The following is a 141,349-nucleotide window of genomic DNA, read 5'->3' on the forward strand; positions in this document are numbered from 1 at the left end:
GCTCGGGGACGGGATGGGGACAGAGGAAAGAGAGGGACACAGAGGGAGAGAGAGAAAGGAGAGCCCTGACACAGGAGCTGCAAGCGGAGGAGCCATGCGAGGACAGCGAAGCCGGGGCTCGCCCTGGAGGGACAGTGGCACTGTGGGGGCTTGGGGAAGGGGACAGTGGCACTGTGGGGGCTGGGGGAAGAGGGAAAATGTCACTGCAGGGGCTGGGCTGCAGTTTGAGTCCCTGCACAGCCCCGCTGGCGGGGTTCCTGGCGGTGGAAGGCACTGGAGGCCCCGGGCGCGGTGGGTGACGCACGGCCGGGAGGCAGAGCTGCTCTGGCCCTCGCTGCACGAGGTCTCAGTGGAGGTAGGTGGGTTGGTTCCATCGGTACCAGGAGCTGTGGGCAGCATGGAACAACGAGAAGTTTCGCCTCGGAGTAAAAATCATTTTGATTTCCCGCGCCGCCCGGCTTCGGGTCGGCACGTCCCGCGGGTTGTTCAGCAGGAATCGCATCCTGCCACTCCCGAGAATCCCAGAATATCCTGAGCTGGAAGGGGCCCACCAGGGTCACCAAACCCAACTTCTGTCCCTGCACAGGACACCACAACAATCCCACCCTGTCCCTGAGAGGTCACGCATGAAGCCTGACACTCCACACTGCTGGAATCCCTAAGGATTTCCCTGTTCTTCCTGGAGATCCCGGTGTTCTCCTCCAGCCCCCGACACCCTGGGTTGGTCTGGGGTTTTTTGAGGGCTGTGCCTTACCCTGAAGAGTTGAAGCCAGAGGAGTTCATGGCAGCTTTGGAGTTGCTCTGGGCTGTGCCGGGGCTGCTGGCATGGAGGGCACTGCCAGGGGACGAGGGCCTGCTGGAGTTCCCTGGGGAGCACGAGGATGTCACTGTGTGGGACAGAGCACAGTGAGCCTGGCATCTCTTCCTGCCCAAACATTCCCAGCCCATCCCCGTGCCCACCCCGTGGCTCCTCTGCTTCCCTGCCCTGGGGGAGGTGGGGGCACCCCAGGAATGTCCCCTGTTCCTGTATTTGGGGATTTCTGATCTTCAGGGAGATGTGACACTGATCCACCCTTTATCTGGCACCTCTGATTCCCAGCCCTGGTTAAGGTGGGGGCACCCCAGAAATGTCCCGTGTTCCTATATCTTGGAATTTCTCATCTTCAGGGAGATGTGACACTGATCCACCTCTGATTCCCTGCCCTGGGGAAAGTGGGGGCACCCCAGGAATGTCCCATGTTCCTATATTTGGGAATCTCTGGTCTTCACAGAGATCTGACTCTAACCCACTCTTTATCTGCCTCCTCTAATTCTCTGTTCCCTGGGGAAAGTGGGGGGACTCCAGGAATGTCCCATGTTCCTGTATCTGGGAATCTGAGTTCTCCAAGGAGATGTGACACTGGTCTACCCTTTATCTGGCTCCTCTGATTCCCAGCCCTGGGGAAGGTGGGGGCACCCCAGGAATGTCCCTATATTTGGGAATCTCTGGTCTCCAAGGAGATCTGACTCTAAGCCACCCTTTTATTTAGCTCCCAGTTGTGCCTGGCTCCCAAAACTAAACACCCCAGGCCAGGATAGTGCTGGAAATGTTCTTTTCCCCATGTTTTCCATGGTTCTACCCCACCCAACAGCACGGCTGGGCTGTTCTCATCCCAGCTGCGTGGGGACACTTTCCCTGGCCAAAGCCAAGGCTCTGCTGAGGATTATCCTGCAAATGTGGCCCAGAAACGGAGGAGCCAGGGATGGAAGGAGGGGAGGGAGGTTCCCCAAGGCTCACCAGTCCCAGGCATGGTGCTGTGCACGGGATTGACAGAGAGGGGCCCCAAGGAGCCTGAGGTAGAGACCTGGGCAGGAACAGAGGCAGGCGGTGAGCATTTGGCAGCGCAGGAATCGCACCCTGCCACTCCTTTCACAGCCCCTGCGGAGGCAGCTGGCTCCCAGGGACACAGCACCCACAGCTGGGGCTCCCATGGCTATTTCCAGTCCTTTTCCAGGGGAAAAACACCATTCCCATCTATCTATATCTATATCTATATCTATATCTATATCTATATCTATATCTATCTATATCTATATCTATATCTATATCTATATCTATATCTATATCTATCTATATATATCACTGTATTAGTATTATTATATAGAATATATATCCCTCTATATATCTATATCATATCACTGTATTATTATTATTATAAAATATATAATATATAAAATATATCTTTATATATATCTATATCACTGTATTATTCTTATTCATTACATTACATCACATTATATGATATATGTTATATGTTATATGTTATATGTTATATGTTATATGTTATATGTTATGTTATATGTTATATGGTATATGATATATGATATATGATATATGATATATTATATAATAAATATAATAATATAATATATAAAATATATTATATTATATTATATTATATTATATTATATTATATTATATTATATATATTACATTACATTATATTATATTATATTATAGTATATTATTGTCTATATATTATAATAGTATATTATACACAATAATATATGATCATAATATCTAATTATTATTAGATATAATAATTATTTTAATATATACATATCTCTATATCATTATATATAGATATTGTTTTGTGTATGTATTATATTATATATAAATATTATATATCATTATGTATTTTTTATGTATGCATTGTTATATTTTTATATCTATTATATCTCTATATCATTATATATATTATCATATATATGCATGTGTGTGTGTGTGTGTGTATATATTCAAGGCCATGCGAAGAAATCAGAATTAGTGTTGCATGTGCCTGACACTCTCCACATCCATCTAAATGTATGGATCAGCTGTGGAAAAGCCTGAAACCATCACATTTTCTGGAAGTCTCCAGGTAAAACTTGTAGGAGCCAGTGCCCTTTGGATGTCTCAGCCTGAAACTTCCCAGCTCCCTCTGCTTTTGGGCACAAAAAAAAAATCCCAATTTCCTTCAGGGAGCTCAATTCTCAGGTGCCAATTGGCAACCTGGAGCTGCCATCTAAATCAGGATTTATTCCTGAGGACAGCACAGTCACAGAGGAATCATTCACCCAAGCTCCTGCTGTGGGAATCCAAATGGGTTTTTTTTTTTGGGAACCAAACTTCCCATGATGTTTTCCTGCCTTCTGATGGAGGATTCCAAAAGCCAGGAGATTTTAAGATAAAATTCAGGTTCTGCCTCCCACTCCTGTGGGAGCTGCAGCACTGAGGAGGTTCCTGCCACTTTTAAATGGCAAAGGCACCAAGCAACTCTTAAATGAAGCAGCAGAAATGCAGTTAATTGATATAAATTTATGTAATCCTCATCCCCCATTAATTTCTGAAAGATTTTCTTCATCAATCTCGAGGGGAAAAGCTTTAGGACAGCATCATGATTTGACTAAATTATCCTACGATTAAACTAATCAATTCCTCCCAGGAAACTTGACTTTTCTTCCCACTGTTTTCAATAAATAGAATTCTCGCTTAATTAATTGTTATCATTGAGCTGATTGTTTTCAGTGGATGGAATAATAATAAATGTTCTGGATCAGATTCCACTCAGGAGGTTGAACCTGAAGTCCCTCACCAGTCTGGAGTTGTAGATGGGTGATTTGATGGGGGATGGCATCGGGCAGCTGATCCGCTTTTCCTTCTGGCGCCGGTTGCAGAACCAGACCCGAACCACTTCCTTTTCCATGGAGAGCTGCTCTGCTATCAAGGAGATCTCCTCTGAGCTGGGCTTGGGGTTCTGCTGAGAGAGGCAGCAGGTTAAAAAAGCCCCAAAGAACACAAGAAATGTGCTCTGGACTGGGATCTCTGGGCTTGGGGTTCTGCTGAGAGAGGCAGCAGGTTAAAAAAGCCCCAAAAACCAGAAGAAATCTGCTCTGGACTGGGATCTCTGGGCTTGGGGTTCTGCTGAGAGAGGCAAAAGGTTTAAAAGACTCAAAAAGCAAAAGGAAATCTCTGAAGTGGATTTGGGGTTCTGCTGAGAGAGGCAAAAGGTTTAAAAGACTCAAAAAGCACAAGGAAATCTCTGAAGTGGATTTGGGGTTCTGCTGAGAGAGGCAAAAGGTTCAAAAGACTCAAAAAGCACAAGGAAATCTCTGAACTGGGCTTGGGGTTCTGCTGAGAGAGGCAGGAGGTTCAAAAGACTCAAAAAGCACAAGGAAATCTCTGAACTGGGCTTGGGGTTCTGCTGAGAGAGGCAAAAGGTTCAAAAGACTCAAAAAGCACAAGGAAATCTCTGAACTGGGCTTGGGGTTCTGCTGAGAGAGGCAGGAGGTTCAAAAGCCCCAAAGAGCATCAGGGGCTGCTGGGAGGACAAGGGTGGGGTTCCTTCGAGCTGGGGAGGGTCAAAAGCTCCCAGGGTAAATATTTGGGTGAGGGATTAGGTTCTGTGAACCACAAAGTGCCTCTGGTTGCACATCAGCTCAGGGGGAGATGAGTCACAGCTCCTGCCCTGTTATAAATCACTTCCCTCTTCGACCTTATCAGCTCCAAAATCAGTGCTGGGCTCACCTCAACTTGGTGGCCTTGCCACTGTCCAAGCTCAGAAAAGTCACTGCCCCTCTCTTCCCTTTCTCACTTAGAAATGGAATTAACGGAGCCCACCCTGCCCCCCGAGTCATTTATTTTCATTCCTTTTAGCTCTGTGGGGTCTGCTCAGAGTTGAAGCTCAGAAATGTCAAAGACACCTGGCACAGAAGTGCCAAGATAATATTCCCATTGCAGAAAATGCTTTCTACCAGCTCAAAATGAGCTGCTAAAACGATCTGATGAAGACTGAGCAAGTTTTTCTATGAGGCAGAAGACAAGAAAAAAACAGCACAGGAACAGTTCTGATTGAGAGATTTCCAAGGCACAGTTTAGTCCTATTGATTAAAATTCTATTTGATGTCTGCAGTGATTTTTCTTGAAATTCTTGGAAAGGGCTCCACTTCTGAACGGGTTCAGGAAAAATATTTGCAGCAACAAGTTCTGGGGACTCACAAGAGCTGCTCAATGGGGCATTGTGGCCACAGAGCTCCTGTGACACATCTGCAACTCCCAAAGAAAAGAGTTGGGTGCAGAGATCAGCTTTGGCCCAGTGGGTGAAAATGGGGAAACGCGGTGCTAAGATCATAATTCCCTTAGAATAACATTCAACAAGGAAATAATTGGGAATTTCTTTGGGTCTAACTCTTTTCCTGTTAACTCCTTCAAGCATTTTTAACCTACTGTCAAATAATAGGGAATTCCTTTGGGATTCACACTTTTCCTGTTGCTTCTTCAAGCGTTTTCTAGCCTGCTATCAAATAAATACCCCCTAAAAAACCCTCTTTTCTTGAGAGGACTCAGTGCCACAGGCTTGCAAATGCCAGGCTCGGGGAGAGCTGCCAGCAGACAGAAAGATTTTCCCCTCACATCTTGGAATCTCTTCTCCAGGGTGGAGCGGATGTTGGTCTCGATGCTGGTCCTCTTCTTCCTTTTCCGTCCAAACATCTCGTTCACTGAGGGGTAGGAATTGGGGGTGCTCATGGAGGAATCCAAAGGAGCAGATTCTGGGGGAAGAGGGAGGGGGAAAAAGAGATATTCAAGAAGATAACGAGTTATTTTCATTCCCAGATACTTCCTGTGAAACAAGTGTTTCTTCTAAAATAGATTAATTGTTCCTACACTGTGGATCCTCCCTCTGATAATGATTAAAATTGCTCTGAATCAATCAATGAACTTGTCCAAGTCAAAGCAGTAAAATGTTTTAATCCACACATTGTTTTTCCTTTGTGAGCCTGATTTCTAGCCTGCCCTGCTAGGGACCAGAAGTGTTCCAATAATTTCATTTCACACAGAAAAGGATGTGACCAAACCATTTGGCTGGGGGTGGCTGAGATGACCAATGGCTCAGACATCCTGAAGGGTTGGGTGAAGCACGAGGCAGACGTGAGGTCAGCACAGGACCCACTCCAAATCCTGCTGCCCCTGGGAATTCCCCTCTCAGGGAAATCCTTTTCCAGCTGCACCTCCTGGGCTGATCCCTCAGCATCTCAGCAGTTCCTCCCCTTCTTCTCCAGCTTGCACAGGGAGGGGCTGAAGGGATTTGAGGTTCCTGGATGGATCCTCTCCTGATGGTGGTGATGCCTCAGGTTTGGCTTTTCTATTTTTCACATTCTGTGCTGCTTCAGTGGGTCTGGGCTTCACATGAGGGGATGCTGAGCTCTGTGCACAGAGCAGGGACACAAAACAATTCCTGCTCCAGCTGGGCACCAAGGACAAATGATCCAAACCTCAGCCCAGGAGCACAAACACCGTGGGCTGGAGAGAGAAAAACAAGCAGGATGGGACTGATGGGCTGGAGCTGGAATGGGACAATGAACTCCAAGGTGCCAATGGAGCAGAACTGATCCCAGGGAGAGCCCCCGGGAGCGCTCGTGCATTTTGGGACCATTTTGGGTTATCTTGGGTTCATTTTGGACCATTTTGGTTCATCTTGGGTGCAGTCGTGGCTGAGCTCTGGTGCTGCCCAAGGTGGATCCATGGAGGAGATCCTTTGAATAAATCCCTGCTTTATTCTTTCCAGCTCTGTTCTAGTCCAGCCTGCACAAGGCATTGGTGGCATTTCTGCCTTGATGTCACCTACCTGCATCACTGAGCCACTTCTCCAGCAGGGGTTTCAGCTTGCACATGTTCTTGAAGCTCAGGTTGAGAGCCTCGAAGCGGGAGATCGTGGTCTGGCTGAAGTCATTGCCGTAGAGCTTCCCCATGGCCAGGCCAACGTCCCCCTGCCAGGGGACACCCAAATCCCAGCGTGAGCACGGGGAAACCCATTCCAGCTGCCCCAGCCCCACGCAGAACCACAGAGTCACAGAATTAACCAGCCTGGAAAGGACCTCTCAAGCTGTGCCAAGGGAAATTTAGGCTGGATATTAGGAAAATTATCACAGAAAGGGAGATAAAGTTCTGCAATGGCTGCCCGGGGACGTGGTGGAGTCACAACCCCTGGGTGTGTTTAAAACAAGCCTGGATGTGGCACTGGGTGCCAGGGTTGAGGTGTTGGGGCTGGGTTGGACTTGATGATGCTGAAGGTCTCTTCCAACCTGTAAATCTGTGATTCTGTGACCTTTGAGATCATCAAGTCCAACCTATGACCCAACACCTCCTCATCAAATAAATCATGGCACTGAGTGCCACGTCCAGGCTTTTTTTAAACAGTGACTCCACCACCTCCTTGGGCAGATGAGTCCAGATCGTTCTTTCAGTGAAGGACTTATTCCTCTTGTAGCCTAAACATCCCCTCAGACTTCTTCCAGGATAGCTTCAGTCTTGTTTCCATGACCTGCCTGCCAGGGAAAGGGGATTTATTGCCCCCAGGAATCTGCCCCCACCCCTGAATGCTGGGAGGGTGCAGATATTGAGGTTATGGTGGTAAGGTGCTAGGGAGGGTTTGTCTCTTTGTGTATTTGGAAGGCAATGCTGCAAAATAACCCAAATTTAACCCAGCCTTTCCTTCATCCACAGCTCTGCCCCAAACTCCCCCACATCCCCTCCCTCTCACCTGTGTGAACCCCAGCTTGATCCTCCTTTGTTTGAAAGTCTTTGCAAACTTCTCCAGCTCCTCCAGGTCGCTGGGCTCCTCGGAAGCTCCTGCTGGGGTCAGGTGCTTTGCCACTTGCAAGTGCTGGGGGACGTCCAGGTGGGGTTCAACCGAGGAGCCAGGGAGGCCAGAGCGACCCACAGCCTGTCCAAACCACCCCAAAAAAGGCGCTCAGAGTCACAAAAATAACAAAAACCACAGTGTTTCCCGTGCCATTGCCACGCCCTCGGGTGTGCTCTTACCTGGGAGGCCAGGCTGGGTCCGGGCTGGGAGAGGAGGAGGCTGCCCTGTTGCTGAGGGAAGGAGAGGAGGTTTGGCTGCAAAGCTGAGGAGATCAAAAAGAGACACACTGGTCAGTGAGCACCCCCAGGAAAGCTCGGAGTGGGAAGCTCCATTTGTTATTTCTTGCCCAAAATACAAGAATTTTGGCCGTTAGGAACGAGTCTGGCTCTGAGCTGGGCCATGAGAAAGAAAAGGTTTTTCCTGTGGCTTTTTAGCCTGCAGGGATTATTACAATAATGGCAGAAGTGAAATATCTCATTTGCTGATCCCTGTGTGTCGCTCGTCACGCTCAGGCATTTTAGAGACCTCTAATCTTGATTTTAGGTGCCAAGCAGCAGAGAATTTCCTACATCCTTCCTGGGGATTTCTCTCGGTGCTTAATTATTGTAGCTCTTAGAAAAATGGACCTCTTATTTCCAATATAAGCCCTTGTGACTCCAACTTTCAGCCACTTCATCTTGTTAAGAAAACCCTGATCCTCCAGTTAATCTCATGAGCCCTCCCACTCTGCTCTCAATTCTACATTTCATTTTCAAATGTCATTTGGAAGCCATCTGACCCTTCCTTTCCTACCCTACTCTATTTCAAATAAATTGAATTTCTTTCAGAACGTCGGAGCTGACATGGAATGATGAAAGGAAGAAAGAAGGGAAATCCATAAACCCAACAAAAACTGGGATTTATGGAGAGTGTGTAATTGTTTCGTTGACAAACTGCCAAGTACAAGCCTATATCTCTTAGAGGGAATGTCCTACAGGATTAGGTTGTGTAGTTCCCTAGAAATTTAGTTGGTATCAAGTCCATTGTGAGTGAAAGCTACAGAATTTAGTGAGGATTTATAACCTTGCTCAGAGCAGTCAATATATTTAATTGATTATAACTGACAATTACAGGGAAATCCATAGAAATTTATGGACTTCTGCTAATAAAAGGGAAAACAATCTCCAGAATCAATCACTCCCCCCCCACCCTCTGCCTTTTCTTATTTAATTTAGATCTGATGTGCACAATCCCATTTATTTACTTAGGTTGGGGTTGGAATAAACCTTCCCTAACACTGGAACAACTTCAAATTTCAAATCCAGGCTGGTAATGAGGTGCACATTTTTAGCAGTGCAGGTAATTAATCACTGCAATGGCTTTGCCTTGGGACATGGCAGATGCTCTGTCATTTGGAGTCTTTAAAATCATGATTGAACACCTCAGCTCCAGCTCGGAGGGAAATGAAGGGCTGGGTTCAGGAATCACCGGTCTGACAGCTGAGATGAAGATTTCAGCAGCAATATTTAGACTGACAGGATTCCCAAAATCTCTTCACTCCCACCTTTACAGAGCTCTCCCACCCATGACTCGGGGTTTGGGTTTTACTGGGAATGAAGACTAAGACCTGGGAATTTATCTGATAGCTTCAAAACAAAAGCAAACTAAAATTTATATCCCCGTTGGAAAGGTTCAGCTCCCAGCCAAGCCTCTTTATCCAGGAAATCCATTTATGGACCCACAGTCCAAAATCAGGAGACACTTGGGGCATTCCCCGATGGCCTCAGGGATAATTCCAGAATATTTTTCTGCCTTTCTTCAGGAGGAAGAAAACTACACTTGAACCGAATTCCACTTTATTTTCACGCCCCACTGGCTGTGTATGCATGTGGCAAAAGGATCATTAAAACCTGGCAGTCAGCCATGCAAATGGAAATGTCCTGCACAAAACTCCAGAATATCCACTCCTGGTCAAGCCTGGAACTGGAAGGGGTGACAAGCAAACACAGCTGCCAAAAAAAGTCATTGAACAGATAAATTCTAATCTATCAAAGGCAGCAAGTTCTGCTTTGCAGTAAAAGATGTTTATTATTCATGAATAAAATCAGGCAGCAAGGAATAGATTGTCCTGACTGTATTTCAAACTAATAAATTCAAAATTATTTGTAAATATACATCAAGTATCTTTATCCATCACTCAGTGTCATTTGGCAGAGAGGAGAATTTATATCCTGTCAGGAAGAAATAAATTCCCCTCTTGCTTTTGGAGTGCGTGAACCAGTGGGTTCAAGCTGCAGAGATTTAATGTTATAATCCTGAATTTTAGTTCATGTGGAGGGAGCTTGTGCTGGGATAAATCAAAGCACAGGCAAAGGATCCAAATCCCCATGGATCTGCCAGGTTATGAATTAAAGCCTAAAACATCCTCCATCCACATCCCCAGGGTGGGAGAAACGCTGGAAAAATATTGGGGGCAAAACCAGATTTACAGGGACTTTCTGAAGCATGGAGCGAGTCCTCAGCGCTTTCCTGGAGCTGATTTGGGGAGCAGGGAGAACTTTCCTGCCCTATGGAATATCCAAACCTCTCGCTCTCTCCCGGAGCTGCTCCCGGACCTGAAAATCCCGGGATTTTCCCAGCCTGGGATCCCTGCCTGGCCCCAAGGTGGCACTCGAGGAGCGCACAAGGCTCCGGTGCCAGCAGCATCTCCCCATGGATCCGGGATCATCCCCGGGCAGCATCACCCTGGGAAAACCCCACATCCAGAAGGGAGGTTTTTCAGTCTTTATCCATCTCTGCCGCCTTAGGATTTGATATTTTTCATCTATTTGTCATCCTGCAATTCTTTAGTGTGTAACTCCAAACTCCACACACAGTGTGAGCTGCTGCTTCCCCATTTTGGGCAGACACAATTCCTCTCCAGGCCTGGAAATCAAGGACACCTCACTGCCTCAGGCCAGAGAGATGGAAACAAAAGTGAGTCGGGGGAGCAAATTTGGGACAAATGACTTCATTAGCTGAAGCTCTAATTGGAAGATTCACTCCCAAAATGCAAATGGACCAAACTTATAAAAGTGTGAAACTAAATCTCCATTTTGGGTGGGTTTTGTCTGCTCTAAATGTACCTGAAGGCCCTTCAATGAATATAAGTGCTTTTTATTCTCTTAGTTTTGTCTTGCCTCTGTTTTTAGGTAAGCCCCAAAAAAGCATCATCTCAGCTTTTCCTCCTCTTACCTTGTTGTCCTGCCTGAGACTGGGACAGGAGGAACTGGGGGACTGACTGCATGTGCCCAGGAAGCAACACCAGCTGCTGCAGGGTGTGGAGAGAGCTCATGTCCTACAGAAAAAAAAACAAAGGGAACAATAAAACTCAAGGATTTACGCTCCTCACACAGCATCTCCTCACAAATCCAGGCTAAATTTCTGAAATTTCAGGGCTGGAGGACTGCAGGATCCAAAGTTTCAGGTGTAAGAGAGGATTCTGTGCATACAGAGAGCTCCATGTGGAGAATTGTCTGCTTTTCCCTGGAAAAATTAATTGTTGGTGACATTTTTGAGCTGCAGACCCAAAGGTTTCAGGTGTAGGAGAAGAATTCTCACTGAATTTGGGGAATTTGGGGGCTGGAGGGCTGCAGGTATAAAAGTTTCAAGTATGGGAGAAGAATTCATTGCGTACAGAGACATCCATGTGGAGAAGTGTCTGCTTTTCCCTGGAAAAGTTAACTCTTGATAAAGACATTTTCAAGGCAATCAAACTCTGATTGTTAGAACAGTGAAACCTCTCGGATTTCAGTTTCTTCAGATAAAGTATTTCCAGAGTGAACTGCCTAAAATCACACAGCAAATTACAGCAGCTCACCAACAGTGCTTCCCACAGGACTGCTCTGAAGACTGGGGAAATTGAAGAATCCCTAAATTGTATAATGGATCTGAATATCCCGTGAAAGAACGAGGGAAGGGATTCCTCAGCATCTGTGTGCCCGCCTGGCATCCAACTCCCACTAGAATTTAACAAGAATTAAGTGCTGAACTCCACATTTCCCACCTTAAGGAAAAAAAAATTCCCTCGAGGAATTAATTTCTTCCCTGGTGTAAATCAATTTGAGGCAACAACAGGCTGAGATTAGGAGTTAATCTGGTCTAGAACCCGATCTCCAACAATGGCATTAATCAGACACTCATGAATGAGGAAGAGCAGGGCAAACATTATCAGACATTTCCCCACGGTGCTGTCTCAGCCTCCAATTATTTCCAGTCCAAGGGATTTCCTGACCATGGGGTGGTTTCCCTGCTCAGCAAACCTCTGAGGAAATCTCACCCAGCACGAGTGAAAAGCCAAGGAGGAAGATGAGGATTCACTTTTCCAGCTCGGTGTGTCCCTCACCATCTCAGGCTCCTTTTGCCACTGGCCAAAGGAATTTGGGGAGGGGATCGGGAGCAGCTTTTTCCCTCTTTTCCTGGAATTCCAGGGGCAGCCAGGTCACTCACCCCTGCGATTTGGCTGCCTGGCATCATGGATGATCCCTGCACGAGGTGACCCGACCGAGGGGGGATGGCAGGTTGCAAGGAGTCGCTGAGGTCCTCGGTTTTAATCTGCAAAAAAGAGCAAAGGAATTGTCGAATGAAGGAGCAGGGAGGAGGGATGAGCAGGAGCAGTGGGGAGCTGGGAGAGGCTCCTCACAGGGATTTTTCTGCTGTTTCCATCACTGAAAATCAGGGTTATTCCACACTCCTGCTCTCCACTCTATCCATGGATAGTTTTCCTGCTCTGCCAAGCCCCCTGGCACTTTGCTCAATTAAAACACTTCAGGAAACAACCAATTTCAAGCAGCTTTTCAAAGTTTAAAGCCTTCTGTGGAGTTTTAATGAAGATAAGAAGTGGTTGCCCTTTCCAGATCACAACTCAAGCCCTGATAGGAGGGCTGGACATGGAAAACCTCTCATTTTATCCTGCATGAAGCAGAGGATGGTACAAGGGGATGGTAAAGGATAAGTCGTGGAGGAAAAGACCTCAAAAAAACAGAGTAATCTCCCAGTCTTGAAAATGCAGCACTCCAGGCACCAAATTAATTTGTTCAATTTCTACCAAAAAGCAACAAGAAATTGCAAGGAAAATCTCCTTCCTCAGTTACAAGCTGTGGAAAAATAACTGGAAAACTTCACAGGTGTCCAGTGGTCTTTTTGAGCTATTTTAATGTTCTTGCAAAGTTTTTGTCCACAAGAAAATAATGATTTTAAAATACACATTCTTAGAAAAAAAATGCACCCAGGGATCAGAACTGAATCCTTGTTTCTGGTTTATTCCACAATCTCCACTTTCATTTCTAACTTTGCTAATACATTTTAAAAATTGATTTATTAAGAAATAATAATAATAATAATTATTGTAGTAGCTGAAGTCTTTTGGTAGTGCTGACCAGGACAGGAGGGAGGGGAGGATTTTGGAAGTTTTTAGGTTAATTCCTGGAAGGTGAGTGAGGACTGTCCATGCACAGGGGACAGGTGAAAGATACAGAACTCTCCTCCAAGAAATGATTCACCCAAACCTTTTCTCAGCACGAGAACACCCTGATCAAGGATTACTCCTCATCACAGCCTCTAATTCCCAAAACCAGGAAAAACTAGGAGAACTCTACAAAGGACACAGCTTGAAACTCTTGAAGATTCACCCTGACTCCTAGGAGTGAACTTTCCCAGATCCCTTCCAAACCCCACATCCCCCAAAGGTGAGCAGGGTCTTTGTCCCACCGATGGGGCCTTGAGGCCCTGCAACCTCCTGCCAGAAAAGGGAACAAGAAATCCGGCTCTCAAACCCATCCCGAGCGAATGTTTTGGGCTTGAAGGAGCTTTTCTGCCCATTTGAGCAAAGCAAAAAATACAGTTTTGCTTTGGAATAATTTTGGTTGGGAAAGACCTCTACAACCATCAAGTCCAAGCTTTGATGGATCTCCACCAAAGAGGAGAAAAGGAGGAAAAATGGGATCACAAGAAGCTCAACAGCTCCAGAGCAGGGAGTTGCAACGTTCCCCTCTGCATTTTGGAAGGTGCTGCTCGGAGGGAAGGTGATTACAACACCCCTTTCATTACAACTCGAGCTCTGGACACCGCCGAAACTCGTTTTGCAATACTCCCAGCTCCTTGCAGCAAGAGGTAGACATGCTATGAATTCCAGCTCTTTCCTACCTTTCAGGTTGGCATGATCATCCCTCTTAGCTTGGCAGGGCAAGAAAAAAAAAAAAAATCAGGTGGAAAGATCTTCTCGATCGCTATCGACAGCGATAAGTCGCTGAATGTCAGGCAAAAAGGCTCAGGAGGACACCCCGTTACTCCTGAGCCATCCAGGCACGTGGATTTATGGATGTTCTTTGCATTAAAAAGAATCCATCGGAGGCAAATAAGTAAAAAATAAAAAAATTTAAAAAATAAAAAAAAAAAAGTTAATGTTTGTCTGGTTCATCCAAGGCTGAGCAGTCCCAAGACATTACAGTTTTTGGCGCCTCAGAGCCGGGCTCTGGCTGCCGCCTGAGCTGCGATCCCGATGGCAGTGGGGTGTTGAAGAGGCACGAGCCATTTCCAAACTGAAATCAATTTTTCCAGCTGCCAAGCGGGACGAGCTGGCGGCGCTCCAGGGAGAAAGGGGTGTGTAGCCGCATCCCGGCACGGCTCCATGGGAGAACGGGAGGTGGGTTTGGCAAAGCACCGGCTCCCGATTTAAAAACAACAACATCTCCCTCTGCTCCTTCCCCCGGCCCTGGAATTCTCCCTCCTGCGCAGTGGGCGGGAACCTGGGGTTTGTTCTTGACAAATCCTTCTCCCCCTTGCACCTATTTCCATTGGGTTTAGGCTCCATTTTACCTCGCCCTCCTCTTCCTCTCCCCGACAGGCCTGCAGCTGGCTAATTGTTCATTAGGAGTTCGGGATCTATCCAAAAACTTTGGGGATGGTTTATGCAAATCCCGCTCTTTCTTTTTCTTCCCTGGCTAAACCGGCAATATTGCCAAGTGTACATTAAAAAAGAAAAAAACCCCAAACCCAAAAAAACCCCAAAAAACCACACACATTGTGGGCGAGGCCACTCAATATCATGAGACTCCCTTAAAATAATGTTAATTTCGGATTAATAAAACGAGGGGAGGAGCTGCCTCCTCCTTTCCCAGTGCATCTGCCCCGGATTTGCAGAAAATGCCTGCAAATATGGGAAGAGTTTTCCTTGAGGAACGAAAAGAAAAAAAAAAAAAAAAACCAACCAAAAAAAGGTTGAAATGATGAAATCCTCAGAGAATTTGATGGGAGCTCTGCTGAAATATTGCAAGTGAGAAACAGTGATTTGGGTAAAACCAAGAGGGGATCCCACTGAGATTGCTCAGGGTCCTGGTTTTATAGGATGATCATGGATGGGGAAAAGGGATGGGAAGTCATGGAGAGACTTTGTTCCCACTGGGTTTTATAGGATGAGGAAAAGGGAATGAGAAGTAATGGAGAGACTTTGTTCCCACTGGGTTTTATAGGATGAGGAAAAGGGAATGAGAAGCAATGGAGAGACTTTGTTCCCACTGAATTCTACTCAGAAAAATAACAGTATTTAAGGAAAGCAACCTGGTCTGGTGGAAGCTTCATTGCCCATGGCAAGGGGTTGCAACGGGATGATCTTCCAAGCCAAACCATTCCATGGAGAAAAAGAGCAGGGCAAAGAGCAGGAGCTGCAGATCCCCACGGCTGAGGTGAGGCGTGGGGGCTCTTGGCTGTGAATCTGCAGCACCTTCCTCCCTTGGGGCCCGAGGGGAGCCCCAGGGCAGGGCTGGGAGCGGGTAACGGCAGCTGGAGGCACGGGAGCTCCTCTGGGCCAGGGCAGGAATCACACTTGCAAATCTCAAGTGGATGTTTGGATGTTTTCACAGCCTTGAAACAGTGTCAGCCCCCGAGCAAAAAAAAACACGAGAAGGGTGACTGGCTGGAAAAGAGAGAGTCCCTTCCGTGGCTGGCTTGAACAGCTGCAAGGATGGATGGTTTCTTACCTATCTCTGGCCTAAACACAAAAACAAAAAGCAAAACAAACTAAGAAACACATTGAGGGTGATGGAAAATGATCAAAGCTCCGGAGCCTGCTTGCGTAACTGATTTGTGGAAGGTGTTTCATAAACATTTCATAAGAAGGAGAATTATGAAGAAAACATCTCCCAACCTGCCTGCAATTACTGCACAAACTCTTCCTTACCAGTAGGAAGAAGGGGAGAGGAAAAAAAAATGAAAAGAAAAAAAGGTACATCTGTTTTGTAACTGATCTGTGAACTTCTGGCAAACGCTCGGCTCTGAAAACATCCTGCAGACATCTTGGAGAGCAGTGGAAAAACTGGGAAATTGGGAAGATTCTCCTGAGCAGCTCTGCTTGCTGCTGTTCCCTTCAGATTGACCAGCGTTGGGTTCTGTGGGCTGCTGGTTGGATCCCACTGGTTGGGCTGGAGCCCTCCATGGGTAATCCCAGTTTGGGCAGAATCTCAACATCTTCCCCATGTGTCAGAGCCCGGAGTCCTCCTTGGGATGAGCTCCTGGTGTGACACACGCAGAGCTCCATCGTCCTCCTGGCTCAGCCACCAATGCAGAGCCTCCAATCCTCTCCCAAACCCAGCGCTGGATCTGTCCTATCCAAGCCCTGCACCAGCCATCAGGCAGGAACCACATCAGTAGGAGATGGAAGACAACCCCATTTGTTGTGAAGCTCCTATTTAGCCAGTGACCTCTTTGAAACACATTTATCTGCCTCCACATCTGCCTTATCTCACGCTCAGAACCGTGCTGAAGAGTTTGACTCACTCCCAGCCCTCCAGAGCAGAGGGGAGAGGAGGATCAGGTGCACACAGAGGATCTGGAGCACCTGGCCCTCGCTGAAAACAACTGAATCACCCCAAAATGCTTTGAGTCACCCCAAAACGCTCTTCAGCACCGCAGGGCTGCCTCAAGCTGTGCCAAAACCCTTTGCCTCGAGCCCAGGGAGGAGGATTTAAGCTGGAAAAAGGCATTTAGCTGGATCCAAGGCTCTTGCAGCTCCCTGAGCCTTCCCACCTTGCGATGGCGTAAGTGCTCCGCCGTGAATTACCTGCACACGTGGGCCCCATAAAATAAAAAACACACTAATGGTAAATTATGGCAATAATAATAATAATAATAATAATAGTAATGGGGTTGCAATTACTATTTCCACATGTACTATCCTGCACATTCAGCAGCGCTTAACAGACACCTGGAAAGAAGGCAAAAAACCTTCACGGCAACACCACGATATTCACCCTGTAATGTTAATATCCCACTGAAGGCTGGGAATTTTTGGAAGCTGTCAGCATGACAGAAAGGAATTCAGGGTGGGATTAACTCCCAAACAAGCTCTGTCCTAAAGCTCAGCCATGGCAGCACGCTGGAAAATTCAAATGCAATCCCAAACCTCAGCACACCTGCATCACCCTCCACGAGGCCTTTGAGTTTATTCATTGAGGTCTGATCTGATAGGGTTTATCCTCAGCTTCAGCTTGGGATGTAAATGCTTGTGCTGGAGTCAAAGCAGGGGTGGGAAGTCAAAACTTTAGGAGCAACCAAGCTGCACGCTCAACAGAAAAAAACAAACAGAACCACAGCAGCTCTTGTGGGCTCTCTGGTAGAGCTTTTCCCTGGAATTTTTGCTTCCAAACAAACAGGGAAGAGAGAGAAGTTTCCCCTTGCTCTGCTGAACCTCAAATGATCGCCTGTGGCACAGGAGCTGGGCAAGGGAGAGGAGAAGCAAAGCAGAGGTGGGAAGAGCACCTGCCCTGCTCGGCCACACTGACACCTGCTCAGGTGGGAGTGTCCTGGCCAGGTCTGTGCCTGCTGAGCGCTCTCAGGGGCACAGAACTGCTGAAAAGATACTGAAAAAGCAACTTTCAGCACCTTCCCTCTTCGCAGCGCTCTTCAAGCACATGGGACCTTCCCTGTGGGCATCCCAAACTGGGAGCAGTTTAACAGGAGATGCCATTTTCTTGGTCAGAGTGGCCAGGACCTCCACTCAAAGCTTTGGGCAATAATTTTCTCACCATCAAAGCTGGGGTTTCTGCCCTGCCTCCCTCCCAGGACTCCCCCAGCCTTCCCGTGGGTTGCAGCACTGCTCCCTGCACCTCTGTCTCTCCCCATTTCACTTGCCCAACTCCCAAAGCTCTCCAGAACTCCACCTCTGCCCACACCTCCGTGCTTATCTGCTCTGCTCCCACCCTGGGCTGCATCCCTGCCCCTTTCCTTATCACCCTGATTTCACACACACCACTCCATGGATTCTCCCCTGCCCTCCTGCAAGCTCACACAGGTCCCTGGAGCCCAAGCACGTTCCCGTTCCACTCCAAAGTTGCCTTATTGGGATTTTCTGAGCTGAGAATCTGCCCTGCATGAAAAATGTCCCTTTTAAAAATTTTTTTATTATTTTTTTTTTATTCCCCGTGCAGCCCTTGCCTATGGGGAGGAATCTCTGTTTGTTCAGGACTCTCTGTGCCTTCTGGCAGTGACAAATGCAAACACCTGGCACTGTGTGGATATGCCTGGATTAGTCATCCACGAGGAGAGTGCCCACACAGCCCAGGTAGCCCTTGGTAGGGACACACTTCCCACCACATTTTAGGAAGAATTAACCAAGAATCAGGCTGGGGCTGGCTCCATCCCAGCTCCACGGGCCTCTCCCGTTGGTCCCTGGAATTTTTGGCAGGGGCTGCCACGCCCTGGAGAGCTGGGACAGAAGAAGAGCAGCTGGAGGGATTGCATTCACCACAGCAAGAAGTGCAATTAAAAGAGAAAGGGAGAGTGGGGATGATGGGAGGGGGAGGAAGATGATGGCAGGGGGAGGAAGATGATGGCAGAGGGAGGAAGATGGCAGAGGGAGGAAGATGATGGCAGAGCATCACACAGGGTTTCATTTTGGCTGGAGGGATGAAGCCCAAGGGCTGGGGCAGCTCAGAACCAGCTCTCTGCTCCCAACCCAGGCGAATTCCATGGGCTGGGGAAGCAGGCAGGAGGGTTCCCTGCTGGATAAACCCACTGATCCCACACCAAGCACCTCTGGGGAGGGAGAAATTGCCCTCTGATGTCCAAAATTAGAGCCTTGCTGGAAAGCCATGGCCTTCCCCTCCGTGTGCTGGGAGCTGCCCTCGTGCAGGACGGGCGCAGGGCCCCACCCTGGCTGGGTGGTGCAGGTTTGGGGTGAATTCTTGGAGCTCGGCAGATGAAAGGCCTTGAAGGACTCCAAGTCCTCCCCTCATTAGTGGTGACTCCCTGAGAATCACAGCAGGCACAGCAGTTCGTGCCATTCAGCCCTCACAAAAAGATGCTGGCCCACCTGGATTGCGGCTGGCCAGCGACAGCCGTGCCTTGGGCTGAGTTTCTGTTGTGGCAAACAAGTTCTGTGACCCTTCAGACAGATCCACGAAACTGGGGCTTGTCCCCTGTGAGCACAGAAAGCGTTTCCCGAAGGATGAGCAGGGAATTTGCACAAAGATCTCTGTCCCTCCCTCCCAGACACATCTGAAAGAGCTGCACCAGGTTATTTTGCCAAGGAAACAGGTGTAGGAAGCACCTTGTAAATTAAGTTTGCCCTTTCAAAGCAGGAGAGCAGGAGTTTGGGAACGGACTGCAGCTGGATGTTAAGGAACAGATAAAGTGCAGCCAGCTCTGGGCTGCTGTCAACAAATTAATTCCGTGGTTTCAGTCCACCTCTTGAGAAAAACAATTAAAAAGGCCAAATCCTAATTGCATCCCCCTTTCCCTCACAAGTTCCCCTGGCCTGTTTTGGAGTTCATTCCCAGCGAGCTCATCTGAGGTGCCAGAACAAACCCAGCCTGAAGAAGGGGTTCCTCTGCATATCTGTCCTAAGCAAAGCAGGGCCAGATTTAGGCGCAGAGGGCTTTCCCTGGAGCCAGGGCTTTCTCTGATGCTTTCCCAAAGGGCTGCATTGCAATGAGCAGCCTGCACACAAACAAATTTATGCAATCAGCCAGTCCCTAGGACAGAGCAGGGAGACTTCAAAAGGGAAAGGCCAGGGCAGAGCTGAGCTTAGATCCAGTGTCAGGTGAGGCAGACACAAGGGCAGCCCTGATTTCCAGCCAGGGGAGGCTCAAGAGATGAAAAGCAGATGCAAGACTTAGGCTGATCCCCTGGGGCAATGGGGAGAAGAGAGAGTGAAATCTGAATTGATCCCCAGAGGGGAGAAGGAAGCAGGATGTGAACCTCCCCTTGAGAGGAGGGCAAAACAGGACTGGGATGGAAATCTGGAGGGCAGATTGAAACCTGAGCTACCCACGGGGAAAAGCCAAGCAGGAACGGCAATGACATCCAGGGAGCACATGAGATTAGGAGGAGGTGGGAACACGGAGCAGAATGAAAAACTATGAGAGAAATCCCCGGGGGGAGGGAAGCCCTGGTGCAGCGAAATTAAATGTGCAGGGAGTTTTGCATCCCAGATATTAATAACAAACTACCCAGCGAGTTAGGCCCTTCTCTGCACCTTCAAAAGGATGGAGGGGAGGAAGAACTTGTCTGTGGTTGAGCACAAGACGATGAATCAGAGGATGGGAGTCCATAACCCAGCTCGGGCAGGGAGCAGGCCCCTGGATTCCAGCACACCCCAATGTCCACGGGCAAATGGCCCGTGAAGCATCCCCTGATCCCAGCTGCAATCACAGAGCTCAGCATCTTTGGGAAAAGCCAGGCTGTGTGTGCAGGACAGCTCCCCACCTTGCAGAGGCACCAAGGGATGCTGAACCCATTAGCAAAGAGCCCTCAGACGTGTGGGTGGAAGGTACCAAACGAGGTCAGGGTGTTTATTAAGGGCACTGAAAAGGAGCCACCAGGGGTTTCACATCTCAGGTGCAGCTTGCCCACTTTGAATTTCTCACATCGTGCGCCTGCAGGACATCAGCTGTGGAGCCCTGAGATAACTCACCTCAAAGCAACTGCTGGAAATCCCACACAAACCTCCAAAATTAAAGTTTCTCTGGGCAAGGAGTGTCAGATATAAAAAGAGCAGGGAGAGGAGCTAGACAAGGAGGTCCTGAGGGAAGGGAACCCCTTCAGCATCTCTTGTGAGAGAGCAGGGCAGAAACACAAAGGAGGCTTGACCTGGTTTTAGAAAGGAGGAATTTTTCAACAGACCCAGCTGGAAAGGCTTTCTAGGAAGCCTGTTGGAAATCCATATCCTCACTACACCCCCTGACTGGGGTGAACCCCCCTGACTGGGGTGAACCAAAGACAGCAAAGAACAGGAATAAAGAACCAGCAGCGAAACTGAAGCTGGGCCTTGCTCAGCACCTCAGTGCCTGCCTGTCTGCCCTAAACTCTGTCAAATCTCCCAGCCAGATCAGCTTCAGATTGATGTGACTGACGATAATGACAGGTTTGATAAACAAATGACAGCCTGTCCTGCAAGGTCAGCCTTTTGCTGGCATGAAGAGTGCCTGGCACATTTGGGTAGGGAGAAGAGGCAGATCCTGCCCAGCTCTGCTGACACAAAAACCTCTCAGCTTCATTTCAAGGGGGACAAAAACCTCTCAGCTTGATTTCAAGGGGGACAGAAAACTCTCAGCTTGATTTCAAGGAGGACAGAAAACTCTCAGCTTGATTTCAAGGGGGACAAAAACCTCTCAGCTTCATTTCAAGGGGGATAGAAAACTCTCAGCTTGATTTCAAGGAGGACAGAAAACTCTCAGCTTGATTTCAAGGGGGACAGAAACCTCTCATCTTGATTTCAAGAGGGACAAAACCCTCTCAGCTTCATTTCAAGGAGGACAGAAACCTCTCAGCTTCATTTCAAGAGGGACATAAACCTCTCAGCTTCATTTCAAGAGGAACATCTCCTCTCCCAGCTCTGGGGAGCAGGGCAGGCTTGCAGAGGAGCCCTGATTCCCTCCTCTGGAAGGAGGAGAGCTGATCCTGCATTCCTCCCTGGACCAACCATCACTTCCCTGCTGGAAAAGCACTGCTGGCTTCAGCAGCTGTGCACTCTGCTCCTGCAGCTGCGGATGGATGCACATCACCGTGAGCTGGGCTCAGCCCTCACACGGCTCACACAAGCCCTGGCACCTCCCAAAACCATCAGCCCTCCATCCGTGTGTGCGCTGCAGCAGGCAGCAGGATCCCAGGGCTGAGCTCCAGACACCTGGCTCTCCAGAGCAGCTACAAAAACAAACAATCCAGCGTTTCCTAAAGGGGAATTCAACCCCGGCAGACCTGGGCAGACCGCAGCACCTGGGCAGGAGCAGCTCCCACTGCAGCAATCCCAGCCCTCATCCTGCTCCCATTGGAGGCAAATTTTGCCAGAGTCACTCAGATCCGTCCCTGGCCACCATCCCAACCCATCAGGAGGCAGATGTCCCTGTGCAGGCTGCCAGCAGCGAAGGTGAAAGTTTATTGCTGTGCTTTTGCATTTCCCTGGCCATAAACAGGAAACAACCAGCATCAGACTCACTGAATAAAAAAGCCAAACCAGATAGGCAAGGCTGAAGATGCTGCTTTTTCCATCCACACCCTTCTCCCTCTCATTCACATACAAATTACTGCTGCATCCAGGTGGGAGGAGAGTTTGAAGAGAGGAGGGGAAGGGGGGGGAGAGCAGAAATGTTTGCCAAATAGGCTGAGGGATCAGAGGGAGCTTTCTCATAAAGCACAGGGCTGACCCACAAACTGCTAGAAAACCTCAAACTCCACAGGAGCTTCCCTCCCTCGCCGTTTGCAGGGTGCGAGCAGCCCCAGCAGGGAGTTGGGAGGCAGGGAAGGGGTCTAACCAGGTCACTCCACCCTTCCCATCCCGCCTGGAGCACAGCAGGGAGGGAGGCAGGGAAGCAGACCTGAAATGTAGGCCATCTACAAAGGCTGGGGGAGAGGCTTAAACGAGGTGAGATTTATGATCTTCAAAGTGATTAGAGCCCAGCACTCCAAATAAAGGCAAAGAGAGCTCCTGCAGTCAGTTTGGAGTTGGGTTTCAAACCATCCTGCCCTGGCTTCGGTTTGAAAACTTGAATTGCAAGTTAACGAATTAAAAAAAAAAACAACCCATCCAAAACCAACCTCAAACCCCAAATCAAATTAAAAAACCCACCAACCTCCACCCCTAATGAAAGAGCACAGCACCTGATTTTACATGAAAACACTTTGATATTTCCAGCTCTCCTCTCTTCCTTTTTTCCCCCGTCATTTGAAATCTATTTGCTGAATTGAGGATGAATTCACCAACAGCTGAGGTCAACCCTAAATGTGAGTGTGGAGCCCGTGTGCGTTCGGGCTCCTGCTTATTTAAGAGAATAATTTAAAATAATAATTATTATTTTAAATAACAATACTTCCAAATAGTAATTATTATTTTAAATAATAACGATTTGAAATCACTCCACCCATGGCTTTGGGAGGGCCAAGAGAGGGAGACAAAGAGCCACTTGCACAGGGCTGTGTCCACTCAGGGACTGTTACACCCCATCCCTGGCATCACTGCAAACCCCTCCGGTGGACTCTGGGGATTCAGAGCAGATTAGAAATAAAATAAAACAACAGAACGAGCCTCGTTTGCTTTTTAAACCTCGCTAAATCCCAGCTATGTTGGCTATTCAGTTACACGGCCAAGCTGGAATAAATTAATTGGATTTTGTGGTGCCGTTTTGGTGGAGGGAGGAAAATAAAAGTGGAAATGCTGCAAAAAAAAAAAAAAAAGCAACCAAAAACCCAAAAAGCAAACGTAAAGCCAGGATATTTCTGGTTGCCCCCACAACTTGTCCAGCATCACTCAGAGGAGCACAGAGGATGGTGGGTCAGATCAGTAGTGGGTGGAAATCAGCACAGCTCTCCTGGATGAGCCCCAGCCCAGCTCCCAGCTCCAGCACCTCTGTGGTGTTTGAGAAGTTTGCAGCGGGCAAGGATCTCGTGCTCATTTCTCATTTCCATCTGCAAGGAATTTCCTTTTATCAGCCCTGGTGAGCAGATTGGATTCTTCTCCGTGCTCTGGGCTGGAGACGCACACAGGGCTTTTTGTTTGCAGCTGGGGATTCCAAAATGCTGGAAGATGGCTGAGCGTGTTAAAACACCTTTGGGAGGAAAGGGAGACCCACCCAAAGCCGGAGCAGCCAAAGCAAACAAACAAACAAACAGCGGCGTGGCTGACGTTTGTCACTGCACAGCCACCGAGGGAAGCCCCAAAAAAGGACAAAAAGGGACAAAAAGGCACGTGGGGAACGTGGAGCTGCCCAGTGCTGCTCCCAGGGAGCTTTTGGGAAGGGCTGGGATTTGGGGAATGCACATGGGAAGTGCACGGGGTGCTGTGCCTCGAGTCCGTGCGTGGAGTTGCAGCCCCTCGTGCATTTTCCTGGCTGCAGCCCCATCCTGCAGCAGGGCAGTGCTTGGCTCTCCTGACTCCTCTTTTCCTTGCCAGGCTCACTCCAGCTCTGCTGGCCACAGGAGGCCTCAGCTCTGGGCTCTGAGAGCATTTTCCTGAAATCTCCGAATGGTTTGGGCCTTAAAGCTCATCCCATGCTGTTTCCCCTGATTTTTAAAAGTGTTTTCTTTTATATCTTTTGAAAGTTTTAAAGTTCTCACCAATTTAGCCTTCTGATAACGTTTACATATTTCTACTGGAGTTCTCACGCACTGTCCATGTCAATAATGATTGTTTTGTATTATTCTTTGTGAGAAGAGAATTGATGGGCTGTTGGTTTGACCAGTGTGGTTGCAGAGGTGGCAATTCCATCCTCCCACCCACTGTCACTTTTGGAATTCTATATATTGCCAAGTCAGAAATGAAACTGGCTGTTTTTTTCTCTTGAACTCGCCAAGCTTTGTGTCATTATTGGACACGAAATGAGTACACGCTCATTTTGTGTCCAACAGTGACACCATCCTTGGGACACCTTGCCCAGGCTGCTCCAAGCCCCAGTGTCCAACCTGTCCTTGGGCACTGCCAGGGATCCAGGGGCAGCCAGAGCTGCTCTGGGCACCCTGTGCCTCCCCACCCTGACAGCAGAGCTGTGTCTGCATAGCTCCAAGGGCTCCAGAGGGTTTGCAGAGGTGTCACACCTCCTGCTGTGACACTCAGGGACTTTCGGAGCCACCCATGAAGGTCTGCAGGCACTCACGGAGCCAGGGAATGCTTCCAGCTGGACAAAGCAGGGGGAGAAGAGCACACACAGCAGGGACACGGCCCCTCAGCTGCTCTTTTTGCAGTTGGGGTTTGCTTGCCCCATATTTTTACCTGCTGCCTGGCAGACAGGAATTGGAGCTGTGCACTCCAAGAGCTCCAACCAGCTCATTTTTGGTGCTGGCTGACACTCCTGGGTCAGCCCCGTGCCTTTGTCCCTGCACACCACGGTGCTGCCAGTGTCACAGCACTGGGGCTTTGGGGAGGGATTTGTACCTTTGCCACCATAGCTTAGGTGCTTTTTTGTTTCTAAATGATGATCCAAAAAATTGTCAAAGCCAGAAAACCCCAGAAGCAAATGGTCATTTAAATGAACCCCCTAAATAGCTGAACTTCTATGGATTAGGGAGGGGGAAAGCAGAGGTGTAATCTGTCTTTGTATCCCATGAGGGGAACTGGGAAGAAGGAATTCTGTGGTCTGCTTTATCTCTTTGCAGCATGATGAGCAGGTAAAAAACAGCCATTCCAGAAAGGAGGAGAACACCTGGGCAGCCAGGGAGCATCTTACCTGCCTGTTAAAGTCCAGCCCATTCTGTTCATTCCCTACAACGAAACAAAGAGAAAAACATCTCAGCATTTATGACAGTCAGCACTGGTGGGAGCGTTCCAGAACTTGGGACACACATAACCAAAAAAACTGGCCCTGGGAGAGGAGGAGGAAGGTGCAGAAATGGAAGGACAAAGGCTTCTGCAGCATTGAGGTGGTGCCAGCCTTTTGCTGAGGGATAATAAAAGTGTTCCTGCCTGGGAGATACCTGGCCAAGGGTGTGGGAAAGCACGAGGGAGATTCCAGCAGAGGTGAGCTGGAGGACATCACAAACGTGCAGGGAAGTGCAGGGCTGGCTGTGGGAAGGGCCAGCAAAGGGGTGGCCAGGGCTGCTCAGCCGGGACCTCCAGGAACCCGCGTGGCACCCGCTGATTCCAGCACCTCTGGAGGAGCACAGGGTGCCGTGGGGTTGTGCTCCAGAGGCGTCTCCTTGATTCCAAAAGAGATTGGCAGGCACAGGGGGAAAAAAATCAGACAGGTTCCAGCCTGAAGGTACCGCACAGGCCCTCACTCATTCCCCTTTGATGATAAACATCCCCCCCCTCCCCACATCACACCTGCCAAATTCATCAAGAACATCACAGAGCAAAGGTTGTGCTCTCCACAGATCTGAATGCTTTAAGGGATTCCACGAAGCTCTCGAGCTGCAGAGGCAACCCCAAGACACCTCTTCCCTTTGCTGCACATTCCCCAGGCCTTTCCCTGCCAGTCCAGCCCGAATTTGTGATAAAGAGCCTGGAACTGTTCACATCCCACCAGCACAACCCCCCAGGCCTCCTGCTCCTGCTGTTTTTTCCAGGATAACTTTCCCCATGAAGCAGAGCCTGTGCCCTGTGATCTGATCAAGCTCCAACACATTTTCCAACACATTTTCCAGTGTTTTCCAGCAGCTCAGGGCTCCTGCAAAGAGCCTGGGAGAGGCTGTGCAGGCAGGAGGGCAAATCCAGCCCTCCCATGGACTTTCCTCAACTGAACAAGCCTTTATCCTTTCCCAGCTCATATTTTTCCATGCACAGAGTGATTCCCAGGTGAATCAGCGTGGATGCTGAGGGGGAGTGTGCTTGGTACAATTATCCACGGATGGCAAAACATTGGAGAGTCGGGGATAACAGAGCTCCGTGGCTGCTCTCTGCTGTCTAGAAACAGCCCTGGAGATTTAATCTGTGCCATTTAAAAAGCACTGACTGTGGAAACAGAGCTGAGGGACTGTGCAATGGAGCAGGGCCACGGCAGAACGAGCTGCTGCCCCCTCAGCTTGACATCTCCTCACCCTCTGCACCGCAGGCAGCTCTGAGCTTCCCCCCGGTTTGAGATCTCCATCTCCTCATCATCTGCATCCCAATCTCTGAGCTGAGCTTCCCCCCTATTTGAGATCTCCATCTCCTCACCCTCTGTACCTCAACGAGTTCTGAGCTGCCCTCTCAGTTTGAAATCTCCATCTTCTCACCCTCTGCACCCCAACTAGCTCTGAGGTGCCTCCTCAATGCTAAAATTTCCTCACCTTCTGCACCCCAGCCAGCTCTGAGCTTCCCCCTCAGTCTGAGATCTCCATCTCCTCTCCATCCACACCCCAGCCAGCTCTGAGCCCTCTCCCCCAGCCTGGCTGCATTTCTGCCCTGCTCTTCCTGCCTTCCCCCCATCCTGCTGTCTCCCAGCATTTTCCCTCCCCAATCTCAGTCCTTCATCTCTTTTCCTTCTGTAATTCCCTCGCTCCAGCCCCCTCTGCTCCCTGTCCAGCTCTCTCCAGCTGCTCCCTCCCCAGGAATGGGCTCATTCATTGCGTTCCAGCCCCAAAAAGCCAAGGAGCCAAGCGCATCCAGCGATGGGAATGCTGATAGCGTTAATGGGCGATCACAATCAGCATCCACACACCTGAGCAGGACCGCGGAGCATCTCCAAGGCTGCAGTTTCTACCTTTGAAACCCCCACGGGGGGTGCTTGATGCGATCTGGAGGCAGCAGCTGAAGGGAAGCAAAGCCAGGAGGGAAGGAGGAAATAAAAGTTCCCAGCCGCTAAAATAGAACAGGAAGGAAAAGCTAATCTCCTGGTTCCTTGGAGACAGGAGTCTCACTCACGTTCGGTGGTGATGAGGCAAGATTCAAAGAGCTGCAGGGGAATCCCTGGTCCCAGTGACGATGGCTGAGTCACCACCATTCACCCCAAAACTTGGAACCCGAGAGGTGCAGCTGGAACGGAGCTTCCCTGCACAGCCCCACAGCCTCCAGCACAGCCTTTCCCCCCTGCCCATCTCCTCCTTTGCCTTCCTTCCACAAGCTCCTGCAGCTGACACACTCAGACCTTTTCTTTCTCCTACAAAGTCACGCACAGCATCCCAGCACCCCATTCAGGAATTCTGTGCCAGCTGAGCAAATATTCCTGAGCCTGGCACTAACAGGGGTGCCTAAGCCTGAGGGAGCTGCCTGGGCAGACAGAAGGAGCATTAGGCACCTCCAGAGGCCATTCCTGCCCCTATCTGAGCCACCCATCTTCCTGGAGATGACAATTCCTCCTGCCTGACTCCAGGGGCAACCAGTTCCTGGCCTTGGGTGTCCAAGAGGGAGAGATTTAAAACTGGGAGGGGTGATTTCTGCTGCCCGTGGTTATGTAAATGGGAGCTGGATACACAAATCTCTGCAGGACCGACGAGTGTTTGGGCACAGATTTATTTGCAAACAAATCTGGCCCCCTTTTTTTTTTTTTTCTGTTTCAGTAAGTGTAAGAGTCAAGTGATTGCAGCTGCGAGCCAAGGTTTGGGTGTGATAGGGATAACAACTCTCCTCTTTCAGTTGAAGTGTAACTTTCCTCCAAATGCTTTATAAAAATAGCCTCAGTTTCCTCCTGGTTTTTGTCAACATCAGGACTCACACTGCAGTAGTCATTTCTCTCCTTAAAGGAACGAGCTGTTCAAACACTCTGCACTTAAGATTTAATCTTTTCTAGCTCCAGGAGATAAAAAGGAAGAAAAGTGTAAGTGGCAGCAGATTCTCTCTCCTGCTGCAAACTGCCAGAACTCCACTCATTTTAATGGAGCTTCAGCCCAGCTAACATCTTGATTTTTATTTTTTTGCTGCACAAGCCAGACACAATGGCATCCAGAACCTCCAGAATCTGCTGGATCGGTCCTCCCCTTCCTAAAATTCCACGAGGCTGGGGAAGCCCTGGGATTTCAACAGGGAAAGGCAGCTCGGAGCCCCTACAATTCCCAGCAGCTCGCCCATCACCAGGGCTTCACCCTGCTGCTCTGGGTGCTTGGAAAAGCAGCGATAAGCCGAGGTGGCTCCCCGGGGTTGTGCTGCTCTCCTTGGTTCACCTGGCAGCTGTTTTGCATAGCCCTGGCATCAGATCTGGTGCGAGTTTGCCTGGGGAGGTTTCTCTGGGGATGGGAGCAGCGCAGCAGTCCCGGGCAGTTCCCCCCACCCGCTTGCCATTCCCTGGAAAACACGGGGAGAGGGATCCACGGGGAGCAGCAGAGCCAGTCCGACCCTGCAGGATAAAAGCACCCTCATGGGGGAGAAGGAAAATCAGGGTGGCCTTCATCTTCACACGGGCAGGTGGCACCTGCAGGGAGTGACACCAGCAGGGCTCATCCCTCTCCTGAGCTCCCAGGGGGATGGGGAGGTGATCCCAGCCTTCAGCAGGTGTCATTCCTGCAGGGAATCAGCTTGGCTGCACATCTGGGAGGGAAATGGGGGGAGCAGTGCCAGGCAGACACCAGGCAGGGGGTTCGGCCGCCTGGGCTGAGATGCTGAAACTTTTTCGGAGCCGGTTGCTCCAGGCTCCCTTCACAGCCATGCAGGGGAAGCAGGAGCTTCCAGAGGGCAATTCCTCTCGCCCCAGAGATAGATGGCACAGGCATGAATCACCCTGGGGTGAGCAGGTCAGGCTGCAGCCTCAGAGGATCGAATATCTAAAATTAAGATTAATCTCGCCTATCCTGGAGATTTTAGCGCCCCGTGTGAGGCAGCACAATGCCACAGGAGATCGGCAGAGCGGGCTGGGTGCCTCTCAAGGGGCATTTCTGATAAATTCACCGGTTCAAATCTCTCACCTCAAACAAGGTGTGAAGTTAAGAGATTGCCCAAGTGCTGGTCGAGAAAGGAATGGCAATTACTGCAGCTATAACCAGTACTTGTCCCACAAGCTATAAATGAAACCAAATGCTCACCTGCACTGAAGGAATAAGCAAAATAAGATATTCAGCATGAAATACTCCTCAGGATTTCCACTGATTTTGGGAATTCAGGCAGAAACCAAGGCACAGCCTTTGTGCTCCTGTTCCCAGCAGCCACACCAGTGTTTCCCAGAGCCAGCAAGAGGCCCTGAACACTGGGAGCTCCCTTAAATCACCTTTTCCCCAGGGACTGGCCACCCCTGATCACCTCCAGCTGCTCCCACCAGCACTGGGGGAGCAGGAGCTACAGCTGAGCAGGCACCAGGCAATTCCCTGGATTCCCACATGCCCTGCTGGGATGGTTGATGCTCCCAAGGCATTTAAAAAGTGCTTTTTTAAAGTGTGAGCAGGATGGGGAGTTTCTGAGGCAGCCAAGTAGAGCTGCAGTTTTCATCTGAACTCTTTGCTCCCAAGACACAAGAGCCCCAAACCATCAGAGCATCTCCATGGGAAAGCCAAGGCTGGTGAGCAAAAGTGAATCTGGTGCTGACTCAGACAGCTCCAGACTCCAGGGGAAGCTTTCACTGAACACCCGAGTGCTTCATTTGGCTGGAAACCCCTGGGTTATAAAAATGCCTTCCCTCTGTGAGGAGGGCCTCGGAGAAACCCCCGGTCCCTCTGCAGCCCCTTCGTGTGGGGCAGGGCGAGGGGGAGAGCAGGACAGCCAGTGTGGGAGACTTGGGCACCTTCCAGGAGCAAACCCGAGGGCAGCAGTTGTTCCCACGGAAAACATTTCACCTGCAGGTGCTGGGAGAGGGCAAGTCTCTTCTCCTAGACCAGAGGCAAGAGGCAGATCAGACCAGCTCTTCCTTTGCCCCTCTAATTCAAGTCAAACCAGCCTTTTGTTCCCCTTTCCCCTCCCCATCCTTTTTTATCCTCTTCCATAATGGGATGTTCAAGAAAAAAAAAAAAAAAAAAAATAACCCAACCTCAAACCCTAATCACCTTCATTTGAATTTCAAATATCCCCCTCCTGGCCTCCCCCACGCCCCAACTGACTCGGAGCTGGGAATATGGAAATTTCTCCTGCTTGCCTTAAATGTGGCTGTGCTATGAAAATCATCAGCCTTATGCAAATCCCGAGCAGCCCCAATTGCCATAGCAACCAGCTGTTTCCAGCCCAACTGCTGCAGCTTTCATTTACCCGGCACTTGTCCTGGGGCTGTGCATGGCTGCAGGGGGAAGAGACCAGAGAAATCCTGGAGGCTTTGAGGAAAGTTTCACGAGGGAGAGCCAGCCTTGGGGAGCAAAGGCGTAGCCCAGCACCGCGCTCAGCGTGGGGCCAGGAGAGGCCAAGTTTCCTCAAAAGACTTTGGCCTGGCAAGCCGCTTCCAGCCCGAGCTGAGGAGGGAACTACAAAAGGCAGAAGGAAAAAAAGATCCAAGAAAAAAAAAAAAAAAAGAAACAACAAAAAAAACCAGCCAAGCTGGGAGACAGCACGGGCTGAGCAACCCCCAGCCCAATCTGCCATCCCTTACCTGGGCTGGATCCTTTCACCTGAGCGAGGGGCTGACACAGAGGCCAGAGCCTCCGAACCTCATCCCAGCGTGGTCCATCCTTTGGAAGGATCCATCCTTTGGAAGGATCCATCCTTTGGAAGGATCCATCCTTTGCAAGGACCATACTTTGAAAGGATCCATCTTTGGAAGGATCCATCTTTGGAAGGATCCATCCTTTGGAAGGATCCATGCTTTGGAAGGATCCATCCTTTGGAAGGATCCATCCTTTGGAAGGACCATACTTTGAAAGGATCCATCTTTAGAAGGATCCATCCTTTGGAAGGATCCATGCTTTGGAAGGATCCATCCTTTGGAACGATCCATGCTTTGGACCTATCCATTCTTTGGAAGGATCCATGCTTTGGCAGGATCCACCTCCCAAAGAGGCTCTAGCCCTTGGCAATGCCACAAAGCTCCCCAGAGCCCAGCAGAGGTCAGGGCCCAGCACCTGCAGGCAGCTCCCAGCCTGCAGAGAGGTCGGAGGGGGGAGCAGGACTCTCACCTGGGACCTGAATTCACTTTGGGGCAGAGGCAGACCGAGGCAGTCTCTGATTTTCCATCTGGCCTGGCATGGATTGAGTGCAAACTGCGCTGGCACTGGGAGGGGATTTGGCTGGGCTGGGCGCTCTGGTGTCCAGTCTCAGAGCTGCCCTGGCTCTGTCCCCACTGCCGGGGACCCGAGGTGTCCTGTGGCAGCAGCAGAGCGAGGATGGAGGTGGGGAGGAAGGGTGGCATCCGCAGGGATGGATGTCACAGCAGGGTCTCCTCAGCAGGGTCACTGAGAGCAGATGCACCACAGCACCTCAGTGCTTGATTTCCTTGGGGTTCAAAGGGGTCTCTCTCAGTCCCAAAGATACCTGCACTAGTGCTCTGGGGGAGGCTGAGGGCAGAACTCACAGCTGGCTGAGGGGCAGCTCCCATCTCTGCTCTCTGTGGCCCAGGGCACGGCTGGAGCTGTACCAGGGCAATTTGGGATAGACCTCAAGGAAAGGTTCTCCTCCCAGAGGGTGCTGAGCACTGCCCAGGCTCCCCAGGGAATGGGCACAGCCCTGAGGCTGCCAGAGCTCCAGTAGTGCTTGGACAGCGCTGCCAGGGATTTTGGGGTGTCTGAGCAGGGCCAGGAGCTGGACTGGTTGATCCTGTGGGTCACTCCCAGCTCAGGACATTCTGTGATCTTAAATCACTCAGGAAATTTACCCCAGCTGCCATGGCCACCAAGAGGCCAGAGCTCCACCAACCCACCCAGCCACTCTTCTGTCCTTGTCCCCTTCCCCTTCAGTTCCTAGGCTCAGCCACAGAGTCAAAAAATCACCAGGCTTGAAGAGACCTTCAAGATCATCGAGTCCAATCCAGCCCCAGCACCTCAACCAAACCCTGGCACCCAGTGCCACATCCAGGCTTGTTTTAAGCACACCCAGGGGTGGGGACTCCACCACGTCCCCAGGCAGCCATTCCAGAACTTTATCTCCCTTTCTGTAAAAAAAGTTTTTCTTAAATTCCAACCTGTATTTCCCTTGGTGCAGCCAATCCCCCCATCCCACATGATGCCTCAGGTTTAGATTTTCTATTTTTCAGGTTCTGTGCTGCTTCAGTGTGTGGGTCTGAGCTTCACGTGAGGTGATGCTGAGCTCTGTGCACAGAGCAGGGACACAAAACAATTCCTGCTCCAGCTGGGCACCAAGGACAAATGATCCAAACCTCAGCCCAGGAGCACAAACACCGTGGGCTGGAGAGAGAAAAACAAGCAGGATGGGACTGATGGGCTGGAGCTGGAATGGGACAATGAACTCCAAGGTGCCAATGGAGCAGAACTGATCCCAGGGAGAGCCCCGGGAGCGCTCGTGCATTTTGGGACCATTTTGGGACCATTTTGGGACCACTTTGGTTCGTTTTGTGGCCATTTGGGTTCATCTTGGGTTCACTTTGGGACCAATTTTATTCATCTTGGGTTCATTTTGGGATCAATTTGGTTCATCTTGGGTTCATTTTGGGACCATTTTTTGTTCCTCTTGGGTTCATTTTGAGACCATTTTGGTTCATCTTGGGCTCATTTTGGGACCATTTTTTGTTCCTCTTGGGTTCATTTTGAGACCATTTTGGTTCATCTTGGGTTCATTTGGGACCATTTTTGTTCATCTTAGGTTTATTTTGGGACAATTTTTATTCATCTTGGGTTCATTTTGGGACCAATTTGGTTCATCTTGGGCTCATTTTGGGACCATTTTTATTCATCTTGGTCTCATCTTGGGACCATTTTGGTTCATCTTGGTCTCATTTTGGGATCAATTTGTTTCATCTTGGGTTCATTTTGGGACCATTTGGGTTCATCTTGGGTTCATTTTGGGACCATTTTGGTTCATCTTGGGTGCAGCCCTGGCTGGGCTCTGGTGCTGCCCAAGGTGGATCCATGGAGGAGATCCTTTGAATAAATCCCTGCTTTGTCCTTCAGCTCTGTCCAGCTCTGCTCTAGCTCAGCCTGCTCAAGGCATCCCAAAGCTTCCCCATGGGGCTGCAGGGCTGTCCCATGGGGCGCCCCACATCCCCCCAAGAGCTGGGGTGCCCAGCACATCCAGCCCTGCTGGCAGGGCCCAGCTCCCTGGGTTGGAGGGTGGGGAGGGAAGATGCTGGGGCCGCCTGCAGCTATTCCCTTCCCCGTGGTTGTGTTTGAAGCGCTTCCCTATCGGCCTTTTTTTCCAAAAGCTTTGGCTTCCCCCCCATAGCCTCAACAGATGAAATCAAAGGGAAGTAGCTCGGCTTGGTGTAACCTGTTTTGATGGAGGAGATAAGCGGGGAACAAGTGTCTGACACAAACAAACAGACAGACAGGGGCAAGTCCCACCTCAGTTCTGTTCCATCAGATACCGAGGCCTTAGATAAACCACAAGAAGGGGGAGATCTCTGCCCCTGGGGCTGCAGGACCAGGGGCGACACTCTGGCACTGCCAAGCCCCCACAGTTCCCATCAAAAAAAAAAAAAAAAAAAGAAAAAAAGAATAAAAAAACCAGCGTGGAGCTCGCTGGCATGGCTTTCATCAGTTTGAAAAAAAGATGAAAAGAGCTCCGAGCCAAGCAGAAAACTCGCTGCTCTTCCTTACCCCCCATGGAGGCTCGCCTGGGAGCCCAGCCCCGCTGCCAAGGCTTGGGATCACGCAGGGAAAAGGGGAAATGGACCCTCAAAAAAGGAGGGATAATCCCCACTCAGCCTGCCCCGCATCCCTGCGGTGATGGGGAAGGCAAACCGACCCTCGTGGGGGCAACTGGTGTTCGTTCCCCCCCTCGCGCACACAATTAAAAAATTCAGATATTAATTAGAGTATTAATGTTCGCAGCGCTGGGCAGGGAGAACCTTTAGAAATTATACTTTTTTAAATGATAGTTTGTCAAATGGCATCACCTCGCTCTAACCGGTAGATGTGGGATCAAAACACCACAAGTTTCTGGAGAATATATATTTTTAAAAGGCCTGAAACATTTTCTGTGGAATTGGTGTAGGTGAAAAGAAAAAAAAAAAAAAACAAAAGCACTGAGCTCTCCAAACCTCCTACGAAAGGCGAACGATTTTAACAATTTTCTCAAAAAAGAACCCCCCACAATTATTTCAAACATTTTCAAAGTAGAACAATGCCCCAAATTACCCTTTTTTTTTTTTTTTTTCCCCCTTCTAAGCCTGGAATTGGCGGGGATATGAAAGGATGAGATTATGCCTTTGCTACTGACACTTCCCATCAGATCTTTAGGCATCAGTTTTAGATCAAGAGCTTGTTTTACAAAAGCATTTTGGTACTTAATTCCCTCATTTTTTCCTTTTTATTTTTTTTTTCCAAGCTCTTAGAGCCAGCCCACATCTTTTGGTGATGAAAAACCTTGGGATGCCTGCACCTGGGAGGATTTCTAGGTGAAATATTGTTAATTTGGTAAGAGACCTCTCCTTTGGGAGGGGGGAATGAGGTTCCCGAGGAACCTAATCCAGTAGGAAACGGGAAATTCAATTAATGAGTCATCAGAAAACACGCGGAGCCTTTTCCCACATGAAGCAGCTAACCAAAACACGCCGCTATTAGGAGCTGCAGTAAATATTCCTCGAACAATGCACAAAAAACTTCCCGGGAAGCTCGGCACAAAGAGAGCTTTGTTGTTTATAAACAGAAAGGGCTGAAAGGAGACAGAAACCAGCGGGGAAGGTTTGGGAGAAATCCCAGAGCTGCACCTTGGGCAGGTGGGTGATGCCACCCCCTGAGCTGTCCCCAAGGGTGGCACCTCAGCAGGGGCTGGGATTCCCCCAAAGGGCATCCCAGCGTTCTGCAGTTCTCTTGTTCCAAAAGAATCAAAAAATCAGCGGGGCAGCAGCAGAAAAAAAAAATAAAAATAAAAAAAAAATCAATGTGACAGCCTCAGGAAAAAAATAATAATAAAAAAATGATTGGGATAGCCTCAGGAAAAAAAAATTAAAAAGTAAAAAAATTACCTCAGAAAAAAAAAAATCAAAAAATCAAAAAAAAATCAACTCAGAAAAAAAAAAACACACTGACAGCCTCAGAAAAAAAAAAAATCTAAAAAATCACCATGACAGCCTCAGAAAAAAAATTGAAAATAAAAACATCACTGTGACAGCCTCAGAAAAAAAATAATTTAAAAAATGATCGGGATAGCCTCAGAAAAAAAATCTAAAAAGTAAAAAAAAAATCAACTCAGAAAAAAAAATCAAAAAATCAAAAAAATCACCTCAGGGAAAAAAAAAATCACTGGGACAGCCTCAGAAAAAAAAAATTAAAATCGAAAAAATCACTGGGACAGACTCAGAAAAAAAAGCAAAATATGATTGGGATAGCCTCAGGAAATAAAAGCAAAAAAATCAAAAAAATCACCTCAGGAAAAAAAAATCAAAATGTCAGTGGGACAGCCTCAGGAAAAAAAAATTTAAAAAGCAAAAAATCACAGGGACAGCCTCTGGAAAAAAAATCAAAAAATCTCCATGACAGCCTCAGAAAAAAAAAAAAAGATCAAAAAATCATCACCAAAATAGACTCAGGAGAAAATATAAAAAATAAAAAAAAATCACCGGGACAGCCTCAGCAAAAAAAAAGCGATTTAAACAGGTTCTTTGTGCCGCTCTTTGCAAATGAAGGAGATTTACTCGTCCTGATTTCCCTGCTTGATTTGAAGGCTCGGAGAGCGCAAAGCTGCCGTGAATATTTGTTGTTATTTTCAAACAAATTGATTTCGCTGCTCTGCTTTCTTTTCTCAATTACCACTAAAAAGACGCGCTGCAGCTCGCAGCTAGTGACTGTCTGGGATGCTTAAGCTGAAAAAAACCCATATTTTATCCAACTAAAAAAAAAACTTATTTTATCCAACCAAAAAAAACCTCTGTATTTTATCCAACCAAAAAAAAAAAAAATCCGTATTTTATCCAACCAAAAAAAAAAAAACGTATTTTATCCAACCAAAAAACCCCATATTTTATCCAACCAGAAAACCCATATTTTATCCAACCAAATGTGCTGCCAGCACCAGCCAGAGCCTCCCACTGCATTTACTAACAGCCAATACCAGAATTAAATCCTCATTTTCCTTCATCTTGATTAATCCTGCCACCCATCAATGAGTGCCAAATATTCCAGTTCTCAGTTTAAGGCCCTGTAAAGCTCTCGGGGTTTTTTGGAGGAGTTTGGGGATTTGGGGATGTGTTCGGTGCTCGTTTATCCCAAATCCCAATTTTGGGATGATTTGAGAGCAGGAGCTGAGCTGGCCAAAGTCAATCGGAGTCCATGGATGTGAATAGAACCAGATTTTATCTCTATTTTAGATTTTGTCAAATATCCCAGTTAACAGGCAAGGGGTGGGGTTAGTCCCTTTAAAACCTGGAGTTCTCTTGCTTACCCAAAATCTCTTTTTTTCCCCCATAAATGATCTCAAATTTTATAAGAGGAAAACCATCCCATGCGAGGTTTTCACCTGCTCTTGCACATCCCCTTGGCTCAAGCTTAGGGCTCTTCATTTCTCAGAGAATATTTGATTCCTCTACGTTTTCTCCACCAGTTTTTGTTTCGAAAGGTGTTGATTTCTGAGCTGCAGCACAGCTTTTAACAATCTCAATTTGCTGTACCTAGTGGGTGCTAAAATGATTTCTTGTTGTTGCTCATTTGCCTAAAAAGGGATGTGACCACGGCCCTTTGGGAAATTACAGGGCTCGGGCTTCGTATTCAAATCTCACTTCAGGCAGCCCGAAAGCACAAACCTGATTTTTCGGGTGCCTGTTCCACCTGGTGGTGGGCAAACCTGGCAGAAATCAGCGCTCACGCCGCCACTGGCATCTTCAAAGGATCACCCTGTGCCTCAGTTTCCCACATCCCGGGAATCTGGGGGCTCCGTGGAGGAGCTGGAGCCTGCACAAAGTCAGGTGTGAGGTGAGAAACCCGATCACACCTCTCCGTCTGCTTTTTCTGGAAGTTCTGAGCTGGATTTCATTATTCCCATTTTTCCCTCACCACACAGAAAGAGCCCCCAAAAAAAGCTGTTTTCCCTAAGGAAAAGCTCCTTGCACAAGGCCTGTGGATACAGAGCTAAGCTGGGTGCACCAGGACTGTTCCAAAGCCATTACTGGTGTGGCAGAGGCGGGAGCAAATTTCCACATCAGACCCACTGAGGACACTGGGGAGGCACTCTGTGAGAGAATTTCTGTATCAAATCCACTGAGGGACACTGGGGAGACACTCTGTGAGAAAATTCCACATCAAACCCACTGAGGATATTGGGGAGGCACTCTGTGAGCAAATTTCCATGTCAAACCCACTGAGGACATAGGGCTGAGGACATTGGGGAGGTACTCTGTGAGAGAATTTCTGTATCAAACCCACTGAGGGACACTGGGGAGACACTCTGTGAGAAAATTCCACATCAAACCCACTGAGGACACTGGGGAGACACTCTGTGAGTGAATTTCCACGTCAGACCCACTGAGGACACTGGGGAGGCACTCTGAGTGAATTTCTATATCAAACCCACTGAGGATATTGGGGAGGCACTCTGTGAGCAAATTTCCATGTCAAACCCACTGAGGACATTGGCTGAGGACACTGGGGAGGCACTCTGTGAGCAAATTTCCACGTCAAACCCACTGAGGAAACTGGGGAGGCACTCTTTGAATTAATTTCTATATCAAACCCACTGAGGAAACTGGGGAGGCACTCTGTGAGAGAATTTCTATGTCAGAGCCACTGAGGAGATTAGGGAGGCACTCTGTGAGCGAATTTCCATGTCAGACCTGCTGAGGACACTGGGGAGGCACTCTGGGATTTGCTGCAGTCACACAGGAGGGATCTTGCATCGCTGATCGAGATACCAACGCAATCCTAGCCCAGAGCACATTCCTGATCAACTCCCAGGCTGCAAGAGCAGCAACAGGAGCCCAGAAAAAGCACGGGGAGAAACTTCCAGCGCCCACATTCCCTCTTTTTTTCTATTTTTTTTTTTTCCCTTTTTCTTTTCTTTCCCCTCTGTCTCCTGCCCCTGCCACCCCAGACCCTCCTTACCTGGCTCCACCTGGTCAGGTTCGTGCCGGGTGTCTGTGGAATCTGCCGCATCCCCGCTCATCTTGATCTCTGGGAAAGGAGGCACAACTGATTTTAATAACAGGTCACAGTCCCAGGCAACAGGCACATGTGGCTTCCACTAAACAGCACAAATGAATGTGTGTAATTATAATAAACCATCAGACTTTCAAATTTCTGATTCCTCAACATCCAGGCGCTGGAATATTCATCAGCTCTGAGGATGCACTTTCCCTCCTGTTGCTCTTTGCAGCCCCCCCTCACTCCTGTCCCCCCTCCCCAGTTTGCTGTGGGGTTTTCACCCTTCTCATCCCTCCTCACCCACGGGATAAAGGGGTGGATTCAGCTCCCCAGCCCTGCTCAGGCTTCCCAAACCTGCTGTGGTGGTCTGGCTGTGACACACACCTGCAGAGATGGGGATCCCTCCAGCTTCCTCCCAAACCCTTCCCTTGGCCTTCAAGATGGCTCAAACCCAGCTTGTTTTCCCCACTGCCTCCCTCTGCACTTTATTTCTCCTCTTTTCTGTCACTCGCAGGTGTCCACCGCCCTCAAAAGCCACCCAAGATCTGCCTTGCCCCAAAATCTTGTCCCCTGCATTCCCCCCACAACCTCACCCAGGCCAAGAAATTTGTCATTTACCCTTGAAGTGATGACTGCCACCACAGCCGGGGCCACTTTCTCCTTCGGGGACAGCTGCAAGAAAAGGTGGGAATGGTCAACTCCACACCTGGCTGCTCATCCCCTCCTTAAAAGAGGCCAAGAACACAGAGGTGGGAGAAGGGGAGATATCCATCCAAATTCAGATGGACACCCCTCAGCTTTTCCTTTTCCACGGGAATTTTAACTGTTTCTCGACTCGTTTTGCGGGAGAGGAGTGGGGGGGGGGGGGGCAAAACCGAAAAAGGTAAAAAAGGAGATAATTTTTTATTATTTGAGTGATTTGCATGTGCTGCCTGCAGCCAATCCCGGCCACAGACTCTTCCCATTTGCATCGGGGAATAACAACAGCGGGGAAGCTGGGCCAGTGTTTGCTGTGGTTTTGCCGGGGTAGGGAAGGCAGGTGGAAGCCACCTAAAAGCATCATGCAAACCCTTTTCCTCTTCCCCATATGCACCTTTTGTTATTCCCAAACGGATGAGAGCAGCCCCGTTGGATTTTTATTTGATTTCCCTCTTTTGCTCACACCAAAACAGGCAGGGCTTTTGTGCGTGTGCAGGTTTTCTTCCCCCATATTCAAAGTCGACCTCGTGTGCAAGCGGCAGATAATCTGCTTTTTTTTGGCCAAGATTTCATAGCTTTGATCAAGTTGAAAGTCTGAAACTTTCTCCAGCAAATGAATAAAGGTAGAAAAAAAAAAAATCAGAATTTTATACCAGAGCACAGAAACTTTCACATACTTCAGAAACTTCCTTTCCTTAAATTATATTAAGGAGTGAGGGGTGGGGGGAAAGGAGGGAGAAAAGAGTTGTGGGATTTTTTTCCCCCCTTCAAATAAACCCTGTGCAATTAAGACATGAACGTTTAGTGGGGCTTCTAAGCATTTGTACTGCAGGAAGAGTAATTACCATCAGCTATAAACATCTTCTTGTCTTGTACCACTGCCAAGGGACCCTAACTTAGGCAATCTACAAAGCACAAAGTTTTGCTGGCTGCCAAAAAAGTATTAAAAAAAAAAAAAAAAGAAAAAAAGGCACGTTCTCATAAAGTAGAGGAAGAAAAAAAAAAAAAAAAAAAAACAACTAAAAGCCTGCAGAAATTTGGTGCTTTCTTTGGTGAGAAAGCTTGGAAAAAAAATAAAATTATGGAAAGCAAATATCTAATTCCCAAGAGAGCAGTTCAGACAAGGCTGAGGAAGGAGAGACAGAGAAGCAGAGCAAGAAAAGCTCTGTCCCTTCTGCAGGAGTGACCCCACATCCCTCTGCTCTTAAAAACTGGGCTGGGTGGGGAGGGAAGGAGCAATTGCTGCTGCACCTTGATTGCATGTCACAATTTATCCACCAGCTAAATGCCCTCCTCCTGCAGTCCGGAGATAAGGAGATGCCCTGGGATTCCCATGCACAGGAATTTTATTTGCAGCAAAATTCAGATCCCCCTTATGAATCTGCACAAGTTATTGCAGTTTGAATATCTTGAATTTTATTTTCAGCGAGATTCAGATCCCCCCTATAAATGTGCACAAGTTATCACAGTTTGCTTATTCTGTCGGGAAAAGAAAAATAAAATTAAGGAGGGAGCAGAGGAAAGCTCTCTCTGCTGATCTGAGAGGTTTAAGGTTTAGGACAGATTTTGTATTCCTATGGACAACAGTGCAGCAGCCTCCAAGGGATTCTTGGGAACAAGGAGAGCAATTATTTTTTAATCTAATTGCAGCCAACACCTTTTTATGGACACTCAAAACCCTCCCACTACAACCAGAGCGATGCAAACCCAGCTTTGACCCCTGCTCCATCCTCAAAAACACCTTCAGACAGAGCCAAGCTCCTTCCACACCGCTTTGCCAGCTTTGCAATACACACAGGATAATCAGGCTTGGGGAAAAAAAAATAAATAAAATAAAGAAATCAAACCTCTCTGGGAAAAATAACCCAGTTAGGACAGCCTAACTCTTAACCACAGCCCTATTAGGAGCCGCCACTGCGGCCTGGGCCATATTAAAAATGTGCTCCCAAGCAGAGCTGGGGCAGGGGCAGGCTGGGTGGTTCAGCCAGACCAAAGGAGCTCTGCCGGTGCAGACACTTCTCCGGGGATGCATCTGCATCTCTATTTTTGCCGAAACAAACGGTGTCAGCAAATAAAACCTTTCCCAAGCCCTCATTCCCCGTAGCTGTTCGGGCATGGGCGAAGGGTGAGCCGGCCCCGTGCCTTTCAAAGTGGAATCCGATGGTGGAGGAGGGCTGGGCTGGGAGCATCACCCGGAGTTTTTTGGGCTTGAGGTGCCTGAGCCCCTCTGGAGGCTGCAGGGAGGTGAAATCTCCCAAAAATGCCCCGGGATGGGGTGGTGGCAGCCTCCAGGGAAGTGTCTCAGCAGAGAGGAGGGTGTGAGGAGCCTGGGCAGCCCCCCTGTGGGCTGTGTCTTCTCCTAAAATCATTAAAGCTGGAAAAAGACTCCAAGATAAGAACTGGGGTGAAAGCTGAGCACAGCTCTGCAAGCAGCTTGTTACAGAGGGGCCTCAGAGCTGCTCAGGGACCCCAAAACTGAACTGCTTTTGTACAGGGGGGTGCAAAAACCCCGTCACAGCTGCGCTGGGCTCCTGTCCCTGCAGAGGACTCCTTAAAGCTCCGGACTTTGTGATGATTTGGGGGAGTAGAAGCTGCAAACCCAGCCTGGGAGCGATGCCAGCGGCCCTGGCAGAGGGCACAGATCAATGTGGGGAATCTCCCGTGAAGAAAGAGTCGCCCACGAGCCCGGTGGGTTGGACACCACCACCAGCACACCCAGAGCAGGTGCTCCCACCAGCCGGGCCCCGACCACGAGCTTCCCTCCTTGGCAGCTTCTCCTCGTGGCCAAGGCTCCCCAGCCCACTCAGGCTGGCCCCTGAGGCGTCCCAGAGGAGCGAAGGCTTTGGCCACCTCTGTCACACCGTGACACCTCTGTCATCTCTGTGGCATTGCTGCAGCTGCCCTGTCTGCGAGCCCACGGGCACGCAGGGCTTGTGGAGGGCTGCCAGCCCTGGGCACAGCCCCCCAGGTGTCCCCTGAGGAGCAGGACTCCTACAGGGGTACCCCAGGGAATGAGCCTGGCACAAACTGATGGATGCATCCTCCCCTCCCCTCCAGCAGAGCGTTTTGTGCTGCGCAAAGCCCAGGACAAAAGCCACGAACAGGGCACGTGGCTCCTGAATCCCAAAATCCCACTGCCTGCCCAGAATCCCAAAATCCCACCGCCTGCCCAGGCAGGACGGGGCTGTGGGGGTCTGGCTGTGCCCACGCTGCTCCAGTTCCAGCGTCACCCTCGCTCCTGTGCCCAGGGATGTGCTCCTGCCCCTGGCACGGAGCCCTGGCAGGGTGAGCCGGGGCTCAGCGCAGCTCCGGGGGATTTGGTGGGGATGGCTCTGGCTGCAGCTCGCTGCAGGGCAGGGGCTGCTCAGAGGGGATGTGAGAGAGCCTCTGGATCAGACCCCTGGAAGCAGCTCCTGAGTATCGCTGTTCATTCATTCCTGACTCGAGCCAGCTTCCCTCCTCATTCATTTCTCCCTCCTTTTCCCTCTTTGTCATGAACTTTTCTCCTTCAGCCCGTGTCCCATCTCTCTCTCGCACACCTCCCTCCACCCTTGCCGCATCCCTCCGCGGGTTTATCCCTTCTCCCTCCTCCCAGCTCTATCCCTATGACAGGACACCCAGGTCAGGCACTAAATTCTCATTTTCCAGGCACCAAATTCCCATTTTCCAGGCACCCAAGAACCCTGAGCGCTGCTCCCTGACCCCGCTGGGGCTGGCAGCGGCAGCGCTGCTCCCACGTTGTGGGCACGGCTTGGCAGCCCCCTAAACAGATCAGGGCAGCATCCATCCCCCGGCAGCAAGGCGGGCACTTCACCAGGCGCCCCAGCGGGAGAAGAGAGGAGGGAAAGGAGCGAGGAAAGGTCACGGCAATCAGAGCAAGCCCATTTCCTGGCCGAGCCCACGGCCGCGGCTCCGCGCTGCGCTCCGTGCCCTTTACCTGCGTGCACGGACTCCAGGTTCACCATCCTGCCGGCGGGGGGAAATCCGCGGTGTGCCCAGCCTCCTGCCGTCAGCCCCAGGTTGCCAGGGGCTGCCAGTTTGCCCTCCCTCCTCTGCCACCCGCTGCCTCTCGAACCGGGCGTGGGTCCGCAGCCCAAGGGACCTAGAGCTCCATTGCCTGTTGCCATGCAGGGCCAGGTGAGCATGCGGCGCGGTGCCACGCCTCGCCCCACCTCCGGCTCCCTCGGGTGCCCTGACACCCAGCAGCCTGGCGTCAGGCCCATGCAAACGCTGCCATTTGCATATTAGTAACTCGGGAATGGATGAGTCCCTGCAGCGCTGCCAGGCTGCGGGGTGGGGTGGGAAGGAGGGCAGGAAGGAAGGGCTGCGCTCCGCCCGCCCTCGGCCGCGCTCGGGCAGCGCCCCGGAGCACCTGCCCCAGAGCCCTGCTGCCCCAGAGCCCTGCTATCCCAAATCCCTGCTATCCCAGAGCCCTGCTGCCCCAGAGCCCTGCTATCCCAAATCCCTGCTATCCCAAAGCCCTGCTGCCCCAGAGTCCTGCTATCCCAAATCCCTGCTATCCCAAAGCCCTGCTGCCCCAGAGCCCTGCTGCCCCAGAGCCCTGCTGCCCCAGAGCCCTGCTATCCTAAATCCCTGCTATCCCAGAGCCCTGCTATCCCAAAACCCTGTTGACCCAAAGCTCTGCTGCTCCAGAGCCCTGCTATCCCAAATCCCTGCTATCCCAGAGCCCTGCTATCCCAGAGCCCTGCTGCCCCAGAGCCCTGCTATCCCAAATCCCTGCTATCCCAAATCCCTGCTATCCCAAAACCCTGTTGACCCAAAGCTCTGCTGCCCCAGAGCCCTGCTATCCTAAATCCTTACTACCCCAAATCCCTGCTATCCCAAATCCCTGCTATCCCAAAGTCCTGCTACCCCAGAGCCTTGCTGCCCCAGAGCCCTGCTATCCTAAATCCTTGCTACCCCAAATCCCTGCTATCCCAAATCCCTGCTGCCCCAAAGCCCTGCTGTCCCAAATCGCTGTTACCCCAAATCCCTGTTACCCCAAATCCCTGCTGTCCCAAATCCTTGCTGTCCCAAATCCCTGCTACCCCAAATCCCTGTTACCCCAAACCCCTGCTGCCCCAAATCGCTGTTACCCCAAATCCCTGCTACCCCAAATCCCTGCTGTCCCAAATCCCTGTTACCCCAAACCCCTGCTGCCCCAAATCCTGCTGTCCTCCCTTTCAGCCCTAAGCACCCCCAGCTGGGCAGCGCCCCGGGGCAGGTGTGCGAGTGAAGGAACAGAGATTTTGGGTCTCTCTGGTAATCCTGTGGCGTTGTGTCCTCTCGGGCTGGGCTGGACCTCGGTGCTGAGCGGAGCAGCAGGAAAAAGGAAAGTGAAAACCATCAAAGAAGATGACACATGAGGGAAGGCTGACGCACGGAGACCCTGCTCTCCTGACATGTGCTCCATCTCTGTCCCCTAAGGAGAGGAGAGAAGCGGCAGCCAGCCTCTTCCTCCTCATCCCTGCTGCTTCCAGCTGCAGGATTTACCAACTTCCAGGGAAGCCAGGCCAGAAAAAATCCCCTAACGTTGGCTTCTTCTGCAGAAAGCAGCCAGGGGCCAGAGCCGCAGCCCACGCTCCGTGCTGGGACAGGCACCGAGCCACCCCGACGGAGCCAGGCAGCTGCTCGCTGTCCCTGCCATGTGCCACCCGGGTGACCCCAGCACCCCTGGGGACACCCGTGGGACAGGGCCGAGCTCCAGCGGCGCTGCGAGCCCTGCTGAAAGCGTTAACGCTCAATTAGTAGCTGCCAGGTACGAGCTATCGCGCATTCATCTCTCGCTGGGTAATTGGCGTTCCAGGGCTCTCGGCTTTCCCACATGCCGCTCTCCCTCCCTGGAAAGACAGGTTTTCCCAAGGGATGGGTGGGCGGGCAGCATCTCCAGCCTCACCCCCAGCCCGGTCCGGAGCGCCGGGGCTGCAGCTCAGGGAGGACATCCCCGGGAGAGCGCGGGGGAGCCCGGCCAAACTCTAACGAGGACAAAGTGGAGGGAAAGCTGGGGGTTCCCGGGTCACACTGACATTTATTGCCAGGGCAGGGGAGGTTTCAGCCGCCGGGAAGCAGCGAGGTGGCACCGGCAGCGGGTGCTTGGCACAGGAGGCTGCGGTGGAGCTCCTGGAGGGGCTGGACTCCTGCCACCCGTCCAGCCACTCGGGCCCCGAGCCCTGGGGCGTTCCTGGGCAGCTGCCGCCCTCCTTTCGAGTGTTTTTCTCTGGGTTTTCCCCATCCTGAAACCTGACGTGATCGGGTGTCTTCACTGCGTCAAACAGGAATTTATTTGCCGGTGGCTCCCAGCCAGCTTGAAAGGCTGGCGACCACGGGAGCTCTCCTTCCCCCACATCAGAGCAATTTTGTTCACCAAGCAGGAGTTTCTCATCTCTCCCTGCTCTTCCTGGCGCTTTTCCCGTACTCCAGAGCCGACCAGGAGGGCGGCTGTGCCGGTGGCAGCTCCAGCCGGACAGGAATCCCGGGCATCCTCTGGGCAGGGATGCTGTCCCTGGGCAGGGATGCTGTCCCTGGGCAGGGCACCAGTGCCCTCTCCTGGCCTCAGACACGGCTGGGAATGACTTTTCCTGGCTGTTATTTTGTTCTCAATGAAACAGCGGGGAACAAATTTGAATATTTAGGTGGTTTTCTCCCCAGATGGCTGCGGCAGCCAAGCCCATCCCCTTGGGTGCCCAGAGCTTTGGTGAAGTGCGGGAGAGAACACACCCTCATTATGAAAATTAGGGGATGGATCACAGCATCACCACTTCTTTCTTCTGTGGAAATGAGATTATCAGGCACGGCGGGATTGGTTTTACTCTAATCGCTGCTAAAATCATTCCCAGACACGCTGGTCTTTTATTTTTTCTTTTTTTCCGTATGGTCATCAATGCCCTATCCACAATCCTCACTGCAGGCACCGTGCTCTTCCTCTCCTGCTGTTCGAGGTATCTCTTGGAGGGAGATAAGCTCTGCAGGTAGCACCTGATTTATGGGATGCAGCCTTGGGACGGGCCCTGGAAGCACAAACTGCAGGGAGACGCCACAAAAATCCCCAGTGCTCTCTTCCGGGAGGGCTGGGGACATCCTGCGATGCTGCAGGGACCGTCTGGACCACGAGCATCCCTGTCCCGACATCCCGACATCCCGGCCCCGGCCGGGCACAGCCGCGCTCCGCCAGCACCCACTGCTGGAGGCCGGGGAACTGCAGCGGCTCTGAGCTCCAGAGCCTCGCAATTCCAAAATAAAACTCGCTGGGATGGGTCCCGGCGCTCCCAGAGGGAGCCCGTGTCCGTCGCAACATCCCTGCGCAGGCGGAACGCAGCAGTGGGAATGGACAGCAATCCCGGGAATGCAACCCCAGCCTGCTCACAGCAGGGCTGAACCCCAACACCAGGGACAAACCCCCACAGAGAGCAGAGAGCAAAGCCCTGCTGCCCCTGGCTCGGAAAAGGGGGAAATGTTGGTGGGCGAAGCGGGGAAATGCTGGAAGCGCCGGTCCCATCCCTGCATTCCCACACTAGAGGGAATCAGAGCTCCACAATTCTCCCTCCAGCAGCCACCGGCAGCTCCGGGCTGGCCCCAAAGTGCCGCTCTCATCAGCTGGAGAATTCTCCAGGAATATTTTCCACACCCGGAGAAGCCTCGTGGGACCACTGGGCGAGAGGAGCAGCCCCCAGCCCGCAGGACCTGCTTCTGCTGATGGTTTTATCCAGCAGAGCTCGAGCTCAGAGCCCCCAAAAACTGCTTGGGACGAGCCAAACCTCTCCCTCCGAGCCTCAAACCTGACACGATGGGTGTTTGAGGTGCAGTGCCACGCTGCTGATTCAAAAATTCCTGCACGTTCTCCCCATGGCTCTTCACCAGGTGCGGGTTTGAGACTTACCCAGAAAGGAACAAATCTGAATTCATACACAGAGTATCATGCACAGAAAAACTTCAAGGCCAAGGATGCTTTAAAAAATCAGTTTATTTTACCTTACAAATGATAAATAATTTGTCTTTTTTTAAAAAAAAAAATCATTTCAAGTGTGTTTTACTTCATGTTCCAATATTAAAATACCTTTCCCTTCTCCCCCCACCCCCTTAAGTGATCGATACAAAAATAATTGTGACCGAATTTTTTTTTTCTTCTTTGCAAAAATTCCTGTATTTTAGGCAAAAAGGCACGTTGTGAAGGCTTTTCACCAGGAGGCACAGAGGTTCCTAAAGACCCCAAGAGCTTCTCTCCCCTCTGTGCTCGTCCTAATTTGAGTGGAAGAGGACACAGACCCAAGCAGCACTTCCAGTGCTTTTTGTCTGGTCCCTCCAGGAATATTCCAGGGTCAAGGACAACTCCAGTGTCATCCTTGTTTTAACATATAGGGGAAACCAAGGCACAGCAAAGCAGTACAGTTATTTAAGAGCTTCTTGTGAATAGCTGGCAGAGCAGGACGTGAAAGTGGACGTGGATGTAGAATCCTGCCTTCTTCCAAACCCACCTGGGATCCTCTTCTCCCCTTCCAACCACGGGGTTATGGGGGTAGTCACAAGTCTCCAAATGTTTTCTTTCTTAGTGGAGCAGTCACAAAACCAACACAAAAAGTTGGGCCTTCACTAGTCTAGACAGGGATTAATTAAAGCCCTCATTACCAGCCCTTTAGGGGCACAAGTTCCTGGGCTATATCCCCCCAGTGTATCTTGCATCCACAGGGGGATATAACAGCCAGTCAGGCACTAGGAAAAGCTACAGGCAGGCTCCTGCTTTGGGTGGGCTTCAAAGCCTCCTTGTCCAGGGGCTGTGGTCCCAAAAATCAGCTGTTTCACCACCAGGAGGTGGTGAAGGCAGCAATCTTCAGAGGCAGAGATATTTGGCAACCCAGGTCAGCCAGATCCTTGCCCTGCCCGCTCAGCTGGAGGCTGGGAAGTGCCCCTTGGAGCTCCAGAGCAGGGCAGGACACCCCTTTCCCTGCGCTTCACCCCAAAACCTGCATCTCCCGCTGCAGGGAGCCAGAGCATCACCAGCCAGCCAGCTGAGCCCGCTCGGCACGTGGGGAGGGAGGCGCAGAGGCCGCAAGGAAAGGCACGGAGCACGAGGCACGGCCGGGAGCAGCATTCCTCCTTCGGAGCAGCCAGCTCCTCGGCAGCCCCGGGCAGCCAGCCTGGCCCTACGTCTCCTCATCCCAGAGGCAGAGCTGCTTTTGAGGCACGTAGTAGTCGAAGGTGTAGCCCTTCTGGCAGCTGCGGATGCCGCACTTGTAGGAGGACACCCTGCCCGCGGCGTCGCGGCTCTTGCAGTACTTGAGCATGCAGGGGTACCACTCGATGCTCAGCGAGTAGCTGCAGATGCAGGGCTTCCAGCGCTCCGGGCACAGCCTGCAGCGCTGCAGCTGCAGCTGCGGCAGCTCCGAGCCCTGCGGCAGCACCTCGAACATGGAGCCGTCCACCCCTGCGGGAGCAAGCGCACACAGATCAGCACGGAGGGGCTGCAAAGCCAACCCCACACAGCCACCAGGCTCAGGAGGAGGATGGACAATGTTTCCAGGGGGTTTTGGGACTTAAATCTGAATGGGAATCACAGGAGGAATAAAAGACCCCAAGGAAAGCAAGGTCCAGCAGGTCCTCAAATGTGGAGCCATCCACCCCTGTGGGAGCAAGCACACACAGCTCAGCACAGAGGGGCTGCAAATTCAACCCCACACAGCCCCCAGGCTGGACAATGTTTCCAGGGGTTTTTGGGATTTAAATCCTAATGGGAACCACAGGAGGGATAAAAAACCCCAAGGAAAGCAAGGTCCAGCAGGTCCTCAAATGTGGAGCCGTCCACCCCTGTGGGAGCAAGCACACACACGGCTCAGCACGGAGGGAAGAGCCACCCAAACCAGCCCTATGCAGTCCCCAGGCTGGACAATGTTTTCAGAAGCTGTAGGGACTTAAATCTGACTAGGAATCACAGGAGGAATAAAAGATCCCAAGGAAAGCAAGGTCTGGCAGGTTTGAGCTCTGCAGCAGCACCTCGAACATGGAGCCGTCGACCCCTGCGGGAGCAAGCGCACACAGATCAGCACAGAGGGGCTGCAAATCCAACCCCACACAGCCACCAGGCTGAGGAGGAGGATGGACAATGTTTCCAGGGGGTTTTGGGACTTAAATCTGAATGGGAACCACAGGAGGAATAAAAGACCCCAAGGAAAGCAAGGTCCAGCAGGTCCTCAAATGTGGAGCCATCCACCCCTGCGGGAGCAAGCGCACACAGATCAGCACGGAGGGGCTGCAAAGCCAACCCCACACAGCCACCAGGCTGAGGAGGAGGCTGGACAGAGCGTTTTCAGAAGCTTTTGGGACTTAAATCTGAATGGGAACCACAGGAGGAATAAAAGACCCCAAGGAAAGCAAGGTCCAGCAGGTCCTCAAATGTGGAGCCGTCCACCCCTGTGGGAGCAAGCACACACAGCTCAGCACGGAGGGGCTGCAAATTCAACCCCACACAGCCCCCAGGCTGGACAATGTTTCCAGGGGTTTTTGGGATTTAAATCCTAATGGGAACCACAGGAGGGATAAAAAACCCCAAGGAAAGCAAGGTCCAGCAGGTCCTCAAATGTGGAGCCATCCACCCCTGCAGGAGCAAGCGCACACACAGCTCAGCACGGAGGGACACCAAAGGCAACCCCACGCAGTCCCCAGGCTGGACAATGTTTTCAGAAGCTTTTGGGACTTAAATCTGAATGGGAATCACAGGACGAATAAAAGACCCCAAGGAAAGCAAGGTCTGGCAGCACCTTGAACAGACATCCCTCAGGGTGCTGCCAGGAGATAAAGCCAAAGGAAGCAGCCACCAAAACCAGCAGTGGTCTCTCTGCACAGTCCTCAGGCTGAGGAGGAGTTTGGACAGAGTGTTTGCAAGGATTTAAATCTGAATTGGAACCACAATTGTTCTCCCAATTGTTTTGGGAGAACAAAAATGTTCTGTGGAAAGCAAGGTGCAGGTCTGAGCCCTACAGCAGCACTTCAGCAGACATCCCTCAGGGTGATCAGACAACATCCCTCAGGGTGATCAGACAACATCCCTCAGGGTGAACAGACATCCCTCAGGGTGATCAAACATCCCTCAGGGTGAGCAGACATCCCTCAGGGTGATCAGACATCCCTCAGGGTGATCAAACATCCCTCAGGGTGATCAGACAACATCCCTCAGGGTGAACAGACATCCCTCAGGGTGAACAAACATCCCTCAGGGTGATCAGACATCCCTCAGGGTGATCAGACATCCCTCAGGGTGCTGCCATGAGGTACAGCCAAAGGAGACAGCCACAAAGCCAGCCCTGGTGTCTCTGCACAGTCCCCAGGTCAAGGAGGAGGTTGGACAGAGCATCTCCAGGGACTTCAATCTGAATAGGAACCACAGCAGGACAAAAGGCCCTGGGGACAGGAAGCCAAAGGAGACAAAACCCATGTGTTTCCCCTGGGTGGTGGAGCAGGCGAAAGGCTGCCTTAAAATCCCAAATTGGGTTCACTTGGGGAGCGCCAGCAGGAGGAGTGAGACGTGCTCACACACAGGCAGGGTGACACACGTGCCCCAGAGCCAAACTCGGTGCTGATCCCCAGAAACCTGGCAGGAGCCACCAGAGCACCGTGCCAGCCCCCTGACGGGAGCAGCTGCAGGGAAACCCTCGGGAAATCACCTTTCTCCAGCCAGAACTTGACATCTTCCTCCCGGGTGTAGATGGCCTCCCTGGCCTCTGCGCAGACGTTGTGGATGTGGGAGCTCAGCTGGGCGGCCTTGCTGAAGTTCACGGCCACGTCCATGCTCAGGTGCTCCAGACCTCGCACCTCCTCTGCCTGCCTCACTGTCCGGGGGTTTTTCTGCAGGGGAAATCATCACAGCTTCAATCCCGGGTGCATCTGACTCCTCACAGATGCGGTGCCAACAGCAGATGTGAGAGCAGATGTGCACCTGCATCCTACCTGGGGGAGAGGCACCTTCAAATAACCTGTTGATACTGAAACCACGATGCTTTACCATTGCCTGTGGTGGTTTCTCCATGTTTTGTCCTGATAAATGGTCCCAGATCAGTACTGGCTTCACTGGGGCAGAGATTTTCACACCCCTGACACAAATTAGGCTCAACTAAATCATGACACAAACGAAGCTCAACTAAAGCTTTACTAGAACAGGATCAACAGCACTGATAAACTCAGTTTAACACCCAATCCCTCAGGCAGGAGGGGTGGTCAGAGGTGGCTGGAAGAGCTGAGCAGCCTGGCAGCTGCCTGGGGAGGGCATCCAGGCAGGAAAACTCTGAGGATTCCTGGCTGGAAGGGAGGAGGGAGCCCCGAACCTGCCGCAGCTTTGCCATGGACTCGCTGGGGATGATCTCGTTGCGGTGCAGCCGGGTCACAAAGCACAGGGCCTGGAACTGGCTCTGGCCCCTCTCCAGCTCCCCGAGGATTAAGGCACGGAAAATCTTCACCTCCTGACAGGGAGAGAAATAACAAGAGTGTGAGATGTGAATCTTTGGCATCGGTGAGGTGAACTGAGTGGTCGGGGTCAAAGAGCCCTAAAACAAAGCCAAAGGTCTCCTGCTTGTGCTACCTGAGCACAGGGGTGTGGTCCCAGCTCCAATCCCACCCCAAAGCCTGCAGCAGAATCCCTGGTGTCTGCAGAAAATGAAGGGTTTTCACAATCCCAAGGACAAATTGCTGCCAGCTCACATCCCACACCCAGCAGCTGAGGGGTTCTGTGCTTTCCCAAGAAGGGAAGCAAAGCCCCAAGGAGACTCATTTCTCGTTTGGTTTTGTTGAGCAAATATCACACAGCCATTCTCTTCATGCCCTACTGACTGAGCAGCCCCAGATTTCCTCTGCTGCCTTCCCTCGCTTGCTTCTTGACAAGTGGCATAGTGGAGAAAAAGTTACTCATGCCTGAGCGTGTGGAACAGAAGTGAAAATGAAATTGTTAAGGGCAGAACGAGCCAGAATGATCAGCTGCAGCTGACTTCCTTTTCTGTCCAGGTCACTAATTTTGTCATTTTATATAAAATGAATCGCAGTCCTTTCCAGAACCAGCTTGGAATCACTCACAGCTACTTCATGCAGAGTCACAGAATTCCTTGGTCAACAGCAAAGCCTCCCTGTGTCCTGCTCTGGCACCAAATCCTGATTTCTTTGCAGGGATCAATCCCTGCCTCTGGCTCCAGGGGCATCTGTGCCCTCTGTGGGGATGTGCCATCCCTTGGTGCCAGAGGGATGGCAAATTGGGATTTGCCATCCCACTCCAAGCGCTAAGCAGGACTGGAACAGGGAGCTCAATCCCTGCCTTTGGCACCTCCTGCAGCCAAACCTCTGCCCTGGAGGCTGGAGAGCAGGGGCAGAGCTGTGCCAGCTGCTCAGATCCCTCCTCCTGAGCTGTTCCTGCTGCATGGCTCACTGCCTCGGCCACTCCCAGCCCCTCTCTGCCCCAGAAGGGAGCATTCCTCTCTTCCAGCCGAGCTTTGCTGCTCACTGAGCCCACTGTTTATTTCCTGCCTTCTCTCCCATGCCCAGAAGAGAAGCGGGAATGCCATTCAGTGCACATCTGGACAGCTGCAAGAACAGCATTTCCACCCCCAGGATGGGAGAAATCATCTTGCTGGTGCAACTGTTGACTGCACCACGAGGAGCAGGGCACTGGAGGAGGCTCGAGAAGAAAGGGATTCCAAAAATTCTTGTGAAATGGCTGCGGAATTTTTACTTTTTTCTGAGATTTCACGGGGAGATGTCCCACTGAGGCACTGGCACAGCCCACATTCCCCATCCACATTTGGAGCAGCTGCCTTCCAGCTTCCAGCTGGGAGCTCCCACAGCATGCAGGGCCCATGGATGAGTGGACTAAAACCAGAAGCTGACTCTGGCATATTCCTCAGCTGTGGATTTCATTCTAATTCCCTTTGAACAGTCTGGGAAAAGCAAGCAGGGATAGCCACGTTTTGCATTCAGACCGAAAACCTCCACAGGCAGGAGATTAAAAACAGTGCAGCACTTCCCAGGTTGGAGGCAATTTTTGTAAAATGAGAACGTGCTGAGCAGCTGATTAATCCTCCTGATCCATCCATTTAAGAATTAGCCTTCAGCCAGCCAGCTCTTTCCTCCTCAGGGCCGAGGCAGATGAAGAATTCCCAACTCCCTCTGCCCAAACTCCAGGTGCCAGGGATTTCCAGAGCATTTCTTGACACCAAGGGAGATGCTCTGGGACAGGCAGGAATGGGCTGGCTTGCCAGCAGTGAAACAGCTTTAAAAAAAGCTGTTTTTTCAAGGATCTGGCTCCTGTAGCATGAGTTGTTCTGAGAGAGAAATCCCACCTTCACCTGGCTCCGAGCAAAGCCAAAGTGAACCTTGCAGTGACCACTCTGGTCTGAGCAAAACCACCTCTCCTTTTTCCTGCTCTGTCCCAAATCCTTGCTTGGCTTTGACCCCTCTCTCCCTGCAGCCCCAGGTGGAGCAAGAACCAAACCATGCTGCTTAAAAAAAATTCCACTGGAAAAAGAGCTTTAATAAGCAGACAGGACTCAGTTCCTTCACGCACAAAAGCCCCTTCTTGAGTCACAGAGCCCATATTTAGAGGAAAAATCCCACTGTTGTGCTATGGAAATCAGTGCTCCCAAAATCCCATTTTTACAGCACAGAAATCAGCACTCCCACTCCTAAAATCCTATTGTTACAGCACAGAAATCAGTGCTCCCACTCCCAAAATCCCACTGTTGCACTATGTAAATCAGTGCTCCCAAAATCCCATTGTTACAGCACAGAAATCAGTGCTCCCACTCCAAAATTCTGCTGTTTCAGCACAGAAATCAGTGCCCCAACTCCCAAAATCCCACTGTTACAGCAATCAGTGCTCCCAAAATTCCCCTGTGGCAGCAGGGAAATCAGTGCTCCCACTCCCAAAATCCCACTGTTGCACTGTGTAAATCAGTGCCCCCAAAATCCCACTGTTTCAACACGGAAATCAGTGCTCCCACTCCCAAATCTGTCCCTACCCGAGGCACTTCCAAGGAAATCATCCAACTTCTCCCCTCCCCAGCCTGTCCTCAGCCTGAGGCTGTCATTTGGGGGGGTGAGAGCAGCTCAGCCCCCCCTGCTTGGGGCTTTTTTTTCCAGCAGGGATTTACAAGCCTGTGTGGTCCAGCTCCCAGCCCAGCAACCATTGCACATGGAGTGGAGCAAACCAGTTCCCAGGGAAATCAATCATTTCAGTGCCTTCCTCCCTGCAGCCCATTGCAGCTCTCCTGCCAAATTTCTCTCCCCTAAGGACATCAGTGCTGCTGTGGGGACCCAGTTTTGTCTTTGCAGTGGCACAGGCAAAGGGGAATGTGCTGCTGGGGGCAGGGGGTGACACCAGCACTGCTGGGCCCAATTCTGCTCGCTGTCAGCAGCCTTTGCCCCAGGGATGGAGCACAGCTGGCTGGAATTCTGGGAGTTTGCACTGCTGGTGCTGCATCCACACCCAGGGTCCAGCCAGCTGAGCTGCCCTGAATGGGTGGGGATTATGGTTTTTAACCCCTCTGTCTCTGGAAATGGCTGGAATGTTGATTTTGGGTGTGCTGCCTCTTATATTCAGGTAGCTAGAAAGGCAAATTAAGGATGTGCTGGGAGAGGGGGAAATAAAAAGCACATTTTCTGAGTAATAAATGTGATTCTACACAGTAACAAACACCAGGGGGGTTTACTGAGCCCTCCCAAAGACTGAATGTTCCTCATGTCGTACTTTTGGTATGTGTTCAGAGAGGAATCTACTTTCCAAACCACACAGATAAAATCTGTAGTCAGGTGCTTTCCTGTGCCACCTGGTGATTTGTCACCTAACACGTGGCCAGAGGAAATTCTGTCACCACCACCCCAAAAACATCACACAACAGCTTTATCCACACTGCAAGGACTGGCAGTGCATGGGTTAAAACACACTCCAGCCTTCCTCCCTTGTGTTTCCAAGCCCAACTTTTCCAGCAATGGAAAGAGAAGAAAAACTTCTCTCTATCTTTGTGCTGACCTTGAAATAAACCCACCCACTTTGTTCTGTGTTTAACAACTGGCAACGTCACTTGGCTCCAATCAGACACAGCACTCAGGGTTGCTGAGTCCCCTCATTATTATTTTTTTTTTTTTTGCAATACATTTTATGGCTGACCACAGAAAAAGAAGCGTTTTCATTCCCTTCTTTCAAACAGCAAGAAAAGAAAGGGTCACCCCTGCTCTGCCCAGAAAACATCGAGTCCCAGTTTGAACTCACACTGCCCAGTTTGTGATGCACTAAATAGAAAACAACCTGGAGTTATTTTCTCTGAGGACACAGCTCCTCCAGGTCCAGCTCTGGAGGCAGGCAGGGATGGAAGAGCAAGGAAAACCCCAGCCCTGTGGAAGCCCCAGGCACTGCTCAAGTCCCACCAGTGTCAGAGCAAAGCAACGAACAATGATCTCATTTAGCTCCTTTCTTCTCCAGCCCCTGGTCTGGCAACCACAAACTGCCAGCAGAGGAAAAAAAATAAAAAATAAAAAAATAGTAAATAAGCCCCTGACTTTGGATGAACCCCCTGCAGTTGAAGCCAGAGGAATGGAAAAATCATTTGTGGAAAAACCCCAGCATCCTGGCCACATCATCAGCCTCAAGGGCAGCAGACAGCAGCCCCAGCTGCTTTTGGGAACACTCAGAACCCCACGACCTCCAGTGCAGGGAGAAGTTGTGTAATTTTGGGGCAGAACAGGGAACTGTCTGGGTGCAGCTGGAGCAGGGCAGAGGGGGAAGCCCGGCCAGGCTGCTGCCTGCTCACACATTACTCACCTCACCACAAAGCCAGCTCCCTGCTCCTTTATGTTTCCCTGCCTTTTCTCAGCTTTTTTTCCAGCAAATCCACGGAGCAGACAGAGTCAGGCCCCAGCTGCCCTAAAACTGAGGATTAGGAATTCATTTCTGCAAGTCGGATGCTTGCAAAGCCCTCCAGGGACCATCACTTCCACAGGGGCTGTGGAGCTCAGGATTTAACCTATGGACTCAAAACACCCCCAGAGAACTCCAACCCAGAAGAAACTCAGCTCTAATAAGGATGGGAGGGAGAGAAGATGTAACACGTGCTCAGTCGGGTTTGTGGGTGAGCTCTGAGCTCTCAGGAAGAGCTGAAACAAGTGAAAAATGCTGAAAAAAATCACCAGCTCAGCACAGGTCACATCCCAGGTTCCCAAAAGACCTGCCTCTAGAGGATCTGTAATGAGTTTGGATTTCCCTCACCTGGGAATGTTCAAGTTTGCAATCTACGGCTTCAGAGCCCTTCCTAACCTCCCTGTCGTGCCATGGCTTGCAATTATTTAATATTTTCTTTAACAGGGCTGCCTCCCTGCACATGTGCAGGAGCATTTGAAACATGCCACCACTTCCAAAATCCCCACGGCTTCTGCTGGCACCTCGGGGAGGAAAAGGGACACCTCAGGGACTTGCAGGGAGACTGAGACTGAACGGGGAAGAGGCACCAGAACAATTCCTGGTGAAAAGGCTCCAAGGTCCACAGCAGGCTGGGACACAGCACCTTCCTAGCTCGTGGGTCTGGGCTTCCTCCTGCTGCAAAGCAAAGTCCACCTGAGCAAAGAGCCAGGACGGGGGGTTGGGATGAGATAACACAGCCGTGCCACCCCGGGCAAACTGCAGCGGGAAGCTCCCTGCACCCAGCCAGGCTTGGCAGCTCCATGAGACATGTGGGATTTGGGATTTCAGCTCAGCAGCATCGGCTCGCTGGGCTGGGAGCAGAGGGTGCTGTACAGCAGGGCTGCGGCCAGAACTGACAGCTGCCACTCAAACACACGAGCCCCCAAAAACTGCAGGAGCCCCCCTGAGGAATTAACTGCACCCCAGGGCATCGTGGAGAGGTATTCCAGAGCTGCAGCAGAGCATGGACACCCCCACACCGGAGCCAGGAACCCGACATCTCCCCAGCCCAGCCTCTCCTGCCCTGCCCCTGCTCCCTGCCTGGCTGTGCTGAGCCTGCCACGCAAAACTCTGAGGAATTGTGCAAAAGTGCTGCTCACAGCTCAGGCAGGAGCATCAGAGCTGCCGGACTCCGCTGGGAAACTGGGATGCCAGCGTGCGGGCAGCCCCGGGCACAGCTGTGACACCGCTGGGGACAGCGAGCCTGCATCGCTGTGCTGGAGCTGCGCCGGAGAGCTCAAACAAAGCCCCCGACGGTGCGAGAGGATGGATGGGCTTTTCCCTCTGCATTCCGAGGGTCCTTCCATGCCTCTGGAACAGCTCTGGCCCCTGGACAGGCAGTCAAGATTCTCCAGCTTCCGAGCTGGGATGGACTCGGATCTGGAAGGAGGACGGGAAGGATCGCCATCCCCAGCGCTCATTTCGCAAAAACCACTCACAGAGTGCACAAAAACCCTGACCAGACCCTCCCGGGAGGTGCCAGGGGCCAGCGCCGCCATCCCGCAGCCTTTACCCTCCTCCAGCCCCGCCGGGAATCACCGCGGGACCCCGCGGCACCCGGGGATGCTCCGCCGGTTCCGTCCTAATCCGAAACCCCGGGGATGCTCTCCCGGTTCCGTACTAACTCGAAACCCCGGGGATGCTCTCCCGGTTCTGTTCTTACCCGAAACCCCGGGGATGCTCTCCCGGTTCCGTCCTAATCCAAAACCCCGGGGATGCTCTCCCGGTTCTGTTCTTACCCGAAACCCGGGGATGCTCTCCCGGTTCTGTTCTTACCCAAAACCACCGGGGATGCTCTCCCGGTTCTGTTCTTACCCGAAACCCCGGGGATGCTCTCCCGGTTCTGTTCTTACCCGAAACTCCAGGGGATATTCTCCCCCCTCCACATCGGTCTGAACTCTCCGGGGATGCTCTCCACAACTCGCTCCCTCCCCGAAACCCCCGGGGGTGTTCTCCCCGCTCCACATCACTCTGAACTTGTTGGGGATGCTCTCCCCAGCTCGCTCCCTGCCCGAAACTCCCGGGAATGTCCTCCCCGCTCCGTATCGCTCTGAACTCTCGGGGGATGCTCTCCCCGGCCGCGTACCTGTCTGAAATCCGCCGTGAGCGTGACGAGCGCTCCGTCGGCCGCGCGGAGCTCCAGGCTGACGCAGTCCGCCCCGCTGTCGGCCTGCAGGCTCTCCTCGGTCACCTGCCCGCCGGGCAGCCGCACCCGCACCCGCAGCTCTGCCCGCGCCGCGGGGCCGGGCAGCGGGGCCAGCGCCAGCCAGAGCAGCGCGGGCAGCGCGGGCAGCCGCGGCCGCGGGCCGCGCATCCCCCCGCGGGCCGGGCTCAGCGCGGGGCGCGCATGGGGCGGGGGGCGCGGGCGGAGCGCGGAACGCGGCGGGGGAAGGCGGCCCCGCCGCGCCCCCGGCCCCGCGGCGGCGGCTCGCCCGCCCGGCTCATTCAGCGCCCGCCCGGCCCGCCGTGCCTGCTTCCCTGCTTCCCTGCTTCCCTGCTCCCCTGCTTCCCTGCTCCCCTCCTTCCCCGCGCCGGCTCTGCCCGCGCCCCCCGCCCGTCACTTCCCCCCTGGACCCGGGACGGCCCCGCCGAGCAGCGCCCGCCCCGTCGTTAAAGGAACAGCGCAGGGCCGGGCAGGGGAGCGGCGAGCGGCGGCCGAGCCCTGGATGGGCGCAGGGATCCGTCAAACAGAGCCCTGGATGGGCGCAGGGATCCGTCAGACACAGCTCTGGATGGGCACAGGGATCCGTCAAAAACAGTCCTGAATGGGCACAGGGATCCGCCAGACACAGCTCTGGATGGGCACAGGGATCCGTCAAAAACAGTCCTGAATGGGCGCAGGGATCCGTCAGACACAGCCCTGGATGGGCGCAGGGATCCGTCAGACACAGCTCTGGATGGGCACAGGGACCCGTCAGACACAGCCCTGGATGGGCGCAGGGATCCGTCAAAAACAGTCCTGAATGGGCACAGGGATCCGCCAGACACAGCCCTGGATGGGCGCAGGGATCCGCCAGACACAGCCCTGGATGGGCGCAGGGATCCGTCAGACACAGCTCTGGGTGTGCACAAGCACAGGGATCCATTAAACAAAGTCCTGGATGGGCACAGAGATCCGTCAAACACAGCCCAGGATAAGCACAGAGATCCGTCAGACACAGCCCTGGATGCGCACAGGGATCCGTCAGAGCCCTGGATGGCCACAGGGATCCGTCAAACACAGCCCTGGATGGCCACAGGGATCCGTCAAACACAGCCCAGGATAAACACAGGGATCCATCAGACACAGCACTGGATGGGCACAGGGATCCGTCAAACACAGCCCTGGATGATCACATGGATCCATCAAATACAGCCCAGGAGGGGCACAGAGATCCGTCAAATAAGCCCAGGCTGGGCACAAGCACAGGGATCCGTTAAATACAGCTCTGGATGGGCACAGGGATCCGTCAAACACAGCCCTGGATGAACACATGGATCCATGAAACACAGCCCTGGAGGGGCACAGGAATCCATCACCCATGACCCCACCCCACACATGGACCCATCAAACACAGCCCTGGATGTGCACATGGATCAGGACCCCACCCCACACGGATCCATCACCCAGGACCCCATCAGGCACACGGATCTATCTCCCACAGCCCCAGCCCGGAGGGAGGCTCTGTTCCTGCCCTTCCCTGCTGCTCTCCCTCATTCCTGCTGTGATTTCCACCTGCAAAGTGCAGCTGGAAAGGAGAACGGAGGGCAGCGTTCGGGCAAAGCCCAGCTCCAGGCATGGAATCACGGAATGGTTTGGGTTGGAAGGGGCCTTAGAGGTCACCTCAAGCTCCACCTCCATCTTAGGGACACCTTCCACTAGCCCAGGTTGCTCAGAGCTCCGTCCAAGCCAGCCTTGAACACCTCCAGGGATGGGGCAGCCGCAGTGAAATGCACTCAGAGTTTTCTGAACGTGTTCTTACTGCAATTCAAACGATACTGATGTGATTCCTCAGGCTCCCAGTGCCACGGGCCTGGTGTGAGCCACGCTGGAGACATCTGCACCCCTGAGATTGTGCCGGGCACACCTTCAGAGTCTCTCTCCAGAAATGAGGGACCTGTGTTACTTCAGAGCCTGCAGCTCACTCTCCAAACGCCCCCAGTCTGCCCTTCACCTTCCCGCTTCTGTGATCATTTCCAGATGGGCAGATGCTGCTGAAGGGCCCCTTTGATTTCAAAAGGTCTCTCTGCAAACACAAAGGTCACTGTGGCAGCAGGATCAGGGCCTTGGAGAAAGAGCTTTGTGAGGAGGAGCACAGAAATAAATGGAAACAACCATTTAAAGCCACGCTTCAAGGCAGGGAAATCACTCTTGTCCAAACAGTGCTTTTTGTGTGGCCTCACACAAGCTTTAACCCCAAATTTTCACAGCTCCCCTCACGCAAAATTGGCTCCTTGAAACGTTTTTCAGGACAATAGCAGTGCTAAAAATAAGAGAAGGAAAAGTTAAGAGCTGCAAAGGAGGGAGGAAAGCAATGGCTCAGCTCTGATACAAAAAAGTAGGAAGGCACAGAAAGATCCTCATGACAAAAGCTGCAAAAGGAGAAGGCCCCACTCACACAGCGAATTTATTCAGAGGAGATTATGCAAAAAACCAGGAGGATCCCAGCAGGGGCTGGGGGGACGAGCCATAAGGTCAGTGGGCACAAACAACCCTTAGAGGTCCTCCAGTCCAGAGCGTTCCTCTCATCCCAAATCTGGAATCCACCTCCCTGTGGCACTGGGTTTAATTCAGGTTTTCCCTGAGCCCTGGATCCAGGGGTGTGAGAGGTGGTTCAGGACCCAGCTGCCTGGGAGAACGTGGTGTTATTTTCCTCCTGGGAGCTCCTCGAGCAGAGGAAATCAGCAGTTTGGCTCAGGGAGCTCTTCCCGAGGCTCAGCAGCTTGCCAGGGATGCTGGAGTGCTCCTGCAGATTGCAGTTCTGACCTGGGAACGGTGGGTTTGGTCCCAGTCCCAGAAATGAATGGGCACACAGATAAGAAATACGGAGAGGGGATTAAAAATAGTGTCAGGAAACAATTAAAGAGCAAGGAGCTGCTTGGGAGGTAGCAGGGAGCAGAAAAAGAATCAGGGAGCACAGGAGGGACAGCTTTGCTGAGATTTGAAAGGGACTGGAAGCTGCCAAGGGACACAGTGGTCAGCAGGTGACAGTGAAGAGAATTCCTGAAGAGCAAGTGCAGCTCCAGGACTTTGGGCCAGGACTGAGTGGCCAAAGCAAGGCTTTGCTGCCTTTCTACCTTCGCTGTTTGCTGCTGTGTGGATGGAATGTTTCCTGCAGCCCAGGGAAGGTGAAACATTCCCCACAGCTCAGTGTACCCCTTGCAGGAGCAGTCTGACTGAATGGCAACGATCTGGGCCAAGATTTTCTGGTATGCGAGCACATTGCAGCTTTTTACTGGGAGAAAACTTCCATTAAAACGCCTCAGCCACGAGGTTAAGGGAGAAAAAAAAGTGCTGCTGAAATCGCAGCTCTGAAGTTCCAGCGCGTGGGAGCAGGGAAATGCAATCTGACCCAGGGCTTGCCTTGGTGCCTCATCATCCCCGGGGAAAACCAGGTGGATTTGGCCAAGCTACAAATCCTCATCGCTCTTCCTCACCTCAGAGCTTGGCTGCAGCTCTGGGTCACGCTGGCACCTTGGAAAACCACAAAGGTGTTATGTGTAGTAAATATAATTTGTGCTATTCCTTGTATAAAATATGTAATATTGGATACTTGTTAGATTATGCCCGTTTGTATTAGTTCCTCCCCCTTGCAGGTGAGACTGGGTGTGTATTGGAAACTGAGTCACAAGTAAAAGGATGGGGCTCGGCCAGGAGATGGGGATGGGCCATGGCTGGACTCCAGGTGTTGACCATCAGGACTCCAGGTGTTGACCATTGGGACTCCAGGTGTTGGTCATCAGGACTCCAGGTATTGATCATCGGGACTCCAGGTGTTGATCATTGGGACTCCAGGTGCTGACAATCAGGACTCCAGGTGTTGACCATCGGGTGCTGATCATCCCATAAACGTCCCAAGATGGATCTCATGGAAATCCTCAGACAGATCCATGTGAATGCAGCCTTCCCGTAAATCCCATCAGGGATTCACCTACTCCTGACACAGAATTATTTCTCCTCATCACCAAAAAAGAAAATCTTATTAACCTATGGACTCTGAATAGAAGAAAAGACTGATTGCTGAAATCTTGGCCTCAGGTGGAATTTTCCCTATAAAACCCGCTTGTGCCAGGATGGAGGTGTGTGGTCATTGGGAAAACCTCTCCTGAGGCTGACTCCTTGTTGCACACCCAGGGCCGACCCCGGGCTCGGCTCTGTCTTTTTCCGTAGCTGGCTAGATACCGCTAATAAAATTATTTTTTATTTTAAATCTGGCTGAATAAATTCTCGTTTCTAACAAGGGGATCGATGCCCACTAAGTCTGGGTTGCTCAGAGTGGCCTGGCAAGCGAGGGAAGGACAGAGCAGGGGTGGGAGAGGTGCTGCAGCACCCACACCGAGCTCTGCCTGCAGGGCCTTCCCTGCCTGCAGCTTTTCCAGGCAAACCAAAATGTTTGCAGCCACCTCGTCCTCACACCTGCTGTTGTGTGCCTGCTGCCAGGGGTGATGCAGAAACACCTGCAGCGTCTTCTCTCTTCACCCCTTCCAGGAATGCCTCTCACCTGTGTGGTGGTGTATCTCTCCACCCAATAAAAGAAAATAAAATAAGTAAAATCATCAAAATAATAATAAAAAAGCAATTAAAAATAAAAATTAATAAAAGAAATTAAAATAAAATAATAAAATAAATAAAATAAAATAATCAAAATAAAATAAAATTAATATAAAATAAAATAAAATAAAATAAAATAAAATAAAATAAAATAAATCATCCCTCTAAATCCAAATCTGTTTTTTGCAGTCAGGATGCCCAGCATCCTGAGCACAGCAGCTTTTCAGAGCAGAGAAAGTGCAGGGCCTTTCCCTTTGCTGTTTCACCCCGAAGTGAGTAATCTGCCTATACTCCAGAGGCCATTAACATCCCGAGTTTCCCCTCCCATGGAGGAGAGAGCAATAATTACTGCCACTTTCTCAGCAGCTTACAGTAAAGCTCCGTGGCCGGTTTGCTTTATTATGAGCACGAAACCAAAGCATCCCAGCCACCACAACAACACATCAAAGAGGGAGGATGTTTGCTGGGAGCCAGCTGCTTATTCTGAGAAACAATCTGGGCTGGGGGAGGCTGAAAACTGGGGAAGAAAAAGGCAAAAAATTCCCTCCCATCCCCTGCCCTGCCTGTTTGGGGGGGCTGTTACTATAGGACGTAAGAAAGCATGATGTGAGTTGTTGTTATAGTAAAGGTAAAAAAGAGAAAGTTTATTTTTTAACTCTAGCATTTATAGTTTTCTAAAGGTGACAGTGGATTGGAGGGTGAAAGTGCCACCTCTCCAATGACACTGGGCAAGCTGCCAGTCTATCAAATTTCTCTGGGGAAGGGACACAGCCAGCACAGCTCTAGGAGCTCAACAAGTATTAAACATCCATCCTAAACCCTCCTCCTGCGAGCTGATTAATTAGGCTGTGTCTAATGAGCTGTGCACAGCACCCTGGCTTGGGCAGGGCATGGAGGAGAGGGATGGGGCAGCACCAGAGCTGCTGCAGCCCCTGGTTTGTCCCTGCCAGATGTCCAGCAGCTGGTTCTGCTGGCTCAGAACACACCAGGAGCGCCCACAAACTCGGCAAGCAGCAAAATCCTGGCCCTGCTGGAGCTGGGGAGCAGGATGGGGCTGAGTGGAGGGGTTTTGTCTGGGTCACCAGGGTTTGCTGTGCCCTGCCCTGGCCCCAGCAGGTTTATTTACCTGCCTGCACTGAGGAGAGCTCGGAGCTCCTTCCAGCACTGGTCACTGCTTGCACAGATGGAGTTCAGGGCAGGAATGGGAAGTCAAGGAGGAGGAAACCCAGACTTTTGGTTGTGCTCTGCAAACCCCACTCGGATCTGAAGTCTTCCAAATTAAAATCCACCTGGAACAAGCTTTTGCTGCCTGCTCAGTGCCCGAGTCCCTCATTTTGTTTACTCTGGTGTTAATCCCAACTCCAGTTGGTGTAACTGAGGTCAGGGGTCTGACCCAAACCTTCTGCCTTGAGCTCTTTAATCTCCCATCCTTCATTTTTCGTGCCAAACCACTTTTAAAGCTACACGAAAGAACCATCGGTGCTTTTTGAAGGATTCAATCAGGGAAAGTATTTTGGGGAGCTGAACACACAAAACCCAGCTATTTGCCATTGTTCCCAGTACTACAGAACTGAAAGAGCTCAGGGAGCGTTAATTGTATTTTTTTTCACTCTCCTGGTCCCCCAACTTGTAGACTAAATCCTAGCTATTATCAGGAATATTACTATCAAGGACCTATGGCTTGATCTGAAGCCCTGGGAAAGGATTTGTGTTGTGGTGTTCAGTGGAGATCTTACTGTTGCAGAAAGGAATCAGGCTTGGAGTCATTTCTCATTAATTAAAAGCGATTCCTCATCCCTTGGGAGCGTTCCCTGCTGCCCCTCCTGAATGCCCTCCTTTCCTTGGCAATTACATAAACCAAGCTTGTGAATGGGGGTGAAAAACAGCTTTAGTGGCTTAGAACAATGCCCAGCATCTCCTGGCTCTGACCTGCTTACCACCCTATTCTCTGTCCTGGGCAATTAAGGGGTTGAGCAGTGCAGCAGCCTGGGTGTAATTAAATCAGCAGGCCCCGGTGGCAGAGCACTGGGAAGTTGATTGAGTGCTTTAAAGCTGCTGCAGATGCTTGTCCAGAGATGTTGTCCTGATTAGACGTGCCTTAATTGGGATTCCACACTTGGATGCAGCTGCAGGAGGGGAAGGGCAGCAGTGGGGGAGGCTCCTGGGGTGTGCAGGAGGGGTTCTGCCCCTTTTCTCCTGGATCAGGTAATGAGAAGGGGCTCAAAAGCACAAACCTGGTGTTGGGTGGAAGAGGGGAACGCCACAAAATAATCCTTTTGGAGCCACACCACACAATCCAGGTGAGGATCCATAAAAGAGAAACCCTGAGCAGTGGGAGCTGGTGGAGATCAGCCAGCCAAAACTGAGGAAGGCCAAGAGAGCTGGAAGGGTCTGGTCTGCCAGGAGACACCTCAGATTCTCAGTGATGGTGTGGATTTGGGAAGTACAGGGAAATTATTGGAAATCTCTCCATTTACACGACTAAAAGCTCCTCTGTGGATGCCTCCTGGGAGATTTGGGCAGTGCCCCTTTTGCTCTGTTGTACCTGAAGGGTCGAATTCCCATTCCCTTTGTGTTTAAGTCAGGCTTGGTGTTCCTAATTTCCCTGCTCCAGCCTTTCTCTGTCCTGCTCCCACAGCCCTGCTCCTTCCCTAAACATCTGGATCCAAGCACCTGCAGCAGGATCTCTGCAGCACATTCCTCCCCTCCCTCCTGCCCCTGTCCTGCTCACAGAGGGAATAAACACAAAGAGGGAGAGGTCAGAGAGAGGAAAAGGAGAACAGGACATGATGAAGATGTTGGAAGATGAAATATCTTTTTTCTTTTCCTTCCCTGGACTCAGCTCTTGGCCTGTGTGGCTCTCAAATGCTGCAGGAATACAGGAATCCCATTAAACCTCACTGAAAAAAGTCTTCTGAAGCTGCTCCCGTGCCTGGAAGTGTTCAAAGCCAGGGTTTGGAGCAGCTTGGTTTAGTGGAAATGTCCCTGCTCGTGGCACAAAATGAGTTTTAACCGTTCTGGGATCCTGTGAAAGCTGCCCTCAGCGGGCAGAGGGAAAACCTTCCAGCCATTTCCAGGGATGGAAAGGTTGGGGAAGGGTTTGGAAAGGTGGAAAGCTCTGCAGGTATCTGCCATAGCCCAGCCCCAGTGCCACAGCTGGGGGAGTGGAAGCCCCTGGGCACACAGAGAGCTCCGTGCTGATTTTTGGGAATGAAGCAATCCAGGAAGTCAAAGTTCATTAAAGTCCATCAGCTGGTGCCCTCAGCGTGTTTGGAGATAAAAAGAGGCAAGGTTGTCGCCCTGATTCTTAAGATTTTCTAAAACCTTCTGAGTTTACATTCTGTTTGAAAACTTTCTCACACAATTTTTTATAAACAAGATATTGTTTTGCATTCCTTCATAGGGGTGGAGAAACTTGATGTACTGGTGGTTTGTCCAATGTCTTTGGAGACGTGGCACATTCACTCTCCAATCCACTGTCACTTTTGGAAAAGTTAAATTTGGAGTCCGAAAATAAACTTTCTCTCTTTACCTTGCAAATAGCAGTGGCTCACGATGTGCTGTCACTATAGTGACACAAGATCTGGGAGCAGCAACTGCTCTGAGCCCTGGATCACATGTTCCCATGAAAACAACCAAATCTCCTGCTGGGAACATCTGAAATAACAGCCCCCAGGGCCGGCCTGCATGGGGGGAAGAAGGAGCTTTCATGTCTCTTCCAGCCTGTGGGAACCCAGATCATCCCTCTGGCTGCCCTGGCAGGGGTCAGGAACCCCCTGGACAGAGCCCCCAGAGACACTGGCTGTGATCTCTGCCCATGGAAAAGAGTTTTCAATCTTACAGGATCAATTACCAGCTCTGAGTGTTTGATATCAGTAATAATTAAGTGTGGCACGGGTGCAAAAGTAAAATTTTAGGATTCTAGATGAGGGGTCCAATGGGGACAAGATTGTCGCTGTCGAGGCAGGACGGGAATGAAGAGACTCTGACTCAGAAGGCTGTGAGAGTAAAACTCTGATTTATTCAAAATGCACTGCTCTTTTATACAGAGCTTCACAAGGATCAAATCCATTGGTTCTGAAGTGAAAACAACTCACCACCATTGGTGCAGAGTGCTTGATGCACAGTGATAGAACTTAAATATAAACAATGTGAAAAACAAGAGAGATAAAGGATTATTTACATTCTTCTCCAGCTCTTTCCCAGGTTTCTTGCCTGGCTAGAAACTCTCAGTTTCTTTCTTTGACTGAATCTGAGACCCACACAAGATGGAGAAAATTGGATGTGCCTTGTCCTTTTTCTCCTTCTTCATGCCCTCCATGTGTCACTGTGGTGTTGGCATTTTTCTGTTGGTTCAGGCTGGGGACACACTGTCCAACGTAGGTGACAGATATTGGCACGTTCTTGTAAATGCAGCCCAGGGAGTTTCTGGTATTGAATGTTTGTCACATCCCACTGAGGGCAGAGCCCCACACGCTGCCCTGCAGGACAGAGCTGGGCAGGGCAGCAGAACATGTGAGAGATAAACAGAATAAACAACCTGGAAACAGCACAGACCAATTATGGCTTCTGCTTTGGCAGGGGGCTGACAGACAGAGACTTTCTACAATCCCAGAATCATCAATACCTCGGATTCCGACACCAACCCAAACCATTCCAGGAATCAAAGTGCTGCCCCTCTCCTGAGGAATCCAGGCAGGGAGATGCTCCGAGCTGCTGGCTCAGGAGAGGTTCCCTGAAACCAGCACAGCTGAGGCTGGAATGATTCCTGTGGAAATTAAAACAATCTCCAAGTGGAGAATTCTTAACTGGGAGGCTGACCAAAGAGCAGATAAAGCAATGCTGCTGTGGCGTTAATATCCTTTAAAAAATAAAAAGGATGTGAATTTTCCTTGCGAGGCAAGCCTGGTGTGAGAGTTATTATAAATCTCAGTGAAGCCCTCAAATTCTAAAAGGATATAAATCTAATTAAAGTGATATAAATCTAACAGGAGAAATACACTGTAAATCCAGCCAAAATGATACCCATCTAAGGAAAGCAATGCAAATGCACCAGAAACACCATAAATAAAATCAAAGCAATATAGAAGATGTAATGGCAGCAATCTGAACCCTAAATCAAGTGCTATAAATACAGCAGGATGATCTAAAACTAATTAAAGTGATTTATAAAATGGACATTTCCAGAAGAATCACAGCCCACAGAAGAGGAGAGGAACTAGACAAGGGGACCAGAGAGGGTTTATGAGCAATAAAAAAATACCAAGAATCAACCAAGTTTAATGAGTTGCAAAAAGGGTCGGGGAAGCTTCTCTTCCCCCCAGCTCTGAATCCCATTTTATTCTGAGCCACGTTTCAGGGCAAGGCAGGGAAACGGGGATGGTTTCGTGGGGTAAATGGTGACAAGAATTCCAGGGGAACACAGAATCCTCAGCCAAGCAGGAATTTGTGGGAGCTCAGGAGAACTCAGCCAACACAGCTCTGACATTTCCCCCCTACCCATTCCCAAATGTTCCTGGGTACAGTGAAACAACAAAAATAAAATGAAGGATTTGGGGATTTTCTCCAGCCTCCTTCACCTCCTGTGGTTAAAGGCAGAACTGTCCCAAATCTGCTGTCGGAGACAAGCAGACACACTGGGGACTACTTTTGCCTTAAACTGGAAAAATCTCATTTGTAGTTTCCATTTTCCTCCCCTTGCACATAAAATAAGTTCCTAAAGGTCTCTCTTTTTTTTTTTTTTTTTCCACTGAAGTGATGCAATAATTGACCTAATCCAGCCACAATCCAAATAATCACAATCAATAATGCTGTTTGTCTTTGGGGGAGAAAAAAAATCAATTCCAGAAAATAACCAGGTCTGCTTGAAATTCTGGCTGCCTTTAGCAAAAAGAAAGTATTTTTATTCTGAATAATAAAACACCCTCAGAACAGCTTTACAATTGTGCTTTTCCCTTCCAATCTTCCTCCAAAGTGCCATATGTTTTATTCTTGCAATTCCAACATTTTCTCATGCTTGAAAGTCATTTGGCATTTGAGCATCTGCAGTGGCCTGAATTTCCTTTTTTTTTCTATTTTTCCAGAGCAAAAGAAAATATCAATTTTGTGGAAACTCACTGGGAAGCAGCAACCCCCTCCCCAAACTCCCAACCCCAACAATTTATGTTCAAAAATCAGCCTAGAGGAAAATGCAAATATTTTTCTGGCAGATTTAGTGGGAAATATTTCCTGGGCTTTCCTGGAGTGTTAAGGAAGGATTCAGCAGCCACTGAGTCAAACAGCTTAAAAAACAAAAACAAAACCAAAACAAAACCAAAAAACAATCCAAGTTAACCAAAATGTCAGTTTAGTTTTTTTATGGACAGATGGACACCTGGAGACAACATTTGTGTCAATGGGGTCTTAAAATTTATGGAAAATAGTTTTGTAAGTTATGTTTGTTATGTTATGTTATGTTTGCTATGTTATGTGCTGATATATTAATTATATTATATTGTATTGTATTACATTGTATTACATTACATTATTATATTATATTATATTATATTATATTATATTATATTATATTACATTACATTACATTACATTATATTATATTATATTATATTATATTATATTATATTATATTAATTTTTTTTTCTTCTCATCAAATCATTGGGATCAGCTTGAAACAAACATCTGGAGATGACCAGGACAGAGTCACCACTTTTGCCATCCCACCTCTGATTTAACTTCCTCCAGCCAAACCTCCCAGAACCCATTTCCTGGAATGGAGGATGTGGGCAGAGATCAGCATCCCCTCAATCCCAGCCTGATTCAAGCTGGAAGGAATGAGATGGGACTCTTGGAATGAATGGGCTAGAAATTGGGAAATAGCTGGAAATTGGGAAATAGTTTGAAATTGGACAGTAGGGATGAGCCTGCAGATAGAATCTGACTGACATTTCCCAAATGCTCTGTTTTGCAGAGACATTTTGGGTAAGTAAACCATCGCTGATACTTTTATCTTTACACTGTGGTTTCCATCCCTGGGAAGCATTTTCCATGGTACAAGATTTCCATCTGTATCATATTTGGAACAACACTGATTTGCACAGCGTTCCCCTTTTTGTGCATCTCGGGCGATGACTCGGTGCTGCTGCATTTTCTGTGGAGTTGCATTTTGAGAAACTGCACAAAACACTGAGTTTTTGGAAGTTTTTCATCCTGTGCTTGAAGGAGTTTCCTGAGGTGTTCTCTGCTGAGAATTGTCGCTGTCGAGGCAGGACAGGAATGATGAAGACTGATTCAGAAGGCTGTGAGAGTAAACTCCAGTTTATTCAAAATACCCTGCTCTTTTATACAGATCTCCACAAGGACCCAATCTATTGGTTCTGAAGTGAAAACAACCCGCAGCATTGGTGCAGAGTGCTTGACACACAGTGATAGAACTTAACTATAAACAATGGGAAAAACAAGAGAGATAAAGAATTATTTACATTCTTTCTTAACTCTTTCCCAGGCTTCTGCCTGGCTAGAAACTCTCAGTTTCTTTCTTTGACTGAATCTGAGTCCCACAGAGAATTGCTGCTGTTCTGTGCTGGGTGCCTGCGGACAGACGGACAGACCGACAGACTGACGGACAGACAGACGGACAGACAGACGGACAGACGTGTCCTGCAGGCACGGAACGCTGCTCCGTGCTGTCCCTGCAGCCTCGCAGGAGGGGACAGGGACACAGGGACAGCACCTGGGGGCCAGGGCCAGCGCAGCTGCTCCTGAGGAACAGCTCGGGACTGAGCCTGCCTGGAAATCCCTGCTGGCAGCTCTCAGACTGGAGGTGCTGGAATAAAACCCCTCCCGTGCCTGTTCCTGAAGTCCCTGCTGCAGCTCCCAAATCCTGCTCCTGTTCCCAAATGCTCCTGCACCTCACAAAGCCTGCTCCTGTTCCCAAACCCTGCTCCTGTTCCCAAACCCTGCTCCTGTTCCCAAACCCTGCTCCTGTTCCCAAACCCTGCTCCTGTTCCCAAACCCTGCTCCTGTTCCCAAACCCTGCTCCTGTTCCCAAATCCTGCTCCTTCCCCCAAACCCTGCTCCTGTTCCCAAATCCTGCTCCTGTTCCCAAATCCTGCTCCTGTTCCCAAACCCTGCTCCTGTTCCCAAATCCTGCTCCTTCCCCCAAACCCTGCTCCTGTTCCCAAATCCTGCTCCTGTTCCCAAACCCTGCTCCTGTTCCCAAACCCTGCTCCTGTTCGCAAATTCTGCTCCTGTTCCCAAACCCTGCTGTGATTCCCAAACCCTGATTCTGTTCCCAAACCCTGCTGTGATTCCCAAATCCTGCTCCTTTTCCTAAGCACCTCACAAATCCTGCTCCTTCTCCCAAACCCTGCTTTTGTTCCCAAATCCTGCTCCTGATTCTAAACCCTGCTGTGATTCCCAAATCCTGCTCCTGTTCCCAAACCCTCCTGCACCTCACAAATCCTGCTCCTTCTCCCAAATTGTGCTCCTGTTCCCGAACCCTTTTCCAGCTCCCCAACCCTGCTGTAATCCCAAACCCTTTTCCAGCTCCCCAACCCTGCTGTAATCCCAAACCCTTTTCCAGCTCCCCAACCCTGCTGTAATCCCAAACCCTTTTCCAGCTCCCAAACCCTTCTGTAATCCCAAACCCTTTTCCAGCTCCCAAACCCTGCTGTAATCCCAAACCCTTTTCCAGCTCCCAAACCCTGCTGTAATCCCAAACCCTTTTCCAGCTCCCAAACCCTTCTGTAATCCCAAACCCTTTTCCAGCTCCCAAACCCTGCTGTAATGCCAAACCCTTTTCCAGTTCCCAAACCCTGCTGTAATCCCAAACCCTTTTCCAGCTCCCAAACCCTTCTGTAATCCCAAACCCTTTTCCAGCTCCCCGCTGACGTTATCCCGACGCGTGGCTCCTGGACCCAGTCCAGCCTCCCTCATCTCTCTCTCCCCAGCTCAAGGCTGATGTCCCCACAGGCAGCGAGATGGAGGCAGGCCAGGGGACAATCTGTTCCTCATTGAGGTCATCCTGCAGTGTGCTGCTGATGTGGCGTTTGGGGGATGGAGCAAAGCAGAATCAAATCAAGAATTCCTTCCTCGCCTGGCCTCGGCTCCTCAGGCAGAGCAGGAGAAGCACGAGGCCAGCCAAGGAAACCAAACTCTTCCAGGTGACCCTTTCCCCTGCTCCCACACCAGGGAGGGGAAAACCACAGCAGCTCCAGATGGGGACTGGATCAGACTTTACAGGAATATTTTTCATATCTCCAGACAGGCTTTCCAGAGGATTTTTTTTTTGTTGTTGTTGTTTGGGGGGGTTTTGTTTGATTTTTTTTTGGGTTTTTTTTTTGTTTATATTTGTCTTTCTCCCAGTCCTTTCAGAGCAGGGGCTTCCCCCCAGCCCTGCTCTCCAAACTCTCCCTGCAGCCCAGCTAAGCTGCTGTGTCATTTTAATGACCCACCTCAAAGTGCAGCTGCCGAGCTCAGGCATTTTGTCAGGTTCTGGTGAAAAATCACAGCTGTCTGAGAGTTTCCTGTTCCCCTCACTCACCCTCCTCCTTTAAGGAGGTGAGAGAAGCAGGAATGCAAAGTCTGAGAAGCCTCCAGAGCTGGGAATATTTTTCTTCCCTTTCTGTGGCTGAGAGAAATCAGCAGCACCTTTTGAGAAGCCACCCCGAATAATGGAGACTCAAATCCCAGAGCTCCCAACCCTCCCTCGTGAAGGGCCTAAACTCTGAATTCCAGATGCTCCAGAGGCTGGAGATATTTGGCTCGAGCTGTGACTCTGCAGTTTGGGATGTGTCTTCCTGCAGAGTAAAACCAGTGGGCTCCACTGTCAGCTGGGGACTCAGGGAAGCAGGAAAAGCATGAAAGGAGACAGCAAGGGGGCTCAAGAGCTGGAATCAGACCAAGCTGCCAGTGGGAAGCCTCCTTTGCTTGCCCAAAACACGTGGCAGGAGCTCGGGGATGGAGTAAGGACAAGGCAGGATGCTCCTGCTCGTGGCTGCCCTGCCAACTTCTTCCAGGCCAGGCAGACTCAGAGCTGAAAATTCCAGGCTGGAGAGAGAGAATCCCTCCTGCTGCTGCTGGGTGAGGAATTTCCTCCTGGCTCTGAGGAATTCTGCAGCCCAGGATTAATGGAGCGGCGGCGCCTGGAGCTGCAGGAGAAATCACATCAAATTCCCTTCAGGAGAAATCACATCAAATTCCCTTCACAGCTCAGGGCCAGGAGTGCCAGAGAACAGGAATTCCTGGCTGGGATGGAGCCACGAAGGGTCAGGGCACTGCTGTCAAGGGAAGAGAGACCTTTTTGCTGGAGATAAGAGGAATTAAGCACAGCAGGAGGGAGGCAGAGCCGGGCACTGGGCTTTGCTTGCTCAGAGCAGAGGCAGGAGGGAAAATGCTCCCGAGGCTCATGGAAGTGAAATCTCCCCTTCCCTGCTTCCCACCACACTCCTGAATCTGCTTTTGGGACCACCTGGGATTCCCTGGCCCTGCCCAGAAGCTGCTCCCCGCCAGGTCCAGCCCTCCCAGGAGCTGAGGAAGGGCTGACCCCATTGTCCAGCTGCAGGACACCACCCCAGCCACCCCTGGGGCAGGATTTTGGCAGTGTGGGGGCTGCTCCACGCCAGCTGTGCCCATCGCAGCCAGGATGGGGCTGGGGGAGGTGGGAAGGGGATGGATTCCCATTCCCTGGCACCATCCAGGCTCTGATTCCCCCAGCTCAGCCCCGGAACCACGTGTAGGACAGGAGCCACTCCATCCCTGCTCCCTTCACCCCAGGCAGAGCCCTTCCCCAGCAGCACGTGGGGAACGTGGCTCTGTTTCAAGGGACAAAGTGCAGGAGTTTCTCATTAACAGGGAATGAAAAGTGCCTGCTGGGATCCAGCTGCGCCAGCTCCCTCGGAGGAGGGAGGGAGGGAGGGAGGGAAGGCAGGCACCGAGGGGGAAGAAAGAGGTGGAGAAGGAAATCAAAGCAGCACAACTGCACCCAGAGCTCTGAGCCTCACAGCGTTGTCCCTGCACTCCTTTCCCTGTGCACCCACACTGACCCCAGCGTGTCCTGCTCCCCAAAGCTTTTTGGGGATCACAGCTGGAACAGCCTCGACCTCAGTGTAACCCCCAGGAAAACCCTCTGTGCACATCAAGCATCCACCAGAGACAGCCCGGGATGCTGGGAGGGGGAGCAGGAGGGGCACAGCCTGCCCAGGGTGTTTAGGAGCAGAGGACAGGATGAAGAGGAGCAGCCCTGCGCTGTTTACATCCCCTCCAAAAAGAAGAAGCCGAACTGTGATTTCCCCCAAGGCAGCTCCCAGAGAATTTACCCGACATTCCAAGAAAAAGGCCTCATTTTTTCGTTTTTGGCTTTTTTTTTTTTTTTTTTAACCCCACCTACGGAGTTGGCTGCAAAAGCAGCCTCTCACTGCACAAGAGGGGGAAAAAACCCATATTGTTGGGGAGAGCCCACTCGTGCCAAACAGCCAGCCCACGTGGGCCAGGGCTGGGAGCAGGAGTGGGACAGGGAGGGAATAAAGTGGCTCTTTATGTGGTGGCCAGGCTGGCTGGGGCTGGGGTGATGCACAGGCAGCAGAACTGGAAAGGTCAAGTTGCTTAACAGCCCAAAGAGAGGGGAGGAATAAGGAGCAGAATATGAGCAGCCAACAGGCAGATGGAGCACGGGAGAACCTTCCTGGGCAGCAGCACATTCCCAAGCCATGGAGGAAGCCACATTCCCTTCATGGGGGTGAAGGAGCAGACATGGGGATGGCTGTGGGAGAGAGACGAGGGGAAAGAAGGGAAAAAGCTGAGTTTGGATGCAGCAGGAGCACTGCCTTTCCTTTCCTTTCCTTTCCTTTCCTTTCCTTTCCTTTCCTTTCCTTTCCTTTCCTTTCCTTTCCTTTCCTTTCCTTTCCTTTCCTTTCCTTTCCTTTCCTTCCCTTCCCTTCCCTTCCCTTCCCTTCCCTTCCCTTCCCTTCCCTTCCCTTCCCTTCCCTTCCCTTCCCTTCCCTTCCCTTCCCTTCCCTTCCCTTCCCTTCCCTTCCCTTCCCTTCCCTTCCCTTCCCTTCCCTTCCCTTCCCTTCCCTCCTCCTTTTTTCTCCACCAGCTAAACCCAACTCCAGGAAAACTGCTTGGGATTATTGATGGCGGTGGGGAATCATCTTTGCTTTCCCCCCAGCGCACATCCAGCAGCGCAGCCCTCTCTCCTGAGCCGGGAGCTGCCGCATCCGCAGCCCCAGCCCTGCCGGGCTCTCCCCGGGCTCTGCCCTGCCCAGCCCTGCCCAGCTCCGGTGCCAGGGGTGAAGGGCAGGTTGCAAAGGGACAAAGCCGCGGTGCCATTGCCATGGAGATGTTCATTCAAGCCGAGCTCAAAGGAAAGCGTTCCAGCGAGGCTGGCAGGAAGGCCTGGCTGGCAGCTGGAAGGGGCCAGCTCCTCGGGAAAGGGGGAAGGAGGTGGGCTCACAAAGAGGGGCCCTGCTCCAGCAGCAGCCCCGAGCGCTGACCCGCAGCTGAGCCTGCCCTGGCAGCACTCCCGGCACGGCTCCGGCCACGCTGCCGGCTGGGCACCGGGAACTGGGAACCAGCACCGGGCACTGGGAACCGGGAACTGGGAACTGGGCACCGGGAACCGGCACCGGGCACCGGGAACTGGGAACCGGCACCAGGAACCGGGCACCGGGCACCAGGAACCGGGAACTGGGCACCGGGAACTGGGAACCGGCACCGGGCACCAGGAACCGGGAACTGGGCACGGGGAACTGGGAACTGGGAACCGGCACTGGGCACCGGCACCGGGAACCGGGCACCAGGAACTGGGAACTGGGAACCGGCACTGGGCACCGGCACCGGGAACCAGGCACCAGGAACTGGGAACTGGGAACCGGCACCGGGCACCAGGAACCGGGAACTGGGCACCGGGAACTGGGAACTGGCACTGGGCACCAGGAACCGGGAACTGGGAACTAGGAACCGGCACCGGGCACCAGGAACCGGGAACTGGGCACGGGGAACTGGGAACTGGGAACCGGCACCAGGAACCGGGAACTGGCACCGGGCACCGGCACCGGGCACCGGGAACCGGGAACTGGGCACTGGGAACCGGCACCGGGCACCAGGAACTGGGAACCGGGCACCAGGAACCGGGCACCGGGAACCAGGAACTGGCACCAGGAACCGGGAACCGGGCACCAGCACCGGGAACTGGGAACCGGGCACCGCAGCGGGGCAGGACAGAGGGAAAAGCAGGAGAGAGCAAAAGGCAGGACAGAGTGGGGCAGGACACAGGGAAAGGCAGGACACAGAGCTGGGCAGGACAGAGGGAAAGGTAGGACAGAGAGAAGGGCAGGACAGAGGGAAAAGCAGGAGAGAGAGAAGGGCAGGACAGAGCTGGGCAGGACGGAGAGAAATGCAGGACACAGGAAAAGGCAGGACACTGAGAAAGGCAGGACAGAGAGAAAAGCAGGACAGAGCAGGGTAAGACAGAGAATGGCAGGACAGAGCAGGGCAGGACAGGGAGAAGAGCAGGGCAGAGCAGGACACAACACAGAGAAAGTCAGGACACAGAGAAGGGAAGGACACAGGGAAGGGCAGGACGCAGGGAAGGGCAGGACAGCCCTCCCTTGGCACGGCAGCCACCCGGGGCTCCATGGAAGTGTTGCATTTTGTGTAATGATTAATCCTGGCAGGGCAGGCTGCTCTAAAAGGTTGGTTCTCTCGTGCTCTTTCAGGACTGCTTGGTCTCTCAAGCATTGCCAGCCCCTCAGAGGATGGGTGGCACTGCCCTGAGCTCACCTGGCATTGCTGGAGGGTGGAAAGGTCTGTTTGGAGCACCTGGAGAGAAGGCAGGGGTGCTCTGCCCCGAGGAGGGGTGCGGGGAAGGCAGAGCCCACGGCGTGGGGCAGACAGGAGAGTGCAGAGCTGCAGGGTCAGACAACAGCTCTGAAAGGGAAGATGAAGCAACCAGCTGCCAAGCCCTTCCCCTGCCCCACAGGAGCGCTCTGAACCCCTGCCCTGAGCAGAGCAGGAGCAGACAAGGCTTGGGGAGCTGCGAGCAGCACAGCTCAGTGCTGGAGATGGGAACCGTGGCTGTAAATAAAAGAAAAAACAAAAACCCCAGAGTCAGGACAGGCTCTTCCCACTGAGACAGGAGCCGTGGCTGTAAATAAAAGAAAAAACAAAAACCCCAGAGTCAGGACAGGCTCTTCCCACTGAGACAGGAGATCTTCTTATCTGCTCCTGCAGTGCCAAGAGGAGAATTGGGCTGGAGGGGAACAGGGCAGTGAGAGGAGCTTGAATCTGCAGCAGGCAGTGCTGGAAGTCCTGGCTGGCAAAGAGTGACCCCGAGGGAGTCCTGGGCAGTCTCTGGACACTGAGGTGCCTGTGGGCAGCATGGTGCAGGCTCTGAAGTGCTGCCAGGGCAGTGCTGGGGAGCAGCAGCAACAGCCCGGGTGATGCTGCAGCTCCCAAATCCCACATCCCAAATCCTCTCCCACCTCTTCCTTTGCTTTCATCCTCCCCAGCTTCCAGGCTGTAGCTCCAGGCTGCAGCTGCTGCAGAAAAAAAAAAAAGGAGATTTTTGCTCCTGCACAGCGGGGAGGTTGCTCGCTAATTGGAGGAAAAGTTTTCTCTGCCCTTAACTTTTTTCTCCCCTCTTTCCCCTTTTCCTGCCACCTCTCCCAGGCATTCCCTTGCCAGCTGGCTCCTGTCCCCCTGTGTCACTCCAGGGGCTCCCTCCTGCAGCAGCCCTGACTTTTGGCCTCCTCAGCGACGTGCCCGAGCAGGAGCAGAGGAAAGTAAGGAAAAGGGGAAGGACAGGCTCGGGTTTCTCCTCGCTGCCTGTGCAGGGAAGCAGAGCAGACCTGGATTTGGGAATAGCAGCAGGACGCTGGGATCTCCGTGGCCCTGTGATCTCAGGGTTGGGGTCACAGCTCACTCACGGCCACGTGGGAGGAGGACACAGCACCAGGACTCGGATCTGCTGCAGTAATCTCAGGATAAATCATATCACAGCTGCTTTCCTCAAAACAAAGAGGGTTTTCCTTAAATTCTTTTAGAAAACAAAAACAACCGGTCAGAAAAACAACCTAGGCGGCCACAGTTAAGTTTGTTTTCCATTTATTTGTAATCTCAGCTCTTCTCCCCTGAAAAATTTGCTCTGATGGTGAGGGTGGGGAGCCTTGGCACAGAGCAGCTGTGCCTGCCCCATCCCTGGAAGTGTCCAAGGCTGGGTTGGAACAACCTGAGACAGTGGGAGGTGTTCCTGCCCATGGCAGGGGGTGGAATGAGATGATTTTTAAAGTCCTTTCCAACCCAAACCACGCCAGGATTCTGTGACATCCTGCTGGGGAGTGAAGCATCATTTCTGTATAAATCTACAATAATTTCTCCCAGCTCCATCCCCTTTTCAGTTGCAGATCCTGAATCGGGTGCTCTGACCCTGTGTATGCTGAGATGTTGAGAACCCTGCTCCTCAGCACCAGAGGGAAGAAGGTTTTCCCCCAAATCCTGCTCCCTAGGGAGCCAGCTCTGAGCTTTGCCTCTACCAGGAACTTGGCAATTCCCCTTTGGGACCTCTGCCTGCACTTGCCCCACACTCAGCCCTTTTCCCACTGATGCTTAAACCCTTCTGAGGCAATCCCGAGACTCATCCCTACCCCTTTCCGATTGCAAAATATCAGCCCTCCTCTTGCCCTGTGTGTTCTGCACCCGAGGAACTCCAGGCTGGTTATTTTAGCGCCTCTTTCAAGGTTGCTCCGCCTGGCTTTTGACAGCTGATCCCTCCACACTCGACCTCGGTGCTCCCTGCGGATCCGGCCTGTTTCTCCATCCCTTGCAGGCATTCTGATGACTCTTAGCATCCTTCAGAGGTGGTTATTCATCCGGCTGGGACTGGAAAACTCCTTTGGAAGGTGTCCTCTCAAAAACGGTTTGAACTCTGCTCAGTTTTTTCTTCTTTTTTCTGTTTTTCTTTTTTTTTTTTTTAAAGAAAAATTGCAATTGCTCCTCTGGGCTCCCGAGTCCAATATTCATTCCTGTGGATTTCTCTCCACCAAGGAGGATTTGCCTCTTTGAAATCGAGGATCTCGTTTGCAGGCTTTGTTTGCTTTTCCATTTCATTTTCATTGAATCAGCAGCTAATCTCTGAATCTGAGGTTGCTTTCTTAGCGTGGTGCCCCCGTTGCTGATCAAACCCCAGGACAGGGCAATGCCTTTCCTCACTGGTTCAGTGAACACTGCTGAGGAAATTCATCTCCATCCTATGTCAGAATAGATTCCCCGCTGTTATTATTGTAATTGATTTCCAAGATATGTAAGAGCCCCTGTTCCTAAGAACACATTTTCTCAGGCTGTTTCAGGTGAATAATTTTGCAGAATTCTCTTCCACGTCCCAGTTTGACCCTGGGAATGCACAGAACCCCCCCTGACAGTGCCAGGACCAGCCCAGCTTTCTTCCCCCACTGATCTTAAGCCTCATACATTCATTTTACAGCATGTCAGGACTTGGAGGATTCTCACTCCACAGCTCTGTATTGCCCCTTTTACTGTACATCCCTTAGGGGAATTGTAATTATTTCAGATCTGGCCTCAGAGTGCTCCTGCACTTCATCAGAGACGTGTAACCCATCCTCTGAGAGCAGGGCAGGCTGCAAATGGAGAGGAGATGCAGTTGCCTGCCCTAGGGAGCTGCTGAAACCAGATTCAGCCCAGGATGGACAAGGCTTTACCTTTTCTCTCACTTCTAATCTCTCCAGCTTCAAAAAAAAAAAAAAAAAAAAACAAAAAAACAAAAAAAAAAAAAAAAACAGAGTTAAACCCCAAGAATGCATTTAAATTTTCCTCTCAGTCACCATTCAGCAGCTGCTGGATGAATGCAAAGAGCTGGTGTGGACACAGGGCAAGGGTGAAAAGCATCCTGTGCCCCAGCACTTCATTTTAATGTGTGCCAGGGCTTGTGGAGTGATACAGAAATCACAGAATAACAGAATCACAGAATCACAGAATTACAGAATCACAGAATCACAGAATCACAGAATAATGAGGTTGGAAGATCCTCTAAGATCATCAAGTCCAACCTGTGCCCTAACACTTCAACTAGACTACAGCACCAAGTGCCAAGTCCAGTCTTTTTTTAAACATAACCAGATATGGTGATTCCACCACCTCCCTAGGAAGACAATTCCAGTATTTTATTATTCTTTCAGTGAATTTTTTTTTTCCTAATATCCAACCTGTACCTTCCCTGATGTAGCTGAGGCTGTGTCCTCCTGTTCTGTCAGTGCTGCCCGGGGGCAGAGACTGACCCCACCTGTCTGAACCTCCCTTCAGCACCATCACATCCCTGCAAGAAACCAAAGCAATCGATGCACAACACCCAGGGGGATTTTCTCCCACGTTATACTTGAGTTCCTGCCTAAAACTCTTCCCTTTCTCCTGCTGATGCTTCCCCCTGAGCTGCAGAGCTTTGCCCAGCCTGCCCAGGCCAGGCTGCTGGGGGATGCTGTTTGCCTGGCTCAGCTCTGGCACACACGGCTTGGGGCCAAACATGGTGTTATTTACATGGGAAAAGAGAGGGAAAATGGATCTTTGTGAAATAGGAGCTGAGAGGGAAGGGGGAGCGGGGTGGGAGCTGAGCAGATACCCCAGCCCATGGGAGGAGTTAGCACAGAGCTGGGGCAGGAGGTGAGGCTGCAGCACAGCCTGGCGCTGGAGGAGGACTTGGACAGGCTCCTGGAATCGCTGCTACCAGCTGGGAGACTAATTTAGTTTCTGTTCTTTGCCCCTTTCTCCCCATGCTGGCTCTTCCTCTGTCTCAGTGAGGGAGGAAGGCGGCCAAGGGCTCTGCTCCAGCCAGGCTGGGTCGTTCAGAGGAGGAGGAAACACCAGGGAAAGCTGGAAGGGCTTCCTCAGGCTGAGCTGAGGAAGAAGAGCACTTGGAATCCCTGCCAGGTCCTGGCTGGCTGTCCTGGTTTGAAAGCAAAAGCAGTGAGAGACTCCAAGTCAGAAATACAATTTATTAGGAAAATGTCAGAATCTGAGGTATTGGTGATTCTGAGATTGTAGAAAATCTCTGTCTGTCAGCCCCCTGCCAAAGCAGAAGCCATAATTGGTCTGTGCTGGTTTCCAGGTTGTTTATTCTGTTTATCTCTCACATGTTCTGCTGCCCTGCCCAGCTCTGTCCTGCAGGGCAGCGTGTGGGGCTCTGCCCTCAGTGGGATGTTACAAACATTAAATACCAGAAACTCCCTGGGCTGCATTTACAAGAACGTGCCAATATCTGTCACCTACGTTGGACAGTGTGTCCCCAGCCTGAACCAACAGAAAAATGCCAACACCACAGTGAGACATGGAGGGCATGAAGAAGGAGAAAAAGGACAAGGCACACCCAATTTCCTCCATCTTGTCCCCTTTGGACCCCTCATCTAGAATCCTAAAATTTTACTTTTGCACCTGTCCCACACTTAATTATTACTGATATCAAACACTCAGAGCTGATAATTGATCCTGTAAGATTGAAAACTCTTTTCCATGGCCAGAGATCACAGCCAGTGTCTCTGGGGGCTCTGTCCAGGGGGGTTCCTGACCCCCGCCAGGGGCCCAGGGCAGCCAGAGGGAAGCCCTGGATTCCCACAGGAAAAGGGAAAAGAAACAAAATCCATGCAATAATACAATAGGAAAAACCACTGACAGAGTCAGAATACAACCTGACACCCTGTAGCAGTCCAAATTGGAGTGGCTGCAAGCCCTCCTGGAGTGGCGGATGTGGTTCTGTCAGAGTGGTGATCCTGCAGAAGTGTGGAGTCCTCCTCAGAAGGTCCAGTGGAAAGTCCAGTGGAAAAGCTGCCTCTGGTGTCCCCAAAACCCAGATTATATCCAGGTAGGAATGCTTGGCTCCAACCTCTGGGCGGAGCATCTCCCAGTGGGATGTTCTAGTTCTTATCAGCCAGGCAGTGACATTCAGTAGCCCGTTATCAGCAGATGTCTGCCCTGAGGGAGGATTGGGTGTGGAAGAGATAAGGAAAAACTGCCCACTTAACACAAGACAACTGTGATACAGATGGGAAATGGAATTCGTCTCGCCTCTCAACCTGGGACACTGTCTCCAGCTTTACCTGGGGTGGAGTGGAGCAGCCCAGGGACTGCTCTAAATCCCACAGCGGTGGCAAGGAATGAACGACAGAAGAAAGAAGCAGAGGCTGAGGACGTTGAGTGTTCTGTCACCTCCTCCTCGGCTCCCTGGCTGCTGTGATCCCAGCAGAAGCAGCCCCTTCCCCACCCAGCCCTGCCACCCCTGATGAGAGCTGCTGTGCCACTGGAGGTGCCATCCTCTGGAATAAGACATCAGCCTGGCAGCCTGGAGTGTAAAAAATCCCTCCCTTGGCAGCTCCTGCCGGCCTTATCTTCCCTCCCTCAGCCAAATTCCAGGTTAGGAGCTGCACAAAGCACCGTGAGGAGCTGCCAGGATTTTAATGAGCAGTTCCCACAGACACCTTCCTGCGATGAAACTCCGAGCAGGTGCACGGAGAGCTCCCAGACAAAAAAAAAAAGGAGCTCTATTTGCTCCTGGCTTGTTCAAACAGCAGCAGGTACAGAAATCCTCCCTCTCAAGCATCACTCCGGCCGGGAAGTGGCTTTGTTCGGCGAGGGGATTCTCGTGGAGAGCGGTTTGCTGCGGGATGTTTACACGGTGCTTCACAGGGGATAAGGAGTGCGCTGATAAGATAAGGCAGCAGCCGGGGATTTCAGCCGGGAGGGACTCGGGGATGGGAACTGCCGGGTGTGCTCCGCGGGCTGTTTGGGAAATACCCTCCTGCACCCTGCAGAGAGCACCGCTCCCTCCCCACCCTTCTCCCAGGCCCTTCGGGGAGAAGGTCTTTGCAGGACAGAAAAACAGGACTCGGAGGGTTGAGATTCCCAGGATTTCCCCCTCCCGGGATGGGATCCGGGGTGTTTTACCTGCTGTAAAGCCAACGGATCCTTTCCCAGCATGCGGGGCATTCCTCTGGAGGAGGAGATGAAAGGGGATTGTCGCTGTCGAGGCAGGATGGGAATGAGGAGACTGACTCAGAAGGTTGATGAGAGTAAAACTCTGATTTATTCAACATACCCTGCTCTTTTATACAGAGCTCTGTGAGGACCAAATCCATTGGTTCTGAAGTGAAAACAATCTACCGCATTGGTGCAGAGTGCTTGACGCACAGTGATAGAACAACTATAAACAATGTGAAAAACAAGAGAGATAAAGAATTAGTTACATTCTTCTCCAGCTCTTTTCCAGGCTTCTGCCTGGCTAGAAACTCCCGTTTCTCTCTTTGACTGAATCCGAGACCCACAGGGATCATCCAAGCAGCCCTGGATGGGCACGGGGCAGGGAGCAGCACATGGAGAGCCTGGTCCAGCACGGGCGACCCCCAGGCTGGCTGCACTGCATTCCCAGCGGATCTTCCCCTTTCCCAAAGCACGGAAAAGCCTGGAGGATTACACCCAGCCCAACACACCAGGGATGGACCCATCCCTGCAGATCCGGGCATCCACCTTCCCACAAAACCGTGGAATTGTGATAGCACCGCCTGCCCTGCTGAGCTCCAGGCACCCGCCGCGATCCCAGGGTGGAGAGGGGCTCATCTGCCGTGTTCTGGAGGGGTTTTCCAGCACGCCCGGATTTTTGGGGCCCCTGACACCCGTGTGTGGGCCACGGAGGACATCTAGTGGCTGGCAGCCCGTGCGGGGTGTCCTGCCCCACAGCACCGCCTCTGCTGGCACAGCTCTCCAGCCTCTCCCCTCTGCATCCTCTCCACCCGCATCTCCTCTCTCCGTGTCCTTTTCTATTCTCCATCTCCCCTTTCCATCCTCATCTTCCCTCTCCGTGCTCTTCCTCCATCTCCATTTCCCCTCTCCATCCTCATCTCCCCATTATTTCTCCATCTCCATCTCCCCCTTCATCCTCACCTCCCCTCTCTCCATCCCATCATCTTCATGTCCATCTCCCTTTTCATCCTCATCTTCCCTCTCCATGTCATTTCTCTATCTCCCCTCTCTGTGCCCTTCCTCCACCTTCATTTCTCCATCTCCATCTCCCCTCTCCCATCTCCATCTCCCTTCTCCCATTTCCATTTCCCCTCTCCCATCTCCATTTCCATCTCCTCCTCCATCTCCCCTTTCCCCTTTCCATCTCTACATCCCAACTCCCCTCTCCATCTCTCCTCTCCCATTTCCTTCTTCCCTCTCCCATCTCCATCTCCCCTCTCCCGTCTCCATCTCCACGTCCCCTCTCCATCCCCCAAGCTCACACAGATCCCCCAGATCCCGGGATATCACCAGGCAGGGATGATGGCTGTCCCTGTTCCATTCCTGAAAGGGGAAGGGGACGGGCTCAGCCCCTGTGGCACCCTCCCAGCCACAGCCTGGCCCCAGCAGGACATGTGGGGGACCCCTGGGACGCTCTGTGGGGTGGGAACAGGGATGCAAGGAGGGGTGAGCACCTCCTGTGTGCTCCCAAGCTGGTGCAGGGCACGGGGATGTCAGGATAAGGGCAGCTGGGATGGGCCTTGTCACCCTGGCACCAAGAGTGACACAAGAACAGACGAGGATGCAGCGTGAAAAGGAAGAAAAGAAGATTTTAATGGAAAAGAAGAAAAGGAGTTTTTAATGGAAAGGAAACTTCAGCTTAAATAGACTGACACGACACATTAGACTTGATTGGTTAATTAATAAAAACAACTTCCTCACACACCGTTCTTGAGAGGAACAGAAAAGCAAGGTGGAAAAACACCACCTGCAGATGGTTTGGACTAACAAGTGATCACATTTCTACAGCTCCCTGAAAATTCTCACAAGGCACTGTGAGAAACGATTGCTGTTTCCCTCTGCCTGACCAGGCTGCATCCACAGGGCCTGGCAGAGGTGGCCCGGGGAAGGAGGGATTTGGGAGGCCAGCAGGGCTGCACAGCCTGGGGGGCCCAGGAGGATGCTCAGAGGCTCCTGCTCTAATAAAAAAGCGACTAAAAGTGCCCTGGGAGGGACATCTCCACTTGTGGCTCACTTTCCCTCGCTGGACAGGCAGGATGTGAGCACTGAGGGCAGGAGAATCAGAGCACCAAAGCCTCGGGAGAGAGATGTGAGACCCAGCGTGTCCCCAACGTGTCCCCAGCGTGTCCCCCTGCCAGGGCAGTGCCCCAGGGAGCCTGGAATGCAGGAAAGGCCATTCCCTGCTCCAGCAGGGAGCTGCAGCTTCCTCTCCACCCCTTGGCTGCCCTCCCTGGGTGCCAGCCAGCCCCGGGACGCCGCGCAAGGCTGAGCTGGGACTTGATGGAGCCTCCAGCTGGAGTGCAATTAGTGTAATGAAGGGCAGGCAGGAGAGCAGGCTGGGCTCCCTGCCTTGCCCAAGCTCCAGGTGCTCCCTGCCCTGCACAGCAAGCAGCATCCCTTCTTCCCAGCCTGCTGGAACCCAGGAATGTTTCTCTGCCTGCCCTGAGATGTCCTGACCCCCAGGAGAACGCTGCTTCATCCACAGGGAGAGCTTCCAAGACTTTGGGATGAATTGTAATCTATGTGTGGGAAATAGACAGTAGTACTGCTTATCACAGGGTGAAAAACTTGGAGTTTTGGGTTTTTAGTTTGGAGGTGGATCAAAGACAAAATGAAGGCTTTTGGGCATTGTCTGATCTCCTTCTTGTTCTTCATCTGCTCCATTTTCTGCAGTGTTGGGGGCACGGGGAAAGAGCTGCAATACAGATGTTAAAACAGAAAAATAGTTATTGGTAGAAAGGTAGAAATAAAGCACGTTCTGAGAGTTAATTGGACAAAACGTCTTTAAAAGACCTTGAACCTGAGTGTCTGGTGACTTTTGCTGCCTTCGCTTTGCACGCTAAGTCTGAGATGTAGACGGCGTGCAGAACTTCTGAAAAGAGAAAAATAAAGCCTAAAGATGGAAAAACCAAGAGTCCTGCCTGTCTCTCATTCCTGGCACATAACTTTTTGGGGGTCTCCCCTAAAAGAAGACCCACGAGGGAGATTTCTACACCTGCCCCACTCCCTGGTGTTCCTGCCCTGCTCCCTGGGAATCTGCCCCATGATTTTCCCCTCTTTCACAACCATCCCACCCACGAGGAGCTGGGATCCTGCTGGAGGAGCTGGGATCCTTCTGGAGGAGCTGGGATCCTGCTGGAGGAGCTGGGATCCTGCTGGAGGAGCTGGGATCCTGCTGGGGGTGCTGGGATCCTGCTGGAGGAGTTGGGATCCTGCTGGAGGATCTGGGATCCTGCTGGGGGGGCTGGGATCCTGCTGGAGGAGCTGGGATCCTGCTGGAGGATCTGGGATCCTGCTGGGGGGGCTGGGATCCTGCTGGAGGAGCTGGGATCCTGCTGGAGGAGTTGGGATCCTGCTGCTTCCCTCGGGTGCCAAATTCCCCTCCCATTCCTGCAGAGAGAGAGATGCCACCGAGTCCAGAGAGAGCTGGCACACAGCAAATCCTGCCCTGGAGGGCTCGGGGAGAGACTGGCAGAGATGGACAGGAGGGATGGACAGGGATGGACAGGAGGGATGGACAGCAGGGATGGACAGGGATGCTGTGCCACCCACAGCCTCACTTTCTGCCCTGACATCGAGTCAGGTCCTGTGGGGGGGTTCCTGGAGCTGGAGAACGTTCAGAGGTTTTTCTGCTGGGTGGGAAGAGCTTTTTCTGCCACCACAGCAGGCAGGAGTGAGGCAAGAGGCCTCAGAGTGTTGCCAGGGTGCTGGAGCCTGGTGGGGGGACTTTGGGCTGCAGGGAACTGCCCAGGATGGAGGCCCTGGAGCTGGCTGAAGGTGAGGGCCCTGCCATCCCCCGGTGGGGCTGCAAGAGGCACAAACAGGTGCTGAAGGAAGGCCCATGAGCTCAGTGCCACTGACGTCAGTGCTCAGCTCCTTTCCAAGGCAAACATCAGACATTTTCCATCCAACGCCGCTTCCCTGGGATGCCAAATTTCCCTCCCATTCCTGCAAGCCAGGGCTGGTGTCCACATGCTCCTGCTGGGTTACAGATCCCTTCCCAAGCCTCCACCACGGAGCAGCCCTGGCAGGGCAGATAAGGGAGCTGGGAAGAGGAGCTGTGTCATTTCCACCTAAATCCCATTCCCATCTAAATTCCAGCCACCAAAACCCCCGCTCTGCACTGCTGCCTGGAGAAAGGCAGCCTGGCTGGGCTGGCCTGCAGCCTGCTGATCCTGCTGGTTTTCCCTGGAAAAGGGGACGGCATGGCACGCACACACACACACACACACACACGGAGCTGTTTCCCAGGCAGCTGCCACCACCCTAAAGCCAGAGGGTGGGATTGGGCTGCAGAGGGATAATGCTGACCCAGGACTGCAAGCCCAGACAAGGCAGCTCAGTGCTGCTGCTGCTGAGTAAGAGTGCTGGATGCAAAACCCTCCCCGAGGTCTGGTCCTGACCCTCCACCTGCCTCAGCTCCTGTCACGTTATCCTGAATTTATTGCCATGGGTAAGGCAGCTTCAAACCCCACTTCATGCTCTTATCTAGATTTTGTATTTATATTTGTATTTATGTCCCAGAATTGCTCTGATTTTTTTTTTCACTCCTTTTCCCAGGGTTTTCCCTCTTCCTGCTCTCTCCCCCCTCACCCCTGCCTCGTATTTCTCTTGCTGCCCAATTTTTTCATTCTGTATTTAAGGTGGGGAGGGAGAGGGGGGTAAATCAGGAGCCACACGTGCAGGCACACACACGGGCTGGATATTTGTCTTGCTCAGTCACAGGGTGAATAAGTGTCCTTGTTCCAACACGTTTTCCCATTTCTCTTCCCAGGGGCTTTTCAGAGCGAGAATTCCTCAGCACCAGGGCTGAGCTCACTCTCCTTTGCTGGTGCCTCGCTCCTCAGGGTTTCCCCCCTCCTTTTCCTGATTTCCAGGCACACAAAGCCCACCCAAAGCCTCCCTGTGGGGCAGCTGGAGCTCCCCAGGTGCTGAGCTGGCTCCAAAGCAGGGCCAGAGCACTGCTGGAGGTTTCTGTGCAGGGCAGGGCCGGGGGAGCAGGAATTTCTCTGCTGGGCTTCTCCCACGTCCATGGGATAGCTCAGCCCTGCCTCCCACCCCTCTGAGCCTTCTCAGGAGGCTTTCCCAAGAGGTGAAGGAACATTTGGGGGACACCCCGGCCAAAACCCCAGAGCTGAGCCCAAAATCCACGGCTTTGCCAACATCCAACATCCCAGCTCCTCACCAGCACGGGGAGGGGAGGAGGCACATCCCTTCCTCATCCTCAGCTCTCCTCTCCCTGCCACCGTGCCAGGCTGCCCAGTGACCTGGGTGGCTCGGGAGGTTCTGTCACAGGTTCTGTCCCAGGGCAGCTCCTGCCAGCCCACGGCCTGCAGGGATGCTTGGCTTGGCATTGCCAAACCCAGAGGATTTCACAGGATTTCACAGGAGACTCCACTAACATCTGCCTGCCCTTTTCCCTCTTTCCCTGCCCGGCCTTGCTCTGCTGCTCTTCCTGCTGATGATTGCCCATTTTGTCTCCAGGCTGGGCTCTGAGTCACAAATCACAGAATCACAGAATCACAGAATCACAGAATCACAGAATCACAGAATCACAGAATCACAGAATAATGAGGTTGGAAGAGACCTCTGAGATCATCAAGTCCAACTTAACACTTCACTAGACTACAGCACCAAGTGCCAAGTCCAGTCTTTTTTTAAACATATCCAGATATGCTGATTCCACCACCTCCATAGGAAGACAATTCCAGTATTTTATTATTCTTTCAGTGATTATTTTTTTCCTAATATCCAACCTAAACCTTTCCTGACGTAGCTGAGGCTGTGTCCTCCTGTTCTGTCACTGCTGCCCGGGGGAAGAGACCGACCCCACCTGTCTGAACCTCCCTTCAGGAGCTGTGGAGAGCAACGAGGGCACCTCTGAGCCTCCTCTTCTCCAGGCTGAACAACCCCAACTCCCTTAAATGTTCCTCACAGGGCTGAACAAGCTAAACAACCCAGGCTAAACAACCCAGGCTGAACAACACCAACTCCCTCAAAAAATCCCTTCGGCTCCGCTGGCTGGACCTCACCAGGGAGCTGGGCTGGGCTTTTAGGGACTTGTGGAGCAGCAGAGATGCTTGGAGAGGCACACAGAGAGCCATGGAGGGAAAGGAGAACCTTTAGAAAGAGACTAAGGAGGAGCAAGTGGTGATGTTCCTTCCCTCTTATCACCCAGAGCTCTTCCCAGCTCCATCATCACACAGCTTCTGGAAATCCATCACAAAGAGGTGCCTCAACCCTTTCCCGGCCTGGGCTCCATCCCAGCCCCTCTGTCCCAATCTAGGACCCCAGCAGGACGAGCTGAAGCAGCAGAGCTCCTCGGAAGGAGCAAAGCTGTCCCTGCTCCAGATGTGCCCTGGGCCCTGCTCCAGATGTGCCCTGGGAGCCTTTCCCGTCCTCTGGCACTGCTGCAGAACTTCAGAGTATCTCCCAGAGCAGGCAAAGAAGCTCTAGGGGGAAAATCAAGTTTTTAAGCAGAGGGACAGAGACAAAAAGGTTTCTGTTTGGGGATTTCCAGTCTCTGGATTTCTGGGAAGCCAAAGTTTCCCAGCTTTGGCAGGCTGCACTTTCCTGAGGCACACGATGGAGATGGAATTCCCTGGCTTTGCACGCAGGGAATTTCTCGCTGGGATGCAAATCCAGAGAGAACAAAACTAACAAAGGGATTCCTGCTGCTGGGGGCAACAGCAAATTATGCTGAAAGCTATAATTTCAGATTGAAAAGAGCATTCTCAGAGGAGATCCTGGGGGCCACAGACCCTTGATAGCAGCTACAGCTCAGGACCAAAACTTTTTGTGGAAATAAAACCTCTTGCAGCCACCCAGATCTCAACAGAGTAAGTTCTGCCAGCTGCAGGATAAAGAAAGGATAAATAAACAATTAAAAGAGCAGAATGTTTTGTAAGACTTCTACAACCCCCCTGAAAGCATGAGAGTCTATAAACTATCAATTTCACATAAATAATCTCTCTCTCTTGCAGTGTGCTTTGTTCCCAGAGCACTTCAGAGAGCCTGGAGCAGAGCAGAGTCTCCATCTCCCAAATTCGAGTGGGGAACCATCCATGAAATCCCAGCTCCAGGGTCAGAGCCTGAAAACTGCCAGCGACCACCGTCCCAAGAAGCCAAAGCAGATGGCAAGAAATCTCCTTTTCCATCCCAGCTGAGGAATGTCCCCTCTGGTCCCAGCTTTGGGGCTGGTGTTTTAGGGCTGAGAGGTGCAGCCAGCCCCACCCAGCCTCCCCCTCCAGTGAAAAGGAGGTGGGAAAGAAAACAAAAACTCCAAACTCAACGGCACGGAAACCAAGTTAATCATCAAAGTGTGTGTGGGGGGGATCCTTCCTGGCCTCAGCAGGCAGCCAGCAGAAGTCTTGAAACGCAGCTTTAATTAATTAATTATAAACAACGTGAACGTGGTGCAACAAGCCCCGCGAGCACGTTGAAGGCATGCAGGATCCTCTGCACAGTTATGCAACGTGTTGATGGCTGCAGAATCCTGGATTCTGGGGTCCAAGGCTGCTCCAAATCTGCTCCCCTATTTCCCAGATGTTATTTTTAATGAGTAAATTCACCCTTTTGGATCTGGCATTGGTCTTTAACTCAGGCTCCCCTCTGTCTGTCTGTCTGTCTGTCGGAGTCCAGCACATCCCTCTGGCTGTCCCCAGACCCTGGCAGGGGCTCAGAGACCCTGGCATGAAGTCAAAAACCCCTGTGGTTTTTCTTTTAGCCTGTGGAAAAAGCTGCCAACTCTGTATGAGGAATTACAAGCCACAAGGCTTTCAGCAGTGTGATATTTGGACTAACACCAGGTGGAAAAGGAGAATTTTTGGATTTTTACAATATAATTCAGGGAGTCAAGATGGAGGAATCTGGGCATGCCCAAGCCTTTTTCTCCTTTGTCTTGCCCTCCATGCCTTGGTGTGATGGTGACGCTTTTCTGTTGGTTTAAGGTAGAGATTCACAGCCTAACATAGGTGATAGGTATTGGTAAAGAAATTGTAAACATGGACATAGTTTTGAGCATATAATGTGGGAGCTGCTTGAGGCTCGAGGGCAGACTTCCTTTCTGGACAGAGCTTGGCAGGTCAGAAAAAGAATTTTATTGATAAGAAGAAATAAACAACCTTGAAAATGCAACTGGAAGCATTCCAGGCTCCTTTGGCTACAGGGCTGGGGAAGCAAAAACTCCTTACAATCTCTTGGGGTCACCCTGACCTTCAGGACTGCGACAGAAATCCACATCCATCTTCTGATTTAATGCTGAGCTGGGGATTTGCCCTTTTCCAGACTCAGCACAAGCCCTGGGAAGGGGTTGTCCCCCAGGCTGCACAAATCCTCCGCGCTGTCACACCCCTGTCACTGCCTCACCCAGTATCGCTCTTACACAACAGGGCACTCGTGTCCTGCCTGCAACTTCTGCCAATAATTAAGATTCCCCATGGTCCTGCTCATAGCCTGCAGGCCTGGTTCGAGCCCTGCAAGGGTGTTTGGCCTGTGTGGTACCCTGGAGGAGCTCCTTGGATGCTCACAGCGCCCTAAAAGTCCAAATCTTGGTGTGGGAAGCCAAATCCTGAGCAGGACTTGACAAGAACAGAACCAAATTCATCCCCCAGATTACTGAAATCTGTTGGTTCAGCTTTGCTTCCCTTCCTACCCCAATCTAAGACATAAAAGTGATGGTCAAATCATCACAAACATCTGAGCTTCACTTCATGAATATAAATTGAGTCTGTCTGCTGTAAACTGAGTCCATCTCCTCTAAACTGAGCCCATCTCCTCTAAACTGAGCCCATCTCCTATAAACTGAGTCCATCTCCTCTAAACTGAGTCCATCTCCTCTAAACTGAGCCCATCTCCTCTAAACTGAGCCCATCTCCTCTAAACTGAGTCCATCTCCTCTAAACTGAGCCCATCTCCTCTAAACTGAGTCCATCTCCTCTAAACTGAATCCATCTCCTGTAAACTGAGCCCATCTCCTCTAAACTGAGCCCATCTCCTCTAAACTGAATCCATCTCCTCTAAACTGAGTCCATCTCCTCTAAACTGAATCCATCTCACACAAAGTCTGCAGGGGAAGGGAAGGCTCCAGGGACACCTCATGTGGATTTCTCTCTCTCTCTCGGGGTTCCTGAAGGTCAGGGTGACCCCAAGAGAGATCTGAAAAGAGTCTTTGCTTCCCTAGCCCCAGCGCAGTTAAATTAGGAGTCTTGGAATGCTTCCAGTTGTGTTTTCAAGGTTGTTTATTTCTTCTTGTCTATAATATTTTCTCCCTGACCTGCTGAGCTCTGGCTAGCGAGGAGGCCATAACATTCTGCGTGCCCTCTCGGGTGCTGCTTACTTTTTATATCAAAAATTACATATACTATGTTTACAATGTATTACAAATACCTAACATTTATGTTGGACAGTGTGTCCCTACCTTAAACCAACAGAAAAGTGTCACCAGCACAGCAAGACATGGAGGGCAAGGAGAAGGAGAAGAAGGCCAGGACATGCCCAAATTCCTCCATCTTGTACCCCCTTGAACCCCATTCTAAAGATCCCCAAATTCTATCTTTTCCACCCTGTGTTAGTTCAAATATCACACTACTCAAACCCGTGTGGCTTGTAAGTCCTCATACAGACTTGGCAGCCTTTTCCACAGGTTAAAGTTGAAGCCAGAGATGTTTTTGACTTTGTGACAGGGTCTGGGGACAGCCAGAGCAGCCAGAGGGATGTGCTGGGCTCTGACAACCTCCCTGTGGCTTTCCAGTGTTAAGGAGATTTATGAAAAGTGGCGAGAGGGACTTTTTGGCTGGGTAGATAACAACAGGACAGTGGTTTTACACTCAAGGAGGGCAGGGCTGGAACAGATGTTCGGAAGAAATTCTTTACTTGGAGATTGGTGAGGCCCTGACACACAGCAGCTGTGGCTGCCCCATCTCTGGAAGTGTGTAAGGCCAGGTTGGAAAAACCTGGGATAGTGGAAGGTGTCCCTGACCATTCCAGGGGTGGAATGAGAGGGGATTTACGGTCTTTTCTGTCCCAAGCCACAAAATCACAGCTCAGAGTCTCTGCAGAGCTTCCCTCTGTTCCAGGAGAACCCACTGACCCCCGGCATGTGCTGCTGTGTGAATGTGATCCCCGTGGGAGCACAGGGAGCCCTGAACTCGTTCTGCCAGCTCTGCTGCCACCCTGGGAGCTGCTTTCCTGCCCTGCCATTGCCCAACGCTCCCCACACGGCAGCTGGGATCATCCCCGAGCTCCCCAGCAGCAGGAACAGCCCGGCTGCTCCTCGGCGTCGTTTGCTGGGCCGGGTGTCGGAGCCGGGTTCAGGGGCTCCGTGTGGTGGAAAAGTCTCTCCTCCAGCCCGAGCTTCCAAAGAAAACTCTGCAGTCTCTGTTGTTGGTCTCAAGGCAGTTTATTGCAATTTATCTAAAAGATTTTCTCCTGGGGCTGCTGTGGTTTGCTCACAGCTCAGGCAGAGGCACACACACACCCTGACATCCTCTCTGACCCCGACTGCTTCTTCTCTCCCGCCCAGGGCTGCTGCTGTCTTTTATATGGGACATTACGTGTTACATGGGTACAGTTTTCCCCAATGCCTATTACCTATATTAAATGGTGCTTTTCTATCTTTTATATGGTTCATTACGTGTTACATGGTTACAGTTTTTCCCCAGTGCCTATTACCTATATTAAATGGTGATTTTCTACTCTAAACCAATCTGTGAGTGCCAACATCACCAAGAACATGGAGGTAAGGAAGGAGAAAGAGGGAAGACAGGGCAGGCCCAAATCCCAAATCCATCTTAAAACCTCTGACCCCCATGGACAAAACCAAAACCCCCCTGTACAGCACTCAAAAATTCTTCCCTTTAGTGACTACTTCTACTCTAATATCTAAACTTTTGTGACTTCTTGTTCTTCCTGCAAGGCTGGTAACTCATTCCATGGTTCAAACCCAAAATCACAGCTGTTTCCAGCTGTGCCAGGGTCTCAAATGCTTCTGACCTGGGCCCGGAACCTCCAAAAATGTCTGAGGGACATTTTGAGTTCCCACAGCCGGGGATTTATTTCATGTAAAGGTGGAAGAAATGAGAAGGGGCTGGGAAAATGTGAGAAGTGCAAGGCGCTGTGGATTAGTGGGCAGAGCACGGAGCAGGCGATTACCAGGCAGGTTCCCTGCTCCTGCTTGGCTCGGAGTTGTTGTGAGAAGCTGGGCCAGTGAATCATGGGCTGGTTGAGCTCATTCTCTGACTCCCCATGACTTCATCACTCGCTGCTGTTTGAAAACCTGCTCTGGAGCCTGTCTAAAGGAGTGCCCCGGGGTTGGTTTAACTGTTTCTGCTCTATTTAGTTGGAAGTGGACCCAGTTTCTTTCACTTTTTCATCCTGGGGAGATTGGTTTTCCAGCACCGACCATGTGCAGTGATGTTGCAGAGTGGAAATGTTTTAATAGAACACCCAAAACTTTCTGGTACACTGACAGCAAAATGAAATTCTAAACAACCAACAGCAGCATCATGAGGTATTCATAAAAAAGAGCAAGGGTTTAGAGAGGCCACAACCATAAAAAATAAGAAGATGCAAAAGATGAAAAATAAGAAATTGTGAAAGAGAAAAAATAAGAGAAAGCCAAAAGGCTACACAGCGATTTCAGGGGGAGAAAACTTTCATTTTACTGAAAAATTTGCCAGCTCCCCAGTGCATGCCTCAGTTTCCCTAATTGCTACGTGGGGTTACCAGCCCAGACCTATTTTGCAAAGGTGTTGTCAGGTTTAATTTGCGAACCTTTGAAAAGCTCTGCCGAGTCCTGGAGATGAAAGGCCCTGCAGATGCCACCCGTGGGTGTGTGCTCTGAGTCACAGGCACAGCCAGGGACCTGTGTGCTGGGACAGCACCCGCCAGGGGACACTTGTCCTGTGCAGGCACCACAGCAGAAATCCCAAGGGATGCTCCTACAGACATGAACTCACGCTGGAGGCAGCAGGAGCCACCTCTGGGAGGGGCAGAGATAAGGAGATGTCCAGGCTGGGCTGGGTTTTGGTTCCTAAATTGCCTGGAAAATGTGTGCGTGCACCAATTGGCAGCTGGAATACGAGGTCCACAACACAAGGAGGACATGGGAGAGCTGGAGCAGGTCCAGAAGAGGCCACGAGGTTCATAGAGGGGCTGGAGACAGGCTGAGAGTTGGGAATGTTGAGGCTGGGGAAGAGAAGGTTGAGTGGAGACCTCAGAGCACTTCCCAAGATCTGAAGGAGAAGCTGCAGAGGGACTCTGGATCAGGAACTGGAAAAGGGGAAATGGATTCAAACTGCAAGAGGGGAAGTTTGGGTTGGATGTTGGGAAGGAATTTCCCCTGGCAGGGTGGGCAGGCCCTGGCACAGGTGCCCAGAGCAGCTGTGGCTACCCCTGGGTCCCTGGCAGTGCCCCAGGCCAGGCTGGGCAGGGCAGGAGCAGCCTGGGACAGTGGGAGCTGTCCCAGCCCATGGAACTGGATGAGTTTAAGGTCCCTTCCCACCCCAACCATCCCATGACTCTGTCATAACCTGACAAAGGCACCAAAAAAGGGATGTTTTGGATATTTTCTTATGCCTAAAACGCCCTTTAGCTTTTTCTTTTTTTTTTTATCTTTCACATTTTCTTATTTTTCACCTTTTGCATCCTCGTGTTTTTCATGGTTGTGACCTCTCTAAATCCTTGCTGTTTTTTATGAATACCTCGTGATGCTGCTGTTGTTGTTTAGAATTTCATTGTGCTGTCAGTGTACCAGAAAGTTTTGGGTGTTCTATTAAAACATTTCCACTCTGCAACATCACTGCACATGGCTGCTGCTGGAAAAGGGGTGGCACTGGATGGGCTTCAACATCCCTTCCAACCCATCCCGTGATCCTGTGATTTATCTGCATTTGCATCAGTAAAATCACGTTCTAAAACCTCAATCCTTAACCTTTTATCTGCCTTACCCACACCAAAATCTTATCAAAGCAGCAGGAAAACAAACCAAGACCACCTTTGTCCAAGCCAGACCTCTTCCTTGGGATGTTTTTTGCTCCACAAGGATTCACCTTGGCTGGAACAGCTCTGCTGAGTCTCCACGTACACGTGAGAACTGGAGCCTCCACCCTGCAGTATTTTTAATTACTTGGAGACTTGCAGGACTGTTGATGTTCTAAAAAACAGCTCAGCCCAGCAAGCCAGGGGGAAAGAAATGCATTGATGTCAGTCAAATTTTTCCTTTATGAAATCGGGTCTTAAAAAACAGCATTGCCCTTTACTGTGCCGGGGAATGAATTCTGACTCATGGAAGGCTGTGGGTCTATTAATAAAAAAATATTAATGAAAGAAATGCTCTTTCCCAACAACTACTATCCAAAAAAAAAAATGCAGAATGCCGAGGCATTTTTCATAAAGAGAGAGTTGTAAAGGCATGCAGGCAGGGAGAGGGGCTGGATCTATGAGCCAGGGGCCCAGGAAAAGAATTTAACTTCCTTTTTCTCTCATTTTGCACAGACAAGACCTTTAGAAACTGCATTTGTAAGACAGGTTCTTTCCTTCTCCTATCAGCTCCAGAATTTTGGCTGTGCCTGCTTTGCCTCTGTTTCCTCCACATCTCAAAAAAAAAAAAAAAAAAGCTGGAAAATGCAGAGCTGGATTTTTACTCAAATCCCATCCAACAGGGGGTTCCTGGTGGATGTTTCAGGAGATTTTTTACAGGTAAAAATCACCTTCTCCAGCAGCGCCACCAGGGCGTTCTGAGACATCTCAATTAAGCACAAATCTCTGGCGTGGTTAATTTGCACCCTGGGCATTCATCTCAGAGAAATCTCACTGAAATTCTGAGTGTAATCTGAAGGGATGTGAGAGGAAGATCGACCTCATCCTTTGGAATCCACCAGTGCTCATAAAGAGCTTTTTTCCTCCCGAAATCGTCTGTGATCCCAACATTTCCCAGGAATTCAGCTGCTGGAGAGAGTTTTTAAAACTTTTTCACTTCTTTTCTCAGGCAAGAGATATTTTGACCATCTAAGCTGCACAATGGTTCCTCTTCCAGGTGTGTTCCAGTTCTGAGGGCACTTATGGGAAGAGCTACAGAGGATATCCACCCGAACTTTTCTCTCAGAGCACACAGTGGGGGTTTTATTCACCACTCATCTTTTGGAGATTGCGTGGCCTGTGGGAAAAGCAAGGCCAGGCAATTTTTACCTGTTCTGATCCGTGACTGGGTTATTTCCAGGTCTAGATGGACAGACCTTGCACAAACTCAAAATAAAATCAAAATAATGATAGTAGGGCTGTTTAAACCCAGTATTAACCATGAATTTCTCCTCCCTCCTGAATGCAGCAAGCCCTGGGGGGGAGCCTACTTGAAGAATGCTTTATTCTAGGCGTTCATTTTAATTACAACCCTAATTATTTTGGTACATGGCTATGACCCAGTTAACAAACCCACCTTGGGCATCTCGTGGTCTCCCCGACCCTGCCCATCTCTGCAAGGAGGGAACCTCAGCTGCCGGCCAAATTATTTTTGAAACAAGCGGTGGAACTGGTTGCTACATCTTAATGAAAATGATTTTTTTCCTTCTTTTTTTTTCTTTTTTTTCTTTTTTTTTTTTTTTGTTAAGGAGACATTTCTATGTATATAAACAGCCCTTCCTCCCCAACCTGGTTAGACAAGAATGTTCCTGGGTGTGGACTGCCTTGTATAATTAACTGCACAGCTGGAGCTTCTGATCCCTCCACGTCTGCTCCTTCCTTTCCTCCTTTCTTTCCCCCTGCATCCACCTGGGCGCGATCCGGGCGCGCTGCTCCTCCTCGGGAGCTCGGGGTGCGTCACCGGGGCAGGAAGGTTTCCTCAATTCTGCATTCCAGAGCCATTCCTCGCTGAGACCGGGACCGGGCAGAGCCTGCCTGCCTTGGAGGGGGCTGAGAGACGGGAGCTGGGGCAGAGAGCGAGCAGAGGAAGCACCGACCCTGCTTAGGCCATGGAAACGGGGAGCGCAGCCAGGACGAACGGCACCGGCGGCAAGCCCGAGGACGTGAAGAGCCCAACTGCCCCCAAAAAAGAAGAGGAAGCCAAGAAGGCCACGAGCCCTGGCGGAGGTGAGAAAGAAGCTATAAAAGGCACGGGCGGTGCTGCGTTGGAGACAGGGCAAATCAAGAGCTCCCTCTTCTCTGGGAGTGACTGGAAGAGGCCCATCATCCAGTTTGTGGAGTCATCTGATGAGAAGAGGTCAACCTACTTCAGCATGGACTCGGCAGACTCCAAGAAGATGCAGTTCAGCAGCGGCCAGATCGGAGACATGAGGAGACCAGCCCTGAACTTCCCGGAGAAGGGCGACCTCAGGAAGTCCCTGTTCTCCTTGGATTCCAAAAAGAGCTTCCTGCCCGCTGACGGGGAAGGGAGGAAGTCCCTGTTCTCTGCGGGGCAGATGGGGGACCTGAAGAAATCTTCCCTGCCTCTGGTGGAGACGGGGGATCTGAGGAGACCCTTCAACAAGGCCGACAGAGCCGCGGGCTCGCGGCCCCGCGTGAAGCTCGAGGACGTTCTCTGCGACTCCTGCATCGACAACAAGCAGAAGGCTGTCAAGTCCTGCCTGGTGTGCCAGGCTTCCTTCTGCGAGCTGCACCTCAAGCCCCACCTGGAGGGAGCGGCGTTCCGGGACCACCAGCTCCTGGACCCCATCAGGGACTTCGAGGCCAGAAAATGCCCAGTGCATGGCAAGACCATGGAGCTGTTCTGCCAGACAGACCAGATGTGCATCTGCTACCTCTGCATGTTCCAGGAGCACAAGAACCACAGCACGGTGACAGTGGAGATCGAGAAGGCGGGCAAAGAGGTAATTTTATCCTCTTTTTATTCCTCCTTTCATTCCTTCTGTCCCCAGCAGCCTGCAGATGCCCATGTCACAGCACAGCTTTTGCTCCTCAGACTGCAACCCCTCCCCAGGTCGTGGCTGGGGTGGAATTCCAGGATGCAGTGCTGGTGGTGGGAAGTATTTAGTGGAGAATTGGTATTGCCTGGCTGCTGTTTCCATGGGATTGGCGTTCTCCTGATCCTGGCTGCAGTTAGGCTGCATTTAGGGATGGAGAACCTGGCTGCCAGCACACCTGACTTCCAGCAGAAGCTGAGTCAAAGCCCGAAACGCCAAGTTTTAAAAAATATTCTTGAGTTTTGACAGTGTTTGTGTGGTGTTGCCCACAGAGAGGTGGGCACTGCTCAGGGTCAGCACCTCCAGAATACAAATTGTCAAATCAGTTGCTGCTAAAGTTACGCATGGGTACTAATAACTATTGAAAATTGCTATCTCGGCTCTTGAGAGTGATATTAGGTTTTGGTTTTGTTTTTCTTTTCTGTTGAGCCACACCTATGGAAAAAGCTTTTTGAAGTTTAGATGGAAAAACCCCAAACCCTGGTGCACGCACAAAACCTGATCACTTCCCCTGAAGTGTTACTACAACGTGTTCAGAGCATGGATACCCAGGGAGATTTCACTAATGAAATGTCTTTCACCTTTGTTTGCTCAAAGTCTCCTGTTGTTTGTTTTCTGGGTGGATGAGGAGGATTTCACTTGTTCTAGCAAAAAATCAGGGTCTCAACACGATTGTTGCTGCACATCCCCATGGTAAAAGCAAGAAACTTTCTAAGCAGACAGGACAGGAGGGATGCCAATAAAGAGACCTGTAAAATAATAATTACATAAAACAACGTGCCTGGAGTCACACAGTCAGAACCTGGAAGGGCACTAAGATCTCCTAAACCCCAAACCAGTGCTGTGATGTGGTGACCAGGCAGACACAGGCACCTGCTGTGAGAAATTCTTGAGCTCCCTTAATGGGAAGAACAATTTTAATCTTTCCAAGGAGCTGGGAAGATTTATCTCATCAGGCTGAAAGAGCATCTTGTGTAGAGCTTATCTCTGGCTTCTCTGGTCTTTTCTCCTGCCGTGTCATCTCCAGCTTGCAGCCTCGCTGAAACCAGACAAAGCCTTTTCCAGGTCTCAGACAGCCTTTCCCAAATTCCTGCAGGGCTTGCCAGCCTGCTGTTTGTTCCATAATTGCCTGAGCTCGTGGTTTTGATGTCAGCCCTGCACTCTGCAGAGCCCTAACACAAAGCTGTGCCTGGCGTCTGCCAAGGTGTCCCATTCCTGCCTGGAACGAGGTGAACAGCTGCTTCCTGAGGAAGCAAAGCTGCTCAGATCCTTCCTCCTGTGGCTGGAGACACACCAGCACCTCGATTTTAAAGACACAACCATGGATGAGCAGAGGACTGGGATTTAAATGCTGTTTGAGTTCTGTCTCTGAGTCCTTGTGACACCTTTAGCTCCTGCACTGGCTCTGCTGCTACTCAGCCTAAAGGATGTAGGATTTATCAGCATGAATCATGCCCATGTGCAGAGTTTCTTCTGACAGAGTTTGATCATGTTGTAACTCGAGCAAGCATTCACTCAGACAAAAACAATTAGCAGGAAAGCTGTTGCCTACAAATGTTTGTTCCCACCCCTGATTTATTCACCAGAGGTGGAGCCTCAGCAGGAGCCACAAAGAGCAATGAGTATTTCCAAGCCCTTGGTGTTAACACGTCTCCTTATCAAATCAGCCCAGCTGGAATTTCTGGCCACAAATTGGGAGGGTGGCTGGTGCTGCTGCCTTTTTGGAAGGGATCAGCAACGACCTCACACCAGGTCATCCCTATCCCTGTTCTCCCAGCTTGGCATCCCAGCAGCTCCAGAGCAGCTTTAAATTAAAGCTCCACATCCATTCTACCACTGGAGTGCTGAAATAATAAAGAAAGTTGTGTCCAGACAGAGCCTGAACACCGTGCTGGATGTTCAGGATTTATCTGCAAGGATTTCCTCATCCCTGGTTGTTGTGTGAGAGGCTTCCAGAGCTGGGGTTTGTTTTGCTGCACTGCCAGCCTGGGAGCTCAGCGATTTGGTGGCACAGAAGTGTCACAGAACAAGCTTGGTTTAGGTGCACCTGCCCTTCAGGTCTGCAGAATGAATGCAGATTTCAGCCTGTCTTTGCTGTGGGTTGTAGGGAGGACTGGGGCTGTGCTCTAGAGCTGGGGAAGCTCCTTCTGAGGAATTAGGAAGCCCTGCTTGTCTCACTGAGCAGACAGAGAAGAGGAATGCAAACAAGCCAGAACACAGACACCTATAGTTAGAGCAGTGCAAAGGCTGATATCTCTGTCGCAGACAGAGAGCTCAGCAGCATCTTCCACTTTTCAGGAGCCTGGGGTGAGAATCACTCACCCCCTGTTCCTGCTGAGCAGACACAAGTGAAAGGCACAGGGACTCAGACAGAGACATTTCTCCCGACTTCCCACCCAGTGCTATTTGCGTATTTTACCCAGCAAACCTTTAATGCTCTCCCCAGATCCACTTTGCATTCATTTCCTGCTGCAGGTTTAAAGGAAAAGTAACAGTTTGCACCAGAACCAGTACAAAAAAACAGCCAGGAAAAGGTCGGTGAGGCTGGGGAATAACAACTCACACTTGAAAAGTGAGAATGCTCCACAGCAGCCTGTGCAGCCCAATAAAACCCTTGATTTATCAGCAGAGCCTCCCTTGGAGCCAGCATCCTTCATTCTGAAAGGGATCCTTCATCGCAAACCTGTTTTACAGGGCTGCTCTCTAAAAGAGACAACTTCACCCCTGCCTGCCAGTCCCAGAGCTGGAAATAAATAACCTGGTGTTACCTTCCAGCACCAGCCTTGGTGCTCAGCAAGCCAGGTCAGCTCTGCTGAAAAACACTTTGATCTGATTTTTTTTTTTCTGAAATTCTTTATCTTTTAAAGCAAACTTCATTGTGAGCACAGGAAGGGGAGCTGTGTGCTCCTCCTTCCCACAGAGCTGCTTTGAAAAGAAAAGCTTTTACAAAGGCTGAGCCAGGCTTTGAAGAAAACCATCCACAGAGGTGGATCCAGAGGGGTTCCCATCCCTGCATCACTTTCACTGAGCAGAGAGCAAACAAAATTAAACCTTGGAAAAGCTTGGGGGCTTTTTTCACTGCTGCAGCGTGGCTGTGAGATTTTACCTACACCAGCTGTGGCTTCTCTGTGGGCACAGCTCAAAAAGAGATGTTTTCCTCAGAGTTCCCTGCAGGAACAACACTCTCCCCAGCTGGAAATTGGAGTAAATTTGACTGTTTGCCAGAATTCTGCATTAATCTACACTGAGGACAGAAAACAGGGAAAATCCACTTGTTTGCAAGCAAGGAATTCTCTCCAAGCTGTGCAGACTCAGCTTCTCCAGTGGCATTTTTTTTTTTAGGATGCTGGCAGGGTTTCCAGAAAAACTCAGAAAAACTGAGATGGGAAAATTTCTGCACCCAGCAGAAATCACGTCTCAAACAACCCCCTGAGTTCCCAGCCACGGCATCCTGGCCCTGCACTGGGACAATGGGATGGAGCAGCACTTGTGCAGCTCCCTGATTTCTTTTGGGAGAAATGAGAAAAAATCAGGAAAATCAGGGAAAAATCAGGATAAATTCAGGAAAAATCTGGGAAAATCAGGAAAATTGTGAAAAATCAAGAAAAATCAGGAGGAAGTCAGGGGGAAATCCAGAAAAAAATTAGGAAAAACAGAAAAAAAAAATCAGGACAAATCAGGGGAAAAGCAGAAAAAAATCAGGAAGGAATAATGAAAAGTCAGGTTGAAAACAAGAAAAATCAGAAAAAAATCAGGAAATCAGGATAAATCAGGGGAAAATCAGGATAAATCAGGAAAAACGAGGGAAAACATCAGGTTAAAATCTGGGAAAATCAGGAAAAATTGGGAAAATCTGGAAAAACAGGGAAAAAGCCAAGGAAATATCAGGGAAAAAAATCAGTAAGAATCAGGAAAATATGATGAAAAAATCAGGAAAAATCAGGAAAAAATCAAGAAAAATAGGGAAAAAACAGAGAAAAATCAGGAAAAGGAGAAAAAAATCAGGAAAAAATCAGGAAAAATTAGTGAAAATCAGATGAAAATCAGGAAAAACAGAAAAAATCAGGAAAAAAATCTGGAAAACAGGAGAAAACCTGGCAGGTTAATTAGCAGAGCTCTCCCAGCTGGGGACACAGGGCTGTTCCCAGAGCGTTCAGGGCATGATGCTGCTTGTGCTGCTGCTGCCTCCTTGCACAAAGCACTTGCATCATCGTGCAGGGCTCAGCACCTCCCACCTGCCTGTCCTCCACTGCCGGAGCAATCCCTGGTTTGGGGGACCCGTGTGCTGGAAAAGTCTCTCCTCCAGCCCGAGCTTCCAAAGAAAACTCAGCAGTCTCTGTTGTTTGGTCTCAAGGCAGTTTATTGCAAGTTATCTAAAAGATTTTCTCCTTGGGCTGCTGTGGTTTGCTCACAGCTCAGGCAGAGGCACACACACACCCTGACATCCTCTCTGACCCCGACTGCTTCTTCTCTCCCCACCAGGGCTGCTGCTGTCTTTGATATGGTACATTACATGTGACATGGTTACAGTTTTCCCCAATGCCTATTACCTATATTAAATGGTGATTTTCTATCTTTTATATGGTACATTATGTGTTACATGGTTACAGTTTTCCCCCAATGCCTATTACCTATATTAAATGGTGATTTTCCATCTTTTATATGGGACATTACGTGTTACATGGTTACAGTTTTCCCCAATGCCTATTACCTATATTAAATGGTGATTTTCTACTCTAAACCAATCTGGGAGTGCCAACATCACCAAGAACATGGAGGTGAGGGGGAAGAAAGAGGGAGGACAGGGCAGGCCCAGATCCCAAATCCATCTTAAAACCTCTGACCCCCATGTACAAAACCAAAACCCCCCTGTACGGCACTCAAAACTTCTTCCCTCTACTTTGTGACTACTTCTACTCTAATATCTAAATTTTGTGACTTCTCGTTCTTCCTGCAAGGTTGGTAACTCATTCCATGGCTCAAACCCAAAATCACAGCTGTTTGCAGCTGCCTGCCAGGGTCTCAAATGCTTCTGACCAGGGCCTGGAACATCCAAAAATGTCTGAGGGACATTTTGAGTTTTGACACTCCACAGCACCAGGGCTTTGTTCAGCTGTGCAGGTTTGGATGTACGCTCTGAACTTTCACTGAAGCCTCTTAACTGCCCTAATTACCTGAGGCTCTAATTGGGGATCCAATCTTAGCTTGAAGGTTCTCTGTGCCTTCAGTTCCCAGCCTGCTGTGCTCAAAAAAATTTGTCTAAATCTGGATTTCCTGTTTTTTTTTTCCTCACTTTTCCTGCTATTTCTGCTCTGGAGGGATCCCCACGATGAGGGTGTTGCTGTATTATTTCTCATTAGGATCTTTGAACCCCAAATCCTCCAATGGATTTGTTCTAGATGGTCCATCAAGGATTTCTGAGCCCGGAAAATCTGAGAAATATGAAGACAGATGGGAGTTTTCTCTTAGGGAGTGAACCTGAGGCACTGCCTGCCCCTAACCCCTGTGGCCCCCATACTGTGGCTGTTCATCTGTCATACACATGGGCAGCCCCTTTCCAGACCAAAAAAAAGCCTTAAAACCATCAGGAAATCACCTCCTGAACCCTTGATGTTGTTCTCCACCTCCAGAGAACCCTTCTTGAACCCTTCTGCCCATGCCACCAGTTTTTCCACTATTCCAGGGTCTCCCTGCACCTCTCTTTAACATTTTTTCCTATGTTTAGTGTGTTTTTTTGGTAGTATTTATTTAATTTCTTGCAGTTCCCCACAACCACACCTCCCTTCACATCCCCTGCAGTCTGTGCTGGTGTTTCCCAAATCTGGCTGAGTGTGGGATTTGCATCCTGGCTATTGGGAGCATCTCTGTAATTTCCATTTGCAGCTCATAAACCTCGCTGCAAATTGTTGTGTGCCTCTGCTCTTAAATGGTTCTTACATCCCACACCACCTTTCTGAGGGATGTTGGAAGTGCTGAGAGTCAGGATCACTTTTACAAATAATAGTTCCCAAAATTCCTTGGAGACCCATCTTAATTAAAAAGGACTACAAAAGCATAATATCGTTATCACCACCTTCCAGCCATCACCTGATATTTTTTTTTCCTGTCATTTTCTCTGCAAATCCCTTGAGTTTGGGAGTGTCCATGTGGCTATGAAAGTTCTGCTCTTCCCCAAAAATTCCTTCCAGTGCTTCTCTGTAGGATTTCACTCCCATTCTTAAAAGGATGCCCTGATTTTTGGGGAAGAGGAGAGAAAGAATTGCTTTGGAAATGATCTTTTTTACTTCACAAACAAGCAATGCCACCTGGATGCAGCTCTGTAGCCCAAGGAAACAACTGGAATTTGGGTGCAATTTCTCACATTGGTTAATGCAGTGGATAAATGGATCTGAAATATTTTCATCTCATTGCATTTCCCTGCTGTGCAGAGTCTTGATGCACAGGACATCTCCCACTGCACATGGGAATGGAAACCAGCAGGAATTCCTCCAAGTCGCTGCCTTGAAAATGTGAAAATTATGGGATCAAACTCCTGCCTTTGTTCTTTTGATCAGTAGCAGAGCAGATTTTCTCATCTGGAAGCCAGTGTGGGTTCCCTGGTGAAGCTGTGCCACAAAATCCCTCCCTGTGTGCCCTGAACCCCTGGGGAGGGGGAGAATCAGCTCGTGGCAGCGTTCAGGCCACTGCTGAGGGTGTGTGGATAATATTTGGAAAGCCAGTGCTCTTCCAGCTCCTAAAAACAATGTGAGGATGCAGCTTTTGTGGCACTGAGACACCTCTGAGCACACTTCCCTTTTTTCTGCCCACTTTTCTTGTGTTTTATAAGGCAACGAAACCACCATGCAAGCAATGTCCCTGCAAAAACAGATTTTCTGAATTGGAACAGCTGGGGTTGTTGGCTCTCAGAGCAGCTGTGCTGGATTCCAGCTCCAGAGGGTTTTCAGACACTCGATTGGCATCAGGACAAGAGCTCCTGTCTGGGCTGGTTCACAGCTTCTTCCCTGCTCTTCATTTCCAGTGGAGAACTGAAAACTTTTAATAAAGACCCAGATTTTCACGTTCCATTTCATTCCTGGATGGACAGCTGGAGTGTGAGAGTGGATTTATCCATCCATGCCTCTAATTGTTGGCCTGAATTTTAGTGGTCTGGGTTAATCTTATGATTTTGCAGAAGATCCCACAGGAACAGCAGGTTCTCATGTTCTCCTAACATGACAGAACACAGGGAATTTCTGCCAACTCTGAAATTCCTCAACAGCTCTGGGCTGGGTGTCCCACAGCCAGATTGCCTCCAGCCATGGCTGAAACCAACCTGCACAAACATGAAATGCAGAAATGCCCCAACAAAGGCAGGGGCAGCATCTGTGGAGGGATGGAGAATGGGAACGACCCAGGGAGGGATTGCTGGAGTTAACGGGGCGAGGCTTTGCTAACATCCAGGTCCAGGGCTGATCCAGGGAAAAAATAATGATCCAGGGAAACAGAGCATGGTCTCCACTGCCACAAATTCCTGTGCAAGTCTCAGCTCTGAGCTTCTCTGGGAAGCCACTCCACAACAAAATGCAAATTAATCCCAGCAAAGTTGCTGATCTCAGCCAAGCAGGTTGGCTACACCTCTTCCCTCCTCCTTTTGTGGCTTTTTTTTTTTTCTTTGCAATTTTTTTTTTCCAAGCATTCCCCAGCTCCATCGCTACATGAAAGCTCTCAATTCAGAGCAAATTAATCCACAATCCTGTCTAAACAGAATTCCTGCCGGAGGCATCATCCTCTTGTTGCAACACTCGTCAAACGTCATTCCGTAATTACATGAAAACTGTTATTGCTGCACAGGCACACCCTGGGCTGGGCCCTGCTCTGCACACACAGCTGAATTTTGAAACAGCTCCCTTCCCCTGAAGCTCATGACTCCCATGTGATTAAAAGCAGCACCCTGACAGCCTGGGAGGTGGGTGCTGCTGCTTTGCTGAGGGAGCTGAATCTGCTGGGACGGTGCCCGCTGGCACAGGTGATGATGCCCAGCGCAGCCTGGACCTCCCCGCTGCCGTGCTCAGCGTGGCAGGGCAGGCTCGGGGCTGCTTGGAGGGGCCACCCTCAGCCCCACTCACCAGGTTCCCTCCCCTCTCTCTCCTCTCCTCCCCACAGACCGAGCTGTCGCTGCAGAAGGAGCAGCTGCAGCTGAAGATCATCGAGGTGGAAGATGAGGTGGACAAGTGGCAGAAGGAGAGGGACCGCATCAAGGTGCGTTTGTTCACCTCTTCCTGCTCTAACCACTAATTCCTTCTCCCTTCCTCTCCCACATCCTTCCAGCTCTTCCTCACTCCATCCCTTCCCCAGCCTTTATCTCATCGCTATCCCAAACTCCAGGCCAAATCTTGGAGACAACAACTCCCACTGAAGTCATTGCGACATTCCCTGCGGGGAGATCCAGCCCTGATACAAAACCAAGGCACCTCCCTGCTCTGGCTCCTTTTTTAGGTCCTTTATGGCCCTTCCATCACCAGTAGCCGGGCAGATTTAGAAACAAAATCCACAAATAACCTGCAGAAGGGCTCTGGGTTGCCCAAACTGAGATAAGACAGCAGGAGCAGATGAATTTACCCCAACAAATATCTTATTCATGGTGGAACAGCTTATTTCCATGCTGAGAGAAGGCTCCTTTATAGTTCTTGCACAGTGGTAAGGGTTGGAATAGAGTCATGGTATTATTTTTTTCATTTATAGCCTAACTGAATAAAGCAGTGAAAGCACAAGTTGGAGATACCCCAGAAAATTTGCATAATATTAACAGGCAAAGCCATTCTTCTCCCTTTTATGTGGTGCAAGCACATTGGCTCACCAGCTCTGCTTTTCATCTGCTTTATTATTACTATCATTATTATTATTATTATTATTATTATTATTATTATTACTGGAAACCTGACCTAGAAATTTTGACTCTCAATATAGTTACATTCCCAGTCCTTCTGAGGAATATTTCAGAGGCACCTCGAGGTCAGGCTTGTAAAAAGTGTTTCAGCATCCTTTGAAATGGTGGGAATTTGGTCCTCAGATTGTCCAGGAGCCAGAATCCTGATTTAGAATGTCACAGAGTGTTCTTAAGTGCCACCTGTGAGTGCATGAATTGAAATTGGAGATATGCTCTTACCGCTGGGAAGGCAGTGGCCTTTTTGGATTGCATCCATGTGATTATTGCAGGAGCAGGTATTGCTTCTCTTGGCACGGCTTTCCTGCAGCTGAGACTTGCATAGCTGGAGTTCCCATACCCTAAATGCTGAATCCTTGGATTTATCTCCCTCTGTCTTTCTGTCAGCAAAGAACTCAGTGAAATTTTAGTATTTTCTTGCTCCTCTTTCCTGCTGCCTCCTCTCCCTGCCCCTTCCCCATCCAGAATTACACCACCAACGAGAAAGCCACGGTGGACCAGCACTTCAAGGAGCTGATCCGTGACCTGGAGAGGCAGAGGGATGAGGTGAAGGCTGCCCTGGATCAGAGGGAGAAGATCGCCTCGGAGAACGTGAAGGAAATCGTGGATGAGCTGGAGGAGAGGGCGAAGCTGCTGAGGGAGGACAAGGAGAACAGGGAGCAGATCCACCAGATCAGCGACTCCGTGCTCTTCCTGCAGGTGACAGAGACCGCATTTCCCTTTTCTTTGTCCCTGTCAGGACTTTGGGATTTGTCCCAAAGACAATCTCAAAGAGGCAAAGCCATTATTCTCTTGGGATTTGTCCCAAAGACAATCCTGAAGAGACTTTGGGACAAATCCCAAAGACAATCCCAAAGAGGCAAAGCCATTCTTCTCTTCTTGGGATTTGTCCCAAAGACAATCCCAAAGAGGTGTGAACTCTCACGATGAGATGGGGAGACTGAGTGGTGGTCAGAATCAAAATTTGTTGTGGACTACATGTGCTTATAAACTTTTCTAGGAAGGCTAGTAATGTTTTATTACAATGATCGGGTTAATCATCACATAAACAAACTTACATGTTTCGCAGCAGCTCTTGCTTGCAGAAGTTGATTTTTTGTTTCCTGTCAGCCGGTTTTGATTCAACCTTCAGCTGGTCTTGATTCAATCCTCAAAGCTCTGCTTGTTCTTGCCAAGGCATCCTAATTAGCAGATCTCTTATGCTAATCAGGTCCAAAGTAGGCTGTGTCTTGTGTGCCAGTGTGAGCCTTCCCCAGTTCCCTGCACATCCTTGGCAGGGGTTCACGAGACATTTGGAGCTGTCCCTGCTCTGGTGGCTGAGGAATGGACTTGGACATGCCTTTGGTTTTTTATGGATGGCTGCAAACCATGGATAGAACATTCCCCTGCCCATCCTCCTTGCTTTCCTTGCACTTTTGGAATCTAACATCAACTACTTCCCTCTGATTCAGCCTCCACATTTTCATGCTCCTCATGAACTGCCATCCCTTCCTTCGGCAGGAATTTGGGGCTCTGATGAGGAATTACGTGCCCCCTCCATCCCTGCCAACCTACAGCGTGCTGCTGGAAGGGGAGAGCATGAGCCCGTCCATGGGGCTGCTCAGGGACGACCTCCTCAACGTCTGCATGAGGCACGTGGAGAAGATCTGCAAGGCAGACCTGGGCCGCAACTTCATCGAGAGGAACCACATGGAGAACGGTAAAATAACCCAAATATTCCCCTCCCTGCTTCCTTGGAGTGCAGGGTAAGGGGGGTGAGGATGATGAGCACTCCTGGTGAAGAAGAAAGTAAGCAAAGAGCTGGGGGGAAGTGGGAGTAGGGACTCCTGTAGCTGGAATTAATTCTGGAATATGAGAGTTATTGGAACGTGAATTCTGGAATATCAGAGTTATTCTACCTCTCCTATGTGGGGATGGAATCGTTGAGCTGCCAGGGATTTAGGGTATCTCATACAGGACAGCAAATTGGCCCCACTTCCCTGGATTTTGGTTCATTTTAGGGTTTCATGTTTAGGATTTAATGGGTTCAGCCAATTCCTGTGTGGAGTCAATATTCTTGCCCTGTGCCAGGCTCCAGCAAGCCCCTGGAAGTTTAGCAGGACATTTTCCAGGAGGGAAAACTCCACAGATCTGCTAAGGCAGCTCAGTGAAGGGTGAAGGCAGCAGCACAAAGGTGAATGTGTGATGGCAAGTTTGAAATCCTATTTGTACACTCAGTTAGCACATGCAGGGTGCTGGTGTGACATCAAATATTGGAAGTGCAGGGTTTGGAACTTAAAATACCCTGCAAGCACTTGTCAGGGAGAAGGAAATATCTGAAAATCTCATTTTCCAAGTAAAAAGGGCTCAGTTTGGGTGTTCAGCTACAACTGGAGTGACTCTGGTTGTACTCCCTGTTCCACTTGGGACAGCTTTCCTGCCTGATTGATCCAGGGCGCTCCCCACACTTCAGTGATGCTTAAGGTGATCTTAAAGGTGAACAGAGAGGTCCCGGCCAACACCACAGCAGCAAAATTAATCTTTTACATTTATTATTATTATTATTTAATTGCTTCCTGATAATTACCTGTGGCTAAAGGACTTGTCTTGCATCAGGCTCACAGCTGAGATAAGGACAGGGCTCCACAATGGGGCTGTGCTGTCTGCACTCCCCAGGCTGCCTGTGGGAGAGCAAAATCCAAAAAACCCTGGGCACGTTGCCTAATCCCAGGGAATGACCTCTTGCCCCAGGAATAGCAGGGATGGCAAGGAGTGCTTATCTCACCTGGATTAATCTCTCAGCCATTGAGGAAGCCCAATACCAGGACAGCAGCGGGTGGTGTGAGGATAAATGGCACCCTGCTCTTCCAGGAGGATGTGGGAGTCCAAAAAATGCAGGGATAACCTCAAGGACAGCTTGTGCAGCACAGGGGCTGAGGAACTCTGCTGCAAATCTGCAAAATCACTGATAATTCACTCAAATTCACTCAAAATTGCTGATAATTCATTCAAATTCAATAAAAGAAATCTGCTGGAAATCTGCAAAATCGCTGATAATTCACTCAAATCCACTCAAAATCACTGATAATTCATTCAAATTCAATCAAAAAAATCTGCAAAAATCTGCAAAATCGCTGATAATTCACTCAAATATTTACTGGAGACCCCTCCTGTATTAATAATTCCACTGTCCAGAGCCATCATTCTCCATCAGACATGAATTAAATGGACCAGATCCTTCTGGACCAACCTTCCAGGAAGGTCAGGGGTCCCAGAGCGCTCCGGATGCACAGCGAAATGCAGGATTTAAAATTCTCCCTGCCTTTAAAGTAGCACCAGAAATTGAACATTACTTACTTCCATCACTGCAACATTCCTATTGAAATTCTCAACACTCCACATGCTCCAGAATTACCGAGAAATTTGACAATAACTCAATATCAAGAGAGGACAAACAGATCCAACAATCACTTGTGTGAGTTTTTCTTTCTTTCTTCACCTGAAGCTGTGCACAATTTCCATCTGCTGGGCTGGGTTTTGCCAGTCTTGGAGCATTTTTCTTGGGCATTTTTAAAACCCAACAAGGTTCTGCAGTTCTGGTAGCTCAGGATAAAGCCTGATTACTTGTGGATTATTTTAATTGGGGTCTCCTCCATGTTACTGATGCTAGAAGTCATCATTTTTTATTTGAAATCCATGGAATCCAAGTGCCAACACCATTTTTTAACTCCTGCCAGAAACCTGGGCGCTTCCAGGAGCTTTCCCAGGGACTCAGCTTGGATTCTGCCCATTTAATGAAAAGTTGGGAACAGGTGGGAAATGTTATTTATGGCGAGTCCCAGGAGCTTCAGAGCTCTCCTTTCTCCAAGCCATGGTTACAGATGAAAGAGGGCAGCACTCTGCATCCAGTGGCTGCGAGGGAATTAAATCCATTAAGGAACTGTGGAGTTATTAACTCGGACTCCCCCTGAGTCACTGCAACAAATTCATTTGCAGCTGGCTTGATCTTCTACTGTAAAAACCTTCCCAGGAAGAAATATTATATTAATGGAATGAAAGCTGCTTAATAGCAGACTCCAAAGGGAATCCATGTCCTTTTAGTTGTCATAACAGGTACCTGTGTGGTGAGGAGACAAATAATCAGGGAGCTTAAATAGCACCGAAATAAATGGGAAAAATAAAAGAAAAGTTTGTTCAGTGACTTGAGAATCAAAGAATGGAGCTATTTAAACATAAAACGTGAATTTACTTCCTTGCAGAGAACAATAGGTTTATAGAGGGCTTCAAAGAATGTTTTTATGGGCGAGTTTAGTGATAAAGGCTCATTTCCTGTGAATCAGTGTCAGAAATCCAAAGCCAGGCTGTGTAGGAGTAAGTCTGATCCATGAAACCTGAGCCAGCCACCCTTGTCCAAGAATTTAGAGCTGTTTGCAGCTCAGCTTTAGCATCTCTCTCTAAAAACTGGAGAAGCCAACCCATTGAACCCTCCCAGAAATGATTTCTGGAGCTTTAAAGAGTGGCAGTCCTCCATCAGCCAGGCTGTGCTCAGGCTGAGCACACAAAAGGAGCCAAACTCAAACTTTTGCAGTCATTTTTAGCCCCACAAGAGCATTCTGGTAGGAAAATGCCTCAACCCTCAGGTGTCCCATTGGATTTTAGAAGATCCTGTGGCTGCTGCGAAGTTGAATGCTTCAACTGGGCTCTGCCTTTGAAGGAACCTCTTATTTTAGACCCTGGGCAGCTCCAGAACTGCTTTAGCTCCCAGACAAAGATCCCACAGGGGGATTTAAAGACCCCCAAAGTGCATCCCCGAGCTCATGCCCTGCTCTGCCTCTCCAGGGGACCACCGGTTCATGATGAACAACTACGAGTGGAACCAGCCCGACAACCTGAAGAGATTTTCCATGTTCCTGTCTCCCAAAGGTAAGGATGGCATCCCACAGCTGGGCAGGCTCCCTTCCAGCTCAGGAAAGGAGCTTCACTGATGATCTAGGCCAAAATTTCCTCTCCCTCACATCTCAGATCCATCCCTCGGCGTGTTTTGTGTCCAGCTTACAGAGCTTTGACAAGGTTTTGCCTCAAAGCAGGCAGAAAAGGTTCTCAGTTTTATGGGGAAGAGCTGGAGTGGCTGAACTCTATCCAAGAGTGAATATAGGGGAGTTTTAACATGGGTTTCCAGGATAAAATCAGTGTTTTTCTCCACCCAAAGCTTATCTCTCTGTGCTATTAAGAAAGCTTCACTGAGCATTAAGATTTTACTTTCAGTACCAAACATAATTTTTCCTTACAGGGAAAGGACAGAAGAAGTGAGGAACATGTCCTAAAACAAAACAAAACAAAACAAAACAAACAAAAAGCAGGAGTCTGGAGCTCCCCTGTGAGCCCTGACATGAGCCCTGGTGATTTGCTTGTCCCACTTGTGTGGCCACTGCAGGATGAATTTTTGGAGTGAACCAATGTTTCCAACACATCCAGCTCTAAAACCACAGTTGGCATTCCTAAATTGGCACCCAGAGCAAGGAGCTGAGAGTGCTGAAAGCCCAGGCAAGGCGAGGGACCGAGGAACAGGAAGGGTGGCACAAAACAAGTAACCAAATTTCAGCCCTGGCCGGGTTTTCCAGGTGTTCCCAGCTGCTGCTCTGCAGACAGAGGGTGGGCAGGGACAGGGACATGGCAGCAGGGACAGAGACACTCATCGAGGGCACATTCCTGCCCTGTTTTGGAATTTCCTGAGGATAACCCAGACCCCAGCGCTGAGCCCTTTGTCTGTATTGCCACTTTGCCCGTCTCCTCTGCCCTCAGCCCACAGCTCCGTGGCAGTCCTGAGGATGTTTGGAGCAGGGCTGGCATTCCCATTTCAGTGCCAGCAGGACTTGAGCAGGTCTCTTCCCAAGTTCAGGGGCAGAGGGGTGTTTTTGTAGGGTTGGGTTTGTTTTTCTGCTCTCCTGCCTCGAGGTTTGCAGGGAAGTTCTGCTGAGACCACAGACTCAGCTCTGCACCTGAAACTTTCCAACCCTGAGGGAAGTTTGAAAACCAATTTTAACATAGCACAAGCTGAGCTTATCTCTACCCAAAATCTGGAGCTTTCAGGTGGAAACAGCCCCAGAGGCATTAAAGGGGTGTGGCAGGGAGGAACACTGGGCAATGTCATCCCTTGGGATGGGGATACTGCCCAGCCTGGCAAAAAGGAAGGGCCAAAAGAAGCAAAAAGCCATTTTGGCAGTGGCACAGCATGGTCAGTGCTGTCAGGAGTGCCTGAGCTTCCCACAGCTGGGAGAAGAGGCTCCAGCTGGGATCCAGCATTCCAACTTGCTGGAGATCCAGAAGGGATCCCCAGGCACTGCCAGATCCACGTGGTGATTTGTGTCCAGAGGGCTGCACAGTCATCCCTCTCCTCCTGCTGCCTGCCCAAATGCTGGGGGATGCTTTATCCCACCTCCACATCCCGGGGGATGCTTTATCCCACCTCCACATCCGTGTTTTCCTGGAAACACAGAGAGTGCTGCCTTCCCAGTTACTCACTCTGTGTTTTCCACCAACAAAGTGACTGTGGCCAAAACAAACAAGCCCAGGACTGCACACAGAGCTTGTGCTGCATGGGGATTGAGCAGAGCCCAGCAGGGCCAGGCTCAGGAGGGATCCAGCTGCTGGAATTTGGGGAGCAGGATGAATCAGTAGGCAAAGCAGGAGGTGACCCACTTGGCTTGCAGGCTGGCTAGCCAAGGATCACCCTATGAATAATGCAACATCCCCATCATGGTTTAATTCTCCGGAGCTCTCTGTGCCCTGTCACTGTGGCATCAAAGCCCAGCAGTGCAGTTGATTCCATCTTTGTTAAAGAATCCCAAAAAACGGGAGGGGAAAAATTAGGACCACCCTTGGCATTATGTAACAACCTTGGAATCCCTCAATATCTCATGGATGCAGCTTTGACACACACCCTGTTTCTGGCTAGGCTGGGTCCCTGCAGATTCTGCCCCAGGCCGCAGTGGAAAGTCTGTTTGTTGGACTGAGGAATGCTCTGTGCTAATTACAGCAGCCCAAACTGGGGAGCTGCTTCGATTCCAGCTGAACCTAGTGGTTTTAAGCCCTGCTTTAAGTCAAGACTTCCACTGCTCTTGAGTGTCGTAATAAACTGCTTCAAACTGAAAGAGAGGAGGTTGAGAATGGGATATTAGGAAGAAATTATTCCTGTGATGGTGGTGAGACCCTGGCACAGAGAAGCTGTGGCTGCCCCTGGATCCCTGGCAGTGTCCAAGGCCAGGTTGGATGGGGCTTGGAGCAACCAGGTGTCCTTGCCCATGGCAGGGGCTGGAATGGGATGATTTTTAAGGTCCCTTCCAACCCAAACCATTCTATGATCCCGTACTTGCTTGCAGGGATGACAAGATGAGGCAGAGTGGCATAAAACATTTCAAACACTGCCTCAAAGACAAATGAACAATCTGTTCAACTGCTCCACGCTCCTTTCTGTCCTCTCCCACTAAGCTTTCTTCTCCTGATGTGTCAAACAGTTTGGCCAAAGCCAGGAGGAGGTTGGAAAAATCATCTTTGAACGAAGAGTGGAAGGGACCCAGGCACACAGATAGAGAATTGTGTAAAGAGAAACACATCTAAAACAGAGAAGCAGCCCACAGGATGGCAGCAGAGCAGCTCCAAGAATCCATCTTCTTTTTGCTTTCCTGGGAGCCCAGTGCCTCCCCAAAGGGCTGCAGCAGCAGCAGTCAGTGGAAGCCTGGGGCACGCACTGGCACAGGGCTGGGAAATGTTCCTGTCCTGGTGTCTTTGGAGCTCTGAACCCACAGCTCTGCCTGAGTGCCCAAAGCTGAGCTGGCAATTTCCTGCAGCTCCGTGGCCTGAGAGCTCTGCTCACTGCAGGAGAAGCCTGCTCCCCATTCCCGACCACCCAGGGATAAACCCAGGTTCTCCTCTGCTGCCTGGGCCCAGATTTCTGTTTTGGGGCCGCTCCCAGCTCGGTGGGGACCTTTCCTAGAGCAGTGCCAGGCACAAGCCTCTGAGGCAGCTCGTCAGGAGCCGACTGCTGAACTGGATGCTCTTGTTTTGCAGCCAATTTCAACCCACGGTCATGGGAATTTTCCTCCTTCCAAGCGACCGAGGAAACACTTGGTACGGGTAATTCTGCCTTCAGTTTGAGAGGATCTAACCCCCCGTGCCACAGCTTTCTGCCTGACTAACCCACCTTTCCTGCTGCCCCTCTCGGCTGCCCTGGCGCCTGAAAACCCCAGAGCCAGCTCCTGCTGGGCTGGCAGCACTGTCTGCAGTGCTCTCAGTGCTCAGAGGAGGGAAAGGCACCCCTGCTTCTCCCTGATCACAGAGAAACGAGGTGCAAAACACACCAGGCAGCTGGCAAAGATCCCCAGGCCCTGAACATTCAGAGCGCTCTGAGGAGGTTGTGGCAGAAGAAGGAGGAGACTCCAAACACTCCCAGCCACTCTCAGAAGCACAAGGTGCTTCTTTCTATCACACCTTTTACGAATAAATTCTCAAAGACACAGCCTGGCCCACGTTCATGCCTTTTCTTCCCAGATCCCCCATCTTCCTTTTCCAACATTTTCCTCCTCTGCTTCGTTCCTACGAGGTCCAGCTCCAGCCTTTCCCTCCGTGCTGGAAGCAGCCAGGCAGAGCCAGCTGGGGAGTTCTGGTGACTCCAGCCACACCTCAGCCCCTCCTGCCTTCCCCAGGCAGGGCCGTGTCCCTCTCATCTGACCCTGAAGAAGCCAGGAGGGGAAACTTTGATGGTCTGAGTGAAGCCTGCCATCGCCCTGTCCTCAGATTCCTTCTGGCAGCCAGGGTCTGACCCTGAAGAAGGCCAGGAGGAGAAGTTTGAGTGGTCTGAGTGAAGCCTGACATCTCCCTGCCCTCAGATTATTCTGGCAGCCAGGGTCTGACCCTGAGAAGGCCAGGAGGAGAAACTTTAATGGTTTGAATGAAGCCTGCCATCTCCCTGCCCTCAGTTTCCTTCTGGCAGCCAGGGTCTGACCCTGAAGAAGCCAGGAGGAGAAGTTTGAGTGGTCTGAGTGAAGCCTGCCATCTCCCTGCCCTCAGATTATTCTGGCAGCCAGGGTCTGACCCTGAAGAAGCCAGGAGGAGAAGCTTTAATGGTTTTAGTGAAGCCTGTCATCTCCCTGCCCTCAGTTTCCTTCTGGCAGCCAGGGTCTGACCCTGAGGAGGCCAGGAGGGGAAGTTTGAATGGTCTGAGTGAAGCCTGCCATCTTCCTGCCCTCAGATTATTCTGGCAGCCAGGGTCTGACCCTGAAGAAGCCAGGAGGAGAAACTTTGATGGTTTGAGTGAAGCCTCCACTGCTGGGAGGAAGGGCAGTGCTGGAGCCATCCCTCCTGCCCCGGGAGGTGCAGGAGCTGCTGCTCTCCAGCCACACCTGAGCTCTGGGGCTCTCGGGAGAAAGGCTGGTCCCACACACAGCCGCCTGCCCTCGCCTGCCTCGTGTCCCTGGGAGAGCAGGGACAGGGCTGTCCCCGCCGTGCCCCCAGCCAGGTGAAGGCAGTGTCACAGGTGTGTTTGGAAATGCCCCCCTGCAGCCCCGTGGAATAACGCCGCCTCTTTATCTTCCAGTAGGCAATGGCACTAAGCTGCCTTTTCAGTTCTCCTCGGTGGGACAGAATCCGCCCGGTGACTTCAGCAAACAGTCTGATGGGAGCCTCTTCACTAAGACCGGTACTAGGAACTGAGTGTTCCCCTTCCTCCTGCCCCTCTTGAGGTGACAAACCCCCCTAATCCTGCTCTGCCTTCCTGGAGCAGTCCTGCGCCTTGGTCTGCCTGCCAGTCCCTCAGGCACCTGTGCAGGAGCAATTCTGCTGAAACAGGGCAACAAGGAGTGTTCAAAAATATTAAAGTTTTGTCTAGGGAACAGGCGGAGGGATTTTAAATTTCATTTCTAATGGGTAGGGATAAATTTTAGATGTTCTTCTAATCCTGCTCTGTCTTCCTGGAGCAGTCCTGCGCCTTTGCCTGCCTGCCAATCCCTCAGGCACCTGCACAGGGGAGACTCTGCTGAAGCAGGACAGCAAGGAGTGTTCAAAAATATTAAAGTTTTGTCTAGGGAACAGGTGGAGGGATTTTAAATTTCATTTCTAATGGGTAGGGATAAATTTCAGATGATTTTTGAGGAAGGCACCATGGCCGTTTGCCCCTCTAGTTTCATCACTGAAAAAATAACACGAAGAGCACAACCTTATAAAAGAAATGGGAATAAGAGCCCTCAGATGGCGAAAACCAAGACCTAACAGCTCCTTTTCATGCTTTGCTCTATTCAAGCAGTTTTGGAATGGCTTCCCCCTACTTTTTCCTGCTTGTAGGAGCTGCCTCACAAGAACTAAACCCCCATTCACCATCTCATCACCCTGCTTCCCACCAGAGGTGGGATCCAAGAGCACCAGAACCTGCCCAGCAGAGTCAGGTTTAGCTGGAGTTGGAGGAGCAGGGCCATGGTGTGATGATGCCCTGACACTGGCTGTGGCACTTCAGGGCTGCTGCACCCCCAGGGCAGAGCAGGGCTGGGGTGCTGGATGGGGGTCAGGGCTTATCAAGCTGCCAGAGGAACAGCAGGAACCCCAGGCTCAGCTCTTTGCACTAATTAAACAGCCTGCAGTGCTCTCTGCAAGAGCCAGAATGCTGACTTTGGGACTCGGCCTGAATTTAATTGGTCTGATTGCATTCCACCTCTCTGCATTCCTCAGACGTTTTAATTAGCCAGACCTTCTTTCCTGCCTTTTCCGGCCTGGTGGGGTGGTGGAAGAAGCATCTGTCTGTCTGTCCCACCCCGGGGATGGCTGCATTTCCATGTTGAGCAATGCAATACTAACGAGGTGGCACTTCCAGTTCTGCTGCTGGTCCTGGGGACACGGACACGAGGGTGGCAGTGGCAGGGTCTGATCTGTGACTTGCTGTGTTTTGTGTTTTGTGTTTTGTGTTGGCACAGCCTACCCCTCCATAGTGAGGCACCAGTCTGCAAAGGTGACGCCACAGACGTGGAAATCCTCCTCCAAGCAGTCTGTATTGGTAAGAAAAAGAGCAATTTTTTTTCTTGGGAGAGCTTCAGCCTGTTCCAGGGGGGCTTCAGGAATAAGGATGGGTCCTTTGGGAGTGTGGAAAGAAAAGCTTCAACCCCACCGCTGCTGTTCAGGATGCAGATTAACCCCCCAGTTTTCACAGCCCTAATCAATGCCACAAAAATGATGTTTTGATAAGGTTTTGGGCTAAAATTTGATGCAGAAGATAGGGACTGTGCAAATCCTGTAAAATGATACCGATAGCACTTTTCCCTGTCACCCACTCTGTGACATCCACACTGTGTCAGTGACACCAGAGACAACCACATGGAAGTGCCTTGCTGGTGGTGTCCCGCAGTGGGCAAATGCAGGATCCAAGATGAGGGTCAGGCTGTGATCAGAAATCACCACAGCATCTCCAAGCCACGGGTTTCACACTGATCATGATAAGAGGCACGGGGCAGTGATGTTTTAGGGCTTGTAGTCTCAAATACACAACCAGTTAATGCACTGCCTCAGGAGCACCGAGTTAATCAGCTTTTATTCACACCATGCTGCATTAAGGCCTTGCATGATCTGAATTAAGATTGTCAAGCTTTTGCCACCACAAATGGAACGTTTTTAAATTTTTTTTTTGTCATTTCTGATTGCATATTTGTGAGATTTGCTGTTCTGTGGAAGTGTGACCTGTAAGGAGCAGAGGGTCAGGAACTCAAAGCATTCCCACTCTGAGGGAAACACACAACAGGTAGAAATTGCAGCTGCATCTGCTCCATTTTCAAGGCTCCCCAGCAGGTGAATTCCTGTGGAAGGGATGTTCTTGGCAGATTCTCCCAGGAAATCCAGCCTTGAGCCTTTGAAGGTGTTGCAGCAAGCTGGCAAAATTCTGCCATCCCTTCTGCCTTGGGTTTGACCCTCTAAAACATCATCACCCAACACCTATTGTGTTCCCAGGGATTTTTCTTTAATCCCCACAGAGAAAATCTGGGTAACTTCTCCCACCAACCCTTCCCTGCGCCCCTTCCTCTCCTGTTGCACACATTTGTAATGACCATTTCCTTTTTATAGCAAATATTCACCACACAGCCTCAAACCCAACAACTGAGCTGATAAATATAAGCATTTAAAAGCACCAAAATAGAAATACATATTGCTGCAGTATCTCTGCAGGAGCTTTTATGGTCTATTGGGCCAATAATCTGGCTTTTAAAACAGCCTTAAATGTGTATTTAAGTAATATACATTCTAAAAGGTCTGTAAATATGAATTTTCACAAAGGACTGTGCTGTTTAAGGAGGAAGGTCTTTTTCACGCCCAGAGAGCTCTTTTTAATGAAGCCCCCCTCTTTCATATCTTAATTCTGTTGGAAATTAAAGCCATAAAATGAAAAGAATCTCGACAAAAGGGAACATTGAGCAGGGAGATGGGCTGGGGTTGCTCTGCCCGTGTTTCCTGCTGTTCCTGCTATTCAATAGGGCTGCTGTGCAAAGAGTTTCTTGATTATCTTATCCCCTTTCTTCAGCTAGTAAAAAAAATATCTTACATGGCAGAGTTTCTATTTTAACATTGTGTTATAACCTAAAAATATATTTAACACGCTACTTAAGAGAATAAATACAGCATCACTTTCTAACATTACACATATAATAGTCACGGTAATATTTGCAAGAAGCTGATCATAAAATCGGCGTTTTTCATCCGTCACGGATGGACGGGGGTGGGGTGTGGGGAAGGAAAAGGAGGGTGATGTTCCCCCCATCACACAGCCCCCTGAATATCAGCTAGCCCAGAGATCCGAGGCTGTGAGGGGAGGAACATCAGGAGAGGGCAAAGATTCCCAAAAGAGGCTCTTATCCCAAAATATATTGGTTCAGCTCTCTTTATTCTGTGGTGTCCAAGGGGAGAGAGGGGCAAAAGAGAAATTTCAGGGGTCTGTACAGACTTTGGACAGGGTGGGCATCCCTGGCTCTCCCGTTGGGGCAGGAAGGAGGGTCCAGGGTCCTGGGGAAGGGGAAATAGAGTGCCATGAGCTCAGTGTAACAGGAGGGGCTGGAACTGATGTGCCCCAAATTCTCCCTTGCAGTCCCACTACCGCCCCTTCTACGTCAACAAAGGCAACGGAGCCACCTCCAACGAGGCGCCCTGAGCTGCTGAAGGACGCGGGGAGAGCCGAGCGGATTTCCACGGATGCAGCTGCTCCCCTGGCACCCCCCTGCTGCAGGGGAGGCATGTCCTGTCCCCTCCTTGTCCCCCTCCCCGTGCCCAGCCGCTCTGCCCCTCCTGGGAGTTGTGGATGATGCTTGGGTGGCACCCCCTGCTCGGCAGCTGTCCCCTTGTCCCCAGAGCTGTGGAACCCCGGTGGAGGCCCCGAGCTGGATGTTCCCAGAGCTCTTCCCAAGCTCCAGCTTCTCCCGTGCCTCCCCACCCTGGGGACATCCCCCAGGGTCCTCCATCCGCTCAGCTCTGCTCCTCGCCTGCCAAAAACTCCCCAAAAATCTGGATTTTCCCAGAGCTGCTGGAGGAGGACAGAGAGGCTTTCCAGCCCATTCAAGTGCCCCTCCAGCCACCTTTTCAAATTAAGAAATAAAAAGCAAATCCATCCTAGTAATACAAGATTGATTAGATGCCATAGGTGCTGGGTGCTTTTCTAGTTTGTGGTGGTTTTTCTTAATTCCCTTAAACCAAAATTGATTTATATACTGTAGTTCATGTATTTTATATTTTTTTTTTCCCCCTGCAGTGAGCAATGAGAATTACCGCCACAGCTTTTTTGCTCAGGATAATAATTTTGTGTTTGTCCCCTGGACAGATGAATCACATCCAGGGCTGGAGAACCATTCCATGATCTCCCTGAGGTGATTTTCCCCCTCCATGGACAAGCTGGAGGGTTTGGTCCATGCTGTGCAAGGGGAGAAAAGGGAATAAGAGCCCTCAAATAGTGAAAACCAAGACCTAACAGCTCCTTTTCATGATTTGCTCTATTCAACCAGTTTTGGAATGGCTTCTCCCCACTTTTTCCTGCTTGCAGCACCTTGCTGAGGGAGGTCCTACCTGAAAATTCCTTCCTGGCTCAACCCTTTGCAAAAACACTCATGGCTTTTTAACCCAACACCTCACCCAAAACTCCTGGGACTGAATGTTGATTGCTCCAGAGCACTTGAAATGTCACTTTATGATGATTTTTAATTTTTTTTCCCCTATAAAGACCAGAGGGGGAAGGGGCTGGCGTGGTAGGGAAGGATGTGACAAAAGGGATGTGAAAAAAGGGATGGAATTGCTGGGAAAAGCACTGAGGGGTTTGAGGATGTGTATGAAAGGATAAAATCAGCCCCCTCCAGGTCTCACTGTTTTCTTCTTGAGCAGGTCCACTAAAACCTTCCACCGCCTCCTTTTTATGCTCCAAAACATGTAAATGTTTATTTCTCCTCTTCCTCCTCCTCAGCTTGGATGTTAAAACCCCCCCATCCCTGAGCAAGGCTGTGTGGTGCCAGCTGGAACCTGCCTGAGGCCACCACTGTCCCTTTCCTCCCGCTGTCCCCTCCGTGCCCCCACAGCCTCTCTGCTCCCTTTCCCCTCCCCAGGGCCCTCCCCTGCCCTTGCACACCCAAATTCCCACAAGGAATGGAGCTGCTCCCTGTTTGCCTCAGCCCTGGAGACGCCAGGACCCCGCTGGGGTCCCCCTTTTGCCCCCGGGATGGGGCACGCCCCAGCCCTGTGGCACCTCTGCTTCCCGGGGGGTTTTGGGGTGTGCAGGAACTGCTTGGATCCTGTCTTGGTCAGCAAAGCCAGAGGGATGATTGATGATGATGATGATGATGATGATGATGATGGTGATTCCTCCTCAGACAGGACACAGCTGTGCTGGTGATGTAAACGAGGCCCCTCCCGTGGGCACCACACTGCAGAAATAAAGGAGAAAGCTCCATGTTTGACCAAAACCAACGGGGTGAGCTCTGTCTTTGGTGTTCCTGTGCTCTCAGCAAGGTTGAGTCTCTCCAAATTACCCTTGGTGTGAGCAGCAGGCTTGGAGAGCCTTTTGCCAGCTCTCTGAGGCTGTTTCACTGCTTTTTGGATATTTAAGGTCAGAGGAAATTCCCACATCCTTGAGGGTCAAAAGCTGATGTACATTTCTGGTACAACACCCCAAAAATACCCAGTTAGGTCAGTTCCCAAGCACTGGTGCCACAAAAGTCCTTCCCTGCAAGGGCATTTCTGAAAAACCCCTCAGCCTGTCCCAGAGTTAAACCTCCCCAGTTCCCTCTAGAGGAAAACACTTGTTCCTGTGTTCACTGGCCAAAATAACATTATTTTGCCCCAGCCTGGACCTGGATCTCCCCAGGAGGTTGGTTCTGGGACCCTCCACCTACTCAAGGCCTTCTGGGGACCTCTGGTTCTGCTCAGCTCAAAGCTCTTGTGTCCATCACAGCTTCTCCTTCCCCTGAGGGAGAGAAAAAACCCCAGTGGGGTGCTGAAGATGTAGATTCAAGGCCAGAAATAAGTAGATGTAGCACTGATAGCTGCTTAAAGGAGCAATTGTACATCCCTCGGTGTGGACAAGGGTTTTTCACAGATTTCCAGAAGATTCCTGGCATATTTCTACTGCCAGGCATTAAATACCAGCTGTTTTTCCCCAGACATCACCAGCACTCATCCTGAAGAGTGAGGATCCCACCAATTCACTGGAGGAGCTGGCAAGTCCTTTTTGTTTACCCCACAAGGGAGCCAGCAGAGGAGAGAGCTCAGCTCTTTCCCATCAATTCCACTCATTGCCTCCGTTACTGTTATTACTGTGATTAAAAAGCAATCAAAGAGAAATCTTCTTCCTGTCCTGGAACTGCTGCAGAACATCTCAGTTCCACCACTGGAGCAGCAGAAGGGAGAATTTTGAGCACCCCCTGAGCTCCTGGACTCAGTGACAGCAGGAAATTATGATGGAGCTCCTGGCCTGAGCAGGGAGCAGGGATGGGATGAGTAATGAACATTTTTAATGCAGGGAGTTGGATGAAATGAGCTTTTTTTGGGTCCTTTCTCACCCAAACTATTCCATGATCCCCTATGGAATAGGGGTGATGGGTTTCCCTGGCCCAGCCAGCAGCTGTGGGGGTGCAGGGGACACTTGGGCACCCAAAGGGGCTGTCAGAGCAGGGCTCGGTGACACCCACAGGGTGATTTGGGGTGAAACCAGCAGCTGTGACAGCCTTTTGGAGGCCTGGATCACAAAATCACAGCATGGCTTGGGCTGGAATGGACCTTAAAGGTCACCCCATTCCAAACCCTGGAGCAGGAGGTGGCTCCAGGGCTGGTCCTGGGGCAGGAGGTGGCTCCGTGGACAATTCCTGAGGCAGGTGGCAGCTCTGGGGTCATTCCTGGGTCCAGTCCAGAGGAGGAGGTGGCCCCATGGACAGTCCCAAGATGGACCCCAGGGGCAGGAGGTGGCTCAGGGCCTGTCCATGGGTCAGTCCTGGGGACAGGAGGGTCTTGGGGCTGATCCCAGGGTGGATCCCAGGGGAAGAAAGTGTCTCCATGGACAATCCCAGGGACAGGTGGTGGCTCAAAGCCAACCCATGGGTCAGTCCTGGGGATAGGAAGGTCTTGGGGCTGGTCCGTGGGTCAGTCTGGGGACAGGAGGTGGCTCAGGGCCGGTCTGTGGGTCAGTCCTGGGAACAGGAGGATCTTGGGGCTGATCCCAGGGTGGATCCCAGGGGAAGAAGGTGTCTCCATGGACAATCCTGGGGACAGGAGGTGGCTCATAGCTGGTCCATGGGTCAGTCCTGGGGACAGGAGGTGGCTCAGGGCCGGTCCGTGGGTCAGTCCTGGGGACAGGAGGTGGCTCAGGGCTGGTCCATGGGTCAGTCCCAAGGACAGGAGGTGGCTCAGGGCTGGTCCGTGGGTCAGTCCTGGGGACAGGAGGTGGCTCAGGGCCGGTCCATGGGTCAGTCCTGGGGACAGGAAGATCTTGGGGCTGATCCCAGGGTGGATCCCAGGGGAAGAAGGTGTCTCCATGGACAATCCTGGGGACAGGAGGTGGCTCAAGGTCAGTCCATGGGTCAGTCCTGGGGACAGGAGGTGACTCAGGGCCAGTCCATGGGTCAGTCCCAAGGACAGGAGGTGGCTCAGGGCCGGTCCGTGGGTCAGTCTGGGGACAGGAGGTGGCTCAGGGCCAGTCCGTGGGTCAGTCCCAAGGACAGGAGGTGGCTCAGGGCCGGTCCATGAGACAATCCCGGGGTCAGGAGGGTCTCGGGGCTAATCCCAGGGTGGACCCCAGACCAGGAGGCAGCTCAGCACCGGTGGCAGGGACAATCCCGGCGGGATGTGCTGTATCCCAGGACAATCGCAGGGACAATCCCGGGTCAGGAGGTGGCAGCTCCCGGGGCCGGTGCCAGGTCGCTGCTGCCGGCAGGTGTCAGCGCTCCGCCGCGCTGCATCCATCGCTTTTTACCCTCAAAACCAACAACCCCTGACTGTGACACTCATCCCCTGTGCCCCATCCTGCTCCCGCATCCATCGCCCCAGGCTTCCTGATGGGGACCATGCCAAGGAAAATGGCACTAACGGGGCACGGACCCTCTGCTCGGTGTAAATTCCCTGGAATATCCAGCTGAAGATCAAGACAGCCACTTCCAAAACATTTTTCCCTCCTAATCCCTTCAGCTCTCTCAACCACTTGATTTCAGTCACCAGAGCAATGCAGGCCACTGTTTTATCTTTGTACATATTAACCATAAAGTTTTAAAATGAACAATCCTTCAGAGGCATAAACAAGAATTACAAAATCTAATTGCCTGCGAACCTTTAAATTCTCGCAATATTTTATAATGCCATAAATTTGCCACTCTCTTGCACAAAGATAACACGGAGATAAAGTGTTTGAATTTGCTAATTAGCAAACATTAAATGCAGGGATGAGGTCTTAATGAAACTATTGGGATGTTCAATCAAAGGCTATGATAGCTCCTGAATTTTCATTGCCAGGACTCAGATCTTTGGGCTTTTAGCTCTTCAGGCTAAAGACCTGGAGAGAGCTTCTTACAGGTTAATATTTCCCTTAACCTGGGAAAATACAGCCCAGCATTTAAGCCAGCTAAAGCACGCATGGATAGTTATGGTAATTAATTTGCACATTTTAGTGCTTTTAAAGGAATAATCTTACACTCTGCCTTCAGCCACGTAGCTAGACCTGGAGTAGTAAAGCTTCTTATATATGAGAGCAATGAAGGATGAATATTTTGTTCTTTCTGTTTGTTATTACCGGGTCTTCAGTATTTTGTAAATAAGAGTTTTAATGTTGTCGTGAATGTGAGTTTTCAACGCTTTCCCCCTGAGAAGCCAGGCAGCATCAGGACAGAGATGGACCAAGAGGAGCAGCTTCCCTGACACTGCTGATCCTCAACCCCGTGCTCTGGGATGTGTTTTGGGGAGGATTTACAGCAAATCCTGTCAAACTCTGCCTCAGAGTGTTTGTTTACCCTGATAGAACCCAATCCCAGTCAGTCTTTCCATGGCTGGCACCCCAAACCTGGTTCAGTCAGGAAGAACTTGGCAAGCCCTAGGTGCCCCCCAAACCCTGCTGAAGCTGGGCTCAGTGGGCCAACACATCCCAAGGCTTGCTTGGGTTGGCTTTGCTGCCATCAGGAGCTGCTCGTGACCCCCTGCATCAGCTCAGCATCAGCTCAGGGTGATTTTATTCAATATTTCAGGGCCTGAGTTGGTTGCAGGGTCTGTGCAACTCAGGCACCACAGCACAGCTGGCTGGCTTTGCAGGGACACTCCCAGAAGGGTTTTTTGTGGGATCCTTGGCCCCAAACTCCATCAGAAGGGACCCAACCCTGCCTCTTCTTCCTCCAGCATTCTGACAAAGCCCATCACCTTTTCCCTGCCATTTGGCCTCTGTCAAGAGCAGGAAATCTCCTTAACAGGGGGACCTTTAAAGGCCACAGCCTGCCCATGGAGCTTCCTACAAAGGCAGGATTTACTTCCCATTTTCCTACAAAGGCAAGATTTGCTTTCCATTTTCTCCTCCTGCTCGGCTCCTCCAGGGGACGACAGTTCCACAGCCGTGCTCTCCTCCCTGCTTATGGATTCTGTGAGTACTTTGCCATTGCAAATCCTGGAGGATTTAATATCCACTCTGTAATCTACTGGCACCAACAGGCATTATCTAACTAAACCTTAAATTGAAAATACTCGTCTGTTCATTGTCCCCAAGCCACGCTGAGCAGGACGAGCTCGCTGAGCCCCACGTCATTTAGTCTCACTCTAATTAAAATCCAGCAGGCAGCTCTGCCCGCTGTGGCACGGAGCTGCCTGGTGCCACGAGTGTCACAGGCGTGCCAGGAGCTCTGTGGAGCTGGGACAGCAATGCCAGGCCCCCAGCCTGGCTCTGCTTTACCAGACCTGTCCCATCTCCCACGCAGCATGTGCTGTATTCTGTTCTTTATATTGCTCTGGTCAGTCAATTTTGGTTCTATTTAGGCCATAGTTTATTACTGAGGGTGTTCAATTCCTTGTCCCAGGCCATTACCTGAGTTTAGGGATCGGCAAGGAAATTTTTCAGAGATCTGTCTGGGTCCATAAGGAATGGGAATTGAGCAGCATCCTGAGAACCTCCCTCCAGCCTCAGAACCTCCTCCTCAGGTACCAACGACACAGCTTTGAACTCCTACCTGGCTGGTTCAGGGTGGAAAATCTCGGTTTTTCCTGCAGGCTGAGGAGTTTGATCCTGAGATTTACCTTGGGGTAACCCAGAATTGCTGTCCTGGCTCAGATCAGTGAGAAACTTCCCCAAACCAGGTCTGTACTGGCCTTGGACACCTCCAGCTCTCCAGCTTTGTTCTTCTATTTCCAGCTTTGTTCTTCTATTTCATCAGCCTCTGCCCTTTATTTAATTCTGTGTGTTCCAGTCCAACTCAGAAGTGATGGAACTGGGGCATGTGGAGAGGTTCAAACAAGGATTGATAATTTCTCTGGGTGATGAAAATACAAAGTTATTGTGCTCGTTGTGAAGGGCAGGAGTCCCTCATGCCCACTGAACATGAGAGGATGCCGGGATGAGATTTTTGTTCTTGATTATTTCCCTCTCCTTCCAGTGCAGCTGTTCTTTTAGCAGAAACAAATGGATTTGGGAATATTCAGTCATTACTTCTCCCTGAAATTATTTTTCTTCTAAGTATATCAAATAATAAGTGTTTCAGCAGGGGAAATTTTCATTTTCTCATACTTTTTTTTTTTTCTTTCAGAAAATGCATTATTCTGTTTAGCTTCCTCTTCTTCTTTCATCATGTCTGTTATTCCATCTCCTTGCTGAAGCATCCACACATAAAATATTAGAATGATTAACTATATTTTACATAGGCCAAGGTTGCCAGAATAGGGAGAGAGTTTAGATATTAGAAAAAAAGAAATCTTTACTGTGAGGGTGATGAGGCCTGGCACAGGTTACCCAGAGAAGCTGTGGCTGCCCCATCCCTGGGAAATATTCCTCTCCTCATGGTCCTGCCCTGCTCCAAACTCCTTTTCCTTAAGAAAAACTCACTTTCTTTGTGATTCTGTGTTTGGTAGCAAAATGAGGATTCACATTTGGTGGGAAAATCAGTCCAATAGAGATGCTGTTCTGCTGCTGGGCAGCCACCTCGGGTATGTGGTCAAGACGATTTAAAAGTGCTAAAAGTGGCATTAATTAGTGCCATAAGCCAAGTGCTCACGGATGGGACCCTCCCCAAAGGCAGTGCCCCCACATCTGGGCTGTTCAGGAGCAGCTGCTCCTGCCAGATGTGCTCCTCAAGCAGCTGGCTTTGCTCTGCCTTCCCCCTGGCCCTGTTCTTGCACCTCCTGCCTGATTTTTATCCCCAGAATTTTCCCCTTTTCCATTTGCAGGGTGTTATTGTAAATGCAGGTGAACCTGGAGGGAAGAAATGCTGATGTTCAGAAGGCTGAATGATTTATTATAACTATACTATAACACATTAATATACTATTTAAAGGAGATACTAACACTACAAACTTTACTCAAAGGCCAGGCTCTCCTCCAGGCTTTTCCATGGGTTGTTCTGCAGATCTGGGATGCCAGTTGCATTTCCAGCAGGCCCAGCTGCCTTTCTTTTGTCACTCAGGGCATCACAAACTCTGTTTCGTGCCACAGAACCCCAATTCCTGCCTGGGGCTGTGCTTTCAGCAGCTTTCAAAGTCCCACACAAACTTGATGTAAAATCCAGATCTCCACACAGAAGGGACATTTACCCCTCGTGCCCCATCCCTTGCTCCATTTTCTGCAGGCAGCACTCATTGAACTCTCCTTGCCAGGCATTTCTTGTTCTACTTATTAAAAATACACCCAAAAATTGCAGCTTGTCCCACTGCTTCTTTCCTTCAGCATGGATTCTTGGTGGATCTATGCACATTTCACACCTCTCAGACATTTCCCAGTCACTCCATGCTGATACCCAGGTGCTCAGAGCATCTCTGACACCTTTTTGTCATTCCCCCCTCACATTCCTCGTAATTCAGTGATGCTCACCTGCCCTCCCCCTTTCCAGCACATTTAAAAAACAAATCCACTGCTTTGATTTGCTTGGCAATTTTTTCCCCCCCTTTCCTAAGAGATGAGGGAGATAAACCTCTCAGTCCCTGCAGCAAATCAAGAAATCCTGCAGTACAAATAACTGGAAACATTTTTTTTACAATAGTCATCCTGGTATTTACATATTTGCTCCCAGTCTCCCTGTCTAATTAGGCTCTGAATCCCATATTCACTTTTGCTGGCAGAGAGCTCCATTGTTTCCCTGTTTTGGGGCTGTGGCTGACTGGAAAGCTGTGGAAAAATCCCCTTTATGCCTTTGGTGGCGGATGAGGCAAAAAACTGAATGCTCCAGTGAGTTTTTTTGCAAAAACAGAAGATGGCCCAGGTGATTTTAATTCACTTTATACCACAGAGCAGCCATGGGTTCACACAGGGGCAAAGACCAAGCTCCCAGATGAAATAATTCTGAATTTGAGATTTAAGATCTTTGTTTGAAGATCTTTTGCAAAAGAGCCAGGAAATAACAACGGTACACTGATGCTGTTGAGGCAGGGTGGGAATGAATAGACTTTGTTCAGAAGGCCAAGAGTAGAATCCTGATTTATTTCAAAATGCATCGCTCTTTTATACAGAGCTTTGTGCAGACCAACTCCATTGGTCCTGAAGTGAAAACATCTCAAGCTCTTGGTGTGCAGTGAATGATGTACAGTAGCAAAACTTAACTATAAACAATGTGAATAATAAGAGAGATAAAGAACTTATTTACATTCTTTCTCATCATTTTCTCAGGCTTCTTCCTGGTTAGAAGTTTTCCATTTTCTCTTTGAATCTGAGACCTACAGTACACCACGAGAAAATCTTGTGCACAGAAATCAAACCCACCACTGGCAAAAATCTGCATATGCAGGGGGAAAACATCAGGAAAATGACAACAACAGAGGCAGGAGGAGCTTTTCCAGCAGGTTCTCAGGGACCTGGATCATCCCCCAGTGGGAGCTGGAGTTTGCTGCTCCCCACGTGTGGGACAGAGCCGAGGGGAGGGGGCTCAGCCCCTCCAGGACATCTCTCCCGAATTTGTGCAGCTTTGGAGCAAACGTGGCTGCCTGGGATAAAGGATGGGCTGGCACAGGAGCCAGACCTGGCCAGGAGGAGCAGCCATGGAAGAGCCATCCCAGAATTGCTGTGGCACCTCATCAGGGAAAGGAATTTGAACCCCGTTTTTTCATTTAAATTACCTGGGTTTGACTAAGGGCAAAGGGGAAGGGGAGAAGCTGCGAGAAGACAGCAGGAAAAGGAAACCATCTGAAAAGATGAGGATTGGGGATTTTATCCTCATTGCCTCTGTTTCCCTGGCAGGTGGAAGGAGGATAACATCTCCTGGTTCAGCAGGGTGTGCAAAATCCCTCTGCCATTCTTACACTGAGATTAACCGAGCCTTTATCAGGTACTCTGCCACCTTCTGAGATTCTCTTTTTCACCCACAGCAGGGTGAAGAGCCACCAGTGGGGCTGAGATTTGTGCTCCTGACACAGAGATCCCATCCTGGCATTTTGCTGTTCCAGCAATAAACTTCAGTTTAGGATTTATCTGCTCTTGGTTAATGCCTCAGAAAAGCAGCCAAGAAAGAGCCCTGATGTGCTGTGGACTGGCCCAAGGGGAGCTGATAGCTAAAGACATCTAAAAGCCAGAGAAATTCTGGCTCCTGAGCCCTGCCCTATTTGTTTTGTGAAATTTGGAACCCAAACCACTCTGATTTTTGAGCCAAGAGATGCCCCAGGGATGGGCATTGGCTCAAGAGACCACAAAGCATTTCCACCTTGGAATCACCACTGGCACGTGAAGTTTGGGCTGCACTGACCCAAACCTGGAATTTGGTGATCTCTGCCAAACGAAATGCTCAGAAAGCTCTCAGCACTGGGGGGATTGTGGTGGGCAGAGAAATCCTCTCTGTTCCTGCTTTTCCTACCAATTTAAAGTTCATTTTCTGCCCCACCAGTCTCCCTGAGTTATTATTCTCCCTGACCAGGGAGGGATGGGATGATCCTTGCTCAATCTTTGCTACCTTTTCTCTGTGCTGGGAATTCTCTTCCCAATTATCCACCTTGTCCTCATAAACTGGGATCTTGCTGACCCCTAAACAAGGGGAAAAAAGTTTCATAATACAGGAATCCTTGTGTATTTTGGGATTTTGAGGGCTTCAAGGAGCACAAAGCAGCGAAATCCTGACCTCCTCTCCCACCAAGGGGGATTGCAAAGGAGACAGCAGCATTAATTATTGATCCCAAATGGAATTAATAAAGAAAGAACATTTCCTACAGCTGATAAAATGTTCTGTGCCAGATCCTTATCCCCAGGTCAGTGGCAGAAACAAGACAGCAGTGACAAACAAGATGTGAATCCTTATTTTTCCCAGAGGAGAAAAAAATTCGGGAGCTGCTGAGGACACAGAGTGAGTTTCCGTGGGGAAATCAAAGTTTGGGATCAGGAAAGGCTCTGCAGGCCCTGTTACTGCCGGGACAATCATCCCCAAATCCTGTGGGAATTTGGGATTTTGGGGTGTGCTTTGCTGAGCTCCCAGGAGGAGCTGCCTCTCCTCTCCCCTTGGAATTTGAACAGCAGAAACCTCTTGGAATATTACCACAATTCAAGGCTTCCCTGACTTTCTCCCTGTTGAGGTTAAGATACTTCCTCATGTCCAGAATTATGGAATTTAGCCTCTGCAAAGTCTCCCCTCACTCTGGACATCTCTGACAATGGCACAATTTCCCCCCTTATTCCTGATGTGCACTCACATAAACACTGCCAGGGTGCATAAATCTGCATCAATTAACACCCCCAACATTAGATATTAGGAAAGCTCTAATCAGCAGAAAGAAAAAACAGATTAAAGATAAAGGACTTGCAGCAAGTCTGTGCAATCCCTGGAATTTTGTTACACCTGATGGGAGAACACAAAAGCAGAGGATGGCCCAGGTAATTTTAATTCAGCTTATACCACAGTCAGGATGTTTTATGACCTACTTGCATTTATTTGCAGCCCCAAACTTCACCTGCATCACGAATTATTGGCAAAGGGAGGGGGCATTTTTCTCCTTCTCCATCAAAGTTGATTGTGATCCCGTAAATAATCAGGGATAGTGCTGAGATGCAGAAGAAATCCACCCAAATTATGCTACCAAGCAGGATTTGGAGAAAGTTTAACCCAAGTTGTGATAGGGAGTCACAATCAGCAAAAAAATGCTGGATTTAAAACAAAAAAGCTGGATTCTGTCATCAGAAACCCCCTAAAATAGGGAGAAGTGGGAGGTTCAAAGGTTCAGTGTTGGAAATTAAGGCAGGGTACTTTTCTCCTCTAAATATTCTGAATTTACATTGCCACCAGCAGCATCAGAGCAGTAAAATGTGATTTTAATCAGGCCTTTTGGGAGGAGGGAGTTCAGGGATAGGATAAAAGTTTGGATCTGTGGTTTATAACAACAATGGCACAGCCAGGTGCAGCAGCAGTTCTTTGTTTGGGCTTTCCCCCTTTAGCCCCAAAAATCAGCTCAGTCCCAACCCGTCCCTCCCAAAAACAGCTTCCTCCTATGTCTGTCCCCCAAAAAACACAGGAAATTCTCCGTGTTCCACAGCGCTCTCAAGGAAAACATTCCCTTCATGGGGGTCTGTCTTGGTTTGAAAAGCCAGGAGTTTGTGAAGGAAGGCAAAAGCCTCCTGTGAGATGGAAAATGTAAACCCCTTCCCTCCCAATTACCACAATTTCAAAATTAAAAGGCAAAGATATGGGAATAACAGTTCTTTACTAGGAGAAAAACTAAAAAAAAAAAAATTAAAAATGTAATTAGTATAAACAAAACTAGTGCTGGAGTCAGAACCCTGACCCCCTGAGGAGTCAGGGTGTTGGGAACAGTCCAGTTAAATGGTGGCTGCTCCTCTGGAGGGGCAGATGGAATGCTGCTGGAGCGGGGATCTGGAGAAGGGTGGAGTTTTCTCTGAAGGTCTGGGGATGGAGGAGATGGGCCTGGTCTTCCTCTGGGGATCCAGCAGGGAAGAAGCTGCTCTTCTGGGAATCCAGCAAAGGGGCTGACCAGTGTCCCAAAAATGCTGATTTTCTGCAGGTAGGAATGCTTGGCTCCTCCCCCTGGGTGGAGCATCTCACCGTGGGCTGATGGAACTTTCCCAGCAGTGAGTCATTAATGGCCATGAACAGAAGATCTCTCCCGGAGGGAGACATTGTTCTTGGGAGAGATAAGAAACCTGCCCAGCCTCCAAGAGATGGCAATAGAATCCATGCTGATCTTACAAAGACAGGGTCCCGTGACAGCTCCCAACTTTCTGAATCCCATTCCAGGTAATTCCTGGCCCATTTATTCCTGATCCCATCAAATCTCCCAAAAACTGCCCACCCTACCTGTCCTTACTTCACTTTTCTTCTGGAGCTGCTCTTCCCTCCCTTCTCTAGCACAGAGCACCACTGGAGGGCCCACAAGTTGTTTGAAGGAGTCTCTCCTATATTTGCCACCCCCTGGAGTTAAAATATAACGAGCTCCATAAATAATAAATAAATCAGCAATTCTTTTTCATGTCTTTGGAAAGGCTATTCTCTAAGGCTACACAGCTTTTAGAATTCTTAATGGCACTGCAAGGCTGGGGGAGCCAGAGAGTTTCTCTTTTTGATTTTAAAGATAAACACATGATTCATGGAGGTGAAGCTTTAAGAAAAGCCCCAAAAAGAAAAAAAAAAATCAAGGAAATCTGATGAAATCATCTTTTTTCAGTTCAGTGGAAAGACAGTCGGGAAAAGTGGACTAAGTTTTGCTTGGAACCTCCAAAGATAAAACATTTCCTCCCACCAGACAAACAGATCAAGCTTTTTTAATGCATCTACACATGGTATTTTGAACAACTCCTCTACATTAACACAGTGCTTGAAAGGATGAGCTCAGTGTCTGACACATCCCCAAAAAGGGAGACACTAAATGGGGAAGAGGAGATTGAGCTGTGCTTATTTATTTGGGTTTGTTTTTTTTTTTTGGTGTAGGGACAGAGTTCAGATTATATTTAGGGTATTAATAATAGAAATCCCCCAAACCTGGGGGATTTGTATATTAGGAAAATCCAACCCAAACATCCTTGGTGAAAACTACCACAACTGAGTTGAGGAAGAGAAAAAAAAAAAATCCAATATCACTCCCCTTAGGTCCTGTCTCAGCAAAGCCTTCCCCGCCTGCTTCCTTCCTAATGAGGCATTTTCCAGCGCTGAGGAGAGAATTCCCTGTGGAATGGGAGCACCAGAATGAGGATGTGCTGGAATTTACACCCAGCAGGGCTGCAGGAAATGGGCCAGAGGGATGGGAATCAAAATAACTCACACAGACCCTGAGATTTCCACTGTCTCTGCTTCCATCTCTGCCCCGGAGAAAATCCAAAAATCCAAAATCTGGGGGGGGATTCTGGTGGAAAACATCCCCAGACTCTTCAGCTCCCCCTGGTCCAGCAGGGTTTTATTTTGCTCCTGTTTTCCCAAGAATCAGAGCAATCTCCAGAACAATATCAATTTTAATCAATATGAATAAATGCCCAAGGGAAGAAGTCAGCACGGCCAAAGGGAGTCAGTGATGGAACAAAAGCAAAGGCAGGGGATTATTTTGGGATTTGTTTTGCTCTTCTGTCATTCCCTATCCATTTCCCCCCAAAGAAAATAGAAGTGGAACAGAATTCTTGGGCATTGCCAAGAAAAAACTGGTTTTAGTTGAGCCTAAATAGTAGAGAGATACCCTGGGTAAAATCTCTTTTCTTGAGGCAGTGGGAAATACATCCCACAGTTACGACCCTAGGAAGGGGTGCCCCAGTTTCCTGTCAGTCAGAGTTTGGCTGCTTAATTATCTGTCTAATTACCTGTCTAATTACCTGTCTAATTACCTGTACCACTCTGGCGAGAGAGCTGCTGCTGGGCTGGATGTGTGGGCAGCAATTTTGCTGTCCCAGGAAAAGCTTTTCCACATGGAAATCACAGAGCAGAGGCTTCACCTGCACTTGAAGAGGCTCAAAACCAACCCAAGGCAAGCAGAACACCTGAGACCTCCCAAACACTTCCCACAAAACCCTAATTAAGGCAGTTTTTTTTTTTTTTAGTTCTTTCTCATACCTGGATGAGAAGTTGAACATTTCCGAGTCTATATTTGTGGGATGAGTCATTTCCTGCCAATTTGGGAAAACCTGGGGTTTGCTTTGAAGGCGGGGAGGTTTTCTTTCTGCAGAGCTGGGAGCTGACCAGGGGGGGATTTGTCTCAAATCGAGCTGTGTGTGCATTTTGGGTTGCCAGGCAGGTTCTTCCAGAGTGATCGTAGCTGCAGAGCTGAGCAAAATTTGGGGAAAGTCCTGTTTTTTTGGGGGTCAGCATCTCCTACTCTGCACCAGCAGCCTCCTTGTCCCACTTTAGATCTCCCATTATTGTTCTAAAAGCTCTGAGGTGGTCCCCAGAGGCCAGAGGAGAAAATGGGAATTGAAGGAAGGTTAAAATGCTGATCTAGAGCTGCTAATGGCCCTCGGGAATTACACAAACATCCACTTGGAATGGGGCCCATCTGGATAACAGCAAGAGCTGTTCAGGAGCAAAATCTGGAGGTTAGTGAACACACCAGCCTCCTGCAGATCTCAGATTTTCTTTACTTTCACCCATTCCCTGGCCTGGAGACCGCTTCAGATCTCTGGCAGTGGTCACAGGCCTTCAGGCAGGGGAGAGGAACTCGGATTTGGGGATTTTATGAGCCACTGATGGGGTGGGAGAGCTCTGGATGCTCTTGGTGCAGTCCCTCACCTCCCTGAATCTGCCAGTGAAGGACGAAGTGAGGAATTCAGGGCCATTTTTAGGAAGGGTTGGACCAAAACTGTTCAGAAACAGGGAGAGCTCATCAGGAGAACGGGAGAATTTGGCTTTCACCTTAAAAAGCACCAAAAATGAAGGCCAAGGTTCAGCTGGGATTTATTTATCCTGGCTGGGTCGTGCTCCCCAGCCTCTTGCTGGCCCTGCATTCATTGTTTCTGTTTCTTCAGCCTCCCTTTCAAGGAAGGGAGGGCTGGGAGCTGAAGAAAGCCTCAGATGCCTTGGCAACCTGTTTTATCTCCCCTTTGATCCCTCCCGGCCTGTTGCAGCATCAATACCCACTTTGATCTCAGCATTTCTCCCTCTCCCCATTGTCTGTGCTTCTCTCTGCAGGAACTCCCTGATTTCCCACTAATTCCACCTCCCCACATCCCCCTGGATTTTCCCAATTTCCCAGTCACATTTCCCTCTCTTCCCAACTGGCTGAGGTACTTGAGAGGTTCAGACTTCCCAGAACACCTGATACCAAAGATTTCCTCTAATGTATAACCCTGCCTTTTAATTTTTAATTCTTATGGAATTTAGGGGTTTCCCCCATTGTTTCTTTCATCTTTCAACACCCTATTTCATTTATCAGCAACCCTACAGTTTATTTGTAAAGGCAAATATCTTTTTCCATTCATCAATGGGATCCTTCCCTTTGTTTCTTTTATGTCTCAGTGCTGGTTTTATCTATCAGCAGACCCACAGTTAGTTTGTAGAGACAAATCCCTCATCCCTCTCACCTGCAGGATCCACCCAGCTCCCAGGAGCTCTGTTTTCCCTGCAGTTTTAATTAATTCCAGATGAAAATGGAAGTGTTGGTGTGAAGCTGCTCCTCCAGCCAAGCCGACAGGAGCTGGTTTGGTTCATTCATTTCTTACTCTCCCTTCACCTCTTGGCTGCTGAGTTATTGATGTCTCTTGGTGCTGCCAAGCCCTCCGATGCTTTATTTTATCATTTGTGTGGCATTTTGGAGCTTTCTTAGCATCCAGAGAGTCCTGCAGACGTGCACGAAGCCAAATCCTTGTTCCCCTTCACGGCTCTCCTGAAAAATTTTTGTAGAGGAAAGCAGTGGAGCAGCAGCTTTTCCTGGGGCTGCATCTGTGCCCATCATGATAAACTCCCCCTGCTCCTCGCCTCATTTCTGTCTCTGCTCACTCTCTGTCTCCTGGCACATTTCATTTCAGCTGTCGGAGGGAAGGACCATCCTTCTACAAAGTCCTTATTCCTCTCAGCACCGCAGGGATTAACCACAGCCGAAGCTCCTAAACAAAAAAATGAAATTATTATCTCATTTACAGCAGCAGCCCCATTGTAAAACATCATCAGCTCCAGGGGTGCTGGTCTGTAAATGGCTCCCAAATCTCTGAATTTGGATTTCTCCCCGCTCTTCTTTCTCTTTTTTTTTTTTTTTTCTTGTTTTTTTCTTTAATTCCCTGCCTCATCAGAGCTGGAAGTGCACTTTGGGGGCTACTCTACGTTTCAAGGCTGCTTTAGCACTTTACCTGCTTGTGACAAAGGGAGAGGAAAGGACATGTGAACGAGTAAGGACGAAGTTCCTGGTGATTATGGGATGCTCACACATCCCTCATGTGAATAACTGAGGAATCTGAGAGGATTTCCTGAGCAGGGAAGCAGGAACAGCTGATTTCACACCAAGCTGTAAAGATGGATGGAGCAGAAGGGGATCTGGGGCATCCCCAGGAATTAAGGAAAACGTTCCTATTGACTATGGGATGCTTACATGTCCTTCAAGTGAATAAGTGAGAAGTTTGAGAGGATTTCCTGGGCAGGGAAGCAGGAACAGCTGATTTCACCCAGGCTGAGGGGAGCAGAAGGGGCTGTGGGTCCTCCTCGGTGATTGAGAAGACCTCTCCACCTCCAGGTGACAGGAGGGCAGCTGGTGCCTCTAAATCTCTTTCCTCTGGGGTGATAAAGGAGGGGCGGGCTGTGGCACAGGGAATTTCCTGGGGTTCAGCACAGGAAGGGCTGGAGACCTCTCTGCTGTGCCAGGGCAGGCTGGCAGGTGCCCAGTGAGCTCCAGCAGGGCACAGGCGGGTGGGGAAGCATCAAAGGAGGCTCCTGCAGAGCCCTGCCACCTCCAGAGGAACCTGTCACATCCCGCCGGGATTGCCAGGGGCACTTTTCACCTCGATTAGATTTGCTTTTTAAATATTTTAATGCTGCTGTTAAATATGAATACAAATACTCTCAATATTTCTAATTATTTCTCGAGATGCGAAGGTGGTGCCACCCTCCCTGCCATGCCCAGCCCTGCATCCGAATTTTCCTGCATCATCCTGTTCCCCCTTCCCTCCCTCTGGATCTCGTGGTGCTGCTCAGAAAAACAACACACAAGGAGAGAAGTCAAGGTCAAGGCAGCCAGAGCTGCAGGAATCCCTAAATTCCTTCTACATTCCTTAATAACCACAGACATCCAAGTGCTGCTGGTGGAATTGGTGGAAAGAGACATTGCAGGGCTGTGGAATCACTGATGGAACAGGCACAGGAGCCACCAAATCCCAGGGAAATATTGAAATATTTCCCTTTTCTTTCTCCCCTTCTCCATAAGTGTAAATCCCAAACACTGAAATATTTCCCCTTTTCTTCCCCCCTTTTCTATGAGTGCCAATCCCATTGAAATACTGAAATATTTCCCTTTTCTTCCCCCCTTTTCTATGAGTGCAAATCCCAGTGAAATATTGAAATATTTCCCTTTTCTCCCCCCCACTTTTCTATGAGTGCCAATCCCAGGGAAATATTGAAATATTTCCCTTTTTTCCCCTTTCTCTATGAGTGCCAATCCCATTGAAATACTGAAATATTTCCCTTTTTTCCCCTTCTCTGTGAGTGCCAATCCCAGTGAAATACTGAAATATTTCCCTTTTTCCCCCCTTCTCTGTGAGTTCAAATCCCAGTGATATATTGAAATATTTCCCTTTTCTTCCCCTCTTCTTGATGATCCCCCACACCTTCTCTATAAGTGCCAATCCCAATAAAATATTGAAATATTTCCCTTTTCTTTCTCCCCTTCTCCATAAGTGTAAATCCCAAACACTGAAACATTTCCCTTTTCTTCCCCCTTTCTTCACAAGTGCCAATCCCAGGGAAATATTGAAATATTTCCCTTTTCTTCTCCACGCTGAGAGCTCAGCTGGGCGCACTGGGAGCTGATTGATGCAATCAGTGAATGTGTAATTAGTGCCCAAAGCTGCTGCTGCCGGCCCTTGGGACCTAATAACCACCCAGGGATCAAATCCAGGATTTTCCCACCCTGGATTTATGGTGAAGAGCCGGGAATGATCCTCCAGGCTCCATTTTGCTGCTCTCTGGGTTCTTTCGAGGGCACGATTTCTCTCTGCCCTGTTTAGGTCACAAAGGCCACACAAAAATGAACCAACTCTTCAAATCCACCCTGCAATTCCCATTCTTTTCATTTATCCCACTTGGCTTTATTTTACTTTTTTTTTTTTTCATGAGGTGGACAAGAGTTTCATTTGCTGGTGCCATGGGAATCAATAGATAATGATAAATTCTCTGTGGCTCAGCAGCCGATTCCCAATCTTTTATCTGAATTACTGCATTGATCCTTGGGAAAAATGAATTGCAAATAAAAATACAAGACAATTAAATGTTGGGCAATTAGCATTAAAGCCACAAGGTAAAAATGACTTAAATATAAAGGGGAAAGCTCAGTAATCTGCTTTTATTCCTATTTTTTGGGTTTTTTTGGAGGATATCAATCCTGTTGTTAGGGAGAAGGAATGTTTTTCTCAGGAGATGTTTTCCCCAGGAGGAAACACTTCCAGTTATCCACTGGTGACCTCCTCTCCATCATCTGGAGCCATTTATTTTGGGATTAAATACACTGTTGTGGTAAAACAGTGGCTGAATTCTCTGTGGTTGTTTCTCTGGGAACATCCCCAGGCTTGAACACCAATTATCTCATCAAATATCTGGAATAACCCCACTGATTTCAACGGGAAGGGTGAAATTTGGGATGAATTCCTGCAGGGAGTTGTTCCAGCCTGGGATGTGCATCCAGAAGGGGATGTTTTAATCTAAATTAAAAGGATTTCTAAAATAAAACCCCACTGGGAGCAGCACAAGAGAACAGGGAGCACTGGGAATTCTGTTTGGAGTTAGAGTCACAAGAACACCCTGGCCAAAAAAAAAAACCCAAACCGGTTCAAATTAGTTCCATAAATCTCTTATCATCATGGATTTATGGATGTGGACAGGGAAGAGAAAGGCAAGAGAAGGGAAAATTGGATTTAATACTCAGAAAGAAGAGCAAGGCATCCACCAGATGTAGAGATGGTTTGGGATAGGCGAAGATTAACCCTTAGGCTGTGCCGTGGGAACACACTGAGCTGGTGCAATCCATGGAAAACCTGGAGCAGAGCTGCTTCCAGGGATCTCTTCCCCATCTCTGAGCCCCTGTGAGGGTGGCAGCGACCCTAAAAATCCCCATTGGAGAGGGGAACCCAACTCATCAGGGATCCCAGTGTGGGAGATGCTCATTAACTGGATTTACTGGACCACAGCGAGTCCAGCCCCACCGCCAGAGCCACCCAAAAAGCTGAAACCTCTCATCCCATCACCCCTTAAATGTTCTGCTAATAAATAACTCTGGAGAAATTGGATTTAGGAGGGGTATTGGGAAGAAATATTCCAGTGTAAAAGTGGGGTGGAACAGGGTGCCCAGAGAATCCTGGAAGTGTCCAAAGCCAGGTTGGAGCAACCTGGGAGAGTGGAAGGGTTGGAACTGGATGAACTTTAAGGTTTCTTCCACCTCAGACCATTCTGGGACTTTATGAAATAATATTGCCCATTTTTGTCGGGGATGTGCTGGGGAAGGCTCACCTGACACCCCAAACTGAGGCTGGATCTTGCTACTCCGGAACTTGAAGGTAAAAATGCTTTAAATGGTCTTGAATAGCTTTCAATGGTCTTTAATTTATTTGTGGTGGGGGTTGTTTTGTTTTGTTTTGTTTTGGCTTGGTTTGGTTTGTTTTGGTTTGGTTTGGTTTGGTTTGGTTTGTTTTTTTTTTCCTGGCAGGGGTTCTCTTAGCTGTCAGGCTGGATCTTTTCATTCTAGAGCAGAGCTGAGGACATTTTTCCCTCTGTTACTGTC

The 141,349-nt window shown here is 50.2% G+C and overlaps 3 protein-coding genes across 3 annotated transcripts; 1 reads left to right on the forward strand and 2 right to left on the reverse strand.

Annotated features, from left to right (window-relative positions):
- Positions 1 to 346: 346 nt before the first annotated feature.
- On the reverse strand, positions 347 to 43,528 carry POU2F3 (POU class 2 homeobox 3). The gene is made up of 14 exons (XM_077788064.1): positions 43,243 to 43,528; positions 39,225 to 39,278; positions 38,568 to 38,636; positions 25,328 to 25,362; positions 12,129 to 12,233; positions 10,875 to 10,977; positions 7,841 to 7,923; positions 7,560 to 7,742; positions 6,645 to 6,786; positions 5,432 to 5,568; positions 3,615 to 3,776; positions 1,778 to 1,844; positions 755 to 887; positions 347 to 386 (listed from the first exon to the last, which is right to left on the reverse strand). Exons 1-14 carry the CDS (start codon positions 43,526 to 43,528, stop codon positions 347 to 349), a joined length of 1,599 nt encoding a protein of 532 aa, XP_077644190.1.
- Positions 43,529 to 47,247: 3,719 nt separating this feature from the next.
- Positions 47,248 to 58,549, reverse strand: OAF (out at first homolog). Its single transcript, XM_031506845.2, has 4 exons — positions 58,310 to 58,549; positions 51,614 to 51,748; positions 50,957 to 51,137; positions 47,248 to 48,723 (listed from the first exon to the last, which is right to left on the reverse strand). Exons 1-4 carry the CDS (start codon positions 58,535 to 58,537, stop codon positions 48,443 to 48,445), a joined length of 825 nt encoding a protein of 274 aa, XP_031362705.1. The 5' UTR covers positions 58,538 to 58,549; the 3' UTR covers positions 47,248 to 48,442.
- A 39,269-nt stretch (positions 58,550 to 97,818) lies between these two features.
- TRIM29 (tripartite motif containing 29) lies at positions 97,819 to 121,043 on the forward strand. The gene is made up of 9 exons (XM_031506832.2): positions 97,819 to 98,808; positions 107,044 to 107,139; positions 108,290 to 108,523; positions 109,325 to 109,523; positions 112,643 to 112,726; positions 115,871 to 115,930; positions 117,396 to 117,497; positions 118,762 to 118,841; positions 120,915 to 121,043. Exons 1-9 carry the CDS (start codon positions 97,954 to 97,956, stop codon positions 120,975 to 120,977), a joined length of 1,773 nt encoding a protein of 590 aa, XP_031362692.1. The 5' UTR covers positions 97,819 to 97,953; the 3' UTR covers positions 120,978 to 121,043.
- Positions 121,044 to 141,349: the final 20,306 nt, after the last annotated feature.

The sequence above is a fragment of the Lonchura striata genome, chromosome 23, assembly GCF_046129695.1.
Source record: "Lonchura striata isolate bLonStr1 chromosome 23, bLonStr1.mat, whole genome shotgun sequence".
Taxonomy (NCBI): domain Eukaryota; kingdom Metazoa; phylum Chordata; class Aves; order Passeriformes; family Estrildidae; genus Lonchura; species Lonchura striata.

Coding starts and splice junctions, on each gene's coding strand:
- POU2F3 (XM_077788064.1), bottom strand. CDS start 43,528: ATGGGCCTGACGCCAGGCTGCTGGGTGTCAGGGCACCCGAGGGAGCCG. Junction 39,279..43,242: donor CCTGGAGTCCGTGCACGCAG/GTAAAGGGCACG, acceptor CTTTTCTTGCAG/CTGTCCCCGAAGGAGAAAGT. Junction 7,924..10,874: donor GTCTCAGGCAGGACAACAAG/GTAAGAGGAGGA, acceptor TGATCTCCTCAG/CTTTGCAGCCAAACCTCCTC.
- TRIM29 (XM_031506832.2), top strand. CDS start 97,954: ATGGAAACGGGGAGCGCAGCCAGGACGAACGGCACCGGCGGCAAGCCC. Junction 98,809..107,043: donor TCGAGAAGGCGGGCAAAGAG/GTAATTTTATCC, acceptor TCCTCCCCACAG/ACCGAGCTGTCGCTGCAGAA. Junction 118,842..120,914: donor CCTCCAAGCAGTCTGTATTG/GTAAGAAAAAGA, acceptor TCTCCCTTGCAG/TCCCACTACCGCCCCTTCTA.
- OAF (XM_031506845.2), bottom strand. CDS start 58,537: ATGCGCGGCCCGCGGCCGCGGCTGCCCGCGCTGCCCGCGCTGCTCTGG. Junction 51,749..58,309: donor TCACGGCGGATTTCAGACAG/GTACGCGGCCGG, acceptor TCTCCCTGTCAG/GAGGTGAAGATTTTCCGTGC. Junction 48,724..50,956: donor CAAGTTCTGGCTGGAGAAAG/GTGATTTCCCGA, acceptor TTGCTCCCGCAG/GGGTGGACGGCTCCATGTTC.